Here is a 143,566-nt window from a genome sequence, read left to right as displayed (position 1 = left end):
AAATCTACTTCTACCTCTTGAGTACTGTGATTAAAAGTTTGCCCCACCACCTGGGCTAAAGATTTTGAAGTTTTAAAGAGACTGAGTTTTATTTATTTATTTTTCTTGACACAGAGTTTCTCTGTGTAACAGACTTGACAGTCCTGGAACTTGCTCAGGCTGACCTCTGCCTCCTGAGTGCTGGGATTAAAGGTGAGCACCACTACTTAGAGAGACTGAGTTTTAAAGTGACTGAATTTGTAAAGACTGTGGACCTTTTAAGTTTGTAATGTTTTATAGTTTGACATTTAAATATACGATCTTGGGGATGAACAAGAAAGAAAAGGTTATAGATTAAGAGTGATGTGTTTGTGTGTCGAGCTGCTGGGTAGTTTCATGTCAACTTTTCACTAACTAGAGTCAGCTGAGAGGAGACCTCAACTGAGAAACCGCCTCTGTAAGACTGGGCTGCGGGTAAGCCTAGAGGGCATTTTCTTTATTTTCTTAATAATTAACTTATTTTTTTTATTTCATGTGCTTTGGTGTTCTTCCTGCATGTATGTCAGTGTGAGGGTGTTGGATCCTGGAGTTATAGACACTTGTGAGTTGTCATATGGGTGCTGGGAATTGAACCTGGGTCCTCTGGAAGAAAAGACAGTGTTCTTAAAGACTGAGCCATCTCCCAGGGCATTTTCTTAATTAGTGTTTGATGGGAGATTAATTAGCCAATTGTGGGTGGCGCCACCCCTGGGAAGATGGTCCTAGGTTCTGTACGAAAACAGGTTAAGCCACTAAGCAACACTCCTCCATGGCCTTTGCACCAGCTCCTGTCTCCAGGTTCCTGCCCTGCTTGAGTTCCTATCCTGACTCCTTCACTTATGAACAGTGATGTGGAAGTGTAAAGCAAGTAAACCCTTTTCTCTCCAAGTTGCTTTTGGTTATGGTGTTTCAGCACAACAATATTAAACTAAGGCACCCTCTTAACTGCTCTGCTCTCTCTTCAGCGCCCCTCCCCCATTGCTTTTAGTCATAGAATGCAGCACGCCTTTACACTGTCTTTTTGTAGACTGACATTGGCGTGGTTACTAAAGGACAGGCCCTGGCTTTCAGAACTCCATGTCATAAGCGTTCATAAAGTTCTATTTATCTTAACCTTATGTTTATGGATGTTTGTCTGCATGTGCACCACATGTAGTGCTCGTGGAGGCCAGAAGGGAGTGCCAGATCCCCTGGGACTACCGTTACAGATGGTTGTGAGCCGCCATGTGGGAGCTGGGCATTGGATGTGGGTCCTCTGGAAGAGCAGCCAGTGCTCTTAACTGTTGAGTCATCCTCAGGCCCTGCTCTCCTTTGTCATAAAATACTCATGTGGCGCTAAGAGTAGCAGCTGTGGGGTCTGGAGCCGTGCTCGAGAGATTCTCCAGGGATGCTCCAGATGCTCCAGAGATGCCCCAGAGATGTCCCAGAAATGCCCCAGAGATGCTCCAGGGATGCCCCAGAGATGCCCCAGAGATGCTCCAGGGATGCTCCAGTGATGCCCCAGAGATGCTCCAGGGATGCTCCAGAGATGCCCCAGAGATGCTCCAGGGATGCTCCAGTGATGCCCCAGAGATGCCTGACCTGCGCTCCCTCTCACTTCTCTTCCTCCCTGCTCAAGACTCTTCATTCTTCCAAGGAAGTGGTGATGTCCTAAAAGCTTCCTGATAAAGGGGTCCAATAGAAATTCTTTAGCAGGTTTTTTTTTGGGGGGGAGGGGTGGGTGGCTGGAATTTATGGTAAAACCCTGAAGGGAAATAGCAATGTTTCTAAAAATAATTGAATTGTACTGTAACTCATGAACTTTCATGACTTTGAGATCTACTTCGTTCCACTTAGCGGTGTGCTCTGAATGTGCAACAGTGGCTATTGTAACAGGCATGTGTTTGAGGGAAAGAATTGCTAGAAGGCCGGGGCTGGAGATGGCTCAGCTATTAAGAGTTGTGCACTAACAATGTTGCTCTTGCAGAGGATCTGGGTTCTGCACTCAGCACCCACACAGTGGCTCACAACTATCGTTCCAAGACATCTGATACCAACTTCTGACCTCCATGGGCACCACTCACACACACACACACACACACATACATACATGCAGACAAAGAAAAAAACACTCATAAAACGTATTTTGATGTTTTTCAAAGAGTGCTTGTTGCTGTTGTAGAAAGTCTGGCTTGGTTTCCCAAAACCCACGCTGGCTGACTATAACTCCAACTCTGGGGTCACCCAACCTCTGCAGGCCACCTATACTCACATGCACATAATCTAATGTCCTTTTTATGAGCCATGCTAACCCCGAGGATTCCCCATCTTCTTGGGTAGCTCTAGGCTGTGATAGGTTCAGAGTTTTGCCTTCATTACTGACTGTTGTCACTGAGAGGTCTCTGGTAGCACCCCCTCTCTTGGAATGGCGTTTTCCTGTAGTCAGACTAGACAGACAGGAGCCACTTCCATCCTTACCCCCGCGGATGCTCGGCCACCTGGTCCAGGCACTGCACCTCTAGAGCAGGTTCTGTTTCCCTGATTTCTATTGGATTCCTTGAAAGTCTCTGTTGTTCACACTAAAAAAGACTTTTGCTCTTCTTCCTTGAGGATGGAATATTCCCCAAAGTATTTTCTTTTGCATGGAGTATTTGGTTCTGTTCGCCTATTTATCATTTATATCATATGGCCTCGTGGCTCTTATTTTACTTTTAGGTTATAACATTGACTGTGTGTGTTTGTTAGAGGGGAGTGAATCAAAAGCCTTATACATGTTAGACAAGTGCTCTACCACTGGCCTATAGCTTCAGTTCACATAAATTTGAGACAGGGTCCTGCTAAACTGTTCAGGCTGGTCTTACTTTTTTTTTTTTTTTTTTTTTTTTTTTTTGTACAGGCAAACCTGAATTTGTAATCCTCCTATCTCAAACTCCCAGAAACAGATTAATAAGCCCTAACCACTCATCTAAAGTGCTAACATATGTCCCCCCAAACTGAGAGTTATCTGTAGCATCAATAATAAACACCTAGAGACAGATATTGAGGTTCAAGCACCAAACCACTAGAGAGTTCTAACTTCTACCAAGGCTCAGGCAAACAAAGGGGTGATCTTGTCCTCAGCATGACTGCAGACTGCAATGCGCTCCACCAAGCCTCAAACTGCAAACTGCATACTGAGACTCCACATGGAGCTCACTTTCTTTGTGGTACAAGTAATCCACTGGGCGAGAAAATGCCCTTGCCTAAACTGCTGACAGTATGCTGTCCTAACTGGACAAGCAGGACACAAAAAAGAGTGACTGCCAAACCTTGTCGAGACAAGCGAGGCGAGTCCTTCCAAAATCCTGTATCATAGAAAAGTCTGTCGAATATGCTAGGCCTTTAGGCTGAGAATGGATGCCCCAACATTGCAGAGGAACTTTGGTGAGTCTCCAGGCAGTCAGCTGTTTCTGTCATTTCTCACAATTTTTTGGATGTCACTTGCTTGCACTTCCTTCCTACTCAGTTAATATTATTTCCTTCTTGGGTCTCTATCACTAGATAGTTATAGTTTTTCTTGTTTAGGAGACTCAGAAAAGAGAGTCACTAAACAAGTGCAAAGTACATAAGGTTGAGAGATATTAAAAGTTAGTTTTAGATGGTAATGCAAGTTATGATAGAAAGTAAACTAGGTACAAGACTTTGGATTCGCCAAGATAGGATACATAATAGAGTATTTTCTCCGAATTTGTCAAATGCAAATGGACTAGACATTGTTGATGTATTTATTGCCTGTATATATTACATATAGTTATTGTACTTATTGTATATAGTTCTTCTATTTGTTATATTCTTTTTTTTAGACAAAAAGGGGAAATACAGTGATATTTTATTTGTGTTTTAATAAATAAAGCTTTCCTGAAGATCAGAGTGCAGAGCTAAACCACTAGAGGCCAGGGAGTGATGGCACATACCTTTAATTCCAGGACTCAAGGCCACCCTGGGCTACAGGAGATTGAATCTGTCTAAAAAGAGAAATAGAGCTCACACAAAGGTGGTCCCAGCACTCAGGAGTCACAGGCCTTTAATCCCAGCAGTAGGAGGTGGAGACAGAAGTGATATGGCTGGGCAGAGAGAGGTATGTAAGGCAGGAGGAGACAGGAGTTCATTACAGTCTGAGGCTGGGTGGAGAGAATTGCAGTCTACAGCAGTCACGCTGAGGAAAGGATCACCTTGTTGTCAGAGTCTTGGTAGAGGTAAGCCTACCTAGTGGCTGGCTGCTTTGCTTTTCTAATCTTCATCTTGAACCCCAATATCTGTCTCTGGGTTTTTATTATTCATGCTACGGTTCTCTCACTGAGCCCCTCAAAGCAACACCTGCTTCTTCAGATACAGCTTAGGTTTGTAAAATAATCTAGCGTGATCTAGTTTAAAATGAGAAGTGTATAGTGTATAGCCAGGTGGTGGTGCACGCCTTTAATCCCAGCACTCTGGAGGTAGAGGCAGGAGGATCTCTGTGAGTTTGAGGCCAGCCTGGTCTACAGAACTAGTTCTGGGACAGTCAAAGCTACACAGAGAAATTCTGTCTCAAACAAACAAACAAAAACTGAAAGTGAAGAGTTCAGCTCTGGACTTGTGCTAAGTGGGGTAAAGGAAAACAAACTGATCAAATAATCTAAATTGGGATTGTGCTTGATTTAGAACACAAAGGCATTATTCTTGCAGGGAAAACCATATAAACAATATAGTAATAAAGACAAACCATGCACTTAATGGGATAGAACAATGGCTCTGGAAGAGGACCAAGTTCAGTTTCCTACATGGCCACTTAGAACTGTCTGTAACTCTAGTCTCATGGGATGACGCCTCTTCTGGCCTCCATGGGTACTGCACGCACATGAAGCATACACATGCATATGCGCGTGCACACGTGCACACATACAGTTTACTCTTTCAGTTCTCTGAGGTATACACTGTAGGGAACCAAAAGTTGGTTTGACACCCCAAGACAAAGTTCTCAGCACAAAGGAGATTTATTTGGCTCAGAAGGACAGAGGGCATAAGGGACAAAGGCAAGAAGTAATTGAAGAGGGAGAAGGGGAAGGAAAGAAAGAGGGGAGAAAAGGGGCGAGGGAGCCGGGAAAGGAATATTTGTCTCAGGGGGACAAAGGACCGCCTCTGGGTAAAGAGGAGATAGCCGTGACACATAAGAAGATGGTGGTTATATTAAGGTAAAGGGGAAAGCCTCTGTTATGATGAGGTGCTTCATTTTAAGGGGGCTTTTGATTGCGGGACTTCAATACTTTCATAGCTGAACCTTGGCAGTCAGTCTCAGGATGAGGAGGTGACCTAATAAGGGGACAGACCTTGGTGGCTAGCTTTAGGAACGTAATTTAATGGTTTTTAGCAAGGCAGAGGGAATGGGGGAGCCATGTTGGCCATGCTCAAGCCAGCTAGAGCCCCCCCCCCCCGTTTTTGCCATTCCCACGTTTTTGTTCTATTATTAGGTCACTAGGTATTGGGTAAGTGGGTATTGTTCTCTGGCTGCTTCCTGCTGACATTGGGGCATCATTGTTAGCGGACCCAAGGAAGCTGGGTTGTTGGTCAAGGCTGTTTTACTTGTCGTACTATAGGGGAGTGCAGTCTGTGAGGCTGGACCAGACTGTAGATTCCAAGGAAACAGCTGAGGTGGAGCTGCCGTTGCTGGAACAGTCTTGTTGGTTTGGAATCTGGCAGGACAGACTAGAAACAGAGGTAAAGTTAAGGAGTTTAGGGGTGTACATTTGAAATTTTGGGTTCATGCCTTGGTAGTTGGGAAAAGGAGCCCCAAGCCCAGAGGAAGGTGGAGAGATCCCACCCTCAGGAATAGGCAACAGGCAGAGAAGTGTAGGCAGAAGGAGCTAACGAACCCTCTTGTGTTTGAGAGGGATGGAGGAGGAGGTCTTTGAGAGTTCTGGACAGGAATGCAGAGGATCTGTGGAACACTGAAGCAAAGGCATAAGTATGGAGGGATTGAGGGAGAACAGGTAGGAGTGTGAGTGACAAATTTTTGATAAGAGAAGTTTGGAAGCCAGGTAGTGGTGGCGCACACCTTTAATCCCAGCACTCGGGAGGCAGAGGCAGGTGAGTCTCTGTGAGTTCGAGGCCAGCCTGGACTACAATAGCTAGTTCCAGGACAGGCTCCAAAGCTACAGCGAAACCCTGTCTTTTTTTTTTAATGTTTATTTATTTATTTATTTATTATGTATACAATATTCTGTTTTGCGTGTATGCCTGCAGGCCAGAAGAGGGCACCAGACCTCATTACAGATGGTTGTGAGCCACCATGTGGTTGCTGGGAATTGAACTCAGGACCTTTGGAAGAGCAGGCAGTGCTCTTAACCTCTGAGCCATCTCTCCAGCCCCCGAAACCCTGTCTTGAAAAAAAAAAACAAAACAAACAAAACACACACACACACCAAAAAAAAAAAAAAAAAAGAAAGAAAGAAAAAGAAGAAGAGTTTGGAGGGATAGAACCTGAGAGAGTGGAAGGGATTTAGAAGCTGAGGGAGATATTGGTGGGAAGAGATTGTGAGAGGGGATCCCAGAGTTAATTTGTTAGATTCAGAGACGGGCAGAGAGGCTGTGACAGGCTGTGACAGGAGTGTAGAAAAGGAGTTCAGCTGTGGTGGTGTCTCAGGGTTCCGAGAGGCAAATGTCAGGGACGAAGGTCCGTCCTGGGAAGTGTAAGGATGGAAAGGCTTGTATAGATCTAGGAGTCGGAGTGGGAAGGAGGACATTTCGGTTTAAGGAACAGTTTGTGGATAGGAGGAAGGAGAAGTTCCAGTTGCTTGGTATAGGAAATGTATCAGAGTATTTACAGATCTACAAGCTGAGGAAATTGGCCATGTTGGTAGAGGTAAGGAGTGGATCTGAACAGGGTGGTCTAAAGTGAGGTGTTTATGGGTTGGCATGAGAGAGAATCTTAGGTGACTTGGGGAGAGGAGAGTTGAGCATTGGAAGGTGAGAGCGGGTAATCCTGGAGCTGAAGAAACTGAGGCGTGGGGTGGTGTCAGGTCGGCCATCAGAGACAGAAGGACTGCAAAGGAGGAAGCCATCTACATACTGAAGCAGGTGGTAGGAAGAAGCAGGAGGCAGGCCAGATACTTGGGAGTACCTGGCCAAAGGGTGGGGATGGCCCCTAAATCTGGGGGAAGTACAGTCCAGGTCAATTGTTGGAATTGTTGAGTATCAGGATCCATCTATGTGAAGACAAAAAGTTCTTAGGGGTGGACATCCAAGAGTATTGAGAAGTAAGCATTTTTAAAGATGGTCAGGGATAATAGGGATGGTAGCCCAGTGGTTAGAGACGTAAGGGTCTAAAGGGTCAACAATTAACAGAGTGAAGGTCCTGTTAGGTTTTTTTTTTCTCAGCTCTGACGTCTTTTAGGATATGGCTCATGATGTGGATCTGTGAATGTCATGATACCCTCGCTTGCCCCTGTGTGATCCCACAGAGACCCGAGCTGGACATCAAGTCTCTTCCTCTCCCAAACTCTGCCTCTGTTTGGAGGTGGGTTTTTCACTAGATCTGGAGCTTGTCATTTTGGCTAGCTTGGCTGCTCAGTGAGTCCCCAGGATTGTCCTGCCTTCCATCCTCACACCCAGTGCTAGGATTAGATGCCTCCAGGGCTGCCTTCTACGTGAATGCTGGGAATCTGAACGTGGCTCTGCATGCCTGCACAGCACGCACTACCCATGGAGAGATCCCTCAAACCCCCGGCCCCTTTGTAGCTGTTGGACCTGAACGTCAAGAAGACGATGGATGCACAGCATGGTGGTCCTTCTACGAAAATGGCAAACATTGTCTCGTGCACAGCTTAATGCGGACTAATATTATGAGCATTCTTACGCAAGTAAAGTAAGAAGGTCCTCTTTATCCAACTTTCTGAAGACTTCCTCCGTTTTTATAATAGAGCTGGGTGCTTCCGGCTCAGAGCTTTCATTGTGCGGATGTCTTTAGGCTGTGCTTTGTGTCCACGCATCCTACATCACCAGAGCCAGCTCCTCGTACGCAGTGCTGGTAGCTGTGGAGCCCTTAGCCACCCTGTGCCGGCACTGACCTAGACACTTCAGACAGCGTTACCCCGAGCGCTGCTGTTTTACAGATGACGTATTTGCGAACTGGCGTTAAGAAGGATGGAGTAAGGAACCCAGACTGTCTAACACCAAAGCCAAGCTCTTGCTTGACACCAAGCTCAAGCGTCTGTTTATACCACATGTATGTCCAGGTGAGTATTCTTTCCTAGACAATCTACATTTTAATCTTTCTTTAAACAGTACTCATTTCCAGGAACGTTTCCTAGGAGCTGGGCAGCTGCTTATGACGCCAGGGCAAGACTGAAAGTTCAGACAGCTTGGGACTGGAGAGAGGGCCTTGCGGGAGCCCTAAAGTTCTGGCCTTTAAAGCTTCTGTTCGGTGTTCAATTAGAGACATCAGGATGAGCAGAGGGGTAAGAAATCTGTCTCAACAGGAATTGTCTGTCCATGGTTCTTTATTCTTCTCTCTTTAATCCATCATTTCTCATTGTTCCCCCATTACATGTCCTTGTTCTACCCATTACAAACGTTCCCAGTCATATATACCGTATGACCAGTAATTCATACCCTAGCAGGTTCCAGGACCAGAATTCTTTTGCCCCATTAAAAAAATTCAGAAAAGGATTTTCACACACACACACACACACACACACACACACACACACACACACAGGAGAGAGGAGAGTGGCTAGATAAGGGTTCTCTCTCTCTCTCTCTCTCTCACACACACACACACACACACAGGAGAGAGGAGAGTGGCTAGATAAGGGTTCTCTCTCTCTCTCTCTCTCTCTCTCTCTCTCTCTCTCACACACACACACACACACACACACAGAGTGGCTAGATAAGGTTTTCACACACACACACACACACACACACACACACACACACATACACACACACGCAGATCCATGGGAGTGGCTAGTGCATGTCCAGTGAACTCCTTGATGAAGAAAGTTACGAAAGGAATTAGATCATGGGGGATTCTAGATGGGAAGGTTAGTACACTATGCCACATTTTTAGGTGGTTAGAAAGGACTAAAAGGTTTATTTTCAGTGAGATTATGCATAGGGCATGGACTGTTTAAATCAGTGTGCCACTTCTCCCCCAGCATGCATAGAACTGGGTAACCAGGCAACTTACATAAACAGTCAGGGAGAAGTCATGGCTCCCGATCAGATCGCACATACACCAGACGCCGCAGTTTCTACCAGCCTAGATCTGGAGTTTTGCTCTAGGCAGTAGAAACAAAGTAGGGACCCAGGCCTCTAAATTATCAGTTCTAGTCTTGGGGTAAAACCAGAGCTGCAGCTCCGGAAGGTAGTAATTCTATGTCCTTGGAGATCTGTGAATCTCTTAAATGGGGCGCTCTATGCCTGCAGGTGAAGACGATCGCAGGAAGGCAGGTTTCTGTGTTTACCTAGGGGAGAGGAACAAGGCCTGGCAGTGGGAAATTGTTCTCACAAAACTGTTCTGGACTAGGGAATCAATCCCCAAATATCTAACAGAGAGTTAGCTACAGCAAAGGACATCCAATTTATTCAGAAAGCACAACGCCAAAAAGCCTTGCTTTTTGGTTCAGCCTTTACCAGACCCCTTGGTTCTGATACACAGGCGCTCGTGGGAAGATTGCTGGGCAATTCCTGTATAATGTTGCGGCTTGTAGTGATGGCCTGCTGGTTAAGAATTCTTGGTGCTCTTCCAGAGGCCTTGACTTCAGTTCTTGAGTTGAGTACTCGCATTGGGCAGCTCACAGCTGTCTGTATTTCCAGCTTCAGGGGATTCAATGCTGTCTTCTGGCCTCTGTGGCCACTACATTCACACACACACATGAATATAAACACAGATACATGTCTTAAAAAAAAAAGCTTGGGAAAATGTAGCAAGACTGTTCCAAGCAAAACCCTGAGCAATAGTGGGTGATTTAAAGGAGGCGCTCTTTGGCAAACACTGGTTGTTGAGGTTAAAATAAATAAATAAATTAAATAAATAAATAAATAACCTGTTAAAATGTCAGATGATTTCTAATCACTTCCTTCAAAGCTTTTCTCGGATTACACTGTCATGCCGGCTCCAGCCCAGGGCAGAGCATGGCAGGTGCGTACCAGTGTCTTGTGCTGTGGAGAGGAATGGAGTTTCCGTCTCCCAACTAAGGAGCTCATGATTACCTAACGCAGTCCCTCCTGCAGACAGACACTGCTACCAAGCCAGGTCAACTCTAACTAGAGAAGAATTTTCCTGGCGATTTTGTTAATTTTACAAAGAAAGAATTTGTGAATTAAATTCTAGATCCCCAACAACACCTCGGATCTTTGTCAGTGCTGCACGTGACCAGTGCAGCTGTGAGCAGTCAGTGAGGTCTGTAAACTGGTGTGTGCCGTCTGCATCCCGAAGGCTGGGCTGAGGTTTGTGGAGAGGGAAACACCATGGGACTGTAGGGCTCAACTGTAAACTGGTGTGTGCTGTCTGCATCCCGAAGGCTGGGCTGAGGTTTGCGGGGAGTAGAGCACCATGGGACTGTAGGGCTCGACTGTAAACTGGTGTGTGCCGTCTGCATCCCGAAGGCTGGGCTGAGGTTTGTGGAGAGGGAAGCACCATGGGACTGTAGGGCTCAACTGTAAACTGGTGTGTGTCGTCTGCATCCCGAAGGCTGGGCTGAGGTTTGTGGAGAGGGAAGCACCATGGGACTGTGCGACTGTAAACTGGTGTGTGCCGTCTGCATCCCGAAGGCTGGGCTGAGGTTTGTGGAGAGGGAAGCACCATGGGACTGTGCGACTGTAAACTGGTGTGTGCCGTCTGCATCCCGAAGGCTGGGCTGAGGTTTGTGGAGAGGGAAGCACCATGGGACTGTGCGACTGTAAACTGGTGTGTGCCGTCTGCATCCCGAAGGCTGGGCTGAGGTTTGCGGGGAGTAGAGCACCATGGAGAGTAGAGCACCATGGGACTGTGCGACTGTAAACTGGTGTGTGCCGTCTGCATCCTGAAGGCTGGGCTGAGGTTTGTGGAGAGGGAAGCACCATGGGACTGTGCGACTGTAAACTGGTGTGTGCCGTCTGCATCCCAAAGGCTGGGCTGAGGTTTGCGGGGAGTAGAGCACCATGGGACTGTGCGACTCTCCTCGGCTGCTCAGAGCTCCTCTGAGCACACACGCTGGGAAATCCAAGGTGTACTAGGAAGATGCTTGCTGCAGTTCTGGAGTATCAGACAGAAGATCCACCCGCATCTCCCCAGCCCCCTGACCTACAAAGTCACCACACTTTTGTCTGTCTGTAGTAACAAGAGTAACAGTGGCTTCATAGAAGTAGGAAAGTTGTTCTGTTTTCTCAGCGATGTGAGGGCCTTTAAAAAAAATTGTGTGTGTGTGTGTGTGTGTGTAAGATGTTCGTGTTAGATGTTCGCACAGAGGTTAGAGAACAGCTTGCAGAAGCTGCTTCTGACAATGCAAAGCCCGGGGATTGAACTTGGGCCACTGGGTTTAACAATAAACTCCTCTACTCACTGAGCCGTGTCACTTGCTCAGGGCCGTGGTTTTCAGTGTTTGGAGCACTGCTCTCGTGAATGCAGCCAGGCTCCTGACTTGCTGTAGAGAGGGCTTCAGATTACCAACTGCTCTCTTTGTTGTAGGCCCATTCCGACCTTGCATCTGAGTCAGTCTTGACAGTGTCTTCCTGGGAGCCGATGTATTCTTACAGAGATGATCTAATTTGTTGGCTTATAGTTTATTGTATCCCTCAGGGCCCTACTTTCTTGAAGGTCAAGAATGATGGTTGTCTCTTTCATTCCTGATCTTTTTTTTAATGTATATTGGGGTTTTGCCTGCATGTATGTCTGTATAGATGCCATACATGTAGATGTAACCCCTGGAGTTGGGGTTACAGATAGTTGTGAACTGCCATGTGTGTACTAGGAATTAAACCCAGGTCCTTTAGAAGAGCAGCCAAGTGGCCATGCTCTTAAGCACTGAGTCATCTCTGCAGCCCCCTCATTCCTGACCTTGACCATTTGTCTTCCCTCGCTTTAGATGATGCTGGGACTACGGGTGTGCACCCAAATACTGCAAGATCTTTTAAAGACTCCTCCTAGTTTGGGCTTCTTAGCTCTGCTCATGTTTCAAACAATGTTCTCTATGGCTATTTAATTTTTATTTTCACCAGGATTTATACACTTCTTGATTTCTTTTTGCTTGGATGTACTAATCTTGTATTGTTGCTTTTTTTTGAGAAGGGTTTCTCTGTAGCTTTGGCCATCCTGAAACTTGCTTTGTAGACCAGGTTGGCCTCAAACTCACAGAACTTTGCCTACCTCTGCCTCCCAAGTGCTGGGATTAAAGGCATGCACCACCACCATGTATTGTTGCTTCTTAAGGTAGAAGCCTGGGCTATAACTTGAGCTCTTTCTGGTTTTGCAATAGGCATTTACTATGTAGGATTAGTATTCCTTATTTGAAATGTTTGGTGCCAGATTGTCTCAGGATTCAGAATTTTTCAGATTTTGGAATATTTGATGTAGGTTTTAACCACTCAAGCCCTCAACTGAAATGGATTAGAAATCTATTTCCCAACCCTTCTCCCCAAATTCTCTGGACTTTAGAACACATCAGATTTTGGGCTAGGGATGCCCAACCTATATTGATTTCCCTTTAAAAACTATATAAACTATATGCTCCAAATTACAGCATCCCATTTTAATTAATTAATTAATTTGTTTTGGTATTCAAGACAGGGTTTCTGTAGCTCTGGCTGTCCTGGAACTCAATTGTAGATCAGGCTGTCCTTGAGCTCAGAGATTTAGCTGCTTCTGTCTTTTGAGTGCTGGGATTAAAGGCATGTGCCAGTATTACCCTGGATATTCTATTTTTTAAAAAAAAATTCATTTAAAATATTTGAAAATTTCTGTTATGACCCCCCCCCATACCACACATGAGCTAAAAGGTAACATATAACTCCTCACGGTGGTCAGACTGTTTCGCCTAGTTAACATGACAGTTCTTTTTTTTTTTTAATATTTATTTTTATTATTATACAATATTCTGTCTGTGTGTATGCCTGAAGGCCAGAAGAGGGCACCAGACCTCTTTACAGATGGTTGTGAGCCACCATGTGGTTGCTGGGAATTGAACTCAGGACCTTTGGAAGAGCAGGCAATGCTCTTAACCTCTGAGCCATCTCTCCAGCCCCAACATGACAGTTCTTCATTTTAAAAAGAGTCAGCTATTGACTCTTGAAAGAAATACATATCCTCCAATATACAGTTTTCCGTGTTATGTCCCACACTAAGGAGAACTATCTCCACCCTACAGAACACCAACTACGACACTGTGCCCTGTTGGCCAGTGAGAACTAGATCTTGTGCATCTTTCCTCAAGTCCAGAAAGAAATTATGCAACAAATTTTATTTAGCCCAGTCAGTCCCAACACAGCACAGAAAGCTTACAGAGGGTAGAAAGTGCATTAATAAAAGCCAGTCTTTACCCAAAGAAAACAGAAAATATATTATTGATTCAAAATATTTAACACTTGAATGATAAACTGCAATAACTTATTCTGGGTCCTACTGATGAGAGAAAGGAAAAGAAAAGAAGAAGGCTTTACGAAGAGGTCCGTCTCTAGTTGAGCTCGGAAGTCAGTAGAGGTCACTAAGTCCGGCAGTCTTTCTTGCTTTTTGCATAAGTGCCCTCAGTTGGAATTGTTTACGGGACAGGAGGCGGACATGCTAGGAGGGAGGAAAATGTTAACAGTTTAGAATGGCTTTGACCCAGGCATGAGGTCAGAGAGCATCTATCAATACTAAATATATTTAGCAACCTTTGGAACCCTTATCATATTACATGTATACATGGCTTTAAAAACTGCAGGATCTAGCTCAGGGGGCTTTATTTGGCTTTGCAGTACTGGGATTGAATCCTGGCACACAACAGGTTAAGTGCCCCACCCTGAGACATATTCCCAGCCCCCACCTACACCTTGAGACACAAGATAATAGGAAAACATACAAGCTTAAACTTAATACAAGTCACCAAACTGTCTATTGACTAAGAGAAAAGGAAGAGATGAGGAGAAATGGGGGTTAACTCTCGTCAATGTCCAGAAAACAGCTTACTTGTCTTGCCTCTCTATTCACATCTTTTCTTATGGCATAGGCCCTGCCAGAAGACAGTGGTAAAAAGCCTTCTTTGTGATTTCTAGCTTACACACAGCCACTTACCAAAGTGCCCTGCCCAGCTTGCATGAACACTGAGCAGTCAGCAGGAGCCAGGTCAAAAATACAGAGTGGCTGGTTACTAAGTCCATATTCTCCATGACCCAACAGACAGCAACAGACAAAGCATACTACATCTTCAGGTCTGTTCAGTATTAGCAAGCCAGAGATAACCTGCATTTAAAAGGATAGTCTACTTCCTTCTAGGACTATTTGATCTGGAAAAACTCATCTAAAATTATCCAATTCTAAGACATTACTGGATTAAAACAAAAACAAAACAGGGGTGGGTGCCGGGCGGTGGTGGCGCACGCCTTTAATCCCAGCACTCGGGAGGCAGAAGCAGGCGGATCCCTGTGAGTTGAGACCAGCCTGGTCTACAAGAGCTAGTTCTAGGACAGGCTCCAAAGCCACAGAGAAACCCTGTCTCGAAAAACCAAAAAAAAAAAAAAAAAAAAAAAAAAACAGGGGTGGGTGATAATCTCACATTTAGGTGGTGTGACTGGGGAGGCAGAAGAAGGAAGTCTGGGGGGATGCTTATCCCAAGCTGCCCTGCCATGAACCTGCAGCAAAGCCCCGCGAGGAGGAAGAAAACCTACCTTCAGGAACACATCCAGGTCTATCACTCCCCGCCTCAAGGCCTCTCCCAGGTAGAAGATAGTGTCTTCAATAGCATTTTCCTCTGCATACAGATTTAGAATCTGTTTATACAGTGGGGCTGTGGGGATGATAACTTCATCAATGTCATTATTTTCTGATTGGTTTTCCATTTTCTCCAAAGCAGAACTTAGTTCTTCATCCTTCTTTTTCAAAAGTTCTATGTTTTTATCAACTTCAGCCTGAAAACAGAACAGTCCACACGTAACTCACACTGATCTGTGCAGGATCACCTGTCGTACACACCTGCACCCAACCTCCGACAGGGCTTTAAGCAGCCGAGTGAGTGCTTCCAAGAGCTCACTGGTAAGATGTGTGAGGATCTGCCGTCCCTGACATGAGCCCAGCTGTGAAAGGGACACACGGTGCTTTCCAAAAGGAAGTCCCTTCCACAGACAAGCATCAAACAAGACTTTCCCACAGGAGGACTTCCCCGTCTGCGGACAAGATTCAACTCACAGGACTACAACACTTTCTGCAATACCAAGACGTGTGTGGTGGTTGCGGACTCTACCTTACGTTGGTGTCACATTCCTGAACTGAAATGGTTGGCTACTGCTATGCTCACTTTATACAAACACAAGAGAAAGGCTGGAGAGTGAAGGGTCACAGGCTGCACTGATGTGAAGCTCTCGAGGCCCCAGATGTCTCTGGATGATGACACCAGAGAAGCTGCAGAGATACATGTGTGCATACACACATGTCTAAGCGTGCAGGTATTAAGGAGGCCAGGAATAGACGTTAGACTCTTTGGAGCTGGAGTTAACAGGTACTTGTGAGCAGCCTGATGTGGGTGCAGGGAAAGCAGTATGTGCTCTTAACCACGGAACCATCATTCCAGGCCCCTCAAAGATACTTTTAATAGTGACTCCAACAACATTTAGAAATACTATTCTCTTAGGTAGTGTGAGGCCTGCAGATCTTCATTTCTCCTGGAAAAAGGGCAATGTTCCACTAGCACCCACTTTCCAGGAGAGCAGATGTGGCTGCACTCGAGACCCAAGGTTCTCTAGTCTCTCCTTTCCTCGGTGTCCTCAGCCGATGACCTCCTGCCCCAGTCCCTGAGAACCAAGACTATAGGCGCATGCCACCACTCTGCTGAGAGAGCTACGTGTGTGTCTGGAGACCCCGCTGTTCACTCAGCTTCTACTTTACACCCACGGTGCACACATCCTCCTTTGCCTGGGCTATAATTAACCCCCAAATGGAAATCTCCGATGTATTACTTACTACTTCTTGATCTAAGCGGGTGACCATCTCTTCCAGCTTCTGGTGGCCCTTTTTCAGATCTTCCTCTGTTCGTTTCAAGGCATTGAGCTCTGCCTGGGCACCGTCCATCTCCTCTTTCATCCGCCATCTCAGTTTGTCACTGACTGCTGAGATGAGAGACGCTCGAATGGTGTCCTCACTGATTGTGCCGTCTCTGCTGGGACCTGAGGAGACAAGGCACAGACTCTGGACCCCAAGGCTAGCGTAGGCCTTCAGCATTCAGAAGTCAATTGTAACTGTATCCTTTTGCTAGAAACAGCTGCAACCAGCAATATGACAGTTTCCAGAGAGTTGTGGCCTTGAAACTGCTAAGTTTGAGACTACTGAGTTCTTGCCACTCAAGCCTGACAACCCTCGTTCAATTTCCGGGACCCACGTAAACAGCTGGATGAGTGGCCTCATCTGTTACTCCAGCACTCCTCTCTTGAGACAGGAGGCAGCAACAGGAGAGCTGGATGGAAGGTCACAGGCCAGCAGCAGAACCAGGAGAGACCCTGCTTCAACATGCGGGAGGTGAGAAACACATGCGTGCATACACCATCATTCAACATACATGGGACACATTTCTTCTGCTAAACGCATCAAAGAGCTGTATTTCTTAAGCGCCATTCACAGACTCATTTTTACTTAAAGGAGTTGAGAAGCAGTTCAGTGGTTAGGAGCAGCCATAATCAGGCAGCTGACAAAAGCCTGTTAACTGCAGTTACATGGGATGTGACGCCCTCTTCTCGACACTATGGGAACCAAAACACACACACACACACCAAAATACTAATTTTAAAAAAGGACTTAACTATTCAGTCATCAGGACAGGATAAAGGCCAAATCGAAATCTCTGGTTCCTTACACTGTACTAATTTGTAAAGTATTTTTTTAAACAAGGATGAGGGGCTGAAGAGATGGCTCAGTGGTTAAGAGCACTTACTAACTCTTGCAAAGGTTCCACTTTCAGATCCCTGAACACACATGGACACTTGCAACTGCCTGCACTCCAGTTTCAGGTACTCTACCCTCTGAGCTCCTGTATGCCCTTGGTACACAAAAACTCACACAAGAGCAAACATGCATGACATAAAAAGAGATACTTCCTACAAAAGTTTAGAATCTACCCGAGGGATGAGAAGACCATCGAAGACGGTTATCTTATTATGTGCCCATTTTGACAAAGCTACATTAGGAATAGGAGTTTAAAAGACCCCGGTACTTTACAGATTAACGGTGGTGCACGCCTTTAATCCTAGTACTTGGGAGGCAGAGGCAGGTGGATCACTGAGGGTTTAAGGTCAGCCTGGTCTACAGAGAGTTCCAGGAGGGTGATTACACAGAGAAATTCTGTCTCAAAAGTCCCAAATCTTAATAACCCATATGATACTTTATTATGCTTGTCAGATACAAAATGTCCTTGTCCCCGTGGTCAGGTGCCCAGATAATAACAATGACAGTGTGCCAAATTCCATCTATCTGTGTTGTAGGAGTTATCTGAACTATCAAAAGTTAAGGGTCTTTTTGTACACAAACATACCAACAAATTTGGTTCAAGTTACCATATCTGGTCTAATGGATCATGTCACACTGATTTTAAATTTCCAACTTTTATGTTAAAGAACATACATTTAATTTTGGAATTTATATTGTTCTTATAAACTAGGTCAAGGAAGTCTCCATAAAAATCCATACAGAGGAAGCTGGAGAGATGGCTCAGAGGTTAAGAGCACTGGCTGCTCTTCCAGAGGACCTGAATTCAATTCCCAGCAACCACATGGTGGCTCATAACCATCTATAATGAGATCTGGTGCCTCTTCTGACAGCATGTTGTATGCATAATAAACAAACAAACAAACAAATAAATAAAATCCATACAGAAATACAAAAGGTCACAAGCAGCCCAATCCACCCTGAGCAGAAAGAACAGTGCTGGTGTTACAAACACAGCACAAAGCTGGCATAAAGTGGGCATACAGACCTGTGAAACAGAACAGAACAGTCAGAAATAACCCCAAGTGTCCACTACCATGTGATTTTACCAAAGAAGCGAGAACCATGAAAACCCAACATTACCGTGTAGAAGACTGAAATTAGGTACCTGTCTCTCACCTGTAAAAATCAACTGAACAGGAGCTAAACTGAAAATTCCAATGGCAAACAGTGGAAACACTTAAAGGCAAAGAATATGACTTTCTGAATCTGTCTTCAACAGCTCAGGAAATAGCAAGTGACAAATGGGACTGCATCAAATTAAAAGGTCCTACACAGCAGAGTGGACACCCACAGAACAGGAGAACATCTCTGTCAACTCTAGCATCCATATGACCTTCAAAAATTAGACATCAAGACGGCTGTAGATGTAGCTATGATGGCTAATCTAAATGTATTTCTGTGCTGTGGGTGTCAATATCCACCTCGTGTGCAGGTGCTCGAGGGGTCCAGAAGAGGGCATCCTCTAGGGATTTAGCTGGAACTACAGGGGCTGTAAGACATCTGACATGGGTGCTGTGATCCGAATTCAGGATCTCTCCACGAGTAGCAAGTGTTCTTAACTGCTGAGCCATTCATTACTCCTGCACCTGTGATGTCAATCTTGCCTGTCAGTTTGACAGGGTTTAGACTTACTATGGAAACAAAACTGAGGGAGACATGGTGGGAAGACATAAATGTGGGTGACACCTCTCCACGGGCAGGGGGCCCAGGATGACTAAAGAGTAGAAAGAGAGCCGAGCTGCCTGGCTGCAGATGCAGTGTGATCAGCTGTCCAACATTCTTGCTACCCTGGCTTCCTTGGCAAGAAGGCCTGTAGCCTCAAACCCCGAGTTAAATAACCCTTCAGTTCATTCTGTAGTCACTAGAAAAGGAACTAACGTGAGGGCTCAGATGGGAGAGCGCTTGCTCGGCATGTACAAACCCTGGCTCGATCCCTGTTGTCTTGCAAACAGGCATGCTGCAACCCACAGGACACAAGGCAGGAGGGTCTGAAGTTCAAACAGTTCTCAAAAATAATACAAATGGTCAATAAATACATGAAAGCTGTTCAACATGTTTCCCCAACAGGGAAATGCAAATCAAAACCACACTAAGACTATCTCTTCTGAGTCCAATTAGTCATCATCACAACACAAGCAGCAAACGCTGTTGAGAACGTAAGGTAAAAAAAGACTATATAGCAGCAGCAAGTCCAAGACTCTTCTTAAGAGTGGACACAGGCCGGGCGGTGGTGGCGCACGCCTTTAATCCCAGCACTCGGGAGGCAGAGGCAGGCGGATCTCTGTGAGTTCGAGACCAGCCTGGTCTACAAGAGCTAGTTTTCCAGGACAGGCTTCAAAACCACAGAGAAACCCTGTCTCGAAAAAGCAAAAAAAAAAAAAAAAAAAAAGAGTGGACACAGGCTGAGGCAGCAATGTCCTGCCTGTAAAGGTCACAGTCCCTGTTAGGCTGCAGATGCTGGGATGAGACCAATCCTAACTTCTTGTCACACAGACTTTACTATAAAACACATCCAAGCTCTCTTGAAATCCAGCATGCTTTCATACAGGACAAGAATTCTAATTAAAATGTGAGAGATGGCAGCTGGATCTCGATGAGTTAGAGGTCAGCATGGTCTACATGGTGAGTTTCAGAACAGTCAGAGGTACAGTGAGACCCTGCCTCAAAAAACAACAACAAACAACAACAAAAAAAACAGAATAAATAACCTGAAAACTGAAAGGCAAAATAGAAAATTCATGGGTTTCTGAAGTAGTAAAATGGGGCAGGAGAGCTCAGGGGCTGAGAGAAGTTACTGCACTTATGAGAGATCTGGGTTCACGTCTCAGGATTGATATGGAGCTCACAGCCACCTGGACTTCCAGTGTGAGGTCATCTGTACCCTCACATACACAAATAAAAATAATCTTAAAAAAAAAAAAACCCAAACCCAAAACTTTAGTTCAAAATTTAGTGAGGTCCTTACCACTGAAAGAAGAAAAAAGAACTGTTTGAAGCTTTAAACTATTTTTTAAAGTGCTTCAAGAGAAATCATATGTCCTACTTCAGTTTTCAGGACTGTAGACTTCTGCAATTCCAGATTAGCAAAAGAAAAGGTCTGGGTAGTGTTGGCACATGTCTTTAATCCCAGCACTTGGAGGCAGAGGCAGGTGGATCTCTGTGAGTTTGAGGCCAGCCTGGTCTACAGAGTGAGTTCCAGGACAGTCAGAGCTGCTCACAAGAAACCTTGTCTCGAAAAACAAACAGGTCAAAGACTTTTATAATAATAATAACAATAACAACAATAAATTCTTAAAACTTTATGTCAGATGATATTCATCACCAAATTTAACTCTTAGGAAATAAGATACAATTTTCCTAGAGTTAGGAAACCAATACCCTCCCCGAGAGGATAATCCCTCAGATAATTTGGGTATATCTTTAAAGTGCTGTGGACACAATACCCGACTTAAGGCCACTCAGTTCTCTAACAGTACTTAATGATCACTGCTGCTGTAAGCCAAAAGGCACCATTTTAGACTAGTGAATCTGTGATTAACCAATTAGAAAACAAGATAAACGGTAGTTTTTCTAACTTATGTCTGCATACCACATGCATGCAGTACCTGCAGAGGCCAGAAGAGGGTGTCAGATTTCCTGGACCTAGAGTTGCAGACAGCTGTCAACCACCCCGTGTGTGCTGAGAATCAAATCTGGGTCCTTTAGAAAAGCGCTGTGTGCTCTTAACCACTGAATATCTCTGTGCCCCAACTTTTCTGATTTTTCACCCTTAACCCAAGCCCACAAAATTGTTTCTCAGCCCTGTTTCAGAAATGGAGTGCACGACCCCTGAGGTTGACTCCAGCCTCCCTTCACACTTGTGCACACGTATCTGCACACACACACCACATAGGTACATATATGTACATAAATATAAGAAAAAAGGACAAATAATACCTAGGGACTGAAACTGACAGTGGATAGAAACTGCTGGAAACAAAACCAAAGATCCGGGAGAATACTGCTTACTGTACGGTAACTATGATCTGCTCAGAGAGTGGATCAAACCATGAGGATTATTTCTTCTTATAATGATACAAAAAGTTGGTTTCTGAAGTAGGAGAAAACCTTCCAAACAACTACGTGCACAGAATTTTCATTTATAGTACTGAGTGCCAAGCTGGAATTTGGCACAGAGCTTATGACAGCTTTCATAGGCAGAGAGAGCTTCAACATCGCTCCAGCTTTGTGCAGGCAACACAGTGTGCCTGCTGTGCGCTCATGGCGGAAACGGCATGTCAGAGGCTACGGTACTTTTCCAAGTACTTACTGTTTTTGAATCACAGATCAAATATACTTTTAAATGTATCATTTTCCATAACAGCCCATTTTGAGGATAAATGGAAAATTTCTAAGCCATAAAATTCTTCAAGGTTGATGTTATGAAATGAATTAACTACAAAAGTCTTTGATGGGCAAAAGGTAATTTACTAAGCCCAATAACCCAACAACCTGAGTTTAATCCCTGGAGTCAGTACAGATTCCCCAACATGTCCTCTGACCACCAAACTAGTGCTGAGGACAGACATACACAAACAAAAACATTTATAACCGAGATCAAAGGAATTATATTATCTAAGAAACAAGGCAACTAACTGTTCCACTCCCATTCCTCTGTTGCTGCTTGAACCCAAAGAGTAGATTTAAAAAAATATTTTCATTTTAAATGTATGAGTGCTTGCCTGCATGTATTTCTGTGCACATCATGTGTGACTGGTACTTGGGGCCAGGGCATTGGATCCCTTGGAAAAGCAGCCAGTATTCTTAACCACTGAGCCATCTCTTCCGTCCCAAATTTAGAAGTTTTGTTCTTTTTGATTTTGTTCTTTTAAACTTATAGATTGAATTAAAGATCTCCCAGCATTTAAATTTCTTATTCAAGTAATTTAAATTATATTGTTTAGGGCCAGACATAAGAACACATGCCTTTAATGCCAGCACTTTTGGGAAGCATAGGAAGGCAGAGCTCTATGAATTATATTGTTTAGGGCCAGACATAAGAACACACGCCTTTAATGCCAGCACTTTTGGGAAGCATAGGAAGGCAGAGCTCTTTGAGTTCAAGCCCAGCCGTCTACAAACTGAGTTCTGAGCCAGTGAATTATACAGGGAGATCCTGTCTCAAAATTAACATAAACAAAAGTTTACTGTATAAAGGGAAGTACATTACAGGAAAGACAAGCATATCTTAATTTACCAAAGCTATGCTACTAGGCGATGACAATAGAAGCAGACGCTGTCTGGGTAGCAAAGGCACAGATATGAGCTCCTGATATCAGAGCTCATGACATCAAAAAACATAACAAATACCAGCCTCACGCCATCCTGTATTCATTCAAGCACTTAGCAAAATACACTCGGGTGAGCTGCCACACACCAGCTGTTTGAGGAGGTGGCAGCACAGATTGGGAAGAATGAGTTTGACAATAGTACAAAGAAATAAGCAACGAACAAATTCTTTGAGAACAGTAAGAGATAAGGTAACAGAAATGATGAGGGGCAGGATCCCACAAAGCCTTCTAAGCCCAAAACATTTATAGTGACTCATGAAATGAGGCTTTTAGCAGGAGTGACATCACCGACTCATGTTTGAGTAAGATCCTTCAGGCTGCTTCTGTCAGTATCAAATGCAAAGGCTGCCGGTTTTCATACAGTAATTTAGACGAGATAATGGTGACTTGTACTGACTCTAGATATTTTGGAGGTAAGATGATTCTAGAGGAATCAAGGACGACTTGAGTTAGACTACGGAATAGGTATCAATGGAGATGGGTAAACTGTGTTCAACTTGAGTCATGCTGAGTGTAAATTAAGATGTCTGTTCACATCAAGTGGAGACAGCAAGAAGGCAGCTGCATATAAGACTGCAGAGGTCAGGAGAGAGGTACAGACTAGGCACAATTCAGCAACTGGGGGTACAGACAGGGCATTTAAAGCTGTGCCACCAGAGTGAGGAGTCAAAGTACCAAGAACTAACTAGGGATTCCAACATTAAGTGGAGGACCCCGCAGACTGAGCACAAGTACCTGTGATACAGGAGGAAAAGAGCAAAGTGTGTCCACTGGAAGAGCATCAAGCTGGCAGCAGCCCACTGTGTCAGACATCGAAGACAGACCAAGGAGGAGACGGCAGGCACCAGCCATTGGATTTAAACCCAGAAAGCTCACTATGACTCTGACAGAGCAGTTTTAAAAGACTGGTAGAGGGAAGGCAAGAAGGGCTGAAGATAGCAAGGACAGACTGCAGTTTCAAGGACGCTTGCTGCACGGAGGAAATGGGGTGGTGCAAATCAGGAAGTGCAGCTGAAGCTTCAAGTTGTTTTAGGGTATTTTTTATGTGCCAAACAGCAGCAGACCAAGAGGTAAGAAAGGAAATGCTGGAATGGTAACCCAGCGCAAGTTAGAAGACATAAGCTCCGGCAGAGAAGTCCTCAGGCCAAGCAGAAGTAGCCGAGTAACAGAAGGCGACCGCGTGACAACAGGGAGGCAGGCTGAGAGAGACAGACAGCACTGGTGTGCAACCCTTTCATGCATGACTCGCTCGGGTGCTTTCTGCTATAGGTGCTCTTACCGGTTTCCACACAGCCAGGACACAAAGCCCTACACTCTGCTAATGGTTCCTAACCTTACTTTGGGGGCTTTTCTTTAGGACTATTCCAGCTGTTACATGCTGGAATAGTGAAGGTGACCTTCAGACCCGACTCAACACATGAGATTCGCCAGTATGAATGTGGCAAACAGGAAAGTTAGTGAGCCATCAGCTATTCGTTTAGACTTCTAAATGGCAGAAGGCTCATTTATAGGATGTTAAATCACATTACAGGACACTGATCACTACAGACTTTCCTATATGGAAGAATATCCTAAAATTTTATAAGTTTTTAAAAATGAAACACTTTTCACAGGAGACCTTGACTTATGTAAACAATAAAATGCTCACAATACTTACCAACAGTGGTCACCGGAGGCTGGGAAGGGTACTGGGAGCTTGTTGTGGCAGGGTATGGGCCAGCAGGTGGGTAAGGACAGCCAGGATAAGCACTACAGGAAAGAATACCAAACGTGAAGATGACCCAACACCTAGTGCTATGAGAACCCCACCGAGAAGGTGAAGTTGACATTGCTAATTAATGAAATTATAGTTTTAGAGATGAAGATGTTTATTCAAAGAACAGTATGTGCAAATTCCACTAATGACAGTGGGTTTAAAGTAAACTGTTAGGACAGCATGGCAGTGTGCACCTACAATCTGGGAAGAATATGAGGCCGGGGCTAGAGAGTTGGCTCAGTGCTTAAGAGTGCTTGCTGCTCTTGCTGAGGACCCAGGCTTGGTTCCCAGCACCCACATGCTGGCTCATAGTTACCCATAACTCTAGCTCCAGGGGATTCAATACCCTCTTCTGACCTTTGTGGGTACCACACATTCATATGGTACACAGAGATTCATGCAAACAAATTGCTCATACACATTTAAAGAAAAAAAAAGTCAGGTGTGTGTTAGTGGCTCGTGCCTTTAATCCCATCACTGAGGAGGTAGAGGCAGGTGGATCTCTGTGAGTCTGAGATCAGCCTGGTCTACACAGGGAATTCCAGGACATCCAGGAGGACTGTCTCAAAACCAAAGAGAGGTCAGTGTGGGCTATGTAGTGAGACTCTACCTCAGAAACTGAAAAACAAAGAAGCTATCATACACCACAGCCTGAAGGTATGGCACACCTATGATCCCAGCCTTTCTGATGGGTTCCAGACCTGCTGGAGAAATGGCTCAGTTGTTCTTGTAGAAGAGCCAGGTTCAATTTCCAGCACCCACAGGGTTGCTTGCAACTGTCCGTAACTCCAGTTTCAGGGGATCCAAAACCCTCTTCTCACCTCTTAGGGCACCAGGTATGCAAGTGACGCACAGACATACACATGAGAAAAACACTCATACACATAAAATAAATACATCTTAAAAAACGTGGGCTCATATATATATGTATATATATATATAAACCCAAGAAATAGTCAAGTGTTCTTGCTTGGCTCAAACTATATAAGGTTATCTTCACAGAGGCATTCCTAAGGAAAAGACCCCATTAGTAACAGAAGAGCAATTTTCCATTCTGATTTCTAGTCTACAGAGAATAACAGTATTAAAATTTTGTCTGAGGCTTACTGGTAACCTTCAAAGCCTTCAAACATTCAATCTGAAAGCAAGTCTTCACAAAATTTAAAAAACTTTTAAGTAGTGGCGCACGCCTTTGATCCCAGCACTTGGGAGGCAGAGGAAGGTGGATCTCTGTGAGTCAAGGCCAGCCTGGTCTACAAGAACAAGTTTCAGGACAGGCTCCAAAGCTACAGAGAAACCCTGTCCGCCCCACCAAAAAAAAAAAAAAACAAAAAACCTTTTGTTTCTCGGTTGTTCTGTGTCACTCATGTATTCTAATAAATAGTCCTAAATTTAGATTCTGGAAAATCCAAAGTTTCTTTCTAATGATTTATTTTTATTTATCTTACTTAATGAGTCAGGGTTTTGTTATGTATCCTTGGTTGGCCTGGAATTCATAAATACCACCTTGCCTCTGCCTCCGGAGTGCTGATGCCCAGCTATTTTTTCTTTATGGGTCTACATATGTGGGTGCCAGGAGACAAAAAAGAGTGCTAGGTCCCTTGCAGCTGGGGCTCCCAGTTTGGGTACTGTGAACCAAACTCAGGTCACTCTGGAAAAGCAGGAAGTGCTCATACCCAATAAGCCATTTCTCTAACCCCTTCTCAAAAAGGAAAGAACAAGTATTTCAAAGCCCCAAACCAATCAAAATCACTGTCATTGCCAACCCTAACCCCTTATTTATTTATTTATTTTAAAAATAAAACAAATTTGCATTTCTCTAGATAACCTAAAACTCTTTTGGAATTATATGCATAATATCTGCAATAAAATATGACCAACAAGCCACAAATGGCAGCCTGAACCTATAATTCCAAGGCTAAACCAGGATTATGAATCTACAGAGCCAGACTTATCTCAAAAATATCAATAAACCTTTCACTGAATTTCAACTAATCTTATTTAATTTCCCAGTTAGCATTATTTTGATTCCCAACATAATAGAATTTTCATTACCTGGGATTGGGAGGGTATCCAGATGGATATGCGGAGATTCCACTCGGCATGCCTGGCATGTAGGAGGCTAAAAATAATTTTTAACATTTGAAAGTCATATGCACAGTCCTGAATATAAAGGCTGTAGAGTTTTACACATCACTGTCAAACCACAGCAAAATTCCACACCAAGAATCCAATCTCAGGCTCAAAACAAAATCAACACCTGTATTTCTTTAAGGAACTAACAGTTCTTTAAGGAATAAATATTTTGAAGTCAATTAAGTCTCAAGTCATTAAACTGCGTGACAATACTCATGCAAACCCCAACAAGAAGTGACTGGCAGATAGGTCAATCTGGTCAGCTCTACCTCATATTCATCTGTAGTTTAGAAGGTCACGCTGGCCCCATTTGCTCTAAGACCTGCTCCTTAGGCGGTAACCTGCCTCTGCATCTAAGAAATCCTGGCACACTGACGACCATATTGACTGATTTGCACAGTTGGTTTTGTTGGCTTGTTTGAGAACCCAAGACTCCAAATCACTGTAAGAAATCCTATAAAAACTTACATCCACACTCATCTAGACCGGTTAAAAAAAGCTTGGAAATACTATGGGAAAAAAAGTTAAAAGTCATTAGTCTTCAAGAGCTTTCATTCATTCAGACCCACTTGGTCAGTGGTACCAAAGGCTAGCTTTGGCCTCGATGGAAAAGGACTTGCCTTCAGAGGCAATTGCACTCAAACTTTCCTTATTAGAGCCAATGGTGAATCAGCACTTAAGTCAACAAACAAGTGTTTTCTTGCCTTCTATGTGATAGGAAGCAGGGTCTGACGAAGGGGAGATGGAGGAAGGTGAAGAGAGAGAAGAGGAGAGGATGTTAAGAAGAGAAGGCACGAGACGAGAAGGAATCCTTGGCCACATGTTGCTTGGAATCTAGTTGGGGCCACAGAGAGTCACAAGTGGTTGTGTTCTGTTAATTGTGCTGACAGGGAAAGCACAGAGTGCTAACTATGGGATCATCCAGGGAAGGAGCTAATCTAAACCTAAGAGGTAGAGGACACAAAAGTGATCCCATAGAGGAATGACAGATGAAGCTCGAAGAAAGAGACACGGAGCCTTCAAAGAATGACCTAGAGGACAGAATATAAGCAAGTGGGAGAAGTACGCTGGGCTGCTATCAACAACAGGCTTGGAGAAGCCTTTACCAGCCCAACAAATCAGGGTTCACAGCCTTCTTGTTAGAATGTTTCAGTAGATCGGTAATACTTTGCCTAAGTATAATGAAGGATGAGACTCAGTATTTCATTAAAAAACAAAAAAAGTCCCCCAAATGTCACAATTCCATTCCACACACAGACACTTTTCAAGTAGGATCTCGGAGAAAAGGCGAGTCCACTGTTAAGTATCAGCAACACACATGGTCAGTATCATTCACTTCCATGCTACTTTCTCCAATGTGCAAACCAGTATCTCAGAGTAGTAATATTTCTTTTCTTATCTTAAAAACTAGTTACTGAAGGGCCTGGAGAGATGGTTCCATGGTTAAGAAGCAACACACACACACACCCCGTTTGAGGGGCTAGAGAAATGCTCAGAGGTTAAAAGCAAGTACTGCTCTTGCAGAGGACCTGAGTCCTAGTCTTAGTACCCACACCAGACAGCTTACAAATGACTGCAACTCCAGGTACAGGGGATCTGCTGCCTCTGGCCTTCTGAGGCACCTGCCCTCATATGCACACATCCAAATAAACACACTCACATGCAATTAAAATAAATCTTTTTTAAAAACTGAGGTTTGGATATAATGATGGCTTTAAATTTATGTGTCTGAGTGTCTTGCCTGCAATTACTTAGATGCTCCATATGCGTGTCTGGTGCCCAAGGGTTCAGAAGAGGGAAAGGATTCCCTAGAAGTAGAATTATTGATAGTTGTAAACTTCCATATGGGTCCTCTGCAAGAGCAACAGGTGTTCTTAATTGCTGGGCTGTCTCTACAGTCCCATGATGCTGACTTTTTACAGACTCAGTGTCTCACTATGCTGCCCAGACAGGCCCTGAACCCCTAGGCTCACACAATCTCTTGGCAAAACTTCCAAAATCTTTGGAGCTACAGGCACACACTATTGTACTTGATTTTAATAATGTCTTGTAGCATGACTTATCATTCAAAAATTACCCTGAAGAGATAAAAAATTTTCTGAGCAGTGATTTCTCAACTATTAACTATTTATTCAAATATGTATCCAGACCTTTGTTCACAGCCATCCTGCTGATGAGATGGCTACTACCTAAATGTCTAAAATGCTATTAAAACTGGAAGAGATGCCAGTACAGTGCTTGACTTAAACTAGCTTTTCAGTGCCTGAGGAGACAGGGAGTGCAAAACTGAACTGCAACATTGACCAGTGCGGTTTCTTTCCAGAATACTCTATTTCCAAAGCCAATGTGAAACTGAAAGAAATACAGAAATGTTCTCTTTGTCTAAGTGGTAACAAAGTGATCTGAGCAAATAAATGAGGGCATCAGACTAGGAAATATTTAGTGCTTTAAACGTAAAACCCTCAGTCAACAGGACTTCACTAAGACAAATCACTAACATCCTTAATACAGGAAGCACTAGTCCTAAAGCCAAGTTTACTCTGGGAGGAAGGGGAGGGAAAGGAGAGGAGTCACTTCTTTTACCTTCCCATTCTGCCCATGGATCAAGATACTCCAGGAAAAACAGATTAAAAACAAGAGAATGAATGACTTTAGGTAGAAATAAAGTTCACATAAATGGTCATCAAAGAGAAGTTTGTCAGAATCACAACTTAAAACACAATAAAAACAGTACAAAACAAAAATGTCAAAACAAGCTAAGTACAACCAACTCTTAATTACCCAGGATGATTGTGAAGTAGCAGCAAGAGTCGTTTACATAAACAGAACAGGGACAGAGCAGAGCTGTCCCAGGAGTGGACCAGTACTGTGCCCGTGCCCTCATCCCTCCAACAAGGTAGTCACAAATTGGCTGTACCGTAGAGAAGCACCACAGAGCTAGATGTCCAATCGTGTATACCCAGAACAGCTCAAGGGATGAGCTAGTTGACTGCAATTAATTCTCTACCACACTGACCCTGGAGTCTCAGAGAGACCTCAGGCTAACTTTCAAATTACACCTGCTTTCCAGGTGGTCAAGTAAGGCTTTTCCATGGCATGCATAATTTAAAACTTCTAGCTCCATTTGGCATCTTCTCTTCCACTCTGGAATCCAGAACATTCACACTCGACTTCTACCCACAGATGGAAGCCCCAATACCAGTCTTTGGTAGGAACCTGTATATGTGGACATGGGGCCTCAGGACATCTCCCCAGACTCCACTAACAAGACAAGCTAAAAAGCAAAGTAACATTATTTCTAAGAGTTTTACAAGGCTTCTCTTCGTTTCTGCAAACTTTAATATCAGATCACAATCACACTTACTATTTGGTGGCCCTGTTGCGGTGTATGGCGGGTAGGATGCAGAAACAGTGGGTCGGGAGAACACTGGGGGCTCCTCTCCAAATATCACAATCATGATCTGAATAAGCTCCAGCAACTCTGACCGTGGCTAAAAAGAGGTGAAACAGGAAATCAAGTCAGCCATAATTATTTCTCAGTAAAATAGAAGAGTTTGGCATTTTTTTGCTGTTGTTATTACTGAAGTCTGAACTCAGTCTGACACTCTTCACTCTTGGCTTTTTATTATTCGATGTGTGTACACAAGCACATACACCAACCAGTGTGCACGGAGGTTGGAAGACAACTCTGCAGTTAATTCTCTCCTTCCACCTTGACTTGAGTTTAGGGGTCAAACTCATGTCACCAGGCTGTGTGGCCTGTGACTCACGAAGTCATGTGGCCGGCCCCAGCTATTTTCCTGAACACATCGATGTTCACAGCAGACAGTGGGTTACATGAGCATGGAAACACGGATGTATCTTTTTTACCCACAGTTCTCCTTTTGGTGTAGTAATCACTGTGACAAAGTGCAGAGCAGGCACAAGCCTTCCAGAAACAGCAACCAGTGAGCATCACCTCAACAGAAGGGACGGGGCCAGCTCAAGGCCAGGCTCTCACAAGCTCACTCTATCTCTAAGTTCTCCCTCTCAAGAGGTCAGAGGGCAAAGCAGCGTTGCTTTTTCCCGCCCATCTTCCACTTCTAGCTTGTGAGTGCACCCATGTATCCACCCCACTGCCACCACCACTTGGAACCCAGTGTCTGAGGTTGGCTTTCTAATGCAGACTGAAAACCACTGGATCTCCATGTACTCTCCAGGCCATCAGCACAGACTGGGACTGCTGAGGTATTCATCCTCAGGGACTGAGGAGCTATTGGGCTCTCAGCCTCTCTAATGTATAGACTGCCACTGTTGGTTTACCCAACACTATCACATAAACCAACCTCGTAAGTCTTCTTTGTAGGGCCGGAGAGGTGGCTCAGCCCCAGCACCCACATGTTAGCTCACAACTGCCTGCCAACACCAGATCCAGGGGATCTGATACCCTCTTCTGGTTTCCACAGGGACCAGGCACACATGTGGTTCATACACACATACAAACAAAACATTCATACACAAAAAATAAAAATAAATAAATCTTAAAAAATAAAAAAGCTGGGCTGGAGAGATGGCTCAGTGGTTAAAAGCATTGCCTGCTCTTCCAAAAGTCCTGAGTTCAATTCCCAGCAACCACATGGTGGCTCAAAACCATCTATAATGGGGTCTGGTGCCCTCTTCTGGCCTGCAGGCGTACACGCAGACAGAATACTGTATACATAATAAATAAAAAATACTAAAAATAATATAAAATAAAATAAAAGCTTGCTTTGTAACATATTCACTGTACTGGTTCTGTTCCTCTAGAGAACACCAATACAATACAGGCCTAGGTTATCTGTAGTACAAATGCTGCCCTGCCAGTTACACTATCAGCAGAAACACAAGATATTATCCTGGACAGCGATATTTTTAGTAAGATTGAGTTCCTCAAACAGATCCTATCAGTGTACCTATTTTTATAAAAAATATTCTACTTCTGAACCTTCTCTGCTTTTGTAAGTTTAATTTGAGTAAATAAAATGATGAGTAAGCATTATAGATTCTGTTACGGAACTTTTCCACCTGGTTAGTATTGTAGCTTATGTCTGCATCTTAGTACTTAGGAAACTGAGGCAGCATGAATCTTTACATATTTGAGGTCAGTCTGGATGACACTCTAATAAACCAACCAACCAACCAACCAACCAACAAAAGCCACCAACACCAAAAACTAAACAAAGGAATAAATGAGTCTTTTCTAACTGCCTCAGTTCAGTGACTGGTCCACTGTCTGAATTTACTTACTGTCCTTGGAATCTTCCCAAAGTGAGCAGAACACACATGCAATCGCTCAAGGAACCACAGGGTACGTACGTGTTTCCAGTCATGCAGATAGGGCAGGTAGATTTTCCCGTTTGCATCCACATGCTTTCCTGTTTTAATAGTCATTGAACTAGTAGGCTTCACAAAACAGATAGGGGGATTGTAAGGGTATGTGTCCAGCAGCCACAGGCATATTGGAATATTATACGTATTACCTGCGAGAAAAGAAGAAATCTCAATTACTCTACTTTTACTAGTTCCCAGGAGTATAATATATGAAGTTGAGACAACAAACATCACCACTACTGCCCGCAAAAGCATTATTTCTATTTTAAAATTTAAGCTGTTTCTTGGAGTTTTGGTTTGTAAGCCACACCTGAGGGGTAAAAGTGCTGACTCGACCTAGTATTTGCTGCTTGACTCTTGTCATTCCAGCTAAAGGCCTGGCTGGGAAAGGGGACGGGAGGACAGTGGCACACCCACTCCCCTCCAAAGCCAGCTTCTACCCTCCAACGGTAGCAGGTGCCTTGCTGAGTCTTCCACCAGACCCATGCTTGTGGCAGCTTTGGTGGTAATTACTCAGAATCAGTGCTGTTACCCTCTCCTCTTTTTATGAAATAGAAACCTGACTACCGTAGTTCAATAGTGGATCTCAAAAGATGCAACAGTTACCACATTCAACATAAACCAGCCTTTAGTGCTCTCAAATGTCCCAAGCAACCATTTCAACACTGAAGTACATGGGTTTCACTTTCACCTTTACAAGCCCAACAGGAAGAAATACGTAAGCATGTTTCACCTAAGAAATCAGATGCTAGTGGAGCTTCCAAGTTTTTTCTCAGCCCCTAAACATATCTACGAGTGTAACTGTAATACACAAAGCCTTAGGTTTATTACCAACAGTTAGAATTCCCTTTTTGGAGAAGGGGGTGGGGGGAAGGAATCCCTACAATAACTTGGACGTATATGCTGACTCATGAAGAATGGCTGAGGGAAAAAGCAGGCTTCCCTTAGATAAAATCGATATTCATACACTTCCACAACTGCATTCCCACCAGAGCTCATTCCCCCGTGCAATGCTGAAGGTAGTAATTACGCTTACATTCGTCACAGATGCTCTTAGTTAATCTGGGACTATGTCAGGCACAAATGACTGACAGTGATCTTCCTATGTGCCCTTCTTCTTCCTTTGAACCTCACTGTATTGCAATCACAGACTGCTGTGTAATATCCCCCAAGGTCAATGCTTGTTCCCCAGATGATGGCAATATTCTGGTGCCTAGGTTACAGAATTAGGTCACTAGGGCAGGGCCTCTGAAGGTGGTCCTGGCCCTGGCCCCAGTCCCTCTCTCTGGGGACATTTATGTCCTAGCTAGCCATAAGGAATAATTATCAAACACAACTGTCCCGAAGCAGAATGGGCTCTTAAGAAACTAAATGCTCACTTGTCACTTATACTCAGCAGAGAATCGACTGGTTGAGAGAGACAAGTGTAGCCGTAAGTAACAGGTGCCTTTGACTGTTTGCTTAGTGCACACCAGGCTACGTGCCAAGCCTTACATGTATCGCTTCCATGAACTGTCAGTGCCTGAGTTAGGTACTACTCCCGAACGCTGTGGGTGCCCAAGGTCACAAAATTCAGACTGCACAGCAGGAAGACAAATCTAACTGTGTCCCTATTTTAAATTAAAGCACCACGTCACCACAGTCAGAAAGGTGTGAATGGAGAGAGGCTGAGACAGCAGACACCTAAGACCCCTCTACAGTGCTGATCCCACGAAACAGCAAATCCCATCCACTGTGAGGCACCTCTTCGCTGCGACCTGATAGAAAGGTTAAGACAAAGCAAAACTGTGAGGTGCTGCTGCTAAATAAAGCGGAGTTAGAACTGCAGTTAAAAGGCTCTTTTGCCAAGAAGGCCGTAACTCCTTGGCAGCATGTTCTTGTCAGCAGATACATAAATATCATTTACCTCTATAACGCACAGGGATCGTTCCAGTGAGGTTCACCAGCTCCCTGGAGCTACCATCATTAAAAACTGAAAGGAAAAACAAAATTTAATCATGAGCATTTTTGTACAGATCACTATGTAAGTTACTCTTTCAGAAACACCAATTAACTAGGAAATGAGGTTAACTTGTCAGTGTTCAGTAATAAGACTTCTTTGTTGACTTGGCTTAAAAAGCTTTGGGTTTCCTGTAAAAATGGGTCTGAGTGGGGCATTCCCAAATACAAGCTTTGGGTCTCCAACTAAGACAATTCCAAGCCAATTTAAAAAATCACTCTAAGAGTCAGGCAGTAATGGGACACGCCTTTTAATCCCAGCACTTGGGGGGCAGAGGCAGGTAGATCTCTGTTAGTTTGAGGCCAGTCTGTTGTACAGAGGGAGTTCCAGGACAGCCAAGGCTGCACAGACTAACCCTGTCTTGAAAAACCCAAAACAAACAAAAAAACCCATAACATTCTGAAATTACTGGACTGTAGGCCTAAGATGGATGCCTATGATTATGCCAAAATTATATTCCCAATAAGTTGTTTTTTTAAACAATTTTAAGAATAAATATATCAGTAAATAATAAAAATCATCAAGACTGAGTATAGTTTAAATGAAGCACTTGTCTAGAATCAAGACCCTGGACTTGATCCCTAGTGATGCTAAAAAGGAGGAAGAAGTCCCTGCCAAGTGATGCCATACGAAAAGCTAACCATCATTTCATTTTAGAAGCCCCCACTCGCTGTGGCCAAGTTGGAAGAGTGCTTATGTGCTTTAAGCCTTGGATTTATCGCGGGCACGGTGGTACATGCCTATAATCCTAGAGCTTGAAAGGTGAAGACAAGAGAATCAGAAGTTCAAGACCACCCTCACTTACACAGAAATCCTGTCATTCTCAATCTCAAGGTGGAATCAAACTACAGTACTGAAAACAGAGACACTTCCACAGTTAAGTACAGACATCTTTCAAAATGTATTTATGTTTACATTATGTGTGTCTTGCTTGCACGTATATAAGTGGACCATGTGTGCATGGAGGATAGAAGACTGGATAGAACTGGAGTTACAAACTGTTGTGACTGCCATGCAAATGCTGGGAATTAGACATGGGTCCTCTGGAAAAGTAATATGTGCTCCTAACTGCCGAGCCATGGTAAGACTTACTTACCATGTCTGCCTGTCTCTCTCTTTCATTTGTTTTTGAGACAGGGTTTCACTATGTAGTCCTGGCTGGCCTGGAACTCACTCTGTAGACCAGGCTAGACTTGAATTCTGAGATCTGCCTGCCTCACTAGTGCTGGGATTAAGGGTGTGGGCCACCAGGGCCTGGCTCTCTTTTTTCTTAAGACAAACAAACAAATAAGTAAACAAACCCATATTTTAGGTGAATGAGTATTTTGCTGACAAAATGTACTATGTACATGCTTGGAGTCCATAAAGGCCAGAAAAGAGTGGCAGATCCCTTGGAACTGGAGTTATAGACAGTTGTAAGCTGCCGAGGAGGTGCCGACAATGAAAATGAACCTCAATGCCTTTTCTATCTTTTGCATCATCTGTGCTGCACGAACTGCTTCATTTTTAATGATTGTTTGGAACAAACACTGTAACACAGGGCAAAGGCTGTACTACGGATTTGTAGGACAGACACAAGGTCCATATTGTTAAACATACAGGCTTTTCTTTAACAGAAGAAAGTAGCAATGTTTACATGGAAAGCTGGAGGAGATACTGTTTGATACCCTGATGATCTTTTGTTAGTCTGTGGAGCCAGTTCTCACCCAAATTCCCCCAGAATTCTGAGATAGTTTCTCAGTCACTAGAACCCAACCACATGAGAGGTCCCATGCACTTTACGCGAGTTTGCTATTATGCTTATTACAAACCCTTTCTCCCCAGGCCCTTGTCCTGGGCATTATTTCTCAGTAAATAGACCCGTTCTTGCTGAAGAGGTCCCAGGTGCTCTGCAAAAGACAAATACTTTGCAAGGGAGTTTAGATGTAGTTATGCCTGAAGCTTTGTTGTGATAATTATCACGAAGAAACTTTTTTTCCAAAGTTTCACTGTATTTAAGTATGTAAAAATTAAACTGCCTGGCATCAGACTCCAGAAGTGTGAACCAGCCTGGCTAAGCTGTGCTGAGCCAAATTTCATTTTTGCCTCTCCACAGAACATTTTGCTGCTAGTTGTGAAGCTTGTAGGGACCCCCACATGGATTCAATATGAAACACCCTTCAAAGGTTCTTGTGTTGAGGTCTCGGTTGCCTACTGATGGGCCCCAGAGAAGTGACCAGACCATGGGAAGCACAGCCTCAGCGGTGAATCAATCACCAAAGTGTTCATAGTGATGGCATTACTAAAGTGGGTAGACCAAGCTGGAGCATCTCTCATCCCGGACCTCTCTCTTCCTTCAGCTTTCCTCCACCATATCCTTCTGCCACGACGCTTTCCCCACCTCAGGCCCACAACAATGGAGTCAAGAGATCACTGACTGCAGTCCGAGACTGAACCACAGCCTCTCCAGCAAGTTGGTGGATTTTCCCAGATAACCTCTCAGTGAGAAAAGCTGACACGTGCTATAACAAACAAGGCGAGCACACACAGCTACACTGGCGACACCAGCTATTCTGCTGACAACTGTCTAACTTTGTGCATCTTAGAGTTACAATACGTTCTTGAAAGCACCTGGGACACTGAGGCAGGAGGATCACTATGAGTTCAATGACAGCCTGAGCCATGTAGTAAGTTCCAGGACATCTTAGGCTAGAATTAGACCTTATCTTAAAAATTATACAAAACAAAAATATTCCTATGTTGAAACACTACATTTAAATTTACAGTGTTGTTTACTCTAAAAGTATTTTGATAATAGCTTAGGCTGGGTTTAGCCATATAAGATCTGTGTGATGGTGTTAGACTCTATCAGTTTTGATTAACAGTTAGTTTCAGCATGCAGTAAAAGCCACACACCTTGAATCCCAGCTCTTAGGAGGCAGAGGCAGGTTGATCTCTTGAGTTGGAGTCCAGAGCCTGGCCTACTGGAGCCACTTTGGCATTAATTTTGGTCCCATGAGGAGTTTCATAGTCAATGCATTATGTGGACAGAAATAAGGCAGACCCTCTGTTACTCCCCACCTCTCCACAGACCCACTGTTTTCAAGCCCTGCAGTGAATACAGTTTACAAAGTCTCAGCGACAAAATCCAAGGACCTCATAGTGGACAGAAGGCAACATGGTTTCCTCTCAGCCCTGGCACCCTCATGTGTTCAAAGTGGGACTAATGGGAGTAGAAGCATTCCGTGAGGACAGAAAAGCCTGCTGCACTTAAAAATAAACAAATAAATAAATACTCCAGGTGTTACTTCAGCTACAAATTTATCTTGTCTCAGGATAAAGACAAACTGGCACCTAAAACTGAAGACTGTTATTAAAAAATACTTTGCAGCCAGGCAATAGTGGCTCACACCTTTAATCCCAGCATTCAGGAGGCAGAAGCAGGTGGATCTCTTTGAGTTCAAAACTGTCTGGTCTACAAGAGCTAGTTCTAGGACAGGCTCAAAAACTACAGAGAAACCCTGTCTCGGAAAACAAAACCAAAACCAAAACTAAAAGTTTGCAGGTTTATAAAACATAAGGGACAGTTAGTTCCAAGTTGTCTTGAGCTGTGCTCCTGAGAAGAGAGGTGCTGTGGGGAAGGGAGTGCTGAGCATCAGGAACTAAGATCCTGGCAATCCCCGCATGGCACACCACCTCTCAGCTTCACCACAGGCTGCACTTTGGCGCACTGATGAGCCTAAGACATCTTGCTACAGTGAAACCGAGTTTTAAAAACTGAGAGGCACAGAGACAGGCAGACTGACTGACTGACTTCATTTAATGCCCAGGCTGGCCTAGATTCCTAGGCTCAAGTCATCCTCAGATTCCAGCTTCTTGAGTAGCTGAGATCATAGGCTCATGCTTCCTGGATACATGTAATGTTGTTTAATCTGTAACTGTTAAAACTTAACCACAGAATTCTGCTCTTAGCAACCGTCTTCACAACTCTGGTAAAAGGCCTGGCAAGATGACTCCCTGGGCAGAGCACAGCTGCAGAGCCCGATGACCCAAGTACAATCCCCGTAACTGTCACAGTGAAAGGAGAACAGACTCCTCTAGGTTGTTGTATGACCTACACGTTTGCTGTAGCATGCTTCTTTAAATATTTTGGGAAAAAAACTTTAGAAAATGATAAATTATCTTTAAATTTTCCTCCTATGGGCTGGAGGTATGCATGCTCATATGAGACTTTAGGTGTGATCTCCAGCACAGAAAAACAAATATCTCCCAAGCCTAAACTTGTGTAGTATTGTGTCAAGGTAATGCTTTTTAAGACTTAAAAGCACTCGCTTTTTTTTCAGACATATACTCTCCTGTGTCCTGACCCTTCAGCTGGAAACCCAACAAACTGAAAAGGAAAACAAGAAAATTGTAGCTAAGAACACAAGGAACAAACTCAAACACAGTGATGGATATTCTCGACCCATTAACTTACCATACGAATCCAATACAGGTTTGAGATCTTTGTACATAGCGATGACATTGACAGTCTGACGGACAGTTAGATCTCTGTATTTGTACTAAAAAGAAAAAAGTACAAAGTTTACTCAAAACCAATGTACATCACTTTATTGACCGATTTGCTTTCTTTTTTGAAACAGAGTTCTGTGTAGCTCTGGCTGTTCTAGAACTCACAGAGATCCGCCTGCCTCTGCCCCCAAGTGCTGGGCGGTGCGTGTGCCACCACCGCCAGGCTGGGTTTCCTGAAAATGTTATTTCCCTTGTTGTAGTCTTCTTGGATCTCCGAGTCATCATTAACACTAAAGTCCGAGGGCCCAGGCTCTCTTCTCTTTACTGCCACCTGCGTGAACTCTTAGCGGAGCTGCTCACTACTACTTTAGCACTTAATCAGGTTCAAAGGCCCCATCCAAAGGGCTCGGTGGTTACGAGCAGGTAAGAGCACTAGCTATTCTTCCAGAGGACCCAGGACGGATTCCCAGCATCCACATGGCAGTTCACAACACTGTCTAACTCCAGAACCAAGGGAGCCAATGCCCTCTTCTGGCTTCTGCAGGCAGTAGACACGCACAAGGTGCATGGACATCCATGCAGGCATTAAAAAAAAGTTACCGCAGGGCGGTGGTGGCGCATGCCTTTAATCCCAACACTCGGGAGGCAGAGGCAGGAGAATCTCTGTGAGTTTGAGACCAGCCTGGTCTATAAGAGCTAGTTCTAAGACACACTCCAAAGTTACAAAGAAACCCTGTCTTGAAAAAAAAATGTTCCTATCCAAAAAAAAAAAAAAATTTCATGGGGTTTCCTTTTGTTGACTAATCTAGCTGCGAAATAATGATCTGCCTCAAGTCCTAAGACACTGGAGAATTCCAGGGTACTCAGAGACTACGCTGTGTTTTTCTCTTTTAACAAAATCTTTCTCAGTGTAGCATCCACTGTCAAGATCACTCACCCACTGGTCTTCTCCACTCTAGAACGAGCACACTGCTTTAGGCATATCTGGCAGGAGCTAACGATCATAACACTGACACTCACAGGTTGACAAGCTCCATCCATGCAAAGCTCTTAATGGGCTTGTCTTAAAAAGCAGAAACACACTTAGCTGCTGGGGATGTCACCCAGAGGGAAAGCTCACCCAGCATGCCTATGGGCCTGGGTTCAATTCTCTCAGTACAGAAAACAAAACCAAACCATAATAAGCCATCAGTTATTCCAACAGAGATTAATACAAGCACAAGGCAAAGCATCAGTGTAATGGCTCTTTATTGCTAAATTATATTAATCATACGGAGAGCCCACATTTAAGCTAGTATTCAGCTGACAGTGAGAGCCTCACCGCTAGTTTAACCTCTTGGAACTTCTTTGTTGCAAACCTGTCCACCTGACTTATGAAAGGTCCCATAATTTATAAATGGCTGCTCATTTCATTCTCTTGGTATATTTTAATATACACGATCCTTTAAATTAGTTTTTGGATCTAAAAGTTATGAGAGTCAAGATTTTTATGCTCGCCGGGCGGTGGTGGCGCACGCCTTTAATCCCAGCACTCGGGAGGCAGAGGCAGGCGGATCTTTGTGAGTTAGAGACCAGCCTGGTCTACAAGAGCTAGTTCCAGGACAGGCTCCAAAACCACAGAGAAACCCTGTCTCGAAAAACTTAAAAAAAAAAAAAAAGATTTTTATGCTCTTTCTCTCTTTATCAAGTTCACTGCAGAGATGGTTGGCCATTCTTTACTTGGAAGAAACAAGTGTCTGGGTATTCCTGTGGTGTCAGCAATCACTGTGTAATGTCTCTCTTTAAACCTACTACAGCTGTGGACATTCTATCACGGAACAGTGAGATGTGAGTAGACCTGGCTATGTCGGAACACAAAGTGTGTAGGATTTTCTGTGGTGAGAAAAGAGGTCGTAAGGGAAGCATGCATGATTTTTGCCTCAGCAAAATCAGCCTTCATCAAAAGTGCTTATTAAAGTCATCAATGCCTGCTATATGGTCTGCTATGTCCAATTCTGTCTTCGCTTTTTTATAAGTGGTATTTGACCAAGCTGATTTCTTCCTCTTAAAACGTGTTCATGGGTTGGTAAGAAGGCTCAGCAGGTAAAGGCATGAAAATCTGAATCCAATCTCCCAAGACTCCATGGCAAAAAGAAGGAATGGACTTCTACAAGTTATATTCTCATCTCCATATGCTCACTGTTGCGTGTGCAAACACACACACACGCAAACACACATAAATGTAATGAAAAAGTTAAAAAAACAAAGTTCATTTGTTTTTTTTTAAAGTATCAAAGCTTCTTTCTCACCCTTTGTTGTTTCTCTTCTTTTTTTGGGGGGGGGATTGTTTTTTAAGACAGGGTTTCTCTGTAGCTCTTGCTGTCCTGGAACTCACAGAGATCCACCCACCTCTGACCCGAGTGCTGGGACTACAGGTGCGCAGCACCACCGTCTAGCTAAATTGCATTTCTAAGTAGCACGGCATCCTGATGAAAACCCCAGTTCCACTGCCTTGCCCAGGCAGTGACTCATCTCTTTACCCAGCATATCCACACTATATAGCTACCCCACCTCTTGGTGACTGACAGGCCTAAGGTCAACTGTCCCAGTGCTGTGCTCAAAGATCTAATTTACTCAATGGGCCTGAAGTTCAAGAGCACCAATGCCAGAAATTGTATTAGAATATATTTTCTAATTATTCTACCCTGCTACATTTATTATTATTAACCTTACTGTAACTAACTTGTAAGTTAAATTGGGGGGGGGGGGGCGGTTTCAAGACAAGGTTTCTCTGTAGCTTTGGAGACTGTCCTGGAACTAGCTCTTGTAGACCAAGCTGACTCACAGAGATCCACCTGCCTCTGCCTCTCAAGTGCTGGGATTAAAGGCGTGAGCCATCACCATCCAGCTAAGTTAAATTTTCTTATAGGGATACACAGCAAAAAGTACGATATATACGGGTTCAATATATCTGCTTTGTCTTGGAAAGTACTGCCCGTGGGTAGGGGAAGAGAGAGTACTGTGTATATCCAGTTGCTATTTTAACAGATGCGTATTCAATGAACGTCAAACTGATTAGGAACAAAATTCCTTATCATCTTCCCAATTTTATTCTTCCCACATCCTCACTCTTGCAGCTGTACCAAACCTTGGAAATTATCCTTGAGCCTCTCTCTCTCAACCCACAGCAAATCCACCTCAGCATTACCTTTAAAATGTATCCAGAATCTTTGGCTGAAGAGATGGCTTAGTGACTAAGGGCACCTGCTCCTCTTACAAAGGAACCAAGTTCAGTTCCCAAGACTCACATTGGGAGATTCAAAACTGCCTATAACTCCAGCTCCGGGGGCTCCAATGTCCTCTTCTGGCTTCCGTGGGCACCCATATGTACATATACATACAGATGTATACTTAAAAATAAATCCTTTAACAAACCTTAACGATACATCTATCTCTAGAATCTGACTTCTACCTTCACAGCTACAACCATGGTCTGCGGCAGCGGCAGCGGCAGCGGCAGCGGCAGCAAAGGCAGGTGTAGTCTCCCTCCCACTCTTACACCCGAGCAGTCCTGGTACCATTTCCATCAACTTGGCTGGGTGTTGTGGCTTAAGCCTTTTATAGTCTCAGTGGATCTCAGAGGCAGGGGGATCTCCGCAAGAGGTCAGCCTGGTCTACATAATGAGATCCTCAAAATGGGGGAGGAGGAAGCTAGAGACATTCATGGTTAGAGGAATGCACTGCTCTTGAAGAGGACCAGAGCTCAGTCTCCAGTACTCATGCTTAGGTGCTTCACAAATGCCTGTAACTCTAGCTTCAGAGGGATTCAATACCTTCGGTCCCTGTGTGCACCTACATTCATGTGCACACACCCATACATATGCTTTTTTTTGGGGGGGGGGTTGAGGGGAACAGAGTTATACTGTGTAGCTTTGTCTGATCTTGAAGTCACAGAGACCTGCTATTAAAGGCATGGGCCACTACATCTGGCTCCAATTGTGTCCTATCATAATCCAATCAAATGCCAAAGTCCTCACCCTGGCCTACAAGGTCCTCTGAATCTCCCACATCACCGATACTCCACGTCCTGCCCCGCTCTTCAGCTAGCCACACCACTACCCTTTAGTTGACAGACCTCTGCTCCAAGCCTCTGCACTTGCTTCTCCTTTTCCTAGAATGTTCTCACCCCAGATTACTCCCAAGCTCATTTCCTTCTGCTGTCAGGGTTCTGCTGAGATGGCACGGCTCCCTTCGCTACCTGACAGAAAACTGCGTCCTTGCCATCGTGGGCTATTTCTTCCTTCTCTACTTTCTCTCCTCAAAGGCTGTTGTCAACTTTCCTACACTACCACTATGACTTTGATAGTGTTGGTTTCTGTGTGATTAAGTTCAGAAGTACAATTTTAGTCTAATTGTTCACGCTGTTGCATCCCACAGTTTATGGTACAAGAGCACTTTTTTTTTTATTTTTTTGAGGCAGGGTCTCACTATGAGGTCCAGGCTGGCCTCAAACTCAGATTTGCCTGTCTTTGCCTCCCAATCAGTAAAGGTGGGTGCCACCACATTCGGCTCAACAGCAACTTCTAATGGGACCACTTTCTTTCTTCTACTCAGTAGTGACTCATCTTCTATTGTAAACAAAATATTGTGCATAGAAGCAGAAGGTTGATGGTATGAACAAAGTTATTTGCATAAAGCAAAACCGACTTACAGTAGAAATATACTTAATTGATAAAATCTCAACCAGTACTAATGAAAACCTGTTTAGGATGGCAGCTAAGATAATGCTCAAAGGAGAAAAATGGTCTGTAGTAATATTAAAACTCTCTCTCTGCATGGGCCAGAATATCTGATTCCCCAATCAGATGAAGTTAATGGGCTACATCAGGTTCCTCTAAAACAGTGGTTCTCTACCTGTGGGTCAAAACCCACATTGAAAAAACACAGATGTTTATGTAACTAGCCATAACGAGCCAGTAGCAAAATTACTGAAGTAGCAATGAAATAATTCTATGGTTGGAGGTCATCACAACATGAGGAACTGTATTAAAGGGTCAAAGCACTAGGAAAGTAGAGAACCACAGCTCTAAAAGCTTAATTGGAGCTTTGAAAAAGAAATGAAGATAAACATTACTACATAGATAAGGTTTCCCCTAACCCCACTCTGTTATTAGGGATAACTACAGGGATTATTAAAAAAAGAAAAATCAAGACGCCTAAAAGATACGCTCAGACAACAACGAAAACATAGAGGTTTAGCCTTCAAGGACTGTGGTCATGAATTTACTAGAAAAAGTTTAATATATATATATATATATATATATATATATATATATATATAAGTCTATTGTATATATTTTTTTAACATCGTTTTTTGTTTGCTTTGAAACAGGGTCTGTATATCCCAGGCTGGTCTGGAACTCACAATCTGTCGGCCTGGGAGTGGTGGAATTAAAAGGCCTGCGCCGCCACGCCCAGTTTATTCGTGTTTCCTTGTAAACTGAAAACCTCTTAAAACACCGATTTCTATCCTTCTTGCTTTGATAAAAGTATCAAAGCCAACTCGATGAAATGGAGGAGTTAGGGCTCAACCATATTACATAGATTTTACTTCAATTAAATTTGGCAAATTAGAGAAAGCATCCTGGAGTCGGCTGTCCCGTGATTAATATGTAAAGTATTTAAAAGTGAAAGAAAAATCCACACCACCAGTCAAGCATTGAGAATTTTAAGTTCAACTCAAAGTAAACAAGCGAACCACTGAGTTAATCACAGTTAATGCATGCAATGGAACGGAACTGCAGAGTTCGCCAGAGTGGGGAGGGGCTGGCATTCTAGATTTTCTGGCCACTCTACTTCAGCGAGTCAATTTCACCAACAGTCCCCGAGCTCGGGCGGGCCGGATCTGAGCAGCGCCAGGCTCCAGCCCGCTGGACAAGGAGACGGCAGGGCCGCTTGGGACGGCAAGCAGCGCCGGGCGGACAGCAGTGGCCGCGCCAGGCACGATCCTGCTTTTGTTTATGGAGGAGAAGGCGGGAAGGGCCGCTCCGCTGAGGGACGGCAGCCGCAGCCCAGCCCGCGGGGCCGCCCATTAGGAAGCGGGCTCACCTTGGACATCATCTTCTTCAGCTGACTCTCGGACACCGCCATGGCGCGCGCCTCCGTCCCCGCAGGCAGAGGGTCAGCGCCACGGGGCCGCCCCAGGCCGCCAGACAATCGCCGCCGCCCCGCCCCCGCCAAGCAGGAAGCCGGCGCGCCGTGCTTCCGCTTCCTTCGCGTCACTTCCGAGAGCGCCGCTCTGCGGCTGGAGCTGTGCGTGGGGTGGCGTCGGATCAGTTCCCACAGTCGCGAGCGGGCTGGATACTGACGGCAAACCTTTCGGCTGGCCCCCAGCAAACCTTGTTTGGCATGGTCCCACGGAAGGCCCTGGTCCTGCGCCACCCGCTCTAGCTTGTGGGCATTGATTTAGGCGACGATGCTTGATGTCTCTCTTGATGTATCACATGCGTTTTTGTTAGTCTTTTTAGACGCTCGAAAAAACCTTTATGCTGTGTTCGCCAGGGCAGTAAGGAGCTCTCTTTCTCAGATAGACAGACAGTAATTTAATTATTATTTCCTTAATAAGTCCTGTGCACACACCATAAAGATAACACAAGTCTTTGACACAGGTTTATTTTCAAATTAAAAAGAATTTTTCCCTTTGAACTTCTGAGCCATCTCTCCAGTGTTAATCCCAAAGATGCGAGACCACAGACCCAAATCATCATGGCCAGATTAGTTGAAGCAAGCAATTAAAGCAATGTTTTTCATTTGTGTGTACTGGCTACCTTCCCCTAAGGCGGAGTTCAAGAGGTCAACCTTGGACACATGAAAAATAAGGGTTTTTTAAAGCTCTGGGGTGATGGGGAATTTGGCTGGCAAATAAGCAGGGTTACAGAAGTAGGCATAACAAATTGGTGATAACAACCTCTTGTGAAAAAAGGACTGGGTTGCAAGGTGGTCATATCTTGGACCAGGCAGTACAATCATTTGTATGTAGTTAAGGTGAAAGACCCTCGGGGAGGACCTTCCCTCAGGAGGAGACCCCTAGACCCAAGGAACAGTCCGAGACAGACCACTGGCTGCAAACAGCAAGAAGTTTCTTTATTGAGAGTACACAGGTACCTGAGGGCCGCAGAGTCTATTCGGAAGACTTGCGCGCCCTCAGGCTAGGCAGGGGGTCTTTTATATGGAAACGGGCGGCAGAAGCAGGCCTAGACGCATGGTTACAGGGATCCCATTGGTCCTTTCAAATGCGGCAAGGGGTTTACTTGAGGACAAACCCCCTGGCTCTTGGCTGGGGACACAAACGTCTTATAACAGCTGACTAGGCTCTATCTAGGGCGTCTGCGGTCTTCCCCAGACCTCTTCATTCCCCTCCTAGGCCAGATATCTGACCGCAGATATCCTGTTTGGCAGCCTAGGAGTACTGAACTTACCCTGAACTTTACTTGTTTGTTTTAAAGCCTTGCAAAATGGCGTTACAGCAGCTAAACTGGTGTCTTTCAAAGGTTACAGGTGAGTCAAGCCCAATCCTTGAGAGAGATTTAATCATAACTAGGAATGAACCTAGTTTGTCTTTACTGTAAAATGGAGAGATGGGGGCTGGAGAGATGGCTCAGTGGTTAAGAGCATTGCCTGTTCTTCCAAAGGTCCTGAGTTCAATTCCCAGCAACCACATGGTGGCTCACAACCATCTGTAAAGAGGTCTGGTGCCCTCTTCTGGCCTGCAGACATGCACACAGACAGAATATTGTATGCATAATAAATAAATTTAAAAAAAAAATGGAGAGATGGCTCAGAGGTTAAGAGCATTGCCTGCTCTACCAAAGGTCCTGAGTTCAATTCCCAGCAACCACATGGTGGCTCACAACCATCTGTAATGAGGTCTAGTGCCCTCTTCTGGCCAGCAGGCGTACACACAGACAGAATATTATATACATAATAAATAAATAAGTAAATATTAAAAAATATTAAAAAAAAGAAAGGTCCCATAAAGTTTAAAAAAATGGCTTTCAAGCCAGACAGTGGTGGCACATGCCTTTAATCCCAGCACTCCGGAGGCAGAGGCAGGGCGATCTCTGTTAATTCAAGGCTAACCTAGTCTACACTGAATTCTAGGACAGGCTACAAAGCTACACAGAGAAACTCCGTCTCGAAAACCAACAACAAAAAGATGGCTTTCAAGCCTAAGATGGAGGTAGGCTGATTCATCACAAGGCCAATCTTCAGATCTTAATTACTTTGCAGAATTCAAGAGGTGGTATTCAAGCTAAGCTAAATTTCTATTTCCAATAAAAGCTTGTTATAGGGACTGGAGAGATGGCTCAGCAGCTAAGAACACCTGTAGATCTGGCTGCGGGTTAGGTTTAGGTTCCCAGTTACAGGGGATCCCAGTGGGCATCAGGCATGTAGGTGGTGCACATATACACAATGTAGGCAAAGCACTCATACCCATCATCTTTATTTATTATTTATTTATTTTTGTTTTTTCGAGACAAGGTTTCTCTGTAGCTTTGGTGCCTGTCCTGGAACTAGCTCTTGTAACCAGGCTGGCCTTGAACTCACAGAAATCTGATTGCTTCTGCCTCCCAAATGCTGGGATTAAAGGTGTGTACCACAACCACCCGGCACACCCATAATCTTTTTTTTAAAAAAAAGTTAGTGAGGGCTGGAGAGATGGCTCAGCCGTTAAAGGCTAGGCTCACAACCATAAATATAAAGAGTTCGGTTCCCAGCACCCACAGCTGTCTCTCCAGCCACAAAAAAAAAAAAAAAAAAAGTTAGTGACATATCAACCATTAATCCTTATTAATTTTATAATTACAGTCATTTACAATATAAAGCCTAGGATAGACAGTAGGGAAAGATGATACAGCTAGATGACCTCAGCACACAGTGCAATGGTATCAATTCCTTTCTAAGCCAAAAGTCATGGGCAAAAGAGGTCTAAAGTGAAAGTGAGTGGTATGTGTCAGCATAGCCCATTCAAATAGGTAACATCAGCCTTGAGTAATGGTTAGTTGTAGTCAAACCTCCATCTACCCTGCTGTACCCACTGTTTTCAAGTTGTTTAAGTGTGGCTGGGAGCTGGAGAGATGGCTTAGTGGTTAAAAGCACTTGTTCTACAGGTATGAGGGCCAGAGTTCAGCTATCACAGGGCATTCCTACCAATACCTGTAACATCTAAGCACTGGCCTCAAGAGGGGTGAAGGAGGATCACTGGGGCTTTCTGGAATCCAGCCTGGTAAAGACATTGAGTCCCAGGTGCAGGAGGAGACCATGCTTCAAAGAACAGGATGAGGACACCGACTGCCTCCTGCCCCCCACAATCTCTTTAAAAACACCCCAAAAGCACGATTTTAAACTTCTTATTTAAAGTTGTAGCTTACTTAGAAATGCCTTTAACTGGAGCAACTGTTTGTACAGCCTGGAGGAGTGCTAAGCGCTACACGGCTTTAGAAGTTTTCTGAACTAGGTGTAGTGATCTATAGTCTATAACTGAAGTCCTTGGGAGCCCGAGGCAAGATAATTAAAAGATCAAGTCCTGCATAAGCTATGTCACATTACCCTGTTCCAAAAGTTTTCTTTTTTGGATTTTTTTTAAAAAAATTATGTATATATAGCCGGGCGGTGGTGGCCTTTAATCCCAGTACTTGGGAGGCAGAGGCAGGCGGATCTCTGTGAGTTCGAGACCAGCCTGGTCTACAAGAGCTAGTTCCAGGACAGGCTCCAAAGCCACAGAGAAACCCTGTCTCGAAAAAAACAAAAAAAAAAAATTATGTATACAGTATTCTGTATGCATGTATGCTTGCAGGGCAGAAGAGGGCACCAGATCTCATTACAGATGGTTGTGAGCCACCAGTGGTTGCTTGGAATTGAACTCAGGACCTTTGGAAGAGCAGTCAGTGTTCTAAATCTCTGAGCCATCACTCCAGTTCTTTTCAAAAGTTCTCTAATATATATCTCTATCTAATATATATTGATATATTAGAATTTATATCTAATATATAATCTAGTATAATATATATATATATAATTTGTAAACAACTGATAAAGGTCATTTTTTTTTCATTTTGCACTTGAAGGAATAACGGATGTGGGTGCTCTGGGAATGACATTAAAAAAAACTTTTAATCTGAATGTATTTTCTTTCACTTAATCAGACATCACACAGTCCTTTTAAAGTCAAAATTTATTTTGTTCATTATTTTTTATATTTAAGGAAAACAATGTAAACTAGAAAATGAAAAATAAACCTTACAGTATCAAAAAGCATTTTAATCCAAGCCCCGATAAAAACCATGAGGTACTGCATGATTTTGGAAAAATTAGAGTTGCCCCCTCCTTGTCAGATGGCAAGAAAAACCATTTTACTTAACAAAGTATCTTTTTTAAATGAGGAAATAAATCTTTCACTAGTCTTTCATGAAAGCTTGAATTTCAGAACATAATAAGGTTAAAAAAAATCAGGATTTATAACAATGTGGGACTGAAACTTATCGGACGGTAGATATTACCTGCGCTCGTGCCTCAGGTGAGAAATACGCAAACACTGTACACTGCCCCCGGTTTTGAGACCGACAGAATATAAAGGTTAATCAAGTCAACATCATCTAAACCATTAAAACACGTGGAGAAAATTAAAGTTACCAGACAGACGCGCTGTGATTACTAACCACCAAACCAAGATGAGGTGGTGATGGCGCCACCTGACTTAATGGAGGAATGTGCAAACAGACAAAGACTTCTGTACTATGGCCTTCTGAGGTGGAGATCAAACTCTAACAAAATACTTGGAATAAGAGTGAGTGCTCAATAAATATCTGTTGTATTGGCATTTTTTCTATAATCAACATAGTTCTTGGCAGTTTGCTATTATAACATCCTGCAGCTGGCTTATTGTTCAAGAGAGTTATTAGATTTTAGAAACTAAGTTCCAGATGAAGTACAATGGTGGAGGCCTGGCCTAGCAAACATCAGACCCTGGAAGACTTGCCTAGCATGCATCAGAACCTGGAGGCCTGGCCTAGCATGCATCAGAACCTGGAGGCCTGGCCTAGCAAACATCAGACCCTGGAGGCCTGGCCTAGCATACATCAGACCCTGGAGGCCTTGTCTAGCATGCATCAGAACCTGGAGGCCTGGCCTAGCATGCATCAGAACCTGGAAGATTTGCCTAGCATACATCAGACCCTGGAGGCCTGGCCTACCATGCATCTGAACCTGGAAGACTTGCCTAGCATACATCAGACCCTGGAGGCCTGGCCTAGCATGCATCTGAACCTGGAAGACTTGCCTAGCATGCATCAGACCCTGGAGGCCTGGCCTCACATGCATCAGACTCTGGGTTAGAGCCCCACAAACAGAATAAAACAAAACAAAAATTGTTGCTGGGTATGGTAGCCAGCACTCATGAGGCTCAGGCAGGATGATTGCTGAGAGTTAAAGACTAGTCTCAAAAACAAATGAAGAGAGCCAGGTGGTGGCAGCAAATGCCTTCACTCCCAGCACTCGGGAAGCAGCAGTAGTAAAGATCTCTGAGTTTGAGGCCAACTTTATCTACAAAGTGAGTTCCAGGATAGCCAGAGCAGTTAGACAGAGAAACCCTGTCTAGAAAAACCAATCAACCAACTGATGTGGGATTCCCCTCTGTATGCTGTGAATACCACTGGTTAATAAAGAAACTGCCTTGACCTGATAGGGTAGATAGGCAGGGAAAACTAAACTGAATATTGGGAGAAAGGAGGCAGAGAGAAGCCATGTAGCCTGCCAGAGACAGACGTGCTGAAACTGCGGGTAGGTCATGACTTCGTGGTGACGCACAGATTAATAGAGATGGGCTAGTTTCGGATATAACAGTTAACCAGAGGGGCTGGAGAGATGGCTCAGTGGTTAAGAGCACTGGCTGCTCTTCCAGAGGTCCTGAGTTCAACTCCCAGGAACCACATGGTGGCTCACAACCATCTGTAATGAGATCTGGCGCCCTCTTCTGGCCTGCAGGCATACATGGAGGCAAAATGTCGTGTATACATAGCAAATAAATAAATTAAAAAAAAAAGAGTTAACTAGAAATATGATTAAGCTATTGGCCAAACAGTATTGTAAATAATATAGTTTTTGTGTGATTATTTTGGGGCTGAGCAGCTGGGAACCAACAAGCGGCCCTCCTGTAACAACCAACAAAAATAAACCAAAAACAAATAAAGAGAAAAGAAATTCTATTTTAGGAATTACTGAATTCCTAATTAGTTATCACCTAGTAGAAAACACTAAACCACATAAGAAATTGTTGTTTCAACTTTACCTTCCTATCTCGTATAAAAGTTCAGTAAAAACAACACCAAAATCATTTACAAAGAGCTAATGCTTACCTCCTCAACAACCTCAAATTTTGTGGTTCTGGGACCAAACCCAGGGCCCTATTCTCATCAGGCAAGCACCTAACTACTGAGCTACATCCCTAGACTGTACGGCCAAGGTTTAGCCCAGTTGAGTCTGGAGGAAGTCTTCCTTAATACGTTACTTTTTTGCTTCCTCAACATTCACTTGTCAGTGTAAGTACCCAGTGGCATGTCTCCTTTCCACCTCACAAGCCCCTGAGCTCCTCTCCGAGCAGCCTGGATTCCAAACACTCTGGATTTCACTCTACTTAGCACACTTGCATTCATGTGCTATTTTGTTATTGGGTTCCTCTGCTAATCCCTAAGTACCAGGGCTTGTCCCTAATCTAGGCATGTTCAGCAATAGTGTTTTCTGTTGTGAGAAGCTCCTAATAAACGCTAGCTGAACGACTAAATAAACAAACACCGTCTTTGGCACATTCCACCTCTGCTATCTGCTGAGTCTCTGGGGGTCAGGCTAATCAATCTTTGTAAAAAAAAAATATTTTAAAAAAATATAGCCAGGTGTGGTGATGCATGCCTTTAATCTATGAACTAGGGAGGCAGAGGCAGGCAGATCTATGTGAGTTCGAGGCCAGCCTGGTCTACAAGACAGCTAGGACTACATAAAGACTTTGTTTAAAAAAAAAAAACAAAAACAACAAGAAAGCACCCATATGAAAATAAAAGTAATTCTTTCATAGTATCCCAAGCCTCAACTTTAGCTAGTGTCTTGTGACAGCTTGGCTTTTAGGCCTCTAGGCTTCCCCATAGCCTCTGTTGCTCCCTATAAAAGTGGAGGTTGTACAGGTAAGCACCATCCTTAGAACCCAGCAGTCGTAGACACCAAAGTTCCGTCTCCTCCTCTGTGATGGCCAGTCAATGTCAGGACTCTACAAATAAGAGCTCACTATCTAGGAGTTGTTACCTGTGTGATACAACAGCCACCGTGTGTCGCTCCACATGTTAATACTGACTGACCAACCACCAAGGCACAGACAGTCACAACTGTTTCTTCTGGGGTGACTAAGGCTCGCTCGGAAGCAGACGACCAAGGCCTCTCTCCTTTAAGAACAATGTTTTTTTATGAAAGCCTCACATTTTGCTTTCAAAATATACTGCTCGGCTGTTACTCTTTATAGAAACACGCATCTCTCTTTTTCTACTAATACAGTTTTAAGATACATTTGAGATCTTTTAGCCCAAGAAGAGGTTATTCTAGAAATTTTCAGAAAGGAAGTATCATTAGAAATTAAATCATATATTATTTTTCATATATTTAAAATTCCATTTAACTAATTTAAAGCATACTAAAATCCTTTCTAATGTAGGTGAACTTGAAGAAGGAAAGTAAAATGCTTTGCCGTTATCATCAGTGGGATGGTGCAGAAGAAGCAAATAGAGCCGTGAAGCTAGGAGTCTCTGAACGTACACCTGCCACAGGCTCTGTGCCCACCCTACCTTCAGCTTACCATGCTCAGAATGAGTGTCCAGTAAGAACCTTTAAGGAGTGCACTTATTTCAGAACATCTCTAAAGTGCTAGGTGTGCTGAAGTTAGGACGTGCGGTTTAAAGTGACAGCTCTAAACAACAGAAACTCCAAAAGAAATCAGATCCTTTCCCGTTCTCTAACTTCTCAAGGATTCAAATTATAAAGCTAACTAAGACGTCGCCTACTATAAAGGCTGTTTGTGAAATACCAAGTTGTGGAAGTTGCCAAAACTGTGTGTGCTGGCAAAATTAAATAAGCTTCCCCCGTCAGGTGACTGCACTCGGGCATCAGAGTTTCAGCTGTTGCTGGAGACTGTGGATTGAAGATCCACTGTTTTGCATCAGAGTTTCAGCTGTTGCTGGAGACTGTGGATTGAAGATCCACTGTTTTGCATCAGAGTTTCAGCTGTTGCTGGAGACTGTGGATTGAAGATCCACTGTTTTGGAGTGTCTCAGTCATTGTGTCTTCTCCTGCAGTGGTTTTGATGACTTCGGATACTCCACTGGTTCCCAGGATGCACGGCAAACTTAAGAACACTTCATTATCTAAACCATAACATCCCTGAAATGAAAAAGTTGGGATTATAATAAAGCTGAATTACACAAGATATTAAAATCATGGGGCTGTAGAGATGGCTCAGCAGTTAAGAGTGTGTACTGCTCTTCCATAGGATCGGAGTGATTCCCAGCACCCATGTCAGGCAGCTCACAACTGCCTGGAACCAGCTTCAGGAGTCATAGCCTTCATAGGCACCTGCATTTACATGCACAACCCTTGCCAGATAATTAAAAACAATAAAAACAAATTTAAAAAGATAATGAAAAGAATTCTCCCTTGCTTTTCTAGTTATATTACAAAGTGATGGGGTTGGAGAGATGGCTCAGAGGTTAAGAGCACTGGCTATTCTTCCAGAGGTCCTGAGTTCAGTTCTCAGCAACCACATGGTGGCTCACAACTATTTGTTGTGATCTGATGCCCTCTTCTGGCCTGCAGGCATACACACAGGCAGAACACTATAGACATAATAAATAAATAAATCTTAAAAAAAATAAAAACAAAAAATAAAGTGATACAAGTTCAACTTAATTTGCTTACTGATTTTCTAAACTCAAGTTATGGCTCCAGAAAATGTCTGATAGGAGGAGCCTGGTCATGGATGTCCTCTTTGCAGGAAGGTAAACCAGCTGTGTGCAGTATAGTCAGCAGGCTGGAGGCTAATCCAGAGATGGACAATAGAGTCCTTGGGGAAATACATCATGGGCTTTGGGCCCAGCCACACACTGCAAGTTATTTTACGTTTTCTTTCCATGTTGTTATTTCCCTCCTGGTGTTCAAGAAAATCTGCCCCAGCATCTATGCTTCATGTTAGCTATGTTTTGGGTAAAATTTATGTTCTGGTAAAAGGCAGAAAAATGCCGGGGTGACTTGCTGGCTCAGGAAAATAGGTTATATGAACACCTTCGCGACGTCCCCCAAGTTCTATGGGAGTGAAAGGACAAACTGCAGACTTCACACAGAAAAGCACGTTCTGTGCTCGCCCCAAAGCTGCCGGTGCTGACACAGCAGTGTTGCTGACTTTATATGATTACTGTCAGAGATACCAAAGTCTAAAACACGTGAGTGAAAATAAGTTACCTTTGCTAGAGTTGATACAGAATGCACCTTCTTTTTATTGTTTACAATAGTGTCCACCAGGTCAGCCACAGCCAGGCCAACAGACCAAGATCTCTGACCCTTTACCCTCAACAGTTCCATGGCTCTAGATTAAGGGAGAGAGAGAGAGAATCTCAGAAAATTTAAGGCTTGCCAATAATACAATTATGACTTAAGCTTTTCCTAAGATTTGAGAGCCACAGTTCACAGAGAAAACACAAATACTCCCATAGCATAAAAAGATGCTTACTGGCTGGGCGGTGGTAGCGCATGCCTTTAATCCCAGCACTAGGGAGGCAGAGAAGGCATGTCTCAAAAAACAAAACAAACAAATAAATAAGTAAAAGATGCTTACCATCTTGAATGTTGAACTAAACAATAGCTAAACAGTAAGTATCAGCTGGGTGTGGTGGCGCACACCCTTAACTCCTGAACTTGGAAGGCAAAGGAGTTCCAGGCTAGCCAGGACTAACTGTCTCACAACAACAAAAACAACTGAACAAACAGCCATACCAACATCAGTTCAACGTGACAATGATAAAAAGGACTAGTTTTGGGGATTGTATGAAGAAAGCATTCCCATAATCACTGCTCAGATGCTGGGCGGTGGTGGCGCATGCCTTTAATCCCAGTACTCGGGAGGCAGAGGCAGGCAGATCTCTGTGAGTTCGAGGCCAGCCTGGTCTACAAGAGCTAGATCCAGGGCAAGCTCAAAACAAACAAACAAACAAACAAACAAACAACAACAACAAAAAAAACCCCACAGAGAAACCCTGTCTCGGAAAAGAAAACAAAACAAAAAAATCACTGCTCAGACCATAAAGCAATGTCAGGGAAAACCGGCAGCACTGATCTAGAAGCCCCTTTTCTCATCCTTTGTCCTATGGCTCAAGTGTGCAAAGGTATACATATGAGCATGTTTGCTATATTTGAGAAAAACTTACCAAAAGGGGGCTGGTTAAATAAATGGTTGCCACATGCCTGCCACACCATAGGAAAATAAGGCTGGCGCCGGAGAGGGCCGGGAGGTCTTTTCCAGAAGACAGCAACCCAGTCAGGAGGCTCACAACTGTGAGTAGCTCCAGCCCAGGGAAGCAGACGCCCTCTTCGAGCACCTATGTGCGCGCGCGCGCGCACACACACACACACACACACACACACACACACACACACGAGCAAGGATCACAGAAAAGGAGGGAGGAGCCAGCTGTTTTCAGACCATTTGTTATTTCACCATCAGCAGCAATGCTCCCAAGGCTGGTGTGGTAGGAAACTGTAGATCTCTTAGCGCAGGTAACAGCCGGGAAGAGCAGCGAGTGAGGTAATTATCTGCACTGATAACAACTCCGAGTTGTTCTGTTTGGATGGCGCTGGGGATTAAGCTCAGAGCCATGGATGTGCTAAAAGACTAAACTCCCTTGTCTTACACCAGAGCTGCTGGTGCTGACACAGCAGTCCTGCTGCTTTAGGTGATCAGCCTGGAAATAAAGTCACCTCTCCTGAAGCTGATAAAGAACGTATTTTTACAAGATGGTGCCCAGGACCTAACTGGTGACTCACAACTGCCTAAAACTCTAGTTCCAAGGGATCTGACATCCTTGTCTAGCTGCTGCCTGTGTCAGATACACATGTGATGCACATACATACATGCACATCTTTATGTCTGTCTGTCTGTCTGCCTGTGTCAGACACGCATGTGATGCACATACATACATGCACATCTTTATGTCTGTCTGTCTGTCTGTCTGCCTGTGTCAGACACGCATGTGATGCACATACATACATGCACATCTTTATGTCTGTCTGTCTGTCTGCCTGTGTCAGACACGCATGTGATGCACATACATACATGCACATCTTTATGTCTGTCTGTCTGTCTGTCTGCCTGTGTCAGACACGCATGTGATGCACATACATGCATGCACATCTTTATGTCTGTCTGTCTGTCTGTCTGTCTGTCTGCCTGTGTCAGACACGCATGTGATGCACATACATGCATGCACATCTTTATGTCTGTCTGTCTGTCTGTCTGTCTGTCTGCCTGTGTCAGACACACATGTGATGCACATACATACATGCACATCTTTATGTCTGTCTGTCTGTCTGTCTGCCTGTGTCAGACACGCATGTGATGCACATACATACATGCACATCTTTATGTCTGCCTGTCTGTCTGCCTGTGTCAGACACGCATGTGATGCACATACATACATGCACATCTTTATGTCTGTCTGTCTGTCTGCCTGTGTCAGACACGCATGTGATGCAGATACATACATGCACATCTTTATGTCTGTCTGTCTGTCTGCCTGTGTCAGACACACATGTGATGCACATACATACATGCACATCTTTATGTCTGTCTGTCTGTCTGCCTGTGTCAGACACGCATGTGATGCACATACATACATGCACATCTTTATGTCTGTCTGTCTGTCTGCCTGTGTCAGACACGCATGTGATGCACATACATACATGCACATCTTTATGTCTGCCTGTCTGTCTGTCTGCCTGTGTCAGACACGCATGTGATGCACATACATACATGCACATCTTTATGTCTGTCTGTCTGTCTGTCTGCCTGTGTCAGACACGCATGTGATGCACATACATACATGCACATCTTTATGTCTGTCTGTCTGTCTGTCTGTCTGTCTGCCTGTGTCAGACACGCATGTGATGCACATACATACATGCACATCTTTATGTCTGTCTGTCTGCCTGTGTCAGACACGCATGTGATGCACATACATACATGCACATCTTTATGTCTGTCTGTCTGTCTGCCTGTGTCAGACACACATGTGATGCACATACATACATGCACATCTTTATGTCTGTCTGTCTGTCTGTCTGCCTGTGTCAGACACGCATGTGATGCACATACATACATGCACATCTTTATGTCTGTCTGTCTGTCTGTCTGCCTGTGTCAGACACGCATATAATGCACATACATACATGCAAATCTTTATGTCTGTCTGTCTATCTATCTATCTAAAACAAAAATAAATCCTAAAAAAGAAGGCAGGCTTACATGTACAATACAGAGGGATATTTAATTTTACAATTAATCAAGCTGCAGGATGGTACAGATAGTATAATCTATTAAAAATGAACGCTGTATGTGCAGAAATATGACAAAGTTGGAGCATGTGGATGTTAAACTGGTTGTTTCTAGAAGATGGAATTATCTCAGTTTTTTACTCTCTATTAACAGCAGTGGTTTTTGAAGTTTATAATAGGTATACTTTTTTTTGGGAAAAAAAGTATGCAAATTAAAACTATTTAATTTTATTCCATTTAAAAAATACAGGGAGCATAATCCAGTGGCAAACACATGATTAGCACATCCATGGCTCTAATTTAATTTCCAGTGCCATCAAAACTAAACCAAGCTGGGCAGTGGTGCCACATGCCTTTAGTCCCAGCACTTGGGAGACAGAGGCAGGGGGATCTCTGTGAGTTTGAGATCAGCCTGGTCTATAAGAGCTAGTTCCAGGACAGGCTCCAAAGCTACAGAGAAACCCTGTCTTAAAAAAACCAAAACCAAAAAAAATAAAAAATAAATAAACCCAACCCCCCCCCACAAAACTAAACCAAACAGCAACAAAATAGAAGTTATAATGCAATAATGCACTACCTTGCGCACTTCTCTTTCCAACTGTCACATGTGCTAAAACTCACAAGTGGAAGATCTACAAATCTACACTTTTCGACCTCTCCAGACCTGAGGGGAGTACTCTTTGTGATGGTGAAATAAAAGGGGTCTGAAAATAATCTGTGTGTAAACCCAACGGCCAGGACAAACCCCAGGGGGCCTCCAGATAAAGTGTGTGCACTGCACCCCCTCTGACAAGACTGGGAAACTTTGATCTTACACTGATTCCCAAATGTGTTCATGTGTACTTAGTCTGTATCCATTTCTGTGTGCTCGTAGAGATAAGTCCTTTTTCCCATTAACTTAGCATTGGATGATTAGACGTAAAGGAGGGACCACTGTTTGCCTTTCCTTTAAATGTCTAAACGAGCTTGCAAAGCACTCCTAGAAGTCCAGGACCACACAGTCCTTGCACTTCCAGCCTTCCTGTTAGCTAGTCCTGCTTACAGAAGTCTGGTAAGAACCTGCTGTGGAAAGAGCTACCGCATCAGCTACGAAGCTCGTGACTTAGCTAGATATTCGAAAATTTTCACCATTACCTGCTGGACAGCTGTGCCAGAGAGCTATGACTCATTACCCCGTCGCGGCCACTCCATGAGCACACTAAAATAAACAAAGAATTAGTTATATTTGCCAATGATGTGACAAATGACCGAGAGTGATGGCTGACGCTTTTAAATGCAGCCATCAGGAGGCAGATGCTGGAGGACAGATCTTGAGTTCAAAGCCGCCTGATCTACACGAGTTTCAGGACAGCCAGGGCTACACAGTGAAACACGGATTACAAAATAAAAATGGTGTGACAACCAAAGGATCCATCTTTTTGTAGTGTCCCATCCTCCTAACAACAGACGGCACTGAACTGTCTGTGCTGGGACAAGAAAGATTTTGACCCTAAATCTCCTAAAAATGTAATCCCTAAAGTCTACACTGTTCTCACTCATCAGCAAAGATCCACGGGGGCCACCCTACTGTTCAGGCAACAAGAGCTGCTTCCTTGGGCGGCTACAGATAATAGGCTTTCAAATGCTGCAAGCACTTGACATTTGTTCTGCTGGGAAGCAAGCTGACTAATTCAAGGAAAAACGTGGTGACCTCTTTTGGGATGGAATTTCTACGATCGTAGGAGAAGCAATGAGTTCCAGGCTACCTGCATCCTCTAACCATTGTGTTCAGAAGCCAATCAATCTGATTCAGCACAAACAAGCTGCACTTTTGGAGCATGATGGGACTTGAAACCTTCTTTCTGCCTATGCCAAGCATGCACTGCAAGGCACTGCATCCGAAGTGCCCACAAACTGGCTATCTGTGCTGCTTTTTAATACTGGCCTGAAACTGTAACATTTGAACCATTCCAGTATTCATCTCCATAAGGACACTTTTTAATATAAATCTGTTCAGAGTAGGCAAGCAAAATACATTTGGTTATAGGAGAGTATCTAAATAGGAGAGTATGTCTAAAATTCACATACTCTAATCTGTATTAAAAACAAACAAACACCAACAAAAACAGACTATTTAGTGTTGTGTCAGCCACAAGGGACTTGGCAATATGCAAACGCCACCCTTTTTCAAGCTGACTGAGTATAAGCTGCCCTGGCGCAGGGACCACTTGCTCCTCTTTTGTGTCCCCTCCACATATTTTCTTTTTTAAAAAAATAATTTATTTAGCTTTTTTTTTATGTGCATTGATGTAAAGGCATCAGATCCCTTGGAACTGGAGTTACAGACAGTTTTGATCTGCCATGTGGGTGCTGGGAATTGAACCCTGGTCCTCTGGAAGAGCAGCCAGTGCTCCTAACCTCTGAGCCACCTTTCCAGCCCCTCCAGTATATTTTCTATTATGGTGCTGAGGACAATCAACCTCACACACCATTCAACGTTATATTTGGTAACAAGAGTGACAACAACAAAACAGACTTGTAATAGTTGGGGTGACAACCATGGGAAGCGTCAAGCTGTTCTTATACCACTGAGACTGAACCTAGATCCTTGCTCGCTCTGGGCTCGCTCCAACACTGTACTCTACCCACTGTTGTCTCCACCTCCAAAACAACAGCAGCAAAACCTAAGTCCTGTTTTGCAAGTAGAAAAGAACACAAACCAAAGAACTGCGACACAAAAAATATACATACGTATGGGAGGCTAAGAAACTTTTTTTATTTATTTTCACTGTGTTTTTGTTGTTCTTTTGTTTTTATTTGAGACAAGGGCTCACTGTATAGCATTGGCTTGCCTGGAACTCCTTTTATAGACCAGACTGGCCTTGAACTCCCAGAGATCCTCCTGCCTCTGCTTTCTGAGTGCTGAGATTAAAGGTGTATACCACCATGCTGAGCCCACGAATTTTAAAATGATCTACTTTGAAGACTTTTTTTTTTTAAGATTTATTTATTTATTATGTATACAACATTCTGCCTCCATGTATGCCCGCACGCCAGAGGAGGATGTCAGATCTCATTACAGATAGTTGTGAGCCACCATGTGATTGCTGGGAATTGAACTCAGGACCCCTGGAAAAGCAGCCAGTGCTCTTAACCTCTGAGCCATCTCTCCAGTCCCCCTTGAAGACTTATATAAGAATTATTTACTTAAGTTTTAATATGTTAACAATATTTAAAAACTGGGATATGGAGAACACTTGGTAACTGAAATACAGTATTATAGACCTTAAAAGAATAAATAAAATAGCAAGATAGGTATGAAAAAAGATTCACAAAGAAAACAAAATAACCAGAAAATTATGAGTATTGCTGCCAATCTGCATAGTTAAGATGGGGCAGATGAATAAATAGGAATCTCATATCCTTTTATTGTACTCAAATTTTTAAAAATTTTGTTTATTTATGCACATGAGTGTTCTATTTGCATGCATGCATGACAGAACAGGGCATCAGATCCCACTATTATAGATGGATGTGAGGCACCATGTGGTTGCTGGGAATTGAATACAGGACCTCTAGAAAAGCAGCCCGTGCTCTTAACCCATAAGCCATCTCTCCGATCCTTTATTTTATGATTTCCTTACTTCATGCCTGTATCTATGTGTGTGCATGGAAGCTATGCTGGAAGAGGCCAGAAGAGGGCAGCAGAGCCCCAGAAACTGGAGTTCCAGGCAGTTGTGTACCATGTGGTGCTCAGAGGCAAACCCAAGCCCTCTGCAGGAGCAACAAGTGCTCTTGACCACCAAGCCAGCTCTCTGTCTCGTGCATCTCACATCCTTCGATCTTTCCTCTCTACAAGCCCTGACCCATAAGTTAGGAGAGAAAATGTTTAGTGTTCAGGTCTGCTTATCACACGATAAAGTAAGTTAGGATTCACTTAATTACTTCACTTTCTGTTTTACTGCCCAACCCTTTACATCCTGGTGTAGATCCATCTTTGGTTAAGACATTTAAAATAATGCATTTAATCATCTTTATCTTCTAGTCCCCAATCTTCAAAAACAGGCTCCAAAAATTTTAATGAAAAATGCCGCTGGGCAATGGTGGCGCATGCCTTTAATCCCAGCACTCGGGAGGCAGAGGCAGGCGGATCTCTGTGAGTTCGAGACCAGCCTGGTCCACAGAGCTAGTTTCAGGACAGGCTCCAAAGCCACAGAGAAACCCTGTCTCGAAAAAAAAAAATGCCCGTAGGGACACAGGCTGTGGTTGGTCAGTAGAGGGCTCACTCAACATGTATGAAGGCCTGGGTCCGACCCTCAATACTGGGTAATCATAACTGACTGGTGACACACACTGCAATCCTGGCACTAAGGAGGTGAGGGAAGGAGGGTCAGAAGTTCAAAGGTCATCCTCAGCCACATAGCAAGTTTAAGGCTACGCTGGGTATATGAGACAGTAAGATACTGTCTAGAAGATTGTTCTTTACTATTACCCACAAAACCAAACTTGTGCCAAAAGAGATGACACATTCCGTTCTGAGGCCCAGCCCCAGAACTGCTGAAATACCACTGCAGTGATCTGTGTTTACGTATGATTTCAATACCACAGTTTAAAAACAGCAGCTCTTGAGCAAATGTTCTGCTAACCATCTTACTTGGTGCAGAACAAATGACTGATTTTTGGTCAAAACAAGGGGGTGTCAGGACCATTCATTCAATCCAAAATAGGAAAGCATTCCAAGCTGAAGGAGATGGCCATCGTATGAAGAACAGACACGAGGGGCACACACTATGCTATTGCTTGTAATTCAGGCACAAACTCACCTAACCTCGCTCTGGGAGAACTGGCACTTACGCAGTCATGGAGGTAAGCAGGAACTAGCTAAGTGAATGGGTGTCCGGGGAAAGGAAGCAGCAGGTACAATCAGAGTGTGTGAACCACTGTACGTGGCCATCTGGCTAGCACCAAACACCTGCAGAAGGGCAGCTGAAGCTGAGAAAGGAAGCAGGGAATAGAGCTGAAAGGTCTTATTCACCCTCGGACTCCTCCCTGGCTGTGGCTATCACTGAAGAACTAGAAGAGAAGAATTTTACCTAGACAATTCTGCTCTTTTAACTGTTCCAAGACGTAACATTGCTCCACTTCCAAGTGCTCTTTCATGTCTCCTCTTCCTGATTCTCACTCATTATGATCTTGGAATAACAGTTCACTGAGTATTTACTCTGGGACATTAAGTGACAGCTGATGTAGGTGGGTCTACTATCTATCTGTTGCTTTCATTGGTTAATTAATAAAGAAACTGCTTGACCTTTGATAGGACAGCAGCTTAGATAGGTGGAGTAGACAGAACAGAATTCGGGGAGGAAGAAGGCAGTGAGCCAGACGCCATGCCTCTCCTCTCCAGGCAGTTGCCATAGCTCTCTTCTCCAAGATGGATGTTTGGCTGCAGGTTAAAATCCTTCCTGGTAAGCTACCACCTTGTGGTGCTACACAGATTATTAGAAATGGGTTAATCAAGATGTGAGAGTTAGCCAATAAGAGGCTGGAACTAATGGGCCAGGCAGTGTTTAAAAGAATACAGTTTCCGTGTAATTACTTTGGGTAAAGCTAGCTGGGTGGTGGGAAGCGGCCTGCCACCCCTATTGCAACAGACAGCAAGAAAGAGCAAATCTTTAGCATCAATTTAGAGCAGCTCTCATTGAATAAATCACCCTCAGCAGCTCGCTCATCCTTACTGGGCTGTGTATTTCCTCTTCTATACATTTAGAAAACAGGCGCTCAATCAGGCGGTGGTGGCGCACGCCTTTAATCCCAGCACTTGGGAGGCAAAGGCAGGTGGATCTCTGTGAGTTCGAGATCAGCCTGGTCTACAAAGTGAGTTTCAGGACAAAGAAGCCCTGTCTTGAAAAAAAAAAAAGAGCATTGGCTACTCATCCAGAGGACCTGGGTTTAATTCCCAGCACCCACATGGCAGCTCACACCTGTCTGTAACTCCAGGATCCAATATCTTCACACATATATACAGGCAAAATGGCAAAGTACATAAAATAAATTTTAAAAAGAGGCATGCTATAAATCCCTAATTTGAGATAAAAGGCCATATAATTTTTTTTAAAAAAACCTACTTTTAAAGGAGATTTTAAGTTATTCTTGTTTAAAGAACTCAAATTCCATTAAATTATTTTTCTTCCTTCACCTAGACATACTAGATGAAGATATACTTTCTCTTTGTGAGTTCTGTAAGTTACTACACATATGAATGTACAAAGACTATGACGGAGGAATAAGTCAGGCAGTAACTACAGTACTGACGGCCTAATACATTTTAAAATGCTCTTATTCAACTCAATATTTAATATACATGAAAAACTTCCTCTTCTTAGGGGATTCGCTAAATACATTATGATATATCCTATACTTGAAGAGAATGTATGAGCATCCATATCTTTTTTTTTTTAAAAAAGATTTATTTATTTATTATGTGTACAACATTCTTTCCATGTATGCCTGCAAGCCAGAAGAGGGCACCAGATCTCATAGATGTCTGTGAGCCATCATGTGGTTGCTGGGAATTGAACTCAGGACCTCTGAAAGAGCAGTCAGTGCTCTTAACCTCTGAGCCATCTCTCCAGCCCGAGCATCCATATCTTAAGGCCATTTGCAGGCAGTTCCTAGCTAATGCCTCTGCTTGGTTCTGACTTCCCATTCCTGGAATGTTTTCACCAGTCTATACTAACTATTCAAATCCTACCCATTCTTGCAACACCTAACTGCCTTTACCATCATTCGAGGTACTACAGGAACAGTATTATTCTTTTCCTAATAATCCCAATCCATGTCAAACGCATGTGTAAATGACTAGGCACCAATACTTAGTCAAAGAGTATCCTGTAGCTTGTCAGCTGAAATAGCTGGTATTTCCTTCTCTCTAAAACAGACTGTGTTCCACACCTCCCTTTACACGGCAGCTAGTGACACAGCGAGTAAGCGTAGACACTCAAATTTTTGTACACGGGTGGAAGAGATGCATCAGGGTAGCCACAGTGCTGTCTCCTGAGCAGCCTGGCTTCCCAGCATGCAACAAGGCATAAAGGAAGGCAACTCAGATACAGAAAGCCTTCTTTTGGGAGAAGAAGAGGGTTTTGCTTTTATTTTCATACAGAGAGCTGAAGTTATGCTTTTGTGATAGGGAGAGAACGAATAGCTCATTAAAACGGCCATGGGCTGAAAATTTGTTCAAAAAAAAAAAAAAGCAAAAGGAAAGAAAGAAAGAGACAAACAGGAAGCATGCATTTAGGAATGAAGACTGAGCTTAAAAGCAAAAAGTTGGATGTGGAGAGAGTAACGGGGACTTCTAAATGCTTCAGGTATTGAAATGCTTAAATGGAATATTAAAACTTTTAAATTAATTCTAGACTCCAAAATTCAATTAAAAATATAAAACTTGACGGGGGGGGGGTCTTTCCTTAAGCTCAAGGAAAACAAATATATGCATAGAACAGGTGCTTGAGGCCCTAGGTTCAATTCCCAGCAGCACACACATACACATGTGCACACATATGTGTTAACACACACATACATGCACAACAAATGATCTTCATGAAGGCTCGTTAACAGAAGGTACTCACTAAGCTCCACAATTCTAAGGTCCTGAATAGATCTGAATGTCATGACGTCAGAGAATCGGCAGGAAAATTAAAACTTACCTTTGTTTTCTCCCTGTTCACCAATAACCCATACTTCTTTGCCTGGAGTCTGTGCCTTCAAAACATTGGTAATAATGTATTGTAATCTCTGTGAGTCCAGATTGCATCCAATCCCAATCACTCTATTTGCGGGAAATGTGCTCAGCTTCCATGTCACATAGCTCATGATTTCCACTAAATAATACACACAGAAAGAAAACTTAAAGATTTTTTAAAAATGTATGCTTCTTACCTGCTCACAAGGAAAGCCCTGTTTCACTGGAGAAGGGAGTCAGAGCCTCTACAGACTCTGGAAGTCTTAAATGCACTGAAGCGTTATATTCCCCAAGGCAGGTCTTGTTACACAGTCTAGCTGGCCTTCCTCCCTCTGCTCCTGAGTACTGGGATTACTGAAGTGCACCAACATGGCTGGGAGTATGTTTATAAAGTATATTGAAAACACTAGCCAGGTTGAAGCATTTTTATATAATTTTCTCATGAAACAAAAGTTGTTAGGGGTAGAAAATAAGTTCCCAGACAGTTAAGCAAGAAAGGTGAAAACTGGGCATAAAAGCAGGAAAATCATAATTTCACTTCAATAAAGCACTAATACTGGTGTGTGTGTGTGTGTATGAGAGAGAGCGCAGGCGTGTGCACATGTGTGCACGTATGTGAAGGGTTTTAAACCCAGGGCCTCATGAGCTCGTGGCAAGCACTCTATCTCCAAGACATATCCCCAGCCCAATAATCCAATTTCACTCATAAATTTCTTCTATGTTTTAGGCTTAAATTAAAATACCAGTTCATATATTATTATGAGTACAGCATCTTGAAAAACAAACATTACAACTCCCTTTTTCTTATATGACAAAAGTGTCTCACAGGATATAGAGACCAATCACAAATGAAACACAGAACTCTGGAATATTTCAAACACATGCTCGCCGGCTAAGCCCAAACCAACTCTTTGGAAATATTTATTTCCTTAAACAATCTACAAAATATAGAACACTGAAGATAAAGTGAGGGTGGGTGAGGTGGCTGCCATTTAGCCTGACAATCTGAGTTCAAGGGCCAGAACCCACACTACGGAAGCAGACCTGCCCTCTGACATTCACACAGTGGGTGCGTGTGCACACATTCACAGAGAAAAATCAAGAAAAGATGTTTCTTTGGATGTGCAATGTGCTTCCTAACATCTTTGCAACACCAGAGACTCAAGTTCTTACTACATGTTTCTCTTGGGGATTTTCACCATTTTCTCACTGAAGGAGGTATGGCTAACAACTGGAAAATAATACTACATTTTGTCAGTGGCCACATCAGAGGAGCTGTAGCCAGCAATGGAGCATTTTGAGTTCAATTCACTGAACAGCAAAGTTACAACAAATAAACCCTGGAGAAGCAAAGCCCGGGGGAGGCGAACTGTCCCTAGAATGCCCCTTGCTGCTGCTGTTCTGCTGTATTTGGCATGGTTATTTACTGTGTAAAAGGATCCCACTGTGATTGTTTCATGGGAAAACCCCACTCTTCACTGGGCAATTTAATTACACACCATGATGAAGATGACTTTTATAAGAGCAATGATGCTTAGCTGAATCTATCATTTAATTAAACTTTTTGAGTCAGCCTAAAAGATATAGTTAGTGTCTTTTATGGGACAGTTGATAAAGCTAACTAAAGAAATGGTTTAGGGGTTGGAGAAATGGCTCAGTGGTTAAGAGCACTGGCTGTTCTTCCAGAGGACCTGAGTTCAATTCCCAGCAACCACATGGTGGCTCACAGCCATCTGTAATGAGATCTGGTGCCCTCTTCTGGCATGTGGGCATACATGGAGGCAGAATGTTGTATACATAATAAATAAATAAAATTTAAAAAAAAAGAAAGAAATGGTTTAGGCTATTCTGCCTAAGTGCTCCAATAAAAGATACAAAAAAGGCAAAACCAGGCTAGAAGTTACCTTTCTTGGTTAGATGTGAGATTTTCAGGAAATGAAAACAAAGAACAAGGAAGTTTCATGCATTATAGACCCATGAATTCTGCCTGTGGAAAACAGATTGATGACTAAAGACAGCAATTAGCAATTACGTCCCCACACCCAAGGCTAGGCCCGAGTTCCCTGGTCAAGTAGCTTACAGAATTAATCACAGGTTTTGGTATGCACCTTGGAAAAAACAAAATTGTGAAAGGAAATTAAATGACCCAAGTGTGTGTAAAGAACAAAGAAAAATGATGGTTAGCTAGATCACTTGAGTCAAGTTTTTTTATAGGATAAGAATTTACAGTTGGTGGTGGCGCACACCTTTAATCCCAGCACTTGGGAGGCAGAGGCAGGCAGATCTCTGTGAGTTCGAGTCTAGCCTGGTCTACAGAGCTAGTGCCAGGACAGCCACGACCACACTGGGAAAAACAAACAAAGAATTTGCTCCCTGGAAACTGCACACAGCCACCTGCCAGGACAAGAGGAACCGGCTGAAGCACGCTTGGCCTGCTGCAAGTTTAACCATGGCTCTGGGGTGAAGATGTTATGATGGGAAAATTAGTACAAAGAAAACGTTTAACTCTATGTGGGCTTCTAAGAAAAACACGTAACTTGTGATCTTAATGTGATTCCTTCTTGTGTAAAGATTTTATTTTTTTAAAAATATTTATTTATTTATTTATTTATTTATTATGTATACAATATTCTGACTGTGTGCATGTCTACAAACCAGAAGAGGGCACCAGACCTCTTTACAGATGGTTGTGAGCCACCATGTGATTGCCAGGAATTGAACTCAGGACCTTTGGAAGAGCAGGCAATGCTCTTAACCACTGAGCCATCTCTCCAGCCCTGTGTAAAGATTTTAATTTGTGTTTGGAAAATATGTAACTTGTGGTTATGAAGTAATCTTTCCTTGCATAGAAATATTTGTTTTAGGTGGTATAGAAGGGATAAGGAGAAAATACAGAACAAGCAGCAGAAAGAAAACAACAAAATCAAGAACTAAGGTTTGACCCTCAGAGAAGTGTCCTATGTGTGTATGCAGTTTCGTCAATGCCGCACCTCCGCTCCAGTTTCTCTGACCTGCTGAGAGCTGGTCTCCCGGCAATATTTCATGAAAAGCTGTGATCTGTAATCTTGGTGATACAGTTACAAGGAGTAACTGGTGACGGCATATGGTTGTACTGACCCTTGAAAGAGCAGTCTTACTAAAGATTCCTTTATATAACACTGCTTTGGCTTTTTAAAACCAGCAACGGCAACTATAGCTGATGATCAGGAACATCGTTTGAATTTAAATAAAGCCTTTACCTGGTTGAGATGCAACAAGCAGGACAGCATGTTGACTGTAATGTCCCAGAGCCGGGACAAGAGCTCTGAACATGTCTACATTGCTTTGCACGGCATGAAGGTAGGATTCAGAACCACCCAAAGAGTTGGCTGTGAAGATCACCACCTTGGAATGAGCAGAGGCAGACAAATCTGATGAACAAAAAGAAACAGTCTGAGTTCAAGATAGTCTACACTAATGCTTGTACATGATAAAATGTTTCTCCAGTCTGTGAACAGAGAGCCTTCAGGCATACATGCCCCTACAGCTGTCAGTCAGAACACTGAAGAGCAACAGCCTGGATCCCAGGGCCAAGCACGGTGGTACATAGCTGCGATCCAGCACTCGGGAGGTAGAAGCAGAATGGCTTCAAGGTGGAGACCAGCCTAGGATACATAACAAGACAGGCAGGAAGTTGGAAAGAGCCAGCACCAGTACACAAAGACTGAGTTTTCTTTGTGACTCACAGCTCTTAAAGGGGAAATGAGTAGTATGCTGTAGGTAAAATGAGCAACCACTGGCTTCTGTACTGAGCCTGGGAGCTTCAGGATTCCTTCCAAGTGACTGTGCTCCAGTCCTGGGAGAGCGGGAGGACTAAGCAGAGAAGTGAAGGGCTTGGGTAAGTCAGCAGAGGGGCTGGAATTCAGGCCCCGGCAGTCTGCTTTCAGACTCTATGCTATTAACCCCCACCCCTCAAGGGAAAATGGTACTGGGAGAGGTTAGGAAGCTTGTTCAGAGCATCAAAAACCAGTGACCAGTTCAAGTTACACCACACCTTGGCTTCAATCCAATTTTCCAGAATCTTCCTCCTTTTCCTCCTTTGGATCTGAATGATAAAAATGGCCTTATCCTCATGGGTAATTCTGAGTCCTTGCTTGGTGGCAAGTCCCATGTACTGAACATTTCTCCCAAAGATTCTGCTTTTTGAATCATTTCACCAGTTACCAATGGCTAACGAGACGCACAGGAAAGAGGGATTTCCTTAGGTCTTAATCAGTCTCTTCCTCTAGGGTTGGGGACTAAACAGTCTCTCTTACAGGATCTGAACAGTTAACAGGTCCCTTAAGAACCTCAGGGCCTGGAACAAGAGAGTATCCAGCTCCCCAAGGAGCCTCACGCGGCCATTAAAAGAACTACAGTGCTCTCTCAGAGGAGGAACAGGAGCCAACTGTCTCCTCCAGGGATTGCCGGCCTATTGAACCGTGACGTACTATTTTTAGAACAGACAGGCAAGTCAACCCCCCACCACCACCACACTCAGTGCATCTTAGCTGTGTAACTGCTTTACACAGCATTTGGAAAGCAGGCAAGGAACGGAGGAGACCTAAGCAAAGACAAAAGAAGCCCACAGCACTGTGGCGGCATGTATAAAATGGTCTTCTCTATAAACTGGTAAACATGTTTTAGAGGACACATTCATTCACAGATTTGTTTTTTAATATATTTTGATTTTTAAAATTTATTTTTAGTGTCATACATCTGTGTGTGGGTGCCACGCATATGGGTGCTCATGGAAGCTGTTGGAACCCCTAGAACTAGAGTTATAGGCAGTTGTGAGCTGCCTCACCTGCGTGCTAGGAACCAGACTTGGGTCCTCTGCAACAGCAGTATGTGCTCTTATCCACTGAGCCAGCTCCCAGGCTTGGTGGGCTTGTTTTTGTTTTTTTTTTTAATATTTATTTATTTATTATGTATACAATATTCTGTCTGTGTGTATGTCTGCAGGCCAGAAGAGGGCACCAGACCTTATTATAGATGGTTGTGAGCCACCATGTGGTTGCTGGGAATTGAACTCAGGACCTTTGGAAGAGCAGGCAATGCTCTTAACCACTGAGCCATCTCTCCAGCCCATAGGTGGGCTTGTTTTTAAAACTATGCATTCCTGGTAAAATATTTTAAAACCAGCAATCCCTAAATATGGTATTTATCTAGATAAGTATATCTGTACTAACATGATGTCACATACACTCTAAAATGACGCTTTTTTTGAAAAGGCAGAAGCCTGGCCTTGGTGGCAGGTGCCTATAGTTAACACTGAATGGGAGAGGCAGGAGGGCAGCAGGGAAACAGCAAGACTGAGGCTCATACACACAAAAAGGGTTAGATGGCAAAAACTCCTTTTCATTTTCTTCCTCTTTCTGAGGGTGTGGGATTGAATCCAGGGCCTCAGATAAGATAGATAAGTATGATAGATACCCCTGACTGCCTAAAATAGCATTTTTAAATCTGTTCTCATTAGAGCTCATGGTAAGAATAGTTTGAGCACAATCAAAGTGAACTGAGCCTCTTTTGTTAGTCTTGGCTTAGACGTCTCCTGTGCACCACGGCAGACAGTACATTCCCGGTTACAGCTGAGAAACTGAACTTACTTTTCTTATGTACGAGTGCTCTGACCACATGTATTTCTGGAGACCAGAAGGGGTCATCAGACACTGTTACAGATGGTTGTGAGCCACCGTGTAGGTGCTGGGAATTGAACTCAGAATCTCTGGAAAAGCAGTCAGTGCTCTTAGCTCTGAGCCCTCTCTCCAGCCCCCATAACGATCTTTAAATAGAATAATCAAACCTTTGCTGATCTCTACATTAGGCAGGTTGAAGATATCAAGGTCCATCGTTCCTTGGTTAGTCCCATCAGAGAGGTCTAAAAGGAGCAGCTTGTCTGCAATGCCCTGTGTGGAAAAATTAGAACAAGAACAATGTTCTACCAATATAGCCAGTTACTCAATATGAACTCACTGAGAAATGAGGACTCCTGCACTACTTGAGAAAGAAAAGAAACAAAATAGCAATACAGAAGATGTGCACACTGTGCAGGTGACACTACCCTTCAGGCTTGACTACTAAACCCCGGGACCTAACAGGGCTTACTCAGGAGGCAAACTGTATCTTCTTTTTGAATGAATGACAAAGGGGATATGGTAGGCATGCTACTGTTCCTCTTGAGTTTTGATTTTTAATGCCATAGTATCTGTTGTTATTGTTCTTTCTTTTTTAGGTTTTTCTGAGACTTGGTTTCTCTGTGTAGCCTTAGCAGTTCTGGCTGCTTATAGTCCAGGCTGACCTTGAACTCACAGAGATCGTCCTGCTTCTGCCTCCTAGGTGCTGGATTAAAGGTGTGCACTACCACACCTAGCTTAGTACCTATTCTTAAACAGTCTAAAATGATTTTGGGTGGGGGGTGTCTATTCTAGCTTACCTTTCCCTGCTTAAAAGTAAAAATTCTTGCCAGGTTCTTCAAAACAAATAAACAAACAAACACTTTCTATGTAGAGATAAATAAATATAAGAGAGAGCGAGAGAGCACACCACAAATCAAATCCTGCTATCACGCAGTATTTTCACCAAGGATGGCTCCCTGGGCAGTACGGTGGGTAGACTGGAAGTGACAGCAAGTCAGTGACAGGAGTGTGGGGGAGTGGGAGCCCTTAGGTCTCGAGACACCCAGGGGCCTAAGAAGCACTCCATTTATTACCTGGTAACTACGCGCACCGCACCGGCCTTAGCCTTATTTTAGGTGTTTGTGAGATTAAGTATATGGCACAGGGCCAGCCATGGTAGTCCTTCCTAAAGCACAGCTATGATCTTATTATTGTGAACCTCACAAGGAAAATGCAAAGAAAGTGTATGTTTCCATCTTCATTTAGTCCACACACAGATCCAAACGTGTGAGAATAATTAATACAACTGACATAGTGGACAATTTCTCTCCTTTTTCCTCCCCTCTCTTAATCGAGAGGGTTTCTCTGTGTAGTCCTAGTTGTCCTGGAACTCTCTGTGTAGACCAGGCTGGCCTTGACCGCAGAGACTTTTCTGCCTCTGCCCAGGAGTGCTGGGATTAAAGGCACGCGTCCCTTGTGCTCAACTCAATTAACAATTTCTATCAACAATTTAAAACATTTTAAAAATTCAAAAATTGCCGGGCGGCCGGGCGGCCGGGCGGTGGTGGCGCACGCCTTTAATCCCAGCACTCGGGAGGCAGAGGCAGGCGGATCTCTGTGAGTTCGAGACCAGCCTGGTCTACAAGAGCTAGTTCCAGGACAGGCTCCAAAACCACAGAGAAACCCTGTCTCGAAAAAAACAAAAAAAAAAAAACAAAAACAAAAAAATTGCCGGGCGGTGGTGATGCACACCTTTAATCCCAGTACTCTGGAGGCAGAGGCAGGCGGATCTCTGCGAGTTTGAGGCCAGCCTGGTCTACAAGAGCTAGTTCCAGGACAGGCTCCAAAGCTACAGAGAAACCCTGTCTTGAAAAATCAAAAAAAAGAAAAAATTAATAAATTAATCTGCTAGTCTCATTTACAGAAGTTATCCTATAAATGTACTAGTACATGTGAAAAATGACATGATGTGTTTAGATCTTCAAGATGGAAACCAACCCAAGCATTCACTTCAAACGAGATAAGAAGCACTTCAGTTCAGGATTCTGGAAGAGGGCTCAGGCTACCAGACCACTAAGTCACCTGTGAAGCACTCATCACCAGGCTGCGGTAGAATGGAGATTTAGCAGAAGACTATATGAACTCCTAACCAATTCTTAGGAGATGCCAGTGTTACCACTCTTAAAGCCACACTCTGAAAGCCAGGTGTGGCTGTCCGTGGGCAGAGGCTGCTTGTTCGTTTCCCAGCTGCCCAGACCCAAAATAATCACATAGAAACGATATTAAATAAATTACTGCTTGACTTATTAGCTCTAGTTTCTTATTGACTAGATCTTACATCTTAAATTAAAATTAAATCATTTCTATTATTTTGTATTTTACCTCCAGTAAGGTTCTGGCTGGCGGCTTGTGTCTTTCTCCTTTGAGGCTACACAGCAGCATCTCTCTGACTCCGCCTACTCTCTCTCAACATCTCTATTTGGATTTTTTGCCTGGCTTTACTCTGTTAAGTCACTGGCAGAGAGCAACTTCTTTATTAACCAATGGCAATAAAACATACTCATTGCATACAGAGGGGAATCCTATATCAGCTGTCAATGTTTGTAATCTCAGCACTCAGAAGGCTGAGAAAGGAGACTATTTAAGAGTAGGTTAGGTTGCACAGCAAAACCCTGGTAATGATCTAGACTATAGGTTCTGATCCCCAGAAGCCCACACAAATAAATGCGGGAAGGGGATGGCAGCCCACATGCCAATTGCGGCCTCAGATGGCAGAGCCGGGGTTCCAGAGTAAACTGGCTGGGGAGACTAGTCCCACTGTCCAGCTGTGTCTGACTGGAAGATCCTGCCTTGATGCATGAAGTGGCAGACCAATTGAGGGTGATCCCAACATCACCTCCAGGTCCCACATACCCACGCGTACTCACGCACGCCAAGAATGCATACACACATGTGCAATACTCATAGACGTGAACAATGAAAAAAGAAAATTAAAGTCCAATGAAAGTACAGATATACTTCCAGCAACTAGGTTTACATACCTTTGCTGAAATTGCCATTGTGCAGGCAATACCCAAATCTCCACTTCCGACCACAGTGATTTTATTCGCTATCTTAGTCTCATGATTTGTCCAGCCCCTTGAATTTATGTCTGAGACACCTACGAAATAAAAAAGATCATCCTGAGAATTAAAAAAATAATATTAAAAACTTTATTTTGTAAATGTCTTTATTTATTAAACTACAATTGAAATGCCACTACATTTTCCCTTTTTGTCTAAAATAAAAAGGCTATAAATAATATAAGAAAACTATATACAACAAGTACAATGACTATATACAATATATACAGGCAATAAATATATCAACAATGTCTAGTCCATTTGTATTTGACAAATCAGAGAAAATATTTCATATCTATCCTATCTTGGTGAGATGGCACACATTTAAAATCCCAACACTCAAGAAGATAAGGGAGAAGGACCGGAAGTTGAGTCACACGCATGACCTTGTTCCCCTACCCCCCCCCTCAAAAAAAAAACCCTTTCTAGCATCTTTTTAAAAATAAAACTTAAAAAAAGAAAAAGCTCTGATAGAGATTCTATAGATTAATAAAACAACAACAAAACCCAACCAACTTGCTGAACTAATGAAGGCAAGGACAGGAGACTGAAACCAAGCATGGCAGCTCAGTCCATAATCCCAGCAACCAGGAGACTGAGGCAGTGCCTGGGCTACACAGTGACACCTAGTCTAAGGAGCAAGAGGCTGGGCACTTCTGCACACGCCTGGAATCCCAGTGTTGAGAGAAGGCAGAAAGGTCAGGAGTTCAATGTGATCTTCAGCTGCACATAATTTGAGGCCAGTCAGAATTACCTGAGATCCGGTCTCCCCTGTCCCAGGAAAAACAGTGGTCTTCTACTGAATGTTCTTTTACATAGAGTTCTTTTTAAAGACAGTATTATAAACATTTAAAACTTTTTTTTGTTTTGTTTTGTTTCTTGAGACAGGGTTTCTATATGTAGCTCTGGAGCCTGTCCTGGCACTCGCTCTGCAGACTAAGTTAGCCTCAAACTTACAGAGATCCACCTGCCTCTGCCTCCCAAGTGCTGGGATTAAAGGTGTGTGCCGCCACCACCCAGCAAACATTTAAAAACTTTTTATTTGGGGGCTGGAGGGATGGCTCAATGGTTAAGAGCATTGGCTGCTCTACCAGAGGTCCTGAGTTCAATTCCCAGCAACCACATGATGGCTCATAACCATCTGTAATGAGATCTGGTGCCCTCTTCTGGCATGCGGGCACACATGGAGGCAGAATGTTGTATACATAATAAATAGATAAATAAAATTTAAAAAAAAAAACTTTTTATTTGGGGCTGGAAAGATTACAGGATGCTTTTCCAGAAGGCCTGGGTTCAATTCCTAGCACCCACATGGCAGCTCACAACTGTCTATAACTCCAGTTCCAGGGGAATCCAACACCCTCACACAGACATACGTGTAAGCCAAACACCAATGTATATAAAAAATAAAAATGAATCATTAAAAAAAGTGTGGGAAAGCACAAGGGAAGGGTACAGGGTGAACAGGCCAGAGACACACTGTAAGCATGTATGTACAGGGAGAACAGGCCAGAGACACACTGTGAGCATGTATGGAAATGTCACACTGAAACCATCATGCATAATTGTTATATGCCAGGAGAAGATTGAGGAAGACACTCAACAATGATCTTTGAGCTCAATATTCACAAAAATTCTACTGAAAATTTCTAGGCATGAATATTTGGTTTTAGCACCAATAAGAAACTTCGACTTATATACCTCTGGACTCATATACTTAATAAGTCAAAGCTACAGAAACATGAAATGATCAAGGTTTGGATAATTAATTTATAAGGGGCTCTGAATAAAGCAAGAACTATTGTATTTGTCCATGTAAGAGTAACATTTTTATATTTTAACAAATTTTATTTGGAACTATATAGAGAAATTTTTATTAAACATATATATATACATATTCTTATATTTATTTATTGAATTTAAGTAGCAACAGTACAGAATATTAGTGAGAAATTCTAATTTCTTAACCCATAGGTGATCTAACTGACAGTACAAACCTTCAGTGATTTTTGCAATATAGGCTAGCAAGTCGACCTGCTGTGCTTCGTTGGATGATGGCACCGAATAGAGAGGAAGTTCCTCTTGAAACTTGGCGATCATTTCTTTAATTAATCCAACAATGACAGACTTAGGCTGAAGAATACAGGCAAAGGGGACAGTTACACAACATTGTTTTTCTAAAGAATACTAGTTTTATATTGTCTTCCGCAAGGCGGTCCTTGAACAATGCACAGCTGAAGACCTGCATATACTGACTCCCCAGATGTCTTCTGGAGCCTGCTCTTCGTCTTCACTACAACCCCTGCCTGTTTTCTTTCTTCAGCAGTGCTGGGAACTGAACTCATAGCCTTGTGTGTGCTAGGCAAGCACTTTACACTGAGCTACACCCCTTACCAATAACAAAAGAAGCACATGCCTTGTAAGCTCTATCTACTATATAACAATGCATGGCAGCCATCCCATGTCATTTTTAGTATTATGCAGAATTTTAAATAATCAGAGAATCATGAGAAACTTCGCATGATGGAAACAGAAGGAGGCCTCAATGGTATAACAATACTCTACATGGTATAATTCACTTTATGCAGCTTTAATATTGCATATTTGTTCATACTGTTGTTACATGTAAATGGCACCATAGCTTTGGCTGTCCTGGAACTCGCTCTGTAGACTAGGCTGGCCTCAAACTCCCAGAGATCCGCCTGCCTCTGCCTCCCCAGTGCTGGGAATAGAGGCGTGCACTACCACTGCCTGGTTTGTTTTAATATTCTTAACTGAAAAGTACAAACAAACTCTGTCATACAATAAGTAACTTTCTTGGAAATCTCATGGAAAATATTCCACATAGCTGTACAATACAAGCAGGAAAATGCTAAACCAACATCTTCCAAATGTAGGAAAACAGGATAAACATACTCTGTAGCAGAATACACAGGGTTGAAACTTTTTATTTTGAAGTCATTTCAAACTAATAGAAAAGCTGCAATAGTATTTATCCGCCATCCAGGTTGGGACACAACACTTTATCCCTATGCCTATATCCTAATGCATTTATTGTGCATTTCCTTACAAAAGAAAGAAGGAAGGGCTGGAGTAATGGCTCAGCAGTTACAATACTGGTTGCTCTTTCAGGAGACTGGGGTTCGCCCAACTGCCTATCACTCCAGTTCCAGGGGATCTGATGCCCAGTTCTGGCTTCCATGGGCATCAGGCACGCATATGATTCACATACATATATGCAGGTAAACATTCATATATATAAAATAAATCTTTTAAATTTATTTATTTTCATGTGCATTGGTGTTTTACCTATATGTTTCTTTGTGTGAGGGAGTCAGATCCCCTGGAACTAGAGTTATAAGCACTTGTGAGCTGTCATGTGGGTGCTGGGAATTGAACCTAGATCCTTTGGAATGGCAGCTGGTACTCTTAACCTCTGAGTCATTTCTCCAGCCCCCATAAAATAAATCTTAAAGAGGGCACAGATATCAATACATATTTTGAAGATAGTTTAAAGAAAGGTAAGGTAGGTAATTCAACAAAGAAACAGGGCTGAGGAAACGGCTCAGTCGACAAAGTGCCTGCAGTGCAAGAATGGGGACCTGATCAGATCCTCAGCAACCAGTTAAAGCTAATATGACAGTGTGTGGCTGGAACCCTAGAGCAGGCGAATATCTAGAGCTTGATGGCAGGTCTGTCGAGCCAGTCAGAGAATTCTGGGCTCAGTGTGAGACCCTGTCTCAAAACAAACAAAGGGACAGAAAGGGTCAGCGAGATGGCTTGGCAGGTAAAGGAACCTGCTGCTAAGCTTGACAGCATGAGTTTGACCTCTGCAGCTCACATGACAATAAACTGACTTCCACAAGCTGTCCTCTGACTTCTACATGAGTGCCACGTCACATACGCATGCATATGTGCACACACAAACACGTGCCGTAAATATATAAAACTGAACTTTTTAAAAAAGTGACGGAATGCCAGGCTGGGGTGTAACTGAGCAGTACAGTGTTTGTCTGGTATGAGCAAGGCCTGAGGTTCAATCCTTAGCACTGCAAAATGAAAACCTTAGTAAGGCCTGGAGGACAGAACCATAATCACAGCTGTTTCAGAGGTAAGGGCAGAAGGGCAGAAGGGTCACAGTTCAAGGCTGTGCCAAGACCAACACGGACAAAACTCAGCAGCAGAATGCTTGCCTACCAAACTTCAGGCCCTAGGTTCCTCTGTCTCTCTCTTTCACGCACACACACACACACACACATACACGCACGCATGCATGCACACGCATACACTCAGTCAGTTAAACAAAGCACATTACAGATTACATAGAGTATGATGAACTTACACATAGTTAAAAAAGCAGGTAAAATTATACATATTACACACATCTACATAAGAATTATATAGCGTAAGAATTATTAATAGGCAGAAACTAGGAAATAGTGTTCCAGTATTGTGCTAGTAGCTTTTCGTGTATCCCCTCAAGTGGCAAATGAGAATAAAACAAAGAACAACATCAGCTGGCTCCCTGACCTGGAGAAGGCGGGGATACAGGCTGATGTCATCAGTGTTTTGGTAACGTCAGAGACTCAAGAGAGCTCAATTTCAAATTCTTTCTAAAGATCACATGAAGAATGTAATTGAAAGATTATTCCGGTGTGGTGGCACATAGGGAGGCAGAAGCAGCAGCTCTCTGAGTTCAAGGTCAGTTTACATAGTAGACCCTGACTCAAAAACAAAACAACAATAAAAAGAAAGGAAGGAAGATGCAGTATGCTTACTTATACTACCAAGATCAAAGACAGACATTCAGAAAAGATAACTTAAAGAAAATCCAATCTGATCTTACATGGCTCCAGTTTTGGAGATAGGGCAAGTATATTCTGCCTTTGGCGTCCACATGTTTTCCAACTGAGATTTCCATGTTTGCAGTTGGCTTCAAGAAGCAAATGGGTGGAGCAAAAGGGTGAGAATCCAAAATCCAGAAGCGAATGGGTATGTTGTACGTATTACCTGTTGGAGACATATAAACAATCATGACACATATGTATGCATGTACAATGCCACTAGATGGTATTTTAGAAACAGGCAGCCAGGCACAGTGGTAAGAGCTTATAATTCAACCTCAGGATGCTGAGGTTCCAGGAAGACTGAGTTTGAACTCAGTCTAGACAGCATCAAGACCCTGCCTCAATATAAAAAAGGGGCTGAGATGGAGTTAACAAGTAGAGTTTTGGCTAGTGTGCGTGAGGCCCTGCGTTCAGTCCCAAGTACAGAGATAAAGGAAGAAAGAGTAGCCAAGCCTACGGTATGTAAAGGATGGATGTAAATCACCCTGCTTTTCCTTTTCTCTACATTGGGAAAAGGGTCTCACTACAGCACCAGAATAACAGAGAAAAGCCGACAGTGGCCAACTCTTCAGTTCAGAAGCAACTGACAGGACGTGCTGCACTGTAAGCTTGGGACACAAAATCTTTCTGGGGTAGTTTCCTCTGCTCGTCCCAAGCAGAGACACCGTCGCCTCTCTACTTTTCTATCTGTTCTACCCTGAAATCATTTGCTTACCCAGCCTGCCTTTCTACTGTGGATTCTCTCTCATTCGTTTCTCTATCCCTAGCATGACCTCATAGGTACTATGCCAGCTGCAAAATAAGTCTGTCATATAGGTAAGAAAGGACAAACAAGCCGACTGCAGTTCAGGTACTTGTCCTCAAGCAGCTCAGTAATTACAGCTGCTGTGAACCATGAGCTGAGCTAGACACACAGAACTTAGAGGAGAAGCTGAGCCACCTTTCCTTAGTGACCCTTAAATTGTAGAGCATGTCAGAAGGCTGCACGAAACTGAAACCATGCAGATTCCAGAACTGAGGGAGGGAGGGGAGGGCCAAAACGCTCTCTGCATTTTCTTTTTCTTTATTTATTATGTATACAGTGCTCTGTCTGCATGCTTTCCTGCAGTCAGAAGAGCGCACCAGATTTCATTACAGATGGTTGGGAGTCAGTATGTGGTTGCTGGGAATTGAACTCAGGACCTCTGGAGGAACAGTCAATGCTTTTAACCTCTGAGCTATTTCTCCAACCCCAACCCTCTGCATTTTCAACAAGTCAACATACACCTACACTCCAAAAGTGAGAGGGGGGACAGGGTTCTGAACAACACCCACACCCGCACCCAATGGTACATGAGTCTTTTACAAACACTATTCTTTAGAAGCGCTCCAAATTCTTTTCAGGAAAAGACACAGGCTTATGATAACAGGTCAAAGATGAGTCAATGGGTCTAAATCAGCAGATCATCTGCCTGGTGTGTGAGGCCCTGGGTTCAAATGCCAGCACTGCAATTATGTTAGATCAGGACTGATCAAGGCCACATGAAAAATAAGAGACCAACCTAAACAGAGGCAATTTTCCTTTATCTAGAACAATAAAGGAGGGACAGCCATCTCTCTGTGGGAATAGGGACTGTGCCCAGACACAGGGGCTTGACAAAGGAACTTTGAGGGTAGACATTTTTATTAGTCGGCCTGTTCTTTGTAGTCTTGGGGCCAAGTACTGCCAGTGGATGTTGTTCTCATGGCCTGATCTTATCAGTCCACTCCTGGCTGCCTGCAGGCTTCTCATTACTCGACTTTAGTGTCAGCCAGGTGCTCTTACCACAACTCTGGGAGTTCCTCAGCCCATGTGAGGTTCTGTTAACCCTTTACCACAAAATAAACCACTTTGGAGGAAGAGAGAGACATGACTGCATGCTCTTCTGATTTTAACCATGTAGGTCATACCTTCCGAGAATCAGTGCCTGCCTTGGTTGCCATGAAGCCCAAAGCTAAATCCAATGTTAAGTGAAAACTAAACTTTTGACCAGACATCTAAAATTTAATTATTCTGTCCTTAACAATCATTCCTGCTTCACAGTCTATGCCTTACACTGCATTGGGAGCATTCTGCTTCACAGTCTATGCCTTACACTGTATTGAGAGCATTCTGCTCGGGACCAGGATTCCTGCTTCAACATACTAGCCGTGTGACTTCACCCAAGATACTTAGCTTCTTTCTGCCTCCATCCTTTCCTCTGTAAAATGACAGTAATACTTGTTCTTATTTCATGGCACTGTTGGGATGAAGTCCATGTATGTAAGATGCCTGTTACAGTGCACGACATGACAAACACTGTGAGCTGTTCTTTTAAACCACTTCACGGTAATCTGTTCCATACTATGGAAACCTTCTTTCAGGTAAAAGCTACTTTTCTCATCTTGTTTCCTCCCCTCTAAGCACAACACTCAGCATGACTATGTATTTTATAAACACGTAAAGCACTTTGCCCATCTCCCTCACCATTCTGATGCAACCCAACAGGATATAGACAACGCTGGGATTAAAGGCGTGTGCCATCATCACCCGGCCTAGACAACATTTCTTAAAATCTTCCCTTGCCATGCTAATGTGCATCCAGGACTGCAACGAACACACTACAGACATGTTAAAACCTGGCAATCTACCAGTTTTATATTGGTCTTTCTCAGAACCATCCCTTTATTTTTACCTAAGTATTTACAAGGTGGGTATGGGCATACCCCTATCTGTTGGCCCAGAGAGAATCCTATGATTACAAAACCATGTGACCACAGACCACAAAGTGAGTGACAAGTACAGAGACACACCACCATACTCCAGAAGGTAGTTATGGTCAAAGGTGACAAACCTGGAGCAGAGCTTTCCAAGTGGCAGCTGCAATAACCACTCGTGAAGTGTGTAAAGCCCAGTGCTTGAGCTCCAGTATTGGAGTGGGGGAAGAACTGCAAACAGTCTTACTGCTCTGATGAAAACGGCACAGGGATCAGTGACCACACGCAGAGCATCAGCACTGCATGGGGCTGGCAGTATTAAGCTAACCCCTTCTTGAGGCTGGGGTGTGGAATGCAGCACAGTGGTAGAAGCTGGCATGTGAGGTGTGTGGAGTCTGAAACCCAGCTCTGCGAGGGGGAACCACAATACCCCGAAACAGTGACTATTAAAATGATAAAATTGAGGGGCTGGAGAGATGGCTCAGATGTTAAGAGCACTGGTTGCTCTCTGGCTGCTCTTCCAGAGGTCCTGAGTTCAATTCCCAGCAATCACATGGTAGCTCACAACCATCTGTGATGAGATCTGGTGCCCTCTTCTGGTGTGCAGGCAGACAGAGAGAACACTGTATACATAATAAATAAATAAATAAATCTTTTATAAATAATAAAATTAAAATCAGCAGAGTACTAAGAATTATTCTCTTGCCTCAAAACAAATTACTTGAATCAGTTTCCTTCCCCATCTCTTTCCCTCACTCCCTTTCTTCTTAATGTCTAACCAAGCAAAGTAGAGAGTGGAGGGAATGACTCCCGGGCACCAGTGACATTCTGACAGGCAGCAAACAGGCTGAGATCCTGACAGGAAAGAGAGAAGGAAAGCAAGGGCAGATGAGCGCTGCCTGTCCTACCTCCCACTCTGCAGCCTCGGCAGAGCCTATGGCCAAGGCTTTCATCTTCAATGGCAGGCAGAAAAAAGCCTCTGCACATTTATGGAAAGTCACTAGCTGGCTGGGGAGACAGGAAATAGGGAGGCTTACGATGGTCTAGGAATTAACAAGGGGGAAATGCCTGGTATTTAAAGAAGTCTTCCAAAATCTCACTGTCCAATGTTGAACCCTTTCTTAAGAGATTTTTTTTTCTCCTATTTGATTGGTCTCCCAAAGCTCTCTTCTCTTTCTATCAGGTTCATTCATTCCCATCCCTTCCAGTCAGTAATCAAGTAAACCACACCAGGAGAAACACTTGCTGATAATTTCTAGTATCAGTTACTGTGTATCAGTCATTCCTGGCGGTGCTCTCTTGGGTGCACTGTGAATGAATGACATTTTGTTTTGTTGGAGATGGGGTTTTTGGCTCTACTGTCTCACATCCTAGGTCCAGGATTACAAGTGTACTGCTTCCCACACAGCAACAACAAATGCTGAATGGTGGGACTGTGGGCCCTGCTTCAGGGAACCGCTCTGAACAGAGCTATGCTGCTATCTTTCTAATGGCATCCCGTAGCTGATCTTCTACTATACCAAAGGTTACATTGTTGAACAGAACAGCAGGTAGGGAATAGTTAAGTACAGAAACTGTTAATGACTTCTTTTTCTTTCTTTTTGAGCAAATCCTTACTATCTCAGGCGTCACTGAACTCTAAAATGCCCAGTAATGCAGGACAACGGCCGTGACCAGGCTGAGATTCAGTTTTATCTACAGAACAGAGAAGGACAGAGCGGGACAAGCACGGATGCCAATGGGAAAGCACAGGCCTCTGGCACTCCACCACTGACAGCAAGGCCCTCTCTCCCTAGTGAACGTCACGCCTGTCATGCTCCCTTCTGTCGTCAGACCCCACCAGCCTAGTGGACAGTATTCAACAAGTATATCTTAAACAGAACTAACATCGATCTAGGCCTTCTTTGACACATACAGGATCCCGCCAGATCTGCTAAGGTCCTGACCAGACAAACCTCAGGAGTACGTCAAAACAGTGGTGTGCACTAAGGAATTGAGCTGAGAAGTCCCACATTCTCTCAGCTTCTGGACTTACCCTGATACATCACAGGAATAGTACCAGTGAAGTTCAGCAGGTCTTTTTGGGAAGTATCTTTGAAAACTAGAAGAAAAAGTTTCAAAATGTCAGTGAGAAGAGAGAACAGCAATCAATGTGTGTGACTGCACATATAAATTATGCAAAAATAAATAAAGAAGTAAGAAAGAGGTGTAAAAACATAAAACTTGGACACTGAAATCCAAGTTCAAAGCCCACCTTCCCCTCTTAAGAGGCATGTTCCTTGCCAGGCATGGTGTCCTACACTTGTAACCCCAGCACTTGAGAGGTAGACATGGAACTGCCATGGGCTCAAAGTCAGCTTAGCCAGGGGTACATACTGATCCTGCTTCAAGTGCTGGAGTATAGCTCATCTGGTAGAATATTTGGGTAGTAATCATGAAGACCTGGCTTCAACCTCCATCACCAAAGAAAACAGAGCGAAGGTGCCTGCCCGTGATCCCAACACTCAGGAGATGGAGGCTGGGGATCAGAAGTTCAAGGCTATCCCTGGCTACATGGCAAGTTTTGAGATTAAAAAAGAAAAGAAACATAATTTGGAAGCTCTTCAGACCAAATAATCAGTAATCCAAATAATGCAGCAAGGACTAGAGGATGCTACCCGTACCGTAGGTGTCCATGGAATATCTGAAGTGCGGGAAAAACATGTTCACTTTCTTCAGCTCTTCTACCGTCAGATCCCTGAACTTGTACTGAAATGAGAGGAGCAAGCAAGGAATGAAAATAAAAGTGTGAACAAGACTAACGCCTGTTGGATGCCAGGCCCGGGGCAGGGCTTTACCACTGTGGGGGTCGCCAGTATTTGGCTCATTATTAATCTGAGACAGGCTCTCTCTTAAGAGTTCAGGCTGGCCTCAAGCTGGCCATCTGCCTGTCTCAGCCACCCAAAGGTTAGGAATGTAGGTGTCCACCACCAAGTCTTTCCAATCTGCTCTTTTAAACCATGGTGCTATGGAGTAAGCAGAGTTTACAACTGCTCTATTTTATAAAATAAAATCTAGAGAATCCACGAAATTTGCTAAGTCAGACACCAAGTAAAGTAGTAAACCCCAAGCTTAACCCAAGACCTACGCCTTGATTAGTTAAGTCTATATGTCTCCAAATACCCCGGAAGCCTATGGGATGCACCGCTCATCACTACTGAACATCTACTTTAACAAAAAAAGGTGTAATTGCATTTTAATGTATTGATTTAATGTAGTTCTATATGTGTGGGTGGACATGTGGAGGGCAGAGGACAACTCGCAGGAGTTGGTTCCTTCCTGCCGCCATTCAGGACCAAAGTCAAGGCTGCCACGCTTATGGCAGGGTCTAACCAAGCTGTCCGTCCCCAACTCTCTTCTGAATGCCTCCGTCACCAGAGACATCTTGACTTTCCCTCCCACCTCTAGTCCTGTATCCTGGGTTTCAAGGGGAAACGAAATACCAACAAGAGTTTGCTACAAGTAGATGAACTGCCCTCACTGCCTTTCTTTGTGACCCTGCAGACAACATCGTGTAACTTCTTTCAACTCATTTTCTTCCCTGCAAAGAGAAATAATACCCACTCCCTAGACTTGCAATGAGGATTACATGAAAGGAAGGAAATCTATCAACATACTAGAAATAGAATAAAGATACATGGGAAAAGCTTCAGAAAGGTACAAAAGTGATGTTGAAAACATAACACTGGGAAGAAATAAAATGGAAAGTTGTTTTAAATGGGAAAATACCCTGTGTTTGTGGATCTAAAACATCAAGATAGTAATATTTCCCAAAAGCTTCAGCAAAATCCCTGAGTGAAACTTCAGCTGAGCTTTTTGTCTGCTTGTTTTGTTGTGTGTGTGTGTGTGTGTGTGTTTTGTTTTGAGACAGGGTTTCTACATCTAACAGCTCTGGTTATCCTGGAACTCACTTTGTAGACCAGGATGGCTTCAAACTCACAGAGATCCTCCTGCCTCTGCCTCCCCGAGTGCTGGGATTAAAGACGTGCACCACCACTGCCCAGCCAACCGAGTTTTTAAACAAAAGTCTGAAAACTGGGCTGGAGATGTAGCTGAATGATAAAACATTTGCTTATCATCTCTAGGAGGCCTAGTTTCTGTCTGAAACACACACACATATCTCAATTCCAAGCCTCAACTAACATGGAACAGCTATCTTAGAACAGTTAAAATAATCTTGAAAGTGAACAAAAAAGGTTGGTGGGATCACCACATCATCAAGATACAAGCCATAGTCATAATGAGACAATAGTAAGTGCTGGAGAGGATACAGGGCAATCAAAACTTCCCATACCTGCCTGCACTGCTATAGGGAAGATACCGCTACATGGGAAAACAGAGATGCTCAAGTCAGGTGCGTTGGAAAATGCCTTTGATCCCAGCACTTGGGAGGCAGAGCAGGAAGATCATGGTGAGTTTGAGCCAGCTTAGTTTACATAAAGAGTTCCAGGATAGCCTGGGTTACATGATGAAACCCTGTCAAAACCCAAAACAAACAGGTATACAGGCTGGCGAGATGATTAAGAGTATTTGACAATACTTCTTCCGTAAGGCCTGGGCTTCAGTTCCCAGCACCCACATTAAATAGCCCAAACCTCCTAAACTTCATGTTCAGGGGTCCTGATACCCTCTTTGGCCTCCTACAAGCACCCATACAGAAAGTAGTATATATACAAGCACACACATACACATACGTAAATATAAAAATAAACCTTTTTAAAAAAGGAATGAGGAGCTGGAGAGATGGCTCAGAGGTTAAGAAGAGCATTGGCTTCTCTTCCAGAGGTCCTGAGTTCAATTCCCAGCATCCACATGGTGGCTCACAACCATCTGTAATGAGATCTGGTGTCCTCTTCTGGTGTATCTATACATAATAAAGAAAACTTAAAAGGAAAAAAAAAAAGGAACTCTGTGAGTTCGAAGCCAGCCTGGTTAGTTTCAGGACAGGCTCCAAAGCTACAGAGAAACCCTGTCCCGAAAAAACAAAACAAAAAATAAATAAAAAGTAAAAAAAGGAATGTTGTAGCTAAGAATATAGTGATAGAGTGCCTTCCTAGTATGCACAAGGCTTTAGGTTCAATCCCCACTAACACACACACACACAAACTCATTGGCTACATGTAAAAATTAATAACATTCACCTTAAATTTATGTTTTAAGGTGATTTATCAGGGAATAGAGTATTGTAACTAGGGAACCAAAGTTTTTTGGTTTTTGGTTTTTGTTTTGTTTTTTTCTGAGACAGAGTTTCTCTGTAGCTTTGGAGCCTGACCTGTAGACCAGGCTGGCCTCGAACTCACAGAGATCTGCCTGCCTATGTCTCCAGAAATTAAAGGCGTGCGCCACCACCGCCAGGCTTGAAAACTCTAACAGATGTAAAGTGTGTCCCAACAAAGAGAGACACCCCCACATCCAAGAAAACCAGAAATCTGGTTTCAACGGAAATCTGAACCTTCAGGACCAACTAACTTCTGAGCGAGAGGGCTCTGGCTGCCCGTGGGCAGGAATCAGGAATGCCGAGCATCAGGCCTCTGGGATGCAGGTGAGACCTGACGGTGGGGGAGCCCTCCACCTTTCTTTCTTTTCTTTTCTTTTTTTTTTTTTTTTTTTTTGGTTTTTCGAGACAGGGTTTCTCTGTGGTTTTGGAGCCTGTCCCGGAACTAGCTCTTGTAGACCAGGCTGGTCTCGAACTCACAGAGATCCGCCTGCCTCTGCCTCCCGAGTGCTGGGATTAAAGGCGTGCGCCACCACCGCCCGGCCGCCCTCCACCTTTCTACAGTCAAGCTGTCTGAGGCGATCTCTCCTCGTGGGCGCCTACGCTGTGGCCACAGCCTAGGTGAGCGCAACACAGAAACAAGAGCACAGTCAGTGACTGTCCAGAAGGAAGCACTGCGCAGAATCGATCGCTCCCACAGTGTGATAATCGGGACTTTCCCAAGCAGTCACCTGCAGGGAGTGACTCATTCAAGGGAGACGAGGGGCCGCCAGCCTCTGACCCCACACCCGAAGACTGAGGCAGGGGGACTGCTGCAACTTCCCAGCCAGCCTGGGCAACAGCATAAGTCGATGTGTCAAAGCAACACAACGATTTTGGGGGGGGGGAAAGGATATGGGTGGGAGTTGGAGGGCGTCGAGGGAGGGTGTGAGCTGGGGCAGCGTGATGTGACGAGGACGCTGGGACCCGCCCGGCCCGCCGCCCGCCCGCCTGCACCTTGCCCAGCAGCCGCCTCACGGCCTCACAGTCGAACTCCATGGCCGGCAGAATCGCGGTCCTCAGCTACTCCCGAACCTGCTGCGGACGGAAGCCGCCGAGGCCCAAAAGTCCGCAGAGGACAGTCCCCGCCCCTTCCAGTTGGCCGATTCCCGCAGGACGCACGCCTGGGCGGTGCTCAGAGCCGGGCGTTGACCGGAATCCCGAGCTCTCCTTCCAGCCGGGCGACTCGGCGGGTTTTGAGCCCAAACCAAAAGCCGGAGATGGAAAACAATCCGGAGCTCCGGGGACCGCAGCGCCCTGCCAGGCGGAAAAACACCTTGGCTTCCTGAGGGAAACTTAGCTAGGAAGAACCCATGAGCAAACAGGTGCAAGCAAATTCCGGGAAGACTTGATTTCAGCCCAGAATGCGAGCGGTGGGGCCCGGAGGGGACGGACGATCAAAACCAAAAACTGTAGCTGGATTTGGATGTTCAAAATCAAAGTTTTGGAGTAGTTAGGGGTAGATGAGAAATCTAGTGGAGTCTCTTCAGATAACTGAGCTAGTGAGGCCGATGATAAAAAAGACCGAAAAGGCCAAGACGACGTGGGTAAGGGAAAAAGTCCCCTCATTTATCTGGATTTGGTTAATTTCTACGAAGAGTCAAGAATTTCTTAAAAAAAAAAAAAAAAAAAAGAATTTCGAAGCCGGGCGGTGGTGGCACACGCCTTTAATCCCAGCACTCGGGAGGCAGAGGCAGGCGGATCTCTGTAAGTTCAAGGCCAGCCTGGTCTACAAGAGCTAGTTCCAGGACAGGAACCAAAAGTTACGGAGAAACCCTGTCTCGAAAAATCAAAAAAAAATTTTCGACAGGAGCCCTTGGTGCACCTCCAGAGGACATGAATTCGATCTCAGCACCCACATGCCAACTGTCTACTGCTCCGGTTGCCTTCTTCTGGCCCCCACTGGCACCTGCAGGTAAAACCCTCATACACGTAAAGTAAAAATAAATTTAAAAAAGTAATAATTTTGACATGACTGACCAAAAATGAAATTCTCTTTCCTGAAAGCATCACAGGATTATTAAAATGGCTAGTAAGCTATGCTTACAGTCAATCAGAACACATCAACCTTGTGAAACCTATGCATTGCAAAATGGCTTTCATTCTTTTGATCCATGCCTACACATTACACCTCATAAATCCCCTTATAATATCACTTACCGTAGAAGAATCCCGTGAGGAAATAAGCATACCACCATGTTTAAGAATTAGTCTTATAGACCACCTTCCTTAAACATAACATGTTGTGTTTTGTATTTTTGCCAAATAAACTGCCTTTTTCGTTCTAACTTTTCCTGAAAGTCTTTGTGCAGCAGGGGTCAGGATCCCTGCTGTACCCGAGGGAGAGTCCTCGGGCTGAGGTTCCTCTGGCTTCATAGCTAGCAAAATCCATCTTTGTTTCTGGTATAGTGCACTCACAGTAACTTGCTGGAAATGCAAATTCCTGAGGCTGGAGAGATGGCTGGGCAAGTTATGTCAATTGTAACTCTGGCTCCAGGCCTGTGGGACACCTCTGGCCTCCCAGGGCACCTGCACTCAAGAGCGCAGACACATATATGTTGGGGAATATTATTCTCAGGTGTGTGACTATTGTTTACGCTGCATTTGTTTAACTCTGTGAAGTTGTGTTACTGTGCCTGTCTAGAACACCTGATGGTTCTAATAAAGAGATGGATGGCCAAAAGTGAGGCGGGAGTAAGGGTAGGCAGGGCTGGCAGGCAGAAAGTATAAATTCAAGGCAAAATCTGGGAAAGAGAGAGAAGGAGGAGCAGAGAAGGAAAGGGGAGGATATCAAGTCAGCCACCCAGCCAGTCACAGACTAAGAAGGAAAGAAAGGTATACAGAAATAGATAAAGATAAAAGCCCAGAGGCAAAAGGTAGTCAGAATAATTTAAGAAAGTTAAGAAAAGCTGGCAAGAAACAAGCCAAGCTAAAGCCACGCATTCGTAACAAAGAACAAACTTCTGTGTGTGTCATTTATTTGGGAGCTGGGTAGCAGATCCTTCAAAAAAGCCAAAAGAAAGCTGGGTGGTGGTGTCACATGCCTTTAATCCCAGCACTCAGGAGGCAGAGGCAGATGGATCTCTGTGAGTTCGAGGCCAGGCTAGTCTACAAGAGCTAGTTCCAGGTCAGGCTCCAAAGCTACAGAGAAACCCTGTCTTGAAAAACAAAAAAACAAAAGCCAAAAGAATAAAACATCATACAACACACACACATATATGTATAATTTAAACAGTGCAGGTGGAGTGGAGAGATGGTGTAGCTGTTTGCTGCAGCTTGCTGCTCTTACAGGGAGTAAGATTCTATTCTCAGCCCGCACAAGGCAGCTCATAACTACCTCTATCTCCAGCTCCAGGGGTCTGATGTCCTCTTCTGGCCTCCTCAGACACCAGGCATTCGCATGGTGCACATACAAGCAGCTGAAACACTCATACACATAAAATAAAAACAAATATTTATTTAAAAAACAAATAGGGGAACTTGGGAGAACTCATTTGTTGACACAAAAGTGTATATCCTTACTGTATGGTGTCTTGAAATATTTATACATTGAGAAATGACTAAAATCAGTTTATTGAACATGAGCAATATAGACTTAGTTGACCAGAAACTCTAGGGACAGTCTGAGAAAGCGGTTTGTTTTGGATGCTGGGGACAGAAATCAGGTGCCTAGCTCTGTTGCTGATCTCTGCTCCCAGCTGCCAGGCAGCCTGTTTCAGCCAACCTTGGTGGTCAAATCGGTCACTGTGCTATGGGACTTTCTAAAGATAATTTTCAGGATTCTGGCTTGAGGAGACTTAGCAACCAGAAGCTGGAACATAGCTGTATTTAAGAAACTAGGTTTATTGCTCCTTACAGTGAGGGAGCAGGTTTGTGAGGGACATTGGTACAGCTCAGGGAGATGGTATTTGAAGCGTTCAATTCTGTTATGGGATTTGGACACTTGGTGGAAGCTGTAAGGGAAAGAGGCTCATTCTGGATGTGTGGTATCGGGAGCAGAGTCGTTTCCGTGACTAATTTACCAGTGAAGATCTTGTAAGATGGCACACTTGGGTGACGAGAAGGTTGTGACTGGCAAAGCAGCAGAGGTAGTGTGGTTTAGCAGAGAGGAGGTTGTTTGGTATTTCATTGCTTTCATCTCTGCAGTGTTAGTATTCTATGGGATGTCTCTGTCCAACAGAAGAATGAACTGATCTAGCTCAGAGCCAGGGGCAAATTCTGTCAATACTGAGTTTAGCTATATAATAAGCAGCTGTGTGTGTGTGTGTGTGTGTGTGTGTGTGTGTGTGTGTGTGTTTGTGTCAAGATGCATATATGTCATATGTCAGGGATTGCTGTCTTCTTTCTCAGTCCATTAGTAAGAAAGAAAAGCCACTGGAAGAAGGTTATGAAGAAAAGAGGGATGTATCTGAGCTTTTTTTTTTTTTTGGATTTTTCGAGACAGGGTTTCTCCGTAGCTTTTGGTCCTGTCCTGGAACTAGCTCTTGTAGACCAGGCTGGCATCGAACTCACAGAGATCCGCCTGCCTCTGCCTCCCGAGTGCTGGGATTAAAGGCGTGCGCCACCACCGCCCAGCTTGAGCTTTTTTTTTAAATATTTATTTATTTGGGTTGAAGAGATGGCTAAGTGGTAAGAAACACTGGCTGTTCTTCCAAAGGACCTGGATTCACTTCCCAGCACCCACGCGGAGGCTCACAGCAGTCTGTTAACTCCAGCCCCACGGAGATCCAATGCTGTCTTCGGCCTCCGTGGGCACCAGGAATGAATGAACATGGTGTGTAGACATACATGCAGGCAAAACACCCATACCAATACAAAGAAAACAAAAAGGATGTCTTCACTTTTATGTGTGTACCTGTGGGAGTGTACAAGTGCCCTGGGAAGGCAGAGGGCGTCAGAGCGCCTGGAACTGGAGTTACAGTGAATGTTAGGAATCAACCAGGTCTTCTTTCTGAAAGAGCAGCCAGTGCTCTTTAACTTGCTGAGTTGTCTCTCCAGCCCCAGAAATCTGACATGATTTTAAGTCTATTTTACAAGGTGGACATAGTGGTGCACACCTTTAATCCCTACATTCAGGAGGCAGAGGCAGGTGGATCTCTGTGAGTTCCAGGTCAGCCACAGATACACAGTGAGACCGGGTTTTCGGGGGGCAAAGGGGCCTGTCTGACAGAAATAAAAGCACTCAAGAGTGGAGGCTGCGGAGAGTCCAGTCAGCTAAGTGCTTGCTGCACAAGCACTAAGAACCTGGCTTTATTCCCTCGAACCCACTTTAAACAGCCAGGCTTGCCGACTTGATCTTATCATGCCAGTCCCGGGGAGGTGGAAACAGATGAGTATTAGAGCCCTGGGAACTCAGTGGGAGGACTACCTCTGGATTTCCAGCGCTCACAACCATCTGTCACTCAAGTTCCTCGGATCACATGTCCTTACCTGGCCTCCACAGGCACTGCCTGCAAGGGTGCACAGACATACAAACAGGCAAAACACCCACACATGTGGTATAATGTCCCGCTGGTCTGGCGCCAGAGAGATAGCAAGCAACCTGCACTAGCCAGGAAACCCCGCTGGGTTACACCTGACACAGCCCCTCAGCCTTCCTTTGTGTTGTTACAAATACCTCTTGTTGCCCCTATGAATCTTGACTGAGAGTTTCCCATGGACACAAAGCCTATGCAAAACTTGGTTTAGAGGGAACTGGAAAACCTTGGTACCTCATGAATCAGGTGTTTGCACCTGGCCTTGTATTGTTGGAAGCTTCTGTTAGTTTATTTTGAGATATGAGAATCGACTAGCTAAGTGTAAATATAGAAAAAAAAAGATGCTGAGGAGAAGGGAAGGTGCTTCAGTTCACTGAGACTGAACCCCCTGCAGTTACAAAGGCTAAATTCATTCTCGATGCATGCGTGTCTGAGTTTTCATTTCTCAGATCCGTGTAAACCCACACTCCCAGGCTGAAATATTCGCAACACACACACACACACACACACATAACATAAAGAAAAATAAAACATAAAAATTATCTGGAGAAGATGAAAGATATAATAATAAAGGTGTTGGCACACGCAGATAACCCCAGCACTTGGGGAGCAGAGGCAGGTGCATCTCTATGAGTTTGAGGCCAGCCTGGTCTATAGAGTGAGTTCCTGGACAGCCAAGGCTGTACAAAGAAACCCTATATCAAAATAAAGAAATACATATATACATACATACAAAAATAAAAACCAATCAAACAAAAAAGTTCAATTTCTAGCACCAACATGGTGGTCACAACTGTCTGTAAATGCAGTTACGGGGCCGCAGAGTTTTCTGCCAGCCTTTGTAGACCCCAGGCACTCAAGTGGTGTACAGACAGACATGTAGACAAAAAGCCATGCACATTAAATAGAATATAAAAGTTAGAAAATATAAGAATGCACATGTGGTCTCGAGAACCCGGTGACTGGGTGCACAGTTCTTAGAGGTGCTCAGAAACATTTCCTTTTTGATAATGGTAGGCACAAGACTGTTGATGTATTTTTCAAAACTCAGTGTTTGCTTTAATCTTAAGAAAAGCCACTCTCCCTACGCAAATAACGCCAGTTAAACCAGATTAGGCCAAGGCCAGGCGGTGGTGGCACACGCCTTTAATCCCAGCACTTGGGGAGCAGAGGCAGGCGGATCTCTGTGAGTTCCAGGACAGGCTCCAAAGCTACAGAGAAACCCTGTCTCGAAAAACCAAAAAAAAAAAAAAAAAAAAAACAACCCAGATTAGGCCAAATTAAAATGCCCGTGTTTAATAAATGTGGCACTCAAAGGTGGACGGAGACAGCATGGCGGGGAGAGGAGCTCCCACAAATCCCGGAAACCATGTATTCCTCCCCTCTTCCCGTGAGCCTAAATAGCTTGCGGAAGTGGTCCTGACCCTCCCTGGTGAGGGGGTCAGTGCTTGCCAGGCTGGGGAGCTGGAGTCTGGACCAACACAACTCCCAGGCCAGGGGCTGGAGTGATGCTTCCAGTCATTCACTCAGTAGCAGGTTTCTCCTCTGCACTAAAAAGAAAGAATAAGTTTTATCATATGTAGATTATACTTCAGTAAGACTTCACATTAAGAAAAATGAAAGAAAACAGCCAGGTGGAGGTGGTATATGCCTTTAATCCCAGCACTCAGGAGGCAGAGGCAGGCAGATCTCTAAGTTCCAGGACAGCCAGGGCACGCAGAGAAACCCTGTCTCAAAAAGCAAAACAAAAGAAAAACAAAAAGAAGAAAGCTAGACATGGTGATGCACGCCTTTAATCCCAGAACTCAGAAGGCAGAGGCAGATGGATCTCTGTGAGTTTCAGGGCAGCCAGAGATACACAGAACTTGTGTTTAAAAAGAAAAAAGTGTAGGTATTGTTGTTTATTTTGAGATGGTCTTGTTAAGGAGCTCTGACTGGAAGGAAATTTACTAAGTAACTGAAAGACCCCAGTGCTGGGCAGTCTTTCAGGCTGAGGAGACCCTCCCAAGGAGCAGCGAGTCACTCTTCGGATGCAAATAGCAAGAGGCTTTATTTAATACACAGGTACCTGGGGCGGCTTAGTCTCTCGGAAGACAAGCGCGCCTGCAGACTGGGGGAAGGTCTTTTTATAGGAAAGAGGGCAGCAGAAGCAGATTACAGAAGCAAATGCATCGTTAGTGGTCAGTTGGAATGGGGCCAGGGGCACAGGGGGTTTTTCCTTTCCCAGCACAGATGTATGGGAACAGACATCCTGTTAATTGATGTCCTGTCCTAATCTATGGATATAAAGATCCTGTTTTGCAGCCAGGGACCCTGACCTTACTCTGCACTTATAGTCGTACGTCAAAAGCTTTGTGAAATGACGTTACAGCAGATAAGCTGGGATCTTTCATAGGGGGAGTTGTCTCTTCTGTGAATTACTGATATTCTAAATTGGGCACGTATACTGACTATAGGCATCCTGTTTCCCTAAGCAACCGGGATGTTCTCATTAGAGCAGGCCAGCTGCGGGTTCCTTATCGCTTGGGGCCAGGTGGCTGACCGGCTGACCGCAGATATCTCGCCTGGCTTCTCGCCCTTGCTTTCAAGTCGAACTTCCCTGCTCTAATTACTTGCGTTGCTTCAAAGTTTAAGCCTTGCAAAATGGCATTACTGCTGCTTAGTGAGTGGGGGTCTTTCATTCCCCCCTTTTTTTTTTTTTTGGATTTAATCATAAATTTATGTGTTCAAAGACCTCTACGTCATTCTGCTTTAATATCTGATATTGCTGGGAGAGTACCATGGTTTGGATAACTGAAAGTCTGTCTTTTATAAATTGCACCAGGCGATTTAAAATGTAAGGGCCGATTGTAAAGATAAGAAGTAAAATAAGTAGGGGCCCAGCTATAATGGAAATTAAGGCTTTTAACCATGGTGATTTATTAAACCATCCTTTAAAATATCCTTGTTGAGAAGATAGTAGAACATCTCTAGGGTTTGCAGAATAGCTCTTAGCAAAACTATCTGAATGAGGCTTGAAAGTAACTACATGGTAGACATTGTGAACCACTGTAGACCCGAGAATAGCACCCAACATTGTGGCAATAATAGTCTATTGACTACAAAGAGCTTAACTCAGCCCTAAGAAACACATGGATGCCTTCTCCTAAGAGGCAAGTTTAGTATTATGAAGACAAATCTCTTTTGCTGTAGACACCGGGAGTGTTGTTCCTCAGCTCCAGAGAATGTGCCGGAGAAGTCAGTTTCGGTCCAGCTGGCACCACATGGCATTTACGAGTTTCCATTGCATCCCGTAGCATCAGCTTTATCCAAATGTACAGGGTTGTGTCCATTGTGAGAACTTTAACAAACAATGAGAGAAAATGCAATACAGGATGACAAATGTTTAAAATAAAACAGAAAGCCCTAAAGCCAGAGGACAGCCAATGAGGACATAAATATCTTTTTGAGACTGACCTTACCCAGGCTTCACATTTGTAAGTACAGCATCAAAAAGTTTTAACATCCCATTGATATCTATTTTATTATATATTAAATTACATCTGTTTACCTTTTGAAAGTCATATTATTTTATAACCCCATAGATTAAAACAAGATTTTCCTGTAGAAAAACAAAACCTGTCAAGAGGTAAGGAGGCTTTAGGTGTGTTTGCTTCTCTCTGCAGTTATCTGCACAAAACGGTCTGATCTGGAAAAGTCTCAAACTGTACTAAATAATTCCTGTCAATAGGTCCCAGACACACAAAGGAGGAACAGAACAGAATTGTCTTTTGCTTCTGCTGTCTGATATTATGCTTTAAAAGACATTAAAAATGAGCAGAGCCCTGTGGGTTTCTGACTTTAGGAAAGAAGAGCCTTAAAGGTGATGTAAGCCCATCTTACAGCAGATGTGCCTGCCCTGTGCAAGCCTTGAGCTCAGGATTCCATCATCAAGGTCAACCATTATCAGCAGATACATGAGCAGCAGCTAACTAGCCAGGCAACAGAGCTAGTGGCAACGATGCCGGGGTGTTTTGAACCCAGAACAGGACAGGAGGGAGGGAGATCTGTCCAGTCATTTTTGCTGGTCTCCAGGGCCAATTATATCAATTTGTTTTTTTAGAATCTTACTTATCCTATCTATCTGACCTGAGCTTTGAGGTTGGTAAGCTTAAGTTCCAATTGATCCCCAATGTCTTGGCCACACCCTAACTTGCCTGGGCAACAAAGGCAGGCCTATTATGGGACATGATTATCTTGGCCATCCCAAACCTTAGGATGATTTTTTTTTTTTTTGATCTTTTTAGCCATTACATTGGGTGTCTCAATCTTGGTCAATGTATGATGGCTATCTTCTTTGGCAAATGCGTGGCCTCCTGGAGGCTCAAAATTTCCGCAGATGTCAACAGTCCTTTTTGTCTGTATATTGCTTTATATATATATATATATAGGTGAGGGCAAAAGCATACCTGCTGTTAGTATAGACGTTCCCTCTGCCATCTGTAGAGCTTGTATCAAAGCCACAAGTTCAGCGTTCTGGTCGGGCCACCATCCCTGAAGGGAGGCTACTGGCCCAGATCATTTGCTTCCTGTCCACCAATGTTGCCCCCGCCTTCCGCTTACCTTCGGTCTTCTGTACCTGCTTAGCTCGGACCGCCAGCCTTGTACCCCTGGCAAGCTTCACCCTCATTTTCGGCTCTGCCTGGCACAGCTTAGCCTGCCATTTTGCCATTCGCCTGTCCTTTAGGCAGATGCTGGTAGGATCCATAGTCCATCGACGTCAGCCCAGCACAGGAGCAGTAGTCTGGCACAGGAGGGCACCTGTGGTAGCACGGTGACTGCTGTATCGCAGTCTGACATGGGTGAGGGGAGCAAGACTGTAGAGTGAGCAGTCAGGGCTCATGCAGGCTTTAGAGCAAGCACAGCATCAAGGCAGTTGCTAGGAGATGAGGATTTCTTCAGCGGTGAAGGCAGGGAGAGGTGGTCGTCCTGGTGAGGAGGGCGTGGTAGAGACGGAGGCAGACAAGCAGCCTGTGTCTCCTGCAGAACTGAAAACAGCAGCGAAAGCAAAAGTCCCTCGTTTGGTCAACAAAAGGCTTTGGTCATACATTCAGAAGTGACCAGGGAGGAACGAGTCATTTATTTATCTTTTTCCCAAATTTATAGTTCGTAAGGTGTCCAGTTTGTATTCTTTACTCAGTTCCAGTGTCCCTCTTTATCTGTCTTTGATCTTCTGTTGCCCAGGCTCCTAATCTGTCTGAGTCCTATCTTTCTTTTGCTTCCCGCCTCTCTCTCTCTCTCTCTCTCTCTCTCTTTTTTTTTTCTCTTTCTCTCTCTCTCTTTCTCTCTCTCTCTCTTTTTCTCTTTCTCTTTCTCTCTCTCTCTCTTTTTCTCTTTCTTTTTTTTTTTTCTCTTTCTCTCTCTCTCTTTTTTTTTTGTGGCTACTGCTGTCTGCTGACCTTCAGAGGTTGGGTAAAATGCCTGTAAACTTTCATTAATCATTTAAGGAACACAGATTTTAACTGGCCCCTGGAGAACCTCTCTTATCTCGGCCGAATTAGTGGGGTGCCTTGCAGCCCCCGCCTGAGATTTGCCATGAGCCCAGCATTTTGACTGTCAGTTTCTCCCTTTAGAAGAATGAAGATAGATCCATATTTTTCTCTATGCACAAAACTGAAATCCAAACAAATTAAAGACCTTAACATAAAACCAACAATATTGAACCTTTTATAGAAGGAAAAAAGTTTAAAATTTATTTTAGCAAAGGATATAATCAACAGAACGTAATATCAACCTGTAGAATGGGGAGGTATCATGAGACATATAAGGAACTTAGGAACTTAATCCTCATTAGTACAATTACGTCACAGACCAAAACTGTAAATTCTCAACAAATGAACTTGAAGTGACTGAAAGATATTTAAAATTTGTTTAAATACAACATCCTTAATCATCAGGGAAGTGCAAATTAAACAATTTTGAGATTTTATCTTATTCTTGTAAAACTGACCAAGATTAAAAATATCATTTGACAATTTATGCTTACAGCTACTTTGAACATTAGCATGGTGGACTTTCAAAATTAGATAACATATTACCTTAAAAACTTAGCGACATCCTTTATATTATCATTGACAGAATCTGAAAACAACTCAAAATGCACCTTTTTTATATTAATAATAAATGAGAATCTTCGCCATGTTTTTTTTTTTTAATAGCCATAAACATTATAAAGAGTCAAAAGGACCATTTTAACTCAACCTCATCATTTAGTAACACCCCCTTTGCCATTGTAGTGGGGTGAGAGGCTTTAGCAGATCTTTGTCTTGTGGGGCAACTCAGGGCCCCCACCTTATCACAAGCATTGTGAGCAGACAAGTGTTAAATTCAGATCTAAACATGGGCTGGCTTAGAAGCTCAGCTGGGCTGTTCATATGGCCCCGGCCCTGTGCCAGGCCTTCTACAGCAATAGTTCTTGAAGACAGTGTAGTCCTGCATCCATCTAAACAGAACTGGGAATTTACTTTTCTTCTAGACACACTGCATAGTAGTTTTTTTTTTTTTTATCACAAGCATATTATTTTAAAGTGACTTAATTTAATTTTCCCGATTTTTAAACCAGAGGCTTTTACCTGGATGCAGCACATGATGACTGGTATAGAGCATCCCCAGAAGACAGATGTTATTAGGGCTGGTAGGCCCTTTTGATGTCAGCTTATTCCATTAGCTACTACTCCTGAATCCACACTTATCATTTATCAACAGCCACAGGGAAATTTACTTGCAGTCTCTTGCCCTACTGCCAAAATGGAAGGGTCCAGGTTCTTTAGGGGACCTTTGCTTTTTAATAGGGTATCCGACCCCAGAGAAATAGCCTACTGCAGGTTCCCAGGCTTAGTTCTGTGACCCTGGCGCTAGCACCAGCTATTTCCCCTGGGCAAGGGCCACAGATCTTTAGTACAAGGTTTTACATGGCATTTGCAGATGCGGGCTGCCATTCAGTCTCTAGCACCTTATTTTCTAAGGAAAACAAGCCTTCTCCACAGGGAACCCCACTGGGGATCCTCCCAGGACCTGGCTTCAGCCTCAGCTCTGTCCACAGTGAGCTCCTAGTTGTATAGCACAAGCTTCCCACATCCCATCTCTATACTCACAGCAATCTAGCAGCTTTTCTCTGAATGGGATTCCAGAGGCCCCAGGAGGCATTCCCTCCAGGGAACTTGTGAGGTCAGGATTGGTCCACTCAGTTCCTCTTAGCCCTCACACTGCCAGTAGCAGCTGGGAAGGCCTTTGCATTGGCTGTAGGGGGAGGGAACACCTTGGACTGTCTAAGGCAGCCCTCCTCCCCCAGTCCTCCCGTGCGGTGCTGGTGGACTTCAGGTCAGCAAGGGAGGACGTCATTTTCAGCACAGGGATTTCAGGGGGGCCACGGCTGCCCCCTTCTCTGGCTCGGGCCAGGGTTGCTGCCATGCCCCGCCCTGCGTCCTGCTGAGAGGTTTGCTCAGAGCTGGAGCCAGTTGCCCCGCCTAGGCCTGGCTCCAGGCTGTGCCTCAGGAGATCACAGTCCTGTTCCCTCCCCCCTCGCGACAGCAAGCAGGGCAGTTCAGCAGCAGAGCCTAGAGAAGTAAAGGAAGGGCAGACTGTCTGCATTTCTTTTGGATTTTCCTAGAGTTAGGGTCCAAGAGATGGTTATTTACTGCCCCATGGTACCAGATTTAGACTCGAGTACAAACAGATATACAAAACAAAGAACATATTAAGCACAAAAATACACAGACAATACAGATGCGCTGGCGCGGTTTCGGCATAATGCCGAAAGCAAAATTTCAGACGGAGACTCTGAGGATCCGGATTCCTCGTCTCCCAGAAGAATCACGTACCCTTAGGACTGTGGGGGTGCCCCGAACAATCCTATTCGGTAAGGATTCACAGAGTTACCGATGGGCCAGGCACCACATCCGGCCCCCAGATGCCTCTGAGACGTCTCCCAGGGCTGCGGTCGGGAGTGAGAGCCCGTCGGCTCCTCCGCGGTCCGCCCGATACAGATCTAGTCAGCCAACTAGTACAGAGTCAGTCGCAAGCGCAAACACAGAAACACCGAAGCACAGACATTCACGGAAAACAATCGCTGGCCAGCTTACCTCCCGGTGGTGGGTCGGTGATCCCTGGGCAGGGGTCTCCAGATCTCGGTGGAACCTCCAAATGAAAGACCCCAGTGCTGGGCAGTCTTTCAGGCTGAGGAGACCCTCCCAAGGAGCAGCGAGTCACTCTTCGGATGCAAATAGCAAGAGGCTTTATTTAATACACAGGTACCTGGGGCGGCTTAGTCTCTCGGAAGACAAGCGCGCCTGCAGACTGGGGGAAGGTCTTTTTATAGGAAAGAGGGCAGCAGAAGCAGATTACAGAAGCAAATGCATCGTTAGTGGTCAGTTGGAATGGGGCCAGGGGCACAGGGGGTTTTTCCTTTCCCAGCACAGATGTATGGGAACAGACATCCTGTTAATTGATGTCCTGTCCTAATCTATGGATATAAAGATCCTGTTTTGCAGCCAGGGACCCTGACCTTACTCTGCACTTATAGTCGTACGTCAAAAGCTTTGTGAAATGACGTTACAGCAGATAAGCTGGGATCTTTCATAGGGGGAGTTGTCTCTTCTGTGAATTACTGATATTCTAAATTGGGCACGTATACTGACTATAGGCATCCTGTTTCCCTAAGCAACCGGGATGTTCTCATTAGAGCAGGCCAGCTGCGGGTTCCTTATCGCTTGGGGCCAGGTGGCTGACCGGCTGACCGCAGATATCTCGCCTGGCTTCTCGCCCTTGCTTTCAAGTCGAACTTCCCTGCTCTAATTACTTGCGTTGCTTCAAAGTTTAAGCCTTGCAAAATGGCATTACTGCTGCTTAGTGAGTGGGGGTCTTTCAGTAACCATGCTGGTTTAAACTCAGCCACCGTCCTGCCTTAACCTCCCTAGTGCTGGGACTGCATACACCACGCATGGTTTGCAAGACTCATTTGAATGACTTGGGTGTATCGTTTGCGGGGAGGAGCAAGTTTCTCATTCACGCGTGAAGTACGGTCATCTTTAGCAGAACGACACAAGAAGACCGTCTATACATATGGAGTTGCGTGTACGTAGAAGAACACGGGTGCCTGGCGGTCAGACATAACAAAATGTGTTGCTCTGCTTGCCAAAAGTGAGGTCTTCGACGGTGTCTGAGTGAGCATCTACATTCCAAACTAGGGGCTAGATCAGAAGGAGACACATGGGAAAGGTGTAGGCTGTAAAGGAGGGATGTGAGTGTGGGCCACCCATCTAGGAAGTTTGATCATAAAAGGAAATCGACCATAGGACAGTTGGGAAGAGAACGGGTGTGTCAACTGGAGGCTTTTTTTGAGAAAAGGCCAGGGATTCCTCTGGCTTTTGATAACCAAAAAAGAGGACCAGTGGAGAACAGACCATGGGTGAAGAATGTAAGTACCAAGTGATTTGAGGGAATATCCCTCCTCTTAAAGGGACCCCATCTTAAAGATAGGAAGAGAGGTCCTGTAAGCGCAAAATAGAAGTAGATGGAAGAAATGGGTTAGGGGTCCAAGGACAGTGTCGGCTACATAGCAAGTTTGAGGCCAGCCTGGAATACATGAGACCCTGTCTCAAAATAAAGTAAAATAAAATAGATGTGTCACGTTCCCTAGACCCCAGTTTTTTTCATTATCAGCTGTTGTTGTGACACGCCCTTTCAAACCTGTTCTCACGTTAGTGTGTGCCTTGGTACCCCCTAGTGTAAGGCATCTGGGCTTTCTGAACTTTGATTTTTCTCATTAGTGAAATAGGGTTATAGGGATGGTGCCTACCTTGTGGCAGTGTTGTACAGGGAAGTACATGAAGAGCTCACAGGGCTGAGGTACTGTCTGGGGGAAGTATCGCTAGCAGTCAAGCCCAAGCCACATGACCGATGATGTCACAATGCCTTCCCAGACTCCTACCTGAGAGAGTCTCAGATCCTTTGGAATCAAGGAATGGAACTAGCGTGCGACACGTCTATCAACTGAAGGTTTCATGAGTTCGCGCCTTTGCCAAGATCTTGGCGAACAGTCTCTCACCGTGTGATTGTAGCTCAGAAATTATTTTTCTTTTGGTGATGATCGTGCTGGGCTGGATTCTTTTTGTTGGGCTTGCATCCTACATGGGGACATTTCCAGAGGTGATGGTAAGCACCAGCCTTTCATCCCAGCTACTTCGGACTCAGCTTTATGCTCCTGTCTGGGATTTCTGACCAAACAGGGAAAGTCGTTGAGGTTTTTACCAACTGGAAGTCAGGATGTGACAGGAACATCTCATCCCATTGGGGCATCCCAATTTGGAGGGTTTAATACCTGCTTTGATAGTATCATTCATATCCAGGCATTATGGCATTTTTTTTTTTAAAACAGCTTTTTTTTTTTACAGTTCTGCTGGTCACAGTGCCTAACTTCAGAGTTTCAAGCCAAGCAGATGAGGAGTTTCTATTAGGGACAATGGGATGAGGCATTCCCTAACGGGCTCCTTCGTTCACCACACAGAAACACTGACTTCCCACGGGGTTAATGAGCGGGGCCGTGTCTACCTCTAATTTTCTTTCTGACTCAGCCTCCGACTCTAAAGTGGAAAGAGGGGTTGCCTGTTTGGGAGACCAAGGCACGGCGAAGAAGCCAAGCTTTGGAGGATGAGCTGCTGCTGCTGCTGTGAGATCAGGTCTGTTGGGCTGGGTCCCTGTCCGTAGAATGCTCCAACACCCTTCCCAGACACAGGCCAATTGTGGAGGGGATGGCTTTAGATGTGTATTGGGGGGGAGGACTGGGGGGTACTGCTGGGGAAAGCAGGCTGAGAACCAGCTGCCTGTAAATAACCATGCCTCCCAGGGTTCCTTCTGAGCAAATTCCACGTATTAGTCCATTATTTCACAAACACTATATTATATTAGCCCATGTTAATTATATATTTTCTCCTACATACTCATATGCTATAGTAAAAGGGTCTGTATATCCATGTGTATAGCCGACTTTGATCATATTACCCCTCCTCTCTGCTCTCGTTTTCCTCCCTCATCTCCCTTCTCTTCCTAAATAGATCCTTTTTTTCCTCTCCTTTTTTGAGACAAGGACTCGCTATGGACCCCTAGGAGCCCACTACGTAAACCAGGCTGACCTCACACTCGAACACAGAGATCCCCCTGCCTCTGCCTCCTGAGTGCTGGGATTAAAGGTGTGCTCCACCACCGCCCGGCTCGTGGCTTTTATCTTTAAAAACACTGCACACGCCAGGCGGTGGTGGAGCATGCCTTTAATCCCAGCACTCAGGAGGCAGAGGCAGGTGGATCTCTGTGAGTTTGAGACCAGCCTGGTCTACAAGAGCTAGTTCCAGGACAGGCTCCAAAGCTGCAGAGAAACCCTGTCTCAAAAAAACCAACAAAACAAAACACTGCACACCTGAGCTTGGGCACTGAGACATTTTGGAGGCATACGCCCACTCTTGGTATGGCCGTTAATAAAAAGGCTCATGCTTTCCACTGACTGTGTCGCACGGCTGTCAGGAATCCTTGCCTGGACCATTTCCAGATGAGTATTTCTAATGCCCCTTCTAGAGAGCTGGGAAGCTAGAAGTAACAGGAACCTGAGATCAAGACCCAACTTTGCAACTTACTGCATGAACTGGAGAGGTTTAAATCCTCTGAACATCAGTTCATTCACTGGTACAATGGGAACTATTTCGGCCTTTTTCTATTTTTGTGAATATCTCATTTGGGAATCCACGTAAGGTGTCTAGTGCAAACCTTGAAAATCAGTAAACTACAGATTTAACGAAGTGAAATGAGAACCTATTAGCAAGCATTTATACCTTGGGTATACACAACACACAACCAGCTCATTGTGGGGGTGCAAGCCGGACCTCCAAACATCTCACACTCCTTCCTGCAGGCCCTCTCCTGGACTTCTGCCAGTTCACCCATTTCAGAGCAGTTAGCATTGTTGGAGGAAGTTTACTCTTGGTAGTCTTTTTGTTTGTTTGTCAAGACAGCTTCTCTGTAGCCCTGGTTGTCCTGGAACTGACTTTGTAGACCAGACCTGCCTCTGCCTAGTGAGTGTGGGATTACAGGCAGGTGCCACCACCACGTGGCTTTTCTTGGTAGTCTTAATTTGGTAGACTTTGGTAGAGCAGAAGGATTTGTAGGGAAACTACTCCAGAAGGCAAGGGATGGTAGCCCTGGCCCCAGGTATAGTAAGAGCAGGAAATGAGAAAGCTGGCCTTCTGTTCTCCCTCAACCTACTGGCTCAAAGCTATCCCATTGGGTGTGTGAGAAGTGACACTTGTTCAGCCAAGCCGCTGCCACAGAATGTGACTCGAAGCCACCGGAATTATTTTGTGCTTGGGAAAGAGCACAGTAAGCAGCCAATATCATTCTTCTGTTCCTTTCCCAGAGAGGTATTAAGAGGTTTAGCTGGATGAGGGTTGGATTGCCATCTTACAAAATATGAGACTTCTTTAAGTGGCTTAATTATAGCCTTATAAATAAAGCTGTTGTCCTCCTAGTTTATTAATTCCCCTAATAAGTCCAGGTGGTTTTTATGTGTCACAGAAGTCTTTTTCTGCCTTTGATTCGTTTAAGCTAATGCATATGTTATGTAATGGCCTATTAAGGTTCTAAACAGAGGTGAGAGAAAGCTCCCTTTTGAGGTTTCTTTCAACCCAAAGTGCCTCTGTCCTGGCCAACCTATTGATGCTCTCATCCTGGAGGCCCAGTGACACAGGGACTGATGTCATAATTGGTGCCCGAGCTTTACCTCCCAAAATGGCCATTTTAGTTTAGTCTAGGCCACAAAGTTCACCAGTCAGGAACTGCCATGCTGGGCCAGACACCATCTGGTCTGGAATGAAGCCAGACAGAGTCCCAGGATCCTGCGAATAGAACCAGGCCTTCCAGTAACCGCTCCCCGCCCGCAGCAGCCAAGAAGGCCCACAATGATCGTTGTTTTATGGATGGTTCTCATTGCAGGAACGATGTGGAAGGGATATAAATATCCCCCAGGAGGGGTAAGTGTACATTTGACTTCTTTACTGTCAGAGTCCCTAGCATTAACTCGGAAAGCATGCAAATCTGGTCCTAACAACTTTAGAAACATTCTCTTTAGTATTTGAGAAAAAGTTCCTATAATGTGCCTGCTTCTACTGTTAGCCACTCTGCTTAGAACGGGGAGCTTTCCGGCTTCCTAGAATGTACTTCTAAAGGGCAGATGTCTCACTCAGCCAAGGATGGTTTGGAGCTAGCAATAGAGCCAAGATTGCCTTGGTTCTCCACCTCCACCTCCCGACTGCTGAGATTACGTAGTGCTGTGGGTGAGAGCCAGGGCCTCCTGCACGCTGGGCACCTACCATGTGAACTACACCTCAGTTTCTCAGGTGTGTTCGTACACATACTTTATTTTTTAGAAGACTAGGGTTCAAAGCTAATCTCTGCCGATGCAGACAAAATGTTTAAAAATGTCTTTGGGGCTGGAGAGATGGCTCACAGGTTAAGAACACTGGCTGCTCTTCCAGAGGTCCTGAGTTCAATTCCCAGCAACCACATTGGGTGGTTCATGGCCATCTATAGTGGGATCTGGTGCCTCTTCTGGCAGATCACTATATACTTAATAAATAAAATCTTCAAAAAAAGGGCAGGGCTGGAGAGATGGCTCAGAGGTTAAGAGCACTGACTGCTCTTCCAGAGGTCCTGAGTTCAATTCCCAGCAACCACATGGTGGCTCACAGCCATCTATAATGAGATCTGGTGCCCTCTTCTGGCATGCAAGCATACATGGAAGGAATGTTGTATATATAATAAATAAATAAATCTTTAAAAAAAAAAAAAAAAAAAGGGCAGCATCATTTAAAAAAAAATGTTTAGTCTTCAATATTACTTCCTACATCAGCCCACCAAGCCCAGGTGGGGTTCTGGTGGCAGACATCTCTGCCCTCTGCCAGTTCCCGCAGTGCCGAGCACTTTGGTGGCAAGCATAAAATGCTTTGGGTAACAGGATGAGGCACCTGCCTCAGCCTGACAGCTTAGCCTAGCAATGCTAGTCTTCTGACATATGCGTTTTCTTTCCCTCCCAGACCCCCTTGGAAGTAAACAAAGATGACCCTGGTGAAGTCATGCAGCTGTGAAGAACACCCAACTGCCCAGTTCCTGTTGTAGGTTTCACATAAAGTAATCGCACATTATTTTGTCAGATTCTGTGTAGTTACCATGCGTCTTAAGATGAACAAACACAATATTCTCCTAACAGAGACAGAGAGTGAGTTGGTAGATGGGAGTGAGTGGGTGATGGTCAGGCCCTATTTGTCAAAGCCTCTAAGGCTGAGACACCTCGTTTAAATTGTCCCCTCTTGGGTAATCATAAGTAATGATTTTTAGACCCACTTCCCAAATACTATATCCCAAATCCTGAGTCCAAAAGTAAAAATTATCCCACGGGGTTCATTTAAATACAAGGGGAGATGCTAAGGTGGTATTCAACCCTCACCCAGACCTGCTGAAGCTGGGTCTTGGCCTCACTTGAAGTGACCGAAGAGAAATTAAGAGGCTCAGGTATCTTGCCAGCACAGACCTGGACATAGTAGGGATGTAGATGCAGGCTTCTTCCAGGAACACCTATGTGTTGTGTGCCAAGGCAATGGTCTCCCTCACCTGAAGTTATCCAATGATCCTTTTAAAAGATTTTTTTTTTTTTTTTTGGTTTTTCAAGACAGGGTTTCTCTGTGGCTTTGGAGCCTGTCTTGGAACTCGCTCTGCAGACCAGGCTGGTCTCGAACTCACATAGATCCGCCTGCCTCTGCCTCCCGAGTGCTGGGATTAAAGGCGTGCGCCACCATCGCCCGGCTTTTAAAATTATTTTTAATTATAAGTAGGTGTATGTGTAGGTCTGCATTGGAATGCAACAGAGGCCTCAGTTTCCCCCTGGAGTTAGTTATAGGTGATGGTGAGCTGCCAATGCAGGTGCAGGGAATGGGCTCAGGTCCTCCCCAAGAGCTCTTGGGTAGTTTGTGCTCTTAACCCAAACCACCTCTTCAGACAACATATGTATAAACAAAACCTAGGTGCAGCTCTCAACATGGATGCAGTAAATTTAAATTCAGGGCTAGGAGCCTAAGCACAAAATCAGCAGTTAATAAATGAGTCTGAGCGTCAGTATCTTACCCTCTAAAAATGAGATCGGGGAGGTGGTGGTGGGGAGGGGAAGAACATTTCGGTGACTGATGGTTCCACTGTGCAAGAGAACAGGCATACCCAGCAAAGCATTCCTGTCGTTCACACAGAAAACACATTGTTATTCCTACCATTTGTTAAGAGTTACTGTCTCTGTGTGTGTGTGTGCGTACCCACGTGGAAACCAAAGGTCAGCGCCTGGTGTCTTCTAACAGCCTCCAGCTTATTTTTTGAGAGTCTCCCACTGAACCTGGAATTTGCCACTTTGATTAGACTGGCTGGCCAGCGAGCCACAGGAATCCACCCATCTCTGCGCTGCTGAGTGCTGGAGTTCCAGATGTAAGCCACCATGCCTCCCTTTTATGGGGGACCCGCAACTCTGACCGCAGACTCATTTGTGTGACAAGCACTTTACACATCAATCCATCCCGCGCGCCCCCCCTCCCCCCCCCCCCCCCGGACTGTAAGATTTTTTTTTTAAATATTTATTTATTATGTATACAATATTCTGTGTGTATGCCTGAAGGCCAGAAGAGGGCGCCAGACTTCTTTACAGATGGTTGTGAGCCACCATGTGGTTGCTGGGAATTGAACTCAGGACCTTTGGAAGAGCAGGCAATGCTCTTAACCACTGAGCCATCTCTCCAGCCCCGGACTGTAAGATTATCTTTCCTATGGAAAGGAAAATGAATCAAAAATGCAGATGCAGTACTGAGGAATTTGGGACTAGACACTATTATATTTCCTGTTCTTCCACGACCTCACCCAGTCTCGGTACTCGCCTCATGTGCGGCACTAAGGGCGCCCATCCATCCATCCACGTATGTCTCTGTGAGCGCATGTACTGAGGGACGTCAGAAGGCATCGGGTATCCTTCATCACTCTGCCTATTCCTTCCCGGCAAGGCTGGAAGTCCTAGTAATCCTGTCTCTGCCACTCTTGGAGCTGGGCTTACAAGTGGGTGTGGGGTGCTTACTTCGTTGTGTGTGCTACATGTCACTCCCATCTCATGGCTGTACCCTGAGTACTCCAACCACTGAGCCATTTCTCCAGCTCCTCAGGCTCGTTTGTTATAGGGGATTTGAACCTGATAATTCTGACAAGAGAAAAATCACAAACCAGCTCTGCTGTTTCTCTTCCTTTTCAATAAACCTTCAAAACCCTGAGCCACAAGACTAGAGCTCACTGCTCTAACCACTGAGCAACCTCTTCAGTTCTCACTTGTCATGCTTGTTGTTTTTTCTTGAAACAGTGTTCTCTGTGTAGCCCCTGCGTGTCCTGGAACTCACTTTGTAGACCAGGCTGGCCTCGAACTCACTGCGATCCTCCTGCCTCTGCCTCCCAAGTGCTGGGATTAAAGGCGTGCATTTCCAGTTTTTTAAACTTGATGTCTGAGAACACAGTGCACTCTGTTCTAGACACTCTAGGTGGTGGAAGAGAAATCAGTGGTAGCTTGAACAGTCAGTCACAAGTATATAAGGGACAAGCCCGATCTCCGAACCTAACAAGTCTACAGACGTTCTAGCTAGCAGTGTTCCAGGTGATAAGGAGTAGCTTCAAGTTTTGATCAATGAATGAAAACCAGTAAAAATATCAATAAAATATTTTAATGCCTACAATTTCTTGTATACATAAATTGCAAAACATTCACCTGTATATGCAAAAGTATATTCTTCTGCAGGTCAACAGCACCAGAAAACAAGCTAAGCTATGTCCAAGTTTTCTTCTTTTACATTTGATTTGTCCATTATGTAAAAGACATTATGGATTTAATAACTCCAAAGAAATCTATATTTCACTTTTAATCATACACTAAACACCTGAATATGTATTTCATCACATCCACTCACAAAATAAATAGTCTAATCAGCACACTGAAAATAAAACAACCAGTCTCTCTGCATATATTTATTCTCTTTCCAAAATGTTTTGGTCTTCTGCTATATCTCGGAAATGTACTACTAGCTGCTTTTAAGTTATAAAATACAAAATAATTTATTTCTTGGAGAAAATCTTGGGGGTTACCATTACAAAAATGAAATTCCGTGTTCCCGTAGGCTTTCTGTTGAGTCTTTGAACTTTCTCTTGGCACACACAGGGCTGCCCGTGACATGTGGTACCCTGCCTCTAAGTGGACACAACTGCATCCACTGCAGAGAAAGCACAAAGACCAGCTCTCAAGGAGCCTTAACACAAAGTGCCCTTGGCTTTAGCAAGTGGGACTGTGCAATCAGAGCCGCAAGTTTTATGAAAACTACTTTCTTGTCACATAATTTGTTAGAGAATGCCACACCCATGATCATGTAACATTACAATTGTGGAACGTTACTACATTCGAGAATTAACATCACCCAATAAAAGGCACATCTTCAAATAGTGAATCAAATCTGAAAATCCAGACAGTAGAGAGCATACATTAAAAATCAAGCACTTAATTTGTAAACCTTGAAAAAAGAATAGCCTGCTCCTGTTTCCTCCCGGCTTTGTAAGCTTTTCTCGGTGGTCAGGAAACACAGAGGAGCAAAATGGAAGACACAATTTGGACTCACAGTCTTTCTTTCCTGTGTTTTTTTTCAACATAAAAGTCGATGCATATCTGTTAACAGAAATGCATTCAGACATGACAGACATCACAACCTGACTCTTTACCAAGTTCTGAAACTTTAATCCAGCATGATGGCTCCTTCCTGTGCAAACAGCTGCACCCTGTAACTGAGTACAGTGCTTTCAGTCACCAGAAACCTTGACTGCAGTTACAGCTTCCAGAGAACGAATATTGAAAGGTTATTCAAGAAAAATCATGGAGGGGAAAGCACACACGTGATAGCAAATAAAATAACGTTCCGATCCTACTTTATCAAGTAGAATATCATACTCCCTTTAACAGTGGGATAGGGGCCGGGCACAAGTGATAGCAAATAAAATAACGTTCCGATCCTGCTTTATCAAGTAGAATATCATACTCCCTTTAACAGTGGGATAGGGGCCGGGCACAAGTGATAGCAAATAAAATAACGTTCCGATCCCGCTTTATCAAGTAGGATATCATACTCCCTTTAACAGTGGGATAGGGGTCGGCCGGTGGTGGCGCACGCCTTTAATCCCAGCACTCGGGAGGCAGAGACAGACAGATCTTTGTGAGTTTGAGGCCAGCCTGGTCTACAAGAGCTAGTTCCACGACAGGCTCCAAAGCTCCACAGAGAAACCCTGTCTCACCCCCTTCCCCTCCCCACAAAAAACCACCACCAACACAAAAAAAGCCAAAAAACCAAATTTACATGGTGAGTTAGGATGTCATATACCATCTAAAATTTAATCCTTGCACTTTTGAATTGAGTTTGAAACTCAATTCAAAATGACTAAGTTTTAAGGACTGGGTCAATGGTCCCACAAAGGAAGGCTAAAAATGATCACTCATAATATTCAAGCTTAGAGAATGAAGACATCATAGACAAAGACATAAAGTCTGGACCTGTTGAAAAGCAAGAGCTCTTTGTAGACCAGCCTCTCCAGCACCCCATCCCTCATGGCTTAAGAGCTGAAGAAGCCAGATTCACTGTGGAATTGCCCCACAGACCAAATTCTGACTGCTTCCAACTCTCGGGTCTCTAGCATCCTATCTCTTTCTCTGTTGCTGACTATCCTTAAGACATGGCTTCCTTCCAGCTAGACCCTAGATCAGCCCGGATGGACTCTAGGCTTAAGTGACAGAAAGTCTGTAGGCCTGACTTTTGAGAAGGCCAGAAGCTTCACAGCTCAGTGAATCACCAACAACAGGAAAACTTTCACCACAGTGCATAGTTAGAGATCAAAGTGCAACACGGACAAAGGGGAAGGCGGTCCTCTTCTTGATACACTAAATACTTAGTTTCTGCTTTTTTTGGTCATTAACATTTTCTAAGAAATTTAAGCTACAAATGCAATGTTATTAACATCAAGAGGTACAGGGCACCTTAGGGTCCCAGAATAGCTTTCTGAGTGGGGAGTAGAGCAGAGGGCACAACACATGTCACTTGCTGATTTTTTAAACCATTACTCTTTCAAATCTAATATCCAAATAGCCATCTTTCTTTAATAAAAGGAAGAAAGAAGACAAAGAAACAAAACAACCAACAGAATAGTAAGGGCCTTATCTACTTCATACTAAGGTCAGTGTGACAGGAAGCCTGAAAGGAAAACTAGAAAAGACTGTTTCTTATTCTGGAAAAATTTATATTTTAACTTAGAAAAATTTTATCACCTAATCATACAAATTAAGAATGCTTAGCATCCAATCTACAAATAATGCTGAATACAATATAATTCTATTTTGTATGTCAAAGTCACAAGGGTGACATTCATGTAATATTATAAAGCCTACTCTTTCCTGGGTTTTCAATTCATAGACTGGGACAGGTCACTTTATTGCTGGCAGCATTCACAGAAGTGCAAGGCCCTTCCTAAAGACAAGTATTACTGAGATCTGGGCAGCACCCCACTCACACATCAATCTTTTTCTCCTTTTAAAGTAGCAAAGGAACAATAAAAGACCAGCTGACTGGTAAGTGGCCCCACAGTAGCGTGCATAGCTCATCATGATCAAGCCGGCACCTGTGAATCGTTAATGTCATCAGAGCACACGGCAAGCATCGTATCATCTGCATTACAGATCCCACCCTGGACTGTCGAAGAACACTGTACACTCAGATGACAGGACAGTATGCATTCCTTCCTGAGTGTCCGGGTGTCGATCTAAAGGGTAAGGGCTTGCTCAGTCTGAAGGCAGGAATCCTTGCAGCAGGGTCCCAGATCCACACATTCAGTAGCAGCTAATGTCGCTTCAGCTTCTTGGCCTTTCGACGTTTCATTTCTTCTTCTTCACGTCTCATTTCCTCTAAGTCCTCTTGCATACCTAGTCTTAAACTATGGAGAAATGGTTTTAAAGGGTATTTGTTAATACACACAAAATTACAATGTTAAAAAGCAAGAATGGTATCTTTCGTGTGGCTTGTGCTGATGAGTTTGCTCATGTAAAAGGGAGACATTTATATACACATATATACATATACACACACACATGCAATACACAATTTAAAGCGGGGTCACAAACACAATGTAGAATAAAGATTTTTACAACAGATATCACAAAAAAGCCTTAATATCCACATTTAAATTAATAAAATATAAATTTATCTCAAATTAAAAAGAAGATTGAAGTCAGGCAAGGTGGTGTACACCTTCAATCCCAGCACTTGGGCAGTGAATCCCTGAGTTCCAGGACAGCCAGGACTACATAGAGAGATCCTGTTTTTTTTTTATTTGTTTTTTAAGCTTAAGGTGTAGGTAGCCGGGCGATGGTGGCGCACGCACTCGTGTGGCAGAGGCAGGCAGATCTCTGTGAGTTCGAGACCAGCCTGGTCTACAAGAGCTAGTTCCAGGACAGGCTCCAAAGCCAGAGAAACCCTGTCTTGAAAAACCAAAAAAAAAAAAAAAAAAAAAGGTGTAGGTATGTGCACGCGAATGCAGATGCCTGTCTAAGCCAGAACTGGGCAGATTCTATGAAGCTGGAGTCGCAGGCAGTTCTGAGCCACCTGATGTGGGTGTAGGGAACTGAACTCAGGTTCTCTACAAGAGCAAGCAGGTTCTCCTTCTTAAGCACTGAGCCATCTTTCTATCCTTTTAAAAAACACTTAAACTTATTTTGACATTTTATGTAGTTACAGGAGGGAGAGTCAAAAGAAAGAAAGCTGTTTGTGTTGGGACTGAGGTGAATTATTTCTCTGCAATAGGAAACCGTTAACACTATAAGCAAAGTAATCCTTTATCATCCTTACTCAGGAAACTCTCAGGAGCTCATGACTGGGTAGCTATACAAGAAGGAGGTAGAGGTAATCTAATCTGCTGCTCCTAGGTTCCTGAGACAGCAAAATTACAAGTTCCAAGACTGAGACAAGTCTGATGGGCAAGAAAACACAGTCCATGGCAGACTCAGAGGCCTCTGATTTCAGTGTACATTACCCATGAGATACTACAACCACTTTGGCTACATATTAATCCTTACAATGCTTGAATGAGTAAAGCAATATACTCTCATTTTACAAATGGGAAAACCTTAGACAGGCAAAGGAATTTGTCTAAGGCTTTCACAGCCAGCCAGTAGCAGTATCATCCAGAGAACCATGTGGTCTGACCCCCATTCCAAGCCCCGCAGCTGCAACCTTTTCAGACTTTTTAACATAAAATTACATAATGTACCCAAGTCTCTTGCTCACCTCTTGGCTTCCTCCTTCTGCTGCTCCTTCCAGCTGCTCTCCATGTAACGTAAGGCATAGTCACTTTCATCTTTATATCTGGCAAGAAAGCAAAGTAAAAAATGAACAGAAATTCAATTTTCTTTTTCTTTTTTGAGACAGGATTTCTTTGTAGTTTTGGAGCCTGTCCTGGAACTAGTTCTTATAGACCAGGCTGGCCTTGAACTCACAGAGATCCACCCTCCTCTGCCTCCCAAGTGCTGGGATTAAAAGGCGTGTGCCACCACCGCCTGGCAAGAAATTCAATTTTCTTATAGAGCTATATCCTCATTAAACCAAACCAAACCAAACCAAACCTACTTAACACTAAACAACTCGGTTTTAGGATTCTTCCCACCTTGTTTGGGAGTGAAAAGGCCAGACAATGGGTAGAAGTTGTTTTTTCAGTAAAGACATTAAATGAGCTGTAGATCCTTACAAGACAACTCTTCCTGAGCCCAGCATTAACAAAAGCACCAAACCCAACAAGGCTTCTTCAACCAGCTACATTCATTTAATACCTTACATTAAAATCCTGGAAGCACAATATGAAAATCGATACATATTAATCTCACTAGACCGTTATGACCCAGTGGAGTGAGAACTTCCAACAGTAAACAAGTCAGTCAACGGTGTGACCAGAAACAAACTTAAGCAAGTGTCATTGCTTCCCAGGCTGCCCTGAATTCACCAGCTCCGACTTCAGCTCTAGAGCAACTTGACCTTCCTCCCACTCAAGAGCCCCAGATGTTAAAGCCTTGCAGATGGCCGAGCTTTTCAGAGGGGCTTCTAAAGATGTCAGAGGAAATGTGACCGGTCTCATCTGTCCTACGCACATACGGCAATACTTCCAAAGTGTTTACCTCACAGGTACACGGTGAAGCTTTATTTCTTTATATTAATGGCTTACAAAGCCTTACTTGGGGACTTTATAAAAAACACGTGCATTCAACAGGACTAAGGTTGGGGCCTGAGACGCTGCAGTTTTAATAAGCTCCTAGACGCATCAATAATAGTGATAGTCCCATACTAGTGACCAGGGTCCACCTTCCTGGGTACCAAAACATTACACCCAAGAAAAGAAGGTATTGCCGGGTGGTGGCGGCGCATGCCTTTAATCCCAGCACTCGGGAGGCAGAGGCAGGCAGATCTCTGTCAGTTCGAGGCCAGCCTGGTCCACAGAGCAAGTTCCAGGACAGGCTCCAAAACTATAGAAAAACCCTGTCTCGAAACCGCCAACCCCCCCAACAAACAAAACAAAACAAAACAAAAAAACAGAAAGAAAAAGGAAAAAAGGAAAAGCAGGTGTCTTACCAGAATGACTTTCTGACTTCAAAGCCCATCTATTTGTATTACACGAGGCCGCTTTACCCCCTCTTTTAAAGAAAGCAGTTCACAAGCAAACATCACCAAACACTCTGAATTCACCAGAAACTATTTTGTGCCTTAGTTAAGGTTTCTATTGCTGGGAGCAAAACCAACCCAGGAAGTAAAGGGCTTATTTTATTTACAACTTTTAAATCCACTATCCAGGGAAGGCAAGCCAAGAACTAGAGGCAGGAACTAATGCAGAGGCTGCTCACTGGCTTGCTCCTCATGGCTTACTCAGGCCACCTTCTCTGTTTCTTTAAGGGTTTTTAGAGACGGGTTTCTCTGTGTAGCTCTGGCTGTCCTGGAGCTCACTTTGTAGACCAGGCTGGCCTTGAACTCACTGAGATCCACCTGCCTCTCTCTGCCTCCAGAGTTTGCACCAGCATGGCTGGCTCAGCCTTTTTTGTGGGCAGTGTCGGCCCACATTAAGAAAATGTGCCACAGGTTGCCCAGAGGCCAGTCTGGCAGTGAGCATTTCTCAATTCAAGGTCTCACTTCCCAAGTAACTCTAGACTATGTCAAGATGACATTAAAAACTAATCAGCACCTGCTCTAAGACTAAATCATTTTAGGACCTCCACCACCTAACGGTTCCTAACTAAGCACTCAATGCCTCCACTGTTAATGTTTCTCTCCTACAAACGACAAAAAGTTGATATTTTAGGTAAACCTTCAGCTTACTTTTTTCGGTCATAGCCAAAGATTTCCCGAATGTGCTTGGATATTTCTTCCTGAGGTTCTCCTTCATCTTCGATGAAATCATCCATTTCTGAGTCATATTCATCATCATCATCATCATCTTCATACTCTCGAGGTCTTTTGTAGCCAGTCGGGAAGGGGAGCCTTTGAGGACCTAAGCACAAAGCCATGACTTTTAAGTACATTGTATGGCAAAGTATTCCTTGCAGTGGACTATATCACATGGAGTTCAGAGAAACAAATAGTAATATGGCATCCCTAGCAGGGTAGTGGTGGCCCATACTTTTAATCCCAACACTCAGGGGGCAGAGATGAGCAGATAGATCTCTGTGAGTTTAAGGCCAGCCTGGTTTACAGAGCGAGTTCCAGGACAGTCAGGGCTACACAGAGAAACCCTGTCTTGGGAAATCAAAACAGAGGTGCGGCTGAAGCAGAGCATCCAGCTGGTGCTCAGCACAGGGTGCACATCCCTGTTGGATGAAGTATCTGGAGGGACTGAGCCTGGTTGCTTGTCATGCTTTCTAGCTTAGTTATACATACTTCTGGTACTTAAAAGATAAGTAATATTTCTGGAACTGGGTCGTTACAAACTGCCACAGAATCAATTTTTAATTCTAACAAATGAAGATACTGAAAGTAGTTCCCTATTTTTCCTGTATTTCTCTTAAAAATTCTAAGTCCTGCACATGCCTTAGCTACAGCTATATGGGCTTGGAGCCTGAGCCAGCAGTTTTAAGACGCTCCAGGCAACACAGCAAGACCATACCTGAGAAAAGAAAAAGTCCCAAGTATAAATCATTTTCAGAATTATAATTGTTCAAAGAGAGTAAAAAGTATGACTGTAAGAAAAACTCACTTTATTATTGTATTTTTATCCTAATGACTGAAAGTAAAAAAATGACCCGGGGAGGTAGCTCAGCAGAGAGCTTGCCAGGATATATGAAGCCCTGGGCTTGTGTCCTAGCACTATAGCAGACCAGTGGTGGTACACACTTGTAATCCCAGCACTCAGGAGGTAGAGACAGGGTACCAGACATCAAAGGTCACCCTCAGTTGTACAGTAAGTTCCAAGCCAACATGGGCTACCTTCTCTTAAAAAAACAAACTAAAACATTAATTTCCTCAGTCCCTCAACAAAAACAACAAAGAAAAAAAAAAACCCAAAGAACAACTTTGCAAAAGACACTTAACAGACAGTATCTGAGAACAACTTTCTTCTAGTCTCTGAAATCGAAAGCAAGGGATTTGGGCGTTGGTTTCTTTTTATCCTCTCTATGGATCCCAACAAATACTTTAGCAAGTACCTATGCAGCATGCAGTGTCTACAGGAAGCAGCTGGCGGGGCCCATCAGAGACTCCAAACTTGGAGATGGCAGATTCCTAAAGCACCAGCAGCAAGGCTCTTCGCTGTGCCTACTACAGGAACAGAACTCAGGACAGTCTAAAATAGCAGCTGGGGCACAACAGGTGCCAACGAGCATCCGCTGGGGAACGGAGCACCAAGGCTTCACGCTCATAATTATTCTCTCATCTTTAAACCTCACGGTCTTCAAGTAAAACACTATCCTATCCACCAAGCCACCAGCCATTGCTCTCACAAACCAGTCAAATTTGCTACACGTGAGAGAACAAGGTGGGAGTAAACAACGGATCCCAGACAAGCCTCTTGTCTACTATCAACAGTCAGTACATTACAGGGCACGAGGACGTGGTTGCAGGGTTCCTGGTCATACAAAGTTAGGTACTTTCCCAATGCCATGGTGATATTTTACCTGGGGCAGATCTGTAGCCAGACATGGGAGGCTTCATTCCATTTATCTGTCCATTGCTTGACCGACTAATAATATTCTTTGAAGAAATTGTTTCTGAGACAACAGTGCACTTGGGTTTTATGGGGAGGCCTGGGCTACCAACTGTTCGTCCAGGTCCTAAGCTGCTCACTGGTCTTCCAGGGCCTGAACTGACAGTCCGTCCAGCTGGAACGGAACCACTTATAGACCTCCCAGGGCCACCAACTGACCGCCCAGGGGGACCTTGGTTGCTCACTGGTCGTCGAATGTCATGTGGACTGTTTACAGGCCGCCTAGGACCTCCAGAACTGCTCAAAGGTCTTCCAGAACCACCGGGGCCACTGATGGGTCGCCCAGGGCCAGTGGAGCTGCTGGCAGGTCGTCCAGGACCATTTGTGCCATTGACTGTTCGTCCAGAGGGATGCGGATTGCTGGCCAGCTTTCTGATCCCACTGACAGATTGCTCGGGTCCTGAGCTGGAGCTACCATTCTGGCGCTTGGGCATAGCGCCAGAACTAACTGTGGGCCGAGCTGTCCCTGGGCTGGGTCGTCCAGAAGCTGAGTCAGTGTTGCTGCCTGACTGTCTGATACCTGGACTCTTAGCTTTGCTGTGTGAGAAGACTGTGGGCCCAGGTTTGGAATGGCTGGGATGAGAAGGAAGAGGTTTTTTGGCTTTGTGCTCAGAAGCAGGTTTCTGAGTCCCACTAGCAGCAGTCTTTGGGACACTTGGGGAACAGGTGCTGGGGTGGGGCTTTCCAGCCCCATTGAAGACAGGTCTGTTGTGTGAGGCCTGGGAGCTACTGCCAGATCCTGCCTTGGTTCTCTCTCCTGGCATGGATTTGGATGAAGACAAAGCTACTTGCTTTTCACTGGCTGTGCTGGGTCTGGGTTTCTTCTCAGCATGAGGAGACAGCAATCCTTTGGAAGAAGGCTGCCTGTCCCCAGAACCCTTGCTGGGTTTTGTGCCCACACTGTCTCGATGAGAGGGGGTCCTTTTGGACACGGGCGGAGGTAGTTTGGCATCGGTCTCAGTTTTCTTTTTCTTATGCTTTCGTTCAAGAAACTCTCGCTCCCTGAGTTCCTCTGCAGTCATGGGCCGCTCCTCAGCTTTCCTCGCTACCTTGATCTCCACTGGTTCGAACTGCTTCTTCTCAGCTAACCTCAGCAAGTCAGTGAAGTTCATGGGTGGAGGGGCACTTTTAAGGGGGGCCTTTGGTTTGCTTTCAGCTTTGAGAGGCTCTTGCTCCTCCTCGAAGTCCTGCTCCAACTCATCCTGACTGTAGTCTAGGAACTCTTCCTCCTCCACCTCATACTCTGGGTCAGTTCCCTGGTTTTGGCGGCTTTCTGCTATCTGCCTCTTCTTTGTCTTTTCCTCCACAGGAATCCCATCATAGCCATGAAAATTGTCCTTTGTCCTCTTGGCCATAGCTCTGGCTTTCTTGTCATGTTTGAGCTCAATTCGTTTTCTCACTAGTTCTTCCTTCCTCCTTTTCTCTTCTAAGGCTGAAAGAACAGAACAAGAACACACTGTTGCAAAGTCTCAGGACAGCTCATGTGACACCAGCCACAGTCAAAACACGGACAACGTTGAGATATCCAGGAGCCAAATGAGGAAGTCATCTAACAAAATAGAGAAATTTTTACACAAGTGGGTCCTATATGAGCTTCTCTTTCTTTATGTGTAAACAAGTAAAGGACTTGGTTTGTTTTATATGTAAAAAATGGCTCATAAATACACCAAGTTAATGGAACACCAGGACCCACTGACCTTAAGAATGAACCAATGAATACCTAAACCAATGTCAGGACCAAGGTAAAGAATGAAGACTTGTTATGGAGAGTTAGTTGGTCACTACACCAGGCCTTTTCACCTCTCTCCTCAAGACATAAGGCCTTGCTATGTTGTCTGGGCTGCTCTCAAGCTCATGGGCTCAAGGAACCATCACCATGCCTCAGCCCAGTGAATACTTGAGGCAACAGGTGAACATCACTATGCCTGGCTCCACGAAGCCTCGAGGGACAGGGGCAGATAAAACAATACAAATAGTTAACCTATGAACAGGCACCTATGTATATGTTCAGAAAATCTCCCCCAAATTTATTAGTCTGTTTCGACATTTTTACAAACACACACTGTTGAGTCGAGGATGGCTTTGGTGGCAGACACTGAGACTAAGAGACACAACACAAGCACATACCTTTCCGTCTAAGCTCTTCTTCTTTCCTCCTAAGGAAAGCTTGCACAGCTGCCGACTGGACACCTTTTACTTTTGGGTCTTTCTTGGGAGGCCCCACTGCCAAACTGTACCTTTTCTAAAAACAAAAGCAGTATAAGAGCTATAAGCAATTCAACTTTAAGGATATATGAAGAGTCCAAGAATAAACAAATAAAAATGTAGATTCCAGAAATAAGAATGTAAAAATAAAGAAATATGAAGTTCTTAGTCTAGGAGAATGAGAACAGACTATCAGCAGCTTTCTCAGCAGATCAAGGATCAATCGTTCACAGTGAGCTATTTTCTCAGAGGCTTAAGAAGCCATCAGCCTAGGTCATTTCATTTTACAACTGGCTGTTCTATTTACAAGGCCGGAGTTTCTCTCTGAAAACTGTAGTAGAGACTACTAGTACAGAAAACTGTAGAAAACTGAGTAGTGTCCTGGCCATCCTTGATGAACTGGGTTAACCCTTAGGAAACAGAGATGTGTTAGGCACCTGTGTCTGTTATGGGAAACTGGCACTGTTAAAGGGGAGGCATGGGGCTTCAGTATAACTGCCTGGAGGAACCAGGAGAAACAGTGAACACGGTGTGCAAACACCTGGTTTGACCAATGGAGGCTTATCATAAAAATTCCTTTGTTCAGACCTAGTGCTTGGTGTCCCTACTATAAAAAGATGGGTTCTGGAAACTGGCCTTTTGCCACAGCCTAACAAACACCATCTCTGGCTGTGGTCTCAGCTAGCTGATGCGCTTCTGTGCCCTGCGGTGTTTATTTATTTATTTTTTAATTTTTAAGTTTGCTCCTGGTTTTCCTGGGATCTGGTTTCTGGAATAAAGTCTGATTCTGGTTCATTAGACTTGGTGTTAGAAAGGTTTTCCCATCTTTGTGTGACCCCCCTGGACCCAACAATATACAGTCTATGTAGTTCAGTGACAGAGTGCTTGTCTGCCAGTGCTTGTGCGCAGCTCTGAGTTCAATTCTCAGTATTGCAGAAAATGAGGTAGGAAAGAGTAAGAAAAACAAATCTAAACAAAGGACCCAGTAATCTTTAACTGCAGCATTTAAATTTGTGAAATATTAATTTGCTACACAAGTTCTGTTTCCGTATTACCAAGATCACCAGTACCACACAGGCACAGATGGTGTTTTCCTGGACTTTGGTTTTTAAGTAACTGCATAAAGAAAATGAATGATTGAGCCCTGAAAGAAAAATATTTCAATGTCTTAAGTATCTACTACTAAAGAAGCACGGTAAACAGCTAATCCTCATCTCTGGGACATGGGACATAAATCTATGGGCCAGCAATTTTTTTTTTAATTACAGAACTGAATAAGACAGTCTCACACATACAGGTACTCTACTACTAGACTTCATTCCATCCCTAAAAACAAGAGTCTTAAAGTGTCCCCCCTCTTCTGTTATATGAGGCAGACATCCTTTTTATGTACTAAATCTTGTCTGTGATGATAATAAAAGAAAGTCATCTTTGTGGGAAAAGCCAGCAGTCTGTAAACCCCAACGCCTCCCCATCCAGCGTATGAGTTTGTTCTCCCATGTTCTCCCATCCTCTGTATGCCCACCCTTGGAAGGAAGCTGAAGGATCTGCTTACTATCGGGCTGCCAGATACAATGTATCTTTTTTCTTTTATTTCCTCTATTGATACAATGTATCTTAAACTCAAGGTGTACTGCTGCCAGATACAATGTATCTTTTTTCTTTTATTTCCTCTATTGATACAATGTATCTTAAACTCAAGGTGTACTGCTGCCAGATACAATGTATCTTTGTCTTGCCTTTCCTCTATTGATACAATGTATCTTTTTTCTTGTCTCTCTTTCCTCTATTGATACAATGTATGTTTTTCTTCTTTCCTCTATTGATACAATGTGTCTTTTTCTTTTCCTCTCCTCTATTGATACAATGTATCATGAAATAAGCTCAACTTGCAACTGAAAAAGCAGCTGGCCAAGACGGGCAAGCCTCATCCAACCTGAAAATCCTGCATGATGGCATGTTGACAACTGACTCATTCCTGACGGAGAAATCCCAAGACAGTTCCAATTGTTTTCTAGTCACCCAAGCTAGGACACAATCAGATTCCTTAGTTAGTCCACATCTTTGTAAACTGAATTGAGAACTCTTTCCTGCAGGAATATTATGAATATAAACGACACCTGATTTAAGTGTCACACAGCTCGCAGGCAGCATCACAACTGAAATGATTTTTGGTATATTCAGAGTTTCACAGCAATCATCTCTGGTTTTCAGGATATTATAACCACCTCAAAAAGAAATCACTTACTTAAGTGATGGGTCTGGCAACCATTAGTGAACTTCCTATCTCCATCTCCTTCAATAGCTGAGTAATATTGCAGGGCATACATCCATACCCTATTACTTATCTGTTCACCAGTTGGCCATCTGGATGATTTCCATTTGTTTTTGCCTTCATAAAAAATGCTGTTGGGACATTTGTATGCAGTTTTAGGCAGATGTACATTTAAACTTCTCTTGGGTATTTTTTTTTTTTTTTTTTTTTTTTTTTGAGACAGGGTTTCTCTGTGTAGCCCTGGCTGTCCTGGAACTCACTCTGTAGACCAGTCTGGCCTCAAACTCACAGAGATCCATCTGCCTCTGCCTCCTGAGTGCTGGGATTAAAGGTGTACACCACCACATGGCTATGATCATATATTTTAACACTAAACTCAGTAGACCTTTCCAAAAAGGGCTGCAAGCATGCAAGCATCAAAGATTAAAATATGTTTTGATGGACAATTTTTCCCCACCTCACAGTAAAGCATGATTTAAAAAAAAAAAAAAAGCCTGAGGCTGGAGCACACTATGTTCTCTTTAAGACAGAAGAGTCATTTGGCCCGTCGTAGATGGCAGCAGCAACAGCACACCAAGGTGTACGCATCAATTCTGACTCTTGATTCCAAAGCACCAGACCCCTTCATTGTCTGGGTTTTATGAGAAGCAGCCAGACACGTTTCCTTTATCCTAAACATATCTGTTTTACCATCCTGCAAAGCCAACTTCATCACTCTGTAGGACCCCATGAATGATCCCCAATGGTGGCATTGCTGTCATTTGGAATAGCAACAGAGATTTTGCCAAGATTTTGTAACTCTAAAACCAACAAACAGGTTTAGAAAACATCAAGCCATTTAAAAACATACTCCTCCCATTGAAACCATCCTGTGGAGAGCAGATTAAGAAGCAGCATGCGGTCTGGAAATGTTGCTCAGCAAGTGCACAGTCAGGACCAGCATGTTACTCCTCCTTATTCCCCAAACTGCTCCTTAGGAGAAACAAGACTGTTGTAATAGAAAATAGAAATTTTCTGATGATTTTACATCACTTATTATTGGTTAGAGTAGTCAAACAATATATTGTTTTGTTTTGTTTTTTTTTTTTTTTTTGGTTTTTCGAGACAGGGTTTCTCTGTGGTTTTGGAGCCTGTCCTGGAACTAGCTCTTGTAGACCAGGCTGGTCTCGAACTCACAGAGATCCACCTGCCTCTGCCTCCCGAGTGCTGGGATTAAAGGCGTGCGCCACCACCGCCCGGCTAATATATTGTTTTTTTTTTTTAAAAAAAAATTATTTATTTATTTTACGTACATTGGTATTTTGCCTGCATGTATCTCTGTGTGAGGGTGTCATATCTTGGAGTTACAGACAGTTGTTAGCTGCCATGTGGGTGCTGGGAATTGAACCCAGATCCTCTGGAAGGACAGTCGGTACTCTTAACAATTGAGCCATCTCTTCAGCCCCCAAACAATATATTCTTAACTTTAATCAACACCACAAAGTTTTTTTTTTTTTTTTTTGGTTTTTTCGAGACAGGGTTTCTCTGTGCACCACAAAGTTTTATACACCTTTTCAAGACATTAGTCAAGAATGAATGCAGGAACCAGCTCTTTGCATTAAGCTAGCTCAGCGGGATGGTGAAAAGGGAATAAGACATCCAGAGCATCTATTCAGGTTGGCTATATTAAACATCAAAATCAACCATCACAAGGTTTATAAAATATTCAGTAAGGGTTGGGGTATAGCTCAACAGTAGGAAACTTGCTGGCATGCTGGAGGCCCTGGTTCAACCCTTGGTGCATTATTCAAATCTGCCATAAAACCCGCACATCAAATGAGTTCTTTGTTAGAAACGGCCTTCAAAAAGGGTAGTTGTTGGGCTGGAGAGATGGCTCAGAGGTTAAGAGCATTGCCTGCTCTTCCAAAGGTCCTGAGTTCAATTCCCAGCAACCACATGGTGGCTCACAACCATCTGTAATGAGAACTGGTGCCCTCTTCTGGCCTGCAGACACACACAGACAGAATATTGTAAACATAATAAATAAATAAAATATTTATTTAAAAAAAAGGGTAGTTGTTTTCCTGGTGCTCAAGCACAGGCTTTGTAGCTGAATGCATGTTGAACGCAGGTCTTCTGGCTCAGGACCAAACATGTTTTCACACTTCACTTTCTATTTGACTCCAACACTGGTTTTCTCAGGCCCACAGCCCAATCTTAAACGGAATTCCCTAATTTCCATGCATATCTACCCCAGACAGTTAGGAATACAACTGATCATCCCTATGTTCTTCTCCTTTGCCATCCTTTAGGGGAGTGATTACTCTTTTAGAACAGACTTCCAATATCACCCGTCAGCCAGTTTTCCATCCATGTACTAACCAGTATCAGTCCTGTTTAGCTTTAGAGATCAGATAAGATCAGGTGGGCCCATTCAAGTGGTCTGGTTGAGTGGGCTGTCCACCGTTTCTAAATGCTATTGGTTTGGCCTTTCCATCTTTATACTGAGACCGTCATAAATATCCAAGAGTATTATCGCTTAAAGCTGTATTAAAGAAGAGCTGAGGCAGGGAGCTTGAGTTCTATCTATGAAGATGACAAACTCAATACATTCTCTTCAATCAACAAAGTCTGGGGTAAGAGCAGGGACTCTGAAACACAGGGCAGGATTAGATCCTCCTCCTTCAGTACAACCAATCCCAAAACTCACTGCCGTGGCCTTGGGCAATTTCTTCACCTCACTAGGCCTGTTTTTTTTTTTTTTTTTTTTCTCGAGACAGGGTTTCTCTGTGGTTTTGGAGCCTGTCCTGGAACTAGCTCTGTAGACCAGGCTGGTCTCGAACTCACAGAGATCCGCCTGCCTCTGCCTCCCGAGAGCTGGGATTAAAAGCGTGTGCCACCACCGCCCGGCACTAGGCCTGTTTTGTCATCTGTAAAATCTCTTTCATAGGCTCATTACGGCGACTAAATTAATTAACATATGAAGTGCTTAGAACAATACCTGGCAAAGGCTCAGCACAACGAATATTAATTGCTATCACCATTATTTAGAAAGAGATTCTCTAAGGTGTTGCAGAGAGACAACAGAATCCCTGCTGGGAAACATAAACCCTAGTTCCTAAAGGCAGCTTCCATCCTTAAAGCACTGGTTTAGAAGCACTGCTCTACCCTGGAGAGCAGCTGAGACACCAGGGATGTCTTGTCAGCTCTCCCAGAAGGCCAAGATCCAGTTTCTGTAGAGCAATCACTACTGCAGCAAAAACTTTTGTTAACCCACACCATTCTTCACAAGGAACCATCCCAGCACTTGGGAGACAGAAGCTGGCAGATCTGAGGCTAGTCTGGCTTACATAATGAGTACCACAGGCCCACCAAGGCTACAGAGTGAAATCCTGTCTTTAAAAAAAAAAAAAAGCCAGTGGCAATGACTGGTTGCATCATCTTGATCAGCTGTTATTTTTGTATTCAGAATTCCACTGAGAAGAGTGTGTGCCTAACACTTACACACATAGTGCAATCTTACCTTTGTTTTAACTAAAACATTAGGATGATTGTTTCATTTCAAAACAAGAACAGTGAAGGAAATGTTAGTACAAGCTGAGCATCCTTAATACAAAAATTCAGAATCCAACATGATCCAGAATCTGAGATGTTTTGAGGACTGATAGTGTAGTCAGGTAAGTCATAGGAGACAGCTTGGTTTGAGACCCCACTTGGTTTTGGCTTACTCTCAAACCCTGGCACAATGCACTTGGCAGGCTGCTTCCACTACTTGCACATACTATGCGCACATAGCCACTGCAATGTACCTAGCAACCTCAGACCCACACAATCCCTCACTTGTATGGGTTACACGATCTCCCAACTCTGAACAATGGGATACTTTCCCAGCCACTGGTAACAATCAAATTTACATTTTTTTTTTTTTTTTGGTTTTTCAAGACAGGGTTTCTCTGTGGTTTTGGAGCCTATCCTGGAACTAGCTCTTGTAGACCAGGCTGGTCTCGAACTCACAGAGATCCACCTGCCTCTGCCTCCCGAGTGCTGGGATTAAAGGCGTGCGCCACCACCGCCTGGCTAAATTTACATTTTTTATTTAAAAGTATTTCCAGTTTCCAGGTACTGGCAATTAGAAGGGCCAATTGAGCTTAAACTGGTTTTCAGAGCATGCACAGTAAGGAAAAATTGCATTGTCTTGTAACCCAGGGAGAATCTCTACTTACCATCTTATGCCTATGCATAATTGGAGGAATGGACAGAATTAAAATCAGATGCATTATAGGGAGGGACATGCACAGTAGAGAAATGATTATATAACCCATCCATCAATCAAGATAAAGAACCTACCCTAACTGCATTCATAGTAAACCAGGTCCCTTTTCCCCAGGCTGCATCCTGGGGCCCTGAGTACCTTTACTCTTGTTCTGTCAAGTATTATCTTATTGCTTTGTGCTAAATAAAATCATCATGTTTCTTTTGCAAATGTATGTGTGTGCCCTTATTTTCAACTTTTTGGATAAGAGGCCAAGGATCTGGAAACACCCAACTCAAAACTCTGATCCCTTTAACAATAGGACAGCACAAGTTGAAAATTTCACACCATGGGCTGAAGTTAACGCAGAGGCACTCTCAGTGTTCCGTGCTTAAGAACACATAATGCTCTTGCGAAGATTGAGGGGCAGTTTCTAGCACACATATCCTCTGTAACTCCAGTTCCAGGAGATTGAAGAGTACAAGAATAAAGAATATAAAAACGTAGATTCCAAAAATAAGTAGAAATAAAGTTGTAAGCCCAGGAGAATGAGAGCAGACTGTCAGCGGCTTTCTCAGCAGCTTAAGGATTAACTATTAACAGCAGCTTACTCCGCTTTACAACCTATAGCTCTATTTGTGAGGCCGAAGCTGCCCTCTGCAAACTTAGGGTCGCTCTGCAAACTGAGAATCAGCTTTTAGATACCCCCTGGCCACTCATGGCCAGCAATTGATGTGAGCTGAGGTAACTTTTAAATGATGGGATGGACGTGACTTTTGACTGTTTGGTTTTACATTGTCCCATACCCTTCCCTGCCATGTGAAACTGGCAGTGGCAGGGGAGGTGCAGAGCCTTGGTAAACAATGGACTAAATACAAACACTAGTTTAACTGAAAAACTCTGTTAATGGAAATTGCAAAGAAGGGCAATTTGTGTCTGAGTTTTACCTTGAGACTGTAAAAGTTCTTTTGTTATTGCCTAATGCTTGCTATAAAAGGAGGAGTCTGGAAGCTGGCCTTTGCCACAGCCTTAGGAGAATGAACGCTGGCTGTGGTCTCGGCTAGCTGGTAAGCTTTTTGTGCCCCATGGAGATTTATTTTTTTAATTTTATTTTCCTGGAATAAAGTTTGTTTCTGGTTTACTAGACTTCGGTGGTCTGTCCCCATCTTTCCACAACACCCGTGGACCAACTGGATCTAATGCCCTCTTCTAGACTCTGGGGCACTGCACTGCACATCTGCACAATCGTACATGCAGGCAAAACAAAACACCCACATACATAAAGTAAGTTAAAAAAAAAAAAGGAAAATTGTTTTAAAAATATTGTATGAAAGTAATCTTCAAGCTCTGGTTACCTGAACAAAATCTACACAAGATAGAGCTGACATTCCCAACATCATGTATAGGAGAGGGGCCCATGGGACCTGTGATAGTTCTAATGATAATGGCCTCCATGAGTTCACATGTTTGGATATTTGGTCCCCAGTTGGTGGAGCTGTGTCACTAGGCTTTGGGGTTTCATAAGATGACATTTCCAGTTAGCTCTCAGCTTCTACTCCAGCACCATCCCTGCCTGCCTGCTGCCATGCTTTGTGCCATGATGGTCATGAACTCTGACCTTGTAAACAATAAACTGCTCTATATGTTGCCCAGTCATGTGTCTTATCACAGCAACAGGAAAGTAACTTAAGACAGGGCTCATTGCTCCTTGATAGTAAATAAAGGTTGATGAGCTAGGGGGCAGCAGCTGCTCAGGGAGGAGAGTCATTTCTTTAGCGGTTGAGTCTCTGGTAAACTGCCCATGCTCACGCATGCTCATGCAAGTGACCCTATTCGAACCCAATGAGCTCTCTCTCTTTTTCTCTCTCTCTCTGTCTCACTCCTCACTCACACACGTCATGAAAGTAGGAGAGGGGCGTGGGAGAAAGAGGTATAGTGGGACAGGGATGAGAGGATAATGGAGGGTAACAATAATTATCATTATTTGTAGATGAAATTGTCGAAGAATAAAAAAACTAAAAATATCTCCAAACTACATAAATTATAAACATACATATGAAACAGATTAATTTTGTGTTTAGACACCATTCCTATTCTCATATTTCATTATATTTATATAAATATCACAAAATTGTGGGGGGAAAATCTGACACGCAGAATACTTCTAGTGCCAAGTGCTCCAGGAAAAGGGTAAACAACTGTAGCTCTGCAGCCAGATACAGACACCTACATCTGTGACAGGCCAACATGTTTACCTACTGGCTTTTACCCATCATTAGTCTGGTTAGCTTTCCTCAACAAAGGTAGGTCTAAGAACTCTAAAGTTCAGATAGGATCCAAGAAGGTGAGGGGAGAAATAGCTAAAGGGGGGGGGGGAGGACCAAGCACACAAAGGGATGCTGTCAGTTACTCAAAGTCCTTTGATTCCCTAATCAGGTTTAGGCCAAGTAGATCATATTATGCATGACACACAGCGGTGTGTGTGTGTGTGTGTGTGTGTGTATTTATCAAAATGCTTCTTGAGCTGGATGGTAGCACTAATTTAGCTATTTAGAGACATGGGCTCATGTAGCTTAGGCTGGTTTACAACTAACTGCTTTGTAGTTAAGGATCTTGAACACCTGGTGAGAACATCATCCTGTACCTCTCAAGTGCTAAGAGTTCAGGCTTTCAGAGAGGGGCAAAAAAACCTGCAATATACAAAACTAGGAAATGAAGAGTCCACGTGAGATCTCAAATTTCAGCTGACTGAATCGAAGAGAGGTGTTTTGAGTTGGACACTTCACTGATCAAACCGCAAATATCAAAACGCGAAATATCGGTTTACAGCTGTGCTGGGGGACCTTCTGATGATCCAGAAATGATTAGTTTATGCAAAACAGCTATAACCCCCGAAACCAGATGTCGGACCACTTTAGCACTTAGCTCTGGAACTGTGCAAACGGAATCTAAAAATCTGCAAGTCCACTAGGAAACGAAAGCTGAAATCGGCTTTGCCTAACCCGCTCGAACAGGAAATCCATCACGCACCTTAGGCAAATAAAAGGTCTACCACACACCCGCAGCCCACGTGGTCAGCTCACAGTTGGCCTTGGGTTTCCTGAAATGCTCTAACTTCTCTTCCCTACTTAAGACACCTCTTTGGCAGGTGATAATATCTTTGGCTCAGTGGGTGGGGCCACGAACAAGAGAACCTTTCCAAGAAATCACGCTGAAACCGGTATTAGACTCGCCAAAAAGACCCAAAAAGCTGTATCGGGCCAAGTCCTTAAAGTGCCCGAGCTCTCTGGCTATATTGGTCTTCAATATAGGGGCTGAAGTTTTTTTCGAAGCCAGGCGCTACTACTGCTAGACAGCATCCTGCCAGGCGCGGCTCACTCACCCACTTTGCGCAACTCTAAAATCCCCCAAGCCGCAAATTCCACCTTTCGGGGAACATGGCTTGGCGGAAACTAATCCCCCAAAAAGCTCCCCTTTCGCATCTCCGGATAAACTCCAGAAGAGGGCGTAGACCAAGTTTCCGAGGCCGATAGGCACTTGCTTAGAAGTTCCACCCGTCACATACGAACTTGACGCCCGGGATTCCTACTGCAAGCCCGGAGACTCACCGGTACATGGTTGACACCTTGTCCTTTGGAAGCGATCAGCAGGATTTCCCTGAAGTCCATGTCTGGCCGAAGAGAAAAGCCCGGCTGGGCCGGGGACTCGGGACGCGGCGGACTCGCGTCTCGCCGCTGCGCCCAGCTCCGCTGACTGGCTTGCCTTGGTGGCCCCTCTCCCGCCGCCCCTCGACACGGACACTTCCGGCGCCTTCTAATGCCGTGTGCCGCCCCCGCGCTGCAGCTGACTACAGCACATATATGTGTGTGTATATATATATATATAAACACACACGCCCGGCGCCGCCGCAGCGCTAGCCGCGACTGCGCAACTTCCGCTTTCGGGGGCGAGACACGTAAAAATGCGTACGTGGCTGCTGGCGTTGTCTCAAGTGGGCGGGACCGAAGCTTTTGTCAGCCAACCAGACGCAATATTAGCAGCTAGGGGTGTGGCCGAGAGCGGGAGCGATCCTGAACGTCTTCGCAGCCAGAGGGTCTCGGGGACGGACAGCCGGTGGGGGAGAAGAGGAGTGACCTCCTTCCAGGTGTGGGTTCTGTAGGTATCACGCGTGGGTATTCAGATTCCAAATGGCAGCGTTCCAACGGCTGAACCGAGAGGTCTGGAGAAGATTTCGGTTGCGTTTATCAGCTCCCCGGGGGCTGCGCGTGCGCACATGACTTCGCCTGGTCCTCGGATGCTAGTTGCTCCGAGCACAGAGGCGCCTGCTGCTTTTTTTTGTTTGTTTGTTTGTTTGTTTTTTTCGAGACAGGGTTTCTCTGTGGCTTTTTGGAGCCTGTCCTGGAACTAGCTCTGTAGACCAGGCTGGTCTCGAACTCACAGAGATCCGCCTGCCTCTGCCTCCCAAGTGCTGGGATTAAAGGCGTGCGCCACCATCGCCCAGCCGCCTGCTGCTTTTTGTCCAGGGAATGAGAAAAGCCTATGGTCACATACCCAGCCGGGTTTGACCCTGACGCACTACCGTACAAACGTGCACCGGGAGTCTAGCCTGGCTTTCATTTGAGTTATCCTGAGTTTGCAAGGTCATTTTGTCTCAATAAAGTACACGTGAATAACTAGACATACCAGGGTCTGGGGTGGGAATGGATCATGGATCGTTTTGGTGGGATGAAAATACCCCAAACTGGACCGTGGGGTGCATTAGTTACTACTGTATAGTTGAAAGGGGTGAGCGTATCCTATAGACTGTGAACTGGTGTTTGACCGCTGTATCGGAATGACTCCACTTCAGACTGGGTAAGACACCAAGATGAAACCTTTGCCATGTCACAGAATTGAAATTCTTAGTTTTCCTTTTCCTCAGCCCACAGGTACTTACTCTTTCCCCAGCCCAACATAGTATTTCTTCTATAGATGCTTTTAAAGATATATTTTATGTGTATGAGTGTTTTGCCTGCATGAGTGTCTATGTACCATGTGCATGCAGTGCGTGGTGCGTGTGGAGACTGGAAAAGGGCATGCTGTCCCCTGGAACTGGAATTACAGATGGTTGTGAGCTGCCTTGTGAGTCCTGGGAATCCAGTTTGGGTCCTCTGGAGGAGCAGCAAATGCTCTTAACCAAACGATCTCTCCAGCTCTTTTTATAAAATCTTACAGCTCCCAGTATTTTCTTTCACAGTTTTTAATTACATACTTAACACATGCCCTTTTTTTCCTAATTACTGGCTCTTAGGCTAAATGTGAAGATCTGTGAAAACAGGAATGAACCATAAGCCCTTTACCCATCACTGTTCCATCTCTAAAATACATCTCTGCTCATGCACATTAGTGGACGGATAAGAAGTTCCTAACTCTATGTCACGATGGCTGGCATGCAATATGCTAAGTACATCATGTGGGTTGTCTGATTAAATCTTAAGTGATTTAATCTTTTTTAAATTAAAAAAAATCGTGTGTGTGAGTACATTTGATGTGCCACAGTGCACATGTGGAGTGTGTGTGTGTGTATACATTTGATCATGTGCCACAGTGCATATGTGGAGAACAGAGGACAATTTATGGGAGTTGATTCTTTGCTTCCACCATGTGGGTCCTAAGAGGCACCTTTATCTCCTGAACTTTCTCACCAGCACAATTGATTCAAACTTAACTAACTTAATCTACTTATTTGCTGCTGTAGATGAAAAGCTGAGACAGAAAAGAGATTTTATAACTTGCCTGTAGTAAAAGGAGCAGTGGGCCACTTCCTGCCATCCGGCTCCGGGCTAGCTTTACTTGAAATAATTACATGGAAACTTTTTTTTAATATATTTATTTATTATGTATACAATATTCTGTCTACATGTATGCCTGCAGGCCAGAAGAGGGCACCAAACCTCATTCCAGATGGTTGTGAGCCACCATGTGGTTGCTGGGAATTGAACTCAGGACCTTTGGAAGAGCAGGCAATGCTCTTAACTGCTGAGCCATCTCTCCAGCCCTACACGGAAACTGTATTCATTTAAAACACTGCCTGGCCCATTAGCTCTAGCCTCTTACTGGCTAACTCTCATATCTTGATTAACCCATTTTTATTAATCTGTGTTTACCATGATGTGGCTTACTGGGAAGATTCTAACCTATGTCCATCTCAGGTCTGAGAGCCATGGTGTCTACCTGACTCTGTTTTCTTTCTCCCAGCGTTCTGTTTGGTCTACTCCGCCTATCTAAGCTGCTGTCCTATCTAGAGGCCAAGGCAGTTTATTTAACCAACGAAAGTAACACATAGACAGAAGACCTTCCTACACCACCTGCCAGGCAGTGGTGGTGCACACCTTTAATCCCAGCACTTCTAGAGGCTGAGGTAGGTGGATCTCTGTGAGTTCAAAGCCAGCTTGGTCTACAAGAGCTAGTTTCTGGGACAGGCTCCAAAGCTACAGAGAAACCCTGTCTGGTGTGTGGGGGGGAACAGAGAGAGAGAGAGAGAAATAAAATAACTGTTCTATTGTTGTACAGTTATTCAGTGAACAGCACATATGAGATTAACCAAACTGGATTGCATCCCTCTGTTGTGGGGTATCCACCAGAGAAGGGCAGACACAAGTTTAAGCCAATAGAAGTCTCCATTAGCTAGCAAGTGTCCAAGTGTCGTCCTTAGCTGAGCCTTTCTCAGGGTGAACTTTTAAGCACAAAAGCCATACCCTGAGTTGACATACTTAACAAGAACCATTAGATAGAATTGGAACTACAGAAGCCAAAAAGTAAGACTTTTCCCAGACTTTGGTGGATTAGGACTTTGTTTTTGATTTGGCAGATGATGCAGTAAATGTGCTAAGTTTTATGGCCTGAATGGTATTTCCATCATGGAATCAGTTGTGCTAAGGTCTGGGACCAGTTATACTACAACCCCACCCTCTTTTGAAATACAAGGTCTCACTTGTAGCTGGAACTCTGTGTAGACCAAGGTAACCTCAAATTTATGGAGATCTGTCTGCCTCTACCTCTTGAGTTCTTGCATCAAAGGTGTGCACCGCTAAACCTGGAATACCTGTTCCATATATAATAAACCCATGAAGATAAAATAGCTATTAGTAGCTAACAGTATAGTAGTAATGAACGTATGTGTGTGTGCACGTGCGTGAGTGTGCGTTTGTGTGTATGGGACACAGTAGGTAATGTTAAATCAGTGCTGCTGGTGGTGATTAAGTAAGGAGGAAGGGGAAGGCAGAATCCCTGCCTTTATCAGGGGAAGATAATGCTTTCAGCAGATAATTCCAGAAAAAGCATTACGTGCTTGGCCTGATGGAGAGTACAAAGACCCAGCTCCTGCCCAACCGGGGCTTTATTCCAGTAGTAACTGAGTAAGGAAAATTCAGAGTGGAGAGTTGCTAGAGTTTACAAGGAAAAGGGCAGTGAACACATTTGTTATGCTTCTGAAATTAAATGTAACTGGGTCTCCCATACTTCAGCCGGCAAGTTCAGAAGTGATAGAGTTGCCATTGGAATATAAGCACGGAGCCAAGAACATCCTTCGAGGTTCTGAGAATTAGCAGGTTTGTTTAGGATGGTACGAAATAAGGTCGGAAAATCCTTTGAGGTTCTGAGAATTAGCGGGTCTGTTTAGGGTGGTATGAAATAAGGTCGGAAAAGCTGCACAGTTTGAGAAGGTATTGAGAGCCAGGGTGGGATGGAAGGAACTTAAGATAGAGCTGGGCAGAGTGGTGCATGCCTTGAATCCCAGCACTCAGAAGGCAGAGGCAGGGGGATCTCTGTGAGTTTGAAGCCAGCCTGTCTGGTCGGCAGAGCGAGTTCCTGAACAGCCAGAGCTATATAGTCAGACTCTGAGCAGGCAGGCAGGAAGAAATTAAAGTCTGAATAGCATAGTCTTCTTTATTCCCTTCAGATTGACACAATCCAAAAGCTTCTGCAAATAAGCAACACTCATAAGGGTCAGGGAAATATACTGTCGTGGAAATATTTGAGGTCAGTTGGTAAAGTATAAAACCCAGTGCTGGGGGCTGGAGAGATGGCTCAGTGGTTAAGAGCATTGCCTGCTCTTCCAAAGGTCCTGAGTTCAATTCCCGGCAACCACATGGTGGCTCACAACCATCTGGAATGAGGTCTGGTGCCCTCTTCTGGCCTGCAGACATACAGACAGACAGAATATTGTATACATAATAAATAAATAAATATTAAAAAAAAAACCAATGCTGCAGAGTGGCCGGACACTCTTCTGAATTGCTTTTACATATGAAGCACTTGGTTTTTCACAGCACCTCTGCTAAGTAGTCATCACATGAGTGGACTAAGTTCTTTCAAATATTGTCCATGCCAGCATTTGGCTTCAGGTTCTGTTGTATACTATTACTGTTTTGTTGGGGGTTTTTTTGAGAAAGGGTTTCTAGACAGCCTTGGCTGTCTTGGAACTTGCTCTGTAGACCAGGATAGCCTTGAACTCACAGAGCGCTGTCTCTGCCTCCCAAGTGCTGGAATTAAAGGTATGTGCCACCACATCTGGCCTTGTTTTAATTACGTGTGTACGTGTGTCTGTGTGTACATCAGCACAGGAGGGCATCCGGTCTCTAGGAATTGGAGTTACAGTCACGTGTGAGCTGTCGGATATAGGTTCTGGGAACTGAACTCTAGTACCTGCTGGACCGCCTCTCCAGCCCCGCTCTCGCTGCTTTTTATTTAAAATGTTAAAGTACTTAGTTGGATGTAGAGATGCATTTTCTAGCTCTACCAAAGTATATGCCCATGTATATGCAGAGCCACTCAAACGTTCTGCAGAGGACTGGGTGGAATGGCTCTTGCCATCAAGTCCAACAACTTGAGTTTGGTCCTCAGGACCCACACGGTGGAAGGAGATAACCGACTCCTGCAAGTTGTCCTCTCATGGCCACACCTGCCAGAGCATGAACACCTAAACTCACCCTCACCTCCCCCCACACACCGCAGGATGTAATCCAAACTTTAACAAAGGAAAGAGAACACTGGTGTCTGTTAGACATTGGAGTGGAAACATTTGTGACCCTACAAAGAACAAAGTAGATAATGATCTTTTAGATACATTGTTAGAGAGGAGAAAGGATGTTACAGTACACTGTTCTAAAGGAAAGTGGGCATAAGGTGCTGGCAGTGTAGCTCAGGGGTGTAGCTCAGGCTTAGAGCCTGTACCTGAAACATGCAGGCTCCAGGCTCAATCCCCACCAAAAGAAAGGGTTCTCTGTGCAGCCTTGGCCATCCTGGAAGTTGCTCTGTAGCCCAGGCTGGCCTTGAACTCACAGAGATCCACCTTCCTCTGCTTCCTGAGTACTGGGATTAAAGGTGTGAGCCACCACCACTAGGCTGAAAGTTAAGCTGTTTTTTTTTTTAAAGTAAATTTAAAGTATATTCATACAAACAGGCTTGTCTCTATAAGGGTTCAGCTGAAAGGAAGGCCACAGGCCGGCAGATGCTCTAGAAAATGGAGAGAATCAGTCTCGGGCAGGAAGGAAGTGGGTTTCTATTTGAATGTTTTTCCTTGTGTAAATATTTCCGTTTCTATTTTTTTTTTTTTGGTTTTATCTTTTGAGAAAGAGGATGTGATATCCTGATGATTTATAGTGTTCTCCACTTCTTAACGGACTCTTCTGCGAGTTTCTTCTTCAGAGTCCTCAAGGACATTAACGGTATTTGCACCTCAGTAATTTTCAGAAAGAAACGTGTCCTTTGGGCCTCAGAGTTGCTGTGGTGGAGGAGCTTCTATTATGGCTTAGTGAGAGGCGGGGGCTTGCGCAGGGCGTGGCAGGGCTGGGCAGGGCAGGGCAGGGCAGGGCTGGCCCTGCGGGCTCAGCTGACTCAGCAACATTTCTCCATAGTTCAGTAACCTCAGCCAGCTTTTAAAAGAGGCTTCAGCAAAAGGTGAGGAGAGAGAACTCATGTTAATGAGGTGTGAGGAGAAGCAGGTGTGTGTGCGCGAGCGTGCTTGTGTCTGTGTGTGCGCGCGCGCGTGCTTGTGCCTGTGTGCGCGCGCGTGCTTGTGCATGTGTTTGTGTGTGCGCGCGTGCGTGCGTGTGTGTTAAGCTATTTGGAGAGGAAAAAGAGAGATATGCAATTAATGAGGGAACCTTGGGGGCTACACTGGGAGAAAGGCAAACAGTGCCAGAGAAACCCCGGCGCTCTCTGGTATTTGGAAGCCTGCCTAGCGGAAACTGGAAGCTGGAGGCCAGCAAGGCAAGTGCGGGCGCAGCAAGACCGTGTCTCAAAGTAACTGACTGGAGGTGTGACACACACCTGCAGTTCCACAGCTTAGAAGGGGGAGGGTCAGGAGGTCAAGGTCATCCTCTTCCAGGCTGGCCTGTCTTTGATTGGAATCCAGAGGCTTCTCCTAAAAGATAATTTAGGAAGTCTCTTACCGCAGGGCGGTGGTGGCGCACGCCTTTAATCCCAGCACTAGGGAGGCAGAGGCAGGCTGATCTCTGTGAGTTCGAGACCAGCCTGGTCTACGGAGAACCCTGTCTCGAAAAATCAAAAAAAAAAAAAAAGTCTCTTACGGCAGGGAGGGGAGCAGAGAAAAATGTAGAGCTCAATAAAAATCAATAAAAAAAAAAAGAAGTCTCTTATTAGCCAGGCAATGGTGGTGCACACCTTTAACCCCAGCACTCGGGAGGCAGAGGCAGGCTGATCTCTGTGTGTTTGTGTGTTTGAGGCCAGCCTGGTCTACAAGAGCTAGTTCCAGGACAGGCTCCAAAGCCACAGAGAAACCCTGTCTCGAAAAACCAAAAACCAGACAAACAAACAAAAAATATGACTGGTAACTTCAATGTAAATATACAAATATATTTGATTGAAACTATAATGTTGGCTCCTGGCTTATGCATAGAAATGAGAACCATATGTTATGGAATGAATCTGTAATCCTAGCACTTTTTTTTTTTTTTTGAGAAAGGGTCTATGTAGTCTTGGCTGTCCTGGTACTCTCTAGTGTAGACCAGCCTGGACTGGAACTCACAGTGATCCACCTATCTCCTCCTGAGTGCTGGGATTAAAGATGTGCTATTATGCCTGGCTAATCTTAGCACTTTGGAGGCTGAAGCAGAAAGATTTTTAAGAATAAAAATAGGGGGCTGGAGAGATGGCTCAGTGGTTAAGAGCATTGCCTGCTCTTCGAAAGGTCCTGAGTTCAATTCCCAGAAACCACATGGTGGCTCACAACCATCTGTAATGAGGTCTGGTTCCCTCTTCTGGCCTTCAGGCAGGCATACAGACAGAATGTTGTATACATAATAAATAAATAAATAAACATTAAAATAAATAAATAAATAAAATTAAAAAAAAAGAATAAAAATAGGGCCAGCCTGGGTTACAGATGAGATTCTGTCCCACAGCAACAATCATACAAAGAAAAAAGGAAACGGCATATGTCCACTGTTTGTATACATGTTAAGGGCTGCATTCTGCCCATTCCCCATCCATCTCTCTAGTCTGAATGTGTTTGGAGACTGGCCCCTTAATGATAATAATCAAGGCTAAGTGAGGTCATTGTGGGCCCTGATCCACATGACTCACAAAAGAGGAAGTTGGCTAGAAGGTCAAGTGGGAGGCAGGTGTCTCTCCGGAGTTTGGGGCCAGTTTAGTCTACACCCCTGGGCTATCTTTAAAAAAAAAAAAAAAAAGGAAGACTAACAACGAAGGTATCTGAGGTGAAGTGAAGGGCCAGAGACCATCAAGTGACACAATGACATCTTTCACCCAACTGAAAGGGCGCGGAGAAGGGGCCTGGCGAGTAGCTCTGTGGAGGCTTCTTTAGCTTGTGAGGCTGCTGAAGCTTTTTGGCCCCCGTAAAGCAGCAATCCCAGTGTAGGAAAATCCACAGATATAAAAACTGCCAACACACAAGGATAATTGTACATATATTGCAGGCATATGTATTTTGGCACAACCCTGGAAGTAACCCAGATGCTCTCAGGACAGGAACACACAAAAAACCCACTCCACTCGTGCCTTGGAACAGGGGAGTTTGATGGGAAAGAGTTATGGAGTACACTGGGCTTTGAGTAGTGCGGGACAGGCTATTAAGAAGTGGAGAATTTCCTAAAATTCACCTTTGTGTATGTAAGGGCGTGCCCCTTAGGTCTCATTCCAGCACGGCTTTTGAAGCAGGGTCTCATTGCCTGGATAAGGTAGGCTGTTTGCTTAGAGAGCCTCATTGATTGTCCTGTCTACTGGCCCAGCGCATTCTCCCACAGGTCCACCTACTTACCTGCGGTGAGCTGACACTCAGGAATTTTTCCTGGCAGAGGAAGCAGTTCAGGGTTGAACTATCGCCCCAGGTGAAGTAAGGGTTTCTAAGGACTACAAAAGGTCACCAATCCTCTGAAACAGCACCCCGGGAAGAATTCCGTCTCCAGAGCAAGGATTCAGACGTTGGAAATGATGCGACTATGGGTCGCTGCACACTAGCAGAGAAATCAATGGAATTCGCGGGAAATCTGCCTGGTGGATTTGACATCTGCCTGCTAGGGTGCTTGGGCCCCCGCCTCACTGTGCTCCCTCCTACAGAGCTGCCTGAGGGGCAGGAGGAGTCTGCGGAGGGTGCTGCTGGCTCTCTTGACTGCCCCATAGGGCGCTCGGCCAGGGCGCAAGAAGCCTTGCTGACAGGAGAGTTTGTACAGGCCGGGCCCTGTACAAACGCAGCATCTAGGACATCGAACACGGGTTCCTTCTCGTTTCTCTGGCGCCCTCTAATGACAGAACTTCATTATTGCTAAGAAAAAAACTTTTATTTAAAGAGCCCAGAACTTTTTCTTTTCTTTTTTTTTTTTATAATTTATTTATTTATTATGTATACAATATTCTGTCTGTGTGTATGCCTGCAGGCCAGAAGAGGGCACCAGATCTCATTACAACCACCATGTGGTTGCTGGGAATTGAACTCAGGACCTTTGGAAGAGCAGGCAATGCTCTTAACCTCTGAGCCATTTCTTCAGCCCCCCTCCCCCCCCCCAGAACTCTTTTTCTGTTGAGCAATCAGTGGGTAAATTTGGAACTGAGAAACTTGATAACTGAATCGGCGAGATTATTCTTGCAAGGAAACATCACAGAATTATTTGTAATGGCTAATAATTAGAAATGACCTGGATGTTCTTAAAATGATAATGACTGGTCAAGACCATGTCTCAATCAGCACCTTACACCTGCACTCTGAGGCAGGGGGATATCTGTGAGTTGAGGCTAGCCAGGTTCCGGCCAGCCTGGGTGACAGTATGAGACTCTGAGAAAGAAAATACAACACCCTCAACCGAACAGCAAGAACAAAAAGACAAAAACGGACAGATGTACTATGTGCATTGCACTGGAGGAGTTTAAGGAGCGCTGGCTCGTTTGTTTGTTTGTTTGTCTGTTTTCAAAGGTAGGGTCCTTTAACTCACTACGTAACAAAGGTTGACTTTGGGTAATCTTGAACTCCTGATTAGAAAGTCAGCCTCCACCTTCCTAGTTCTGGTTTACAGGCACGTGCCACACACACCTGCCTTCTAAGGGCTTCTTAGAGAAAAGCTCACGATTGTTTCTGTGAAGTGAAAAAAAGAAGAAAGAAAGGATGGGGTTAAAAATCTCTCCAAGCAGGGCTGGAGAGATAGTTTAGTGATTGCAAGCCTTGCTGCTCTTACAAGGGCCCAGGTTCAGTTCCCAGCTCCCACATTGGAGGCTTATAACCGGGGATCTGTTGGCCTCTTCTGACCAAACATACACAGTACTTACATGCAGGCAAAACACTCATACACATAACATAAAAATAAAATCTTTTTACAAAGTGTCTCCAACAGAGGCTGGAAAAACAGTTCCAACGTCTAGCACTTGACCAGCATGCACCGGGCCTTCGGTTTGGGGGCGGGGGCACTGCACAAAGAGCTCCAACAAAAATACAGGGAGAAAGGAATGGCAAACCGGGGTACTGCACCAAAAGCCTCCAAGAAAAATACAAGGAATAAATTAAAAAAAGGTTAAACTTACTTATTGCATCCTCTCCCACTCCCTCTCTCAAAAACAGTCTTTGGGCCCTGATTTTTTTTTACCTCGGTGCCTCAGTCCCCTGGGGTTGAGATTACCTGGGTGTGCTACCATGCACATGTGCCTTGTTTTTCGTTTGCTTATTTTGTGGTGATGTGGATTGAACCCAGAGTCTTCCACAAGCCAGGCAAGTGCTCTATGACTGAGCTACACCCCCAGTCCACAAGTACTCTTTATACTGGCAAAAGGGAGAGGTAGCTTACATGTTTAGCTGCGGCAAATTGATTCAGTTAATTAAGGTATACATATGTAACAGACATTCTTAAAACACTACAAGTGTTTAAAGTGTATTCTGATCCAGGAGGCGGCAACCCATACCTTTAATCCCAGCACTTGGGTGTCAGAGGCAGGAGGATCTCTGTGAGTTCGAGGCCAGCCTGGTCTACAAGAGCTAGTTCCAGGACAGGCTCCAAAGCTACAGAGAAACTCTATCTCGAAAAAAAAAAAAAAGCTGCCCTGAGATTGGGGGTGTAGCTCAGTCGGTAGGGTCAATCTCTAGCACCCACATGGTGGCTCACAGCCATCTGTAACTCCAGTTCTAAGGGACCTAATACCCTCTTTCTGGCCTCCACAAGCATCAGGCATGCAGTGGTGCCCAGATATACATGAAGACAAAACTCCCATACACATAAAAAAATAAAATAAAAATCAATCAATAAAACATAGCTACCATACCATTACTTTGAGGTAGATCCACCTGGGTAAATTTCTATACGTACATGAACATTTAAGCAATATGCTCACACCCTTTTTTATTTTCACCTTTTCCCACCTACCAGATACATTTTATTTTATTATATTTTACCTTTTGGTTTTTCTTTTTTATATACCAGATACATTTTATTTTATTATATTTTACCTTTTGGTTTTTCTTTTTTATTATTTATTTATATATATGTGTATATATATATACACACACACATACATACACAATATATTAAATATATATAAATAACACACACATATATCAGTTTCTAGTATGGACTCGTTATGAGCTGTGTTGCTATGAGTCTTCTAGAAGAGGTGGTTTGGGGCAGGGAGAAGTTTGATGACCAGAGCTTGATGGCCAGATCCCACGTGAAAAGCTGGATGCAGTGAATACCTGTCACCCCCGTACTCTGGTGTGCAGGACAGAAGCTGAGAAAGATTGGCTGAAAGCTCAAGTGCCTGATTGGCCACTTGAGAAGCCTAGAGAAGCCCACTCACACCATCACCTGGCCCCTGTGCCCAGACTGCTCCCAGGATGAAGGATTTTTCTCCTTGCTAGTGATGTAACCCTGGGTTTGTGTAAGTGCCCACCATGAGCAGCACCCCAGCCCCCTATCCATGTTAAACAATTTCCCATGGGGCTGGAAAGATGGCCCAGTTGGGTAAGTGTTTGCTACACATGAGAACCTGAGTTTGAACCCTAGAACCCACGTGACAAGTTAGGCACCTGCTGGGGAGGCTAAAAAACCAGGCAGAAAGAACTTTGGGGCATCAGGCTAGTCTAGTCAGTGGTTTCAGGGTAGTGAGAGATGCTAAAAAAACCAAGGTGTGGGGCTGGAGAGATGGCTCAGTGGTTAAGAGCATTGCCTGCTCTTCCAAAGGTCCTGAGTTCAATTCCCGGCAACCACATGGTGGCTCACAACCACCTGTAATGAGGTCTGGTGCCCTCTTCTGGCCTGCAGACATACACACAGACAGAATATTGTATAAATAATAAATAAATATTAAAAAAACAAAACAAAACAAGGTGTGCCACCAAACAGCAGCACCAGCAACCAAACAGCCTACCTGTGCTCTTTCTCTTGTTCCTGGAGCCGTGCTCCGAGCCCCCAGATCTGCTGCCACAGTTTCCAGACACCCGGCAGCTTCCTTGCTCGCAGCCAAGGTCCTCTGTGAAAGCAGCACAGTCCACTGACCCCCCTTCCTCCGAGTGCTGAGCCCTGAGCGCCCCTTGTGAAACTGAGGCTACAAAGGACAGTTGTTGTTTTAATGCAGGGGTGTTGGGGCTCCCCTTTTGCGGTTCTTAGTCTCGTTAATAAAATAATCTGAGCGAATCCATGAGCTCGAGGCCAGCCAGCCTGGTGTACAAAGTGTGTTCCAGGACTGTCTCCAAAGCTATAGAGAAACGCTGTCTTGAAAGACTGAAAATAAAAAAAAATAATTTGAGAAGACAAGATGGCTCAGTGGTTAAGAGTACTGCTGCTCTTTCAATTCCCAGCACCCACATGATGGCTCACAGCCATCGATAACTACAGTTCCACGGGATCTAACGCTCTCTTCTGGCCTCTCGGGCACCAGGCACACATGTGGTGTACAGACATACAGGCAGACAAAACACCCATACCAAAAAAATATAAATAAATAAATTAATTGACGCCAGGCAGGGGTGGCGCAGGCCTTTAATCCCAGCACTCAGAAGGCAGAGGCAGGTGGATATATGTTGTAATCCAGCTGCCCTCACTCCCCCTGACTGATAGAAGAACTTCCTTGTGGTCTGTAATTGACAAGGATGTTTGTGTTCTGGCTGGTGGGTCTCCACAGAAGGAGTAGAGGTATAAAAGGTTGCTGGGCAAAATAAAGGTTGCTGTTCTTCCACCTGGAAAGAAGCCTCCATGTCTCAATCCCAACACACACACACACACACACACACACACACACACACCCATCCCTGCCAGTCTTGGCTATCCAGGCTGCACTGGCTACAGCAGATATACAAAGCAAGTTCCAGAATGGCCAGGTTACACAGAGAGACCTGTTTCGGAAAAAAAAAAATCAAAAGATGTATTTATTTATTATGTATACAGTGTTCTGCCTGCATGTATGTCTGCAGACTAGTAGAGGGTGTCAAATCTCATTACAGGTAGTTGTGAGCCACCATGTGGTTGCTGGGAATTAAATTCAGGACCTCTGGAAGAGCAGGCAGTGCTCTTAACCGCTGAGCCATCTCTCCAGCCATAAAAGAAATTAAAAAAAAAGGTTTTAAGAGTAAACTGAAATCAAAACTCAAGGACAGTTTTATTAGAGTTTAAAATTACCCCAAGGCAGGCAAACTGCAAACTTCGGCAGTCATCTGGAGAGGGGACGGAGGAAAGAATGGAAACAGCCATGCCATTTGACCTGGCATAAGATCAGACATACACACAGTAGACATATGTCACAGGGTAGGCAGGGAGGCACTAGAGAAAGAATAGGGGAGCCCAAAATGGTGTGTGTGTGTGTGTGTGTGTGTGTGTGTGTGTGTGTGTCGGCGGCACAGCCCAAAGGATTGAGGGAAGCAGGCTTAGGAAGGAGAAGAAAGAAAAGGAAGGGTTATACTTCTCTAAGGATTCAGAAAACCAGGCTGCCTTATGCCCCTCACACAGCTGTGGTCTGTGAGGCTCTGCACTAGGGCAATGGGTCAGGACAGGGGTCACATGCCAGATATCCTGCGTATCAGATATTTATATCATGATTCGGAACAGCAGCAAAATAACAGTTATGAAGTAGCAATGAAATCACCTTATGGTTGGGGTCACCACGACAGGAACTGTCGCAGCATTAGGAAGGTTGAGGACCACGGCATTGCAGGACTAATTACTCCACCTATCTCTTTGGCATGGTGTAAGGTGGACCCCCTCCCTAGGGGTAGCCCCTTAGTCAAAGTTAGTGAACCGGTCCAGCTCTATCCTATTCTCTTGATCAGGAGCCTGGTTTACATTTTTGCCCAGCTGCAATCACTCCTTTCGGAGCCA

General features: G+C 44.2%; 4 protein-coding genes across 9 annotated transcripts; 1 reads left to right on the top strand and 3 right to left on the bottom strand.

Annotated features, from left to right (window-relative positions):
• Positions 1-13,429: 13,429 nt before the first annotated feature.
• Positions 13,430-44,458, bottom strand: Tsg101 (tumor susceptibility 101). 2 transcript variants are annotated; one of them, XM_041651950.1, is made up of 10 exons: positions 44,307-44,458; positions 38,185-38,269; positions 33,636-33,701; positions 31,715-31,878; positions 29,745-29,871; positions 26,300-26,366; positions 24,146-24,237; positions 16,142-16,344; positions 14,854-15,093; positions 13,430-13,768 (listed from the first exon to the last, which is right to left on the bottom strand). In XM_041651950.1, exons 1-10 carry the CDS (start codon positions 44,346-44,348, stop codon positions 13,679-13,681), a joined length of 1,176 nt encoding a protein of 391 aa, XP_041507884.1. In that variant the 5' UTR covers positions 44,349-44,458; the 3' UTR covers positions 13,430-13,678. The 2 variants fall into 2 exon arrangements, with proteins under 2 accessions (XP_041507884.1, XP_041507891.1); XM_041651957.1 differs by lacking the exons at positions 24,146-24,237; positions 26,300-26,366.
• Positions 44,459-50,334: 5,876 nt separating this feature from the next.
• Positions 50,335-87,203, bottom strand: Uevld (UEV and lactate/malate dehyrogenase domains). Of its 3 annotated transcripts, XM_041650850.1 has the most exons (13): positions 87,122-87,203; positions 83,535-83,619; positions 82,907-82,972; positions 78,156-78,319; positions 75,307-75,442; positions 73,229-73,347; positions 70,376-70,478; positions 67,791-67,961; positions 64,517-64,690; positions 57,966-58,029; positions 53,748-53,871; positions 52,544-52,673; positions 50,335-52,437 (listed from the first exon to the last, which is right to left on the bottom strand). In XM_041650850.1, the coding sequence occupies exons 1-13, from the start codon at positions 87,161-87,163 to the stop codon at positions 52,400-52,402; spliced, it is 1,416 nt and encodes a 471-aa protein (XP_041506784.1). In that variant the 5' UTR covers positions 87,164-87,203; the 3' UTR covers positions 50,335-52,399. The 3 variants fall into 3 exon arrangements, with proteins under 3 accessions (XP_041506784.1, XP_041506775.1, XP_041506794.1); XM_041650841.1 differs by having other exon boundaries at positions 50,335-52,673; XM_041650860.1 differs by lacking the exons at positions 50,335-52,437; positions 53,748-53,871; positions 57,966-58,029 and having other exon boundaries at positions 52,525-52,673.
• A 107-nt stretch (positions 87,204-87,310) lies between these two features.
• Positions 87,311-106,272, top strand: Spty2d1os (SPTY2D1 opposite strand). 3 transcript variants are annotated; one of them, XR_005974051.1, is made up of 4 exons: positions 87,311-88,079; positions 102,252-102,356; positions 104,656-104,693; positions 105,756-106,272. XR_005974051.1 is itself a non-coding variant. In XM_041648890.1 (4 exons), exons 1-2 carry the CDS (start codon positions 101,764-101,766, stop codon positions 102,348-102,350), a joined length of 168 nt encoding a protein of 55 aa, XP_041504824.1. In that variant the 3' UTR covers positions 102,351-102,356; positions 104,656-104,693; positions 105,756-106,272. The 3 variants fall into 3 exon arrangements, 1 of the variants encoding a protein (XP_041504824.1); XR_005974052.1 differs by lacking the exon at positions 87,311-88,079 and adding an exon at positions 99,898-99,929; XM_041648890.1 differs by lacking the exon at positions 87,311-88,079 and adding an exon at positions 101,764-101,832.
• A 2,167-nt stretch (positions 106,273-108,439) lies between these two features.
• Positions 108,440-129,661, bottom strand: Spty2d1 (SPT2 chromatin protein domain containing 1). The gene is made up of 6 exons (XM_041648878.1): positions 129,368-129,661; positions 119,176-119,290; positions 116,960-118,480; positions 115,170-115,341; positions 113,100-113,177; positions 108,440-111,750 (listed from the first exon to the last, which is right to left on the bottom strand). The coding sequence occupies exons 1-6, from the start codon at positions 129,425-129,427 to the stop codon at positions 111,657-111,659; spliced, it is 2,040 nt and encodes a 679-aa protein (XP_041504812.1). The 5' UTR covers positions 129,428-129,661; the 3' UTR covers positions 108,440-111,656.
• Between the last annotated feature and the right edge of the window lie 13,905 nt (positions 129,662-143,566).

This window comes from Microtus oregoni, unplaced genomic scaffold (assembly GCF_018167655.1).
Source record: "Microtus oregoni isolate MIOR12 unplaced genomic scaffold, Mior012 000000F_ref0000247, whole genome shotgun sequence".
In the NCBI taxonomy this organism is placed as follows: Eukaryota; Metazoa; Chordata; class Mammalia; order Rodentia; family Cricetidae; genus Microtus; species Microtus oregoni.
The sequence above is the reverse complement of the archived record's forward strand: the minus strand, read 5'-3'. Positions and strand labels throughout refer to the sequence as shown.

Bases quoted from the DNA above. Each gene is read 5' to 3' on its own strand.
- Tsg101 (XM_041651950.1), bottom strand. From the start codon at position 44,348: ATGGCGGTGTCCGAGAGTCAGCTGAAGAAGATGATGTCCAAG. The intron at 31,879-33,635 runs GTAAATGATATT...CTTTTCTCGCAG, and splicing joins GATCCCTGTGCGTTATAGAG to GTAATACGTATAATATTCCA. The intron at 15,094-16,141 runs GTAAGTAATACA...TTCTGTTTTCAG, and splicing joins CCCGCTTAGATCAAGAAGTA to GCTGAAGTTGATAAAAACAT.
- Uevld (XM_041650841.1), bottom strand. From the start codon at position 87,163: ATGGAGTTCGACTGTGAGGCCGTGAGGCGGCTGCTGGGCAAG. The intron at 82,973-83,534 runs GTACGGGTAGCA...TTTTTCTTCTAG, and splicing joins ATATTCCATGGACACCTACG to TTTTCAAAGATACTTCCCAA. The intron at 64,691-67,790 runs GTAAAGGCTTTA...TGTATTATTTAG, and splicing joins GCTTGTTGCATCTCAACCAG to TGGAAATCATGAGCTATGTG.
- Spty2d1 (XM_041648878.1), bottom strand. From the start codon at position 129,427: ATGGACTTCAGGGAAATCCTGCTGATCGCTTCCAAAGGACAAGGTGTC. The intron at 115,342-116,959 runs GTAAAATATCAC...CTTTGTGCTTAG, and splicing joins TGGCTACAGATCTGCCCCAG to GTCCTCAAAGGCTCCCCTTC. The intron at 111,751-113,099 runs GTGAGCAAGAGA...ATTTCTCCATAG, and splicing joins CAGAAGGAGGAAGCCAAGAG to TTTAAGACTAGGTATGCAAG.
- Spty2d1os (XM_041648890.1), top strand. From the start codon at position 101,764: ATGATCGTGCTGGGCTGGATTCTTTTTGTTGGGCTTGCATCCTACATG. The intron at 101,833-102,251 runs GTAAGCACCAGC...TTTCTGACTCAG, and splicing joins GGACATTTCCAGAGGTGATG to CCTCCGACTCTAAAGTGGAA.